This window comes from Leptodactylus fuscus, chromosome 8 (genome assembly GCF_031893055.1).
Source record: "Leptodactylus fuscus isolate aLepFus1 chromosome 8, aLepFus1.hap2, whole genome shotgun sequence".
NCBI lineage: Eukaryota > Metazoa > Chordata > Amphibia > Anura > Leptodactylidae > Leptodactylus > Leptodactylus fuscus.
In genome coordinates, this window is record NC_134272.1 from 20,870,324 (window position 1) to 20,971,337 (window position 101,014).

A 101,014-nucleotide genomic window follows, 5' to 3' on the forward strand; every position below is an offset into this window, starting at 1 on the left:
TTAACATTAAATTGCATAATCTCTGATCCAAGGGAAAACTTACATCAGATCTATCACTTAAAGCACAAATGACCAGAAAAGATCTTTATGTAAGTTCTTGAGTAAAATAGACCAACTAATAAGAGCCAGTAACCATTGCACAAAAACATCAGAGCCGACTGCGCATGTGTGAATTTTAAATCCAGAAGAAGCCATTGGAAGAAGACATCGCGGAGAGGCGTGCCAGAAGAAGACAGAGGCCATCGCTGGAGAGTTTTCTCGTTGCACTGGAGACGCCCCTAGTGCTGTTTGAGCATTGGGGACCACCCAAAGTGCTACTAGAAAACTCATTTACATACCAAAGAAAAGCGGAATATCTACAAAATGGCAGTGTGGAGAAAACTTCTAAAAGTAGAAGAATAGCCTTTCTCAAGGCTACTCCTACGTGTTACGGAGAATAAATGGGATTCTAATGATAGAATCTCTTTAAATATCTTTCACCGACCTGAACGCCTTTCCCAGGCTCCATGTGATATTTATCCTTTATGGCTTTTATATCTTGCTTGAATTTTTCATGTCCACCAGGAATGGAGTATAATGCTTTAGCTAAAGCTTCCTCGTGTTCTTCGGAATGTTTCTTAATCAGGGCTTCACATATCTCCCGTGATTTTGCCTCATTCATTTTACAGAACTCCTCCTTCTTCTGTTGTACCAGTCCCTAACGGAAGAAACACACGAGCTTCAATTAGTTGCGGATTTATTGGTCCATACCAAGGTCAATATGTAGATTTGTCCACCTTACCTTGCTGAAATGTTTAAGGACCAGAGATGAGCAATCTGACTAGTAATGAGCTGGGTTCGTTACTAATTTTCCATAAATTTTTGGTTTGACTGAACCTATGAGTTTTGGGGTTCACCACCTACGAATCACTATTATACTCTGGGGTCTCTTCAGATTCCAGAGTATAATAATTGGAGTCCAATGGAAATTGCAGTAAAATAATAAACACTGATACTCACCTTGCCTCACTTCTCCTGGGCACTCTTATGGTGTCTGATGCTCCATCATGGTCCTCATCCGGCCTTATGAGTGATGTTTCAGGTCTGAGAATTTCTGAGCCCTATGATTGGACCTCAGTGGTCACGGGGGGTGCACCAATGTCATGACACTTGCGTCAAAGCACCATGACGGCGGTGCGCTGCACAAAACCAGTGAAGTTCAATCACAGACACAGTGATCCTCGAAGGCGACCACAATAGAGCCCATGCGAGGTGAGGAAACAGTGTTGATCTTTTTACCAGACCTCCCTTGGGCTGAAGAGTTCCCAGAGCATAACTAAACTAAACAGAGTTCAAACCTTGTGAATATACACAAAACTGATCTCTCGAGGCTCACGCACCTTTATAAAGGACCCCCGACATATTAGCAAAATCCTTAACCACCGGTGGTCACACATAGACACATATAAGATATTCCAAAAAATAAAAGCTGAAAGGGAAGGTAAGGAAGAACACATCAGTATGGAGGACTCGGGATATTTTCTGGTCTAGCTATGGATGGAGTATTTCTATATGTGGGCTCTTAGGTGGGTTTAGGTCGCAGTTAGGATTTTTTCTGATTTGTTGTTAAAACTTATCTTTGTTTCCTCCACGTTTTTCTCATGATAAATCTTGTCGAATCCTTTTGGAGTAATGAGATGTAAAACACTTGAATAACAACGAGAAGGACCATAAGGACATTTCAAGAAGGGATACTAAGTGATTGGAAAGAAGACTCACCATAAATTCTGTCTGATATTTGTATTCTGTGTCCTTAAAGGACCTTTTCAAAAATTTCTGAAGAGCTTCATTCTCACATTGTCTGCTGAGCTCAAGGAACTGGTTCAGAGTGTCGGTGGGGAAGACAATGCTTTCCTTCATCCTGCTCTCATAATGTTGTACAGCCTCCTGGACAGCCGCCTTGTTTTCTATGTCAGACAATGTATGGGCCACGTCCTCCATGCAGGCAGTATTGTGAGTCATTATTGCTTCAGTGTAACTTTGTGCCAAATGACCAAGTTCTGACAACAAAAAATGTACTATATGAATAGACAAACTAATAAATTGCCGTAATGAAGGGGGCACATATTATTACATTTATTGTGGGGATTGATGGAGAATCCAGACATCTTTATAGTAGGATTGAGATAATAGTGTATGGAACCTTCTAGGGGCCATTGTAGTCTATTCTCAGGTAGAAATATTGGTCTACTCTCTGGTGGGGATAGTAGTCTACTCAGTGGCGTAACTAGGAATGGCGGGGCCCTGTGGCGAACTTTTGACATGGGGTCCCCCCACCCCGACCATCGAAGACCCCAACTGACACCCCCTCCATTCCTGCGCTCTCTATTATACCCCATAGTGGCCCTGCACGCGTTATTATGTCCCATAGTGGCCCCTGCACACAGTATTATACCCCATAGTGGCCCCTGCACACGGTATTATGCCCCATAGTGGCCCCTGCACACAGTATTATGTTCCATAGTGGCCCCTGCACACAGTGTTATATCCCATAGTGGCCCCTGCACACAGTATTATACCCCATAGTGGCCCCTGCACACGGTATTATGCCCCATAGTGGCCCCTGCACACAGTATTATGTTCCATAGTGGCCCCTGCACACAGTGTTTTATCCCATAGTGGCCCCTGCACACAGTATTATACCCCATAGTGGCCCCTGCACACGGTATTATGCCCCATAGTGGCCCCTGCACACAGTATTATGTTCCATAGTGGCCCCTGCACACAGTATTATACCCCATAGTGGCCCCTGCACACAGTATTATACCCCATAGTGGCCCCTGCACACAGTATTATACCCCATAGTGGCCCCTGCACGCATTATTATGTCCCATAGTGGCCCCTGCACATGGTATTATGTCCCATAGTGGCCCCTGCTACCCTGGTACTTACGCCACTGGCCATGGATACAAATATCACCATGGGATATCTGGGATCGGCCTGGTCACTCTTACACTGCTACATGATTTGATAGATACATATCCATATTAGACCAAGTTCACACACAGCAGTATTATTAGGTACAATGTCACAGCATTACCACATCCCAGTACTATAGCTAGAGCTGTAGCGCTTGTGCCTCATAATACTACCGTGTGTGAACCTGGTCTAATATGGATATCGGTTTTCGTGCACTTAAGGTCGAGCTGGTTCTTTATATTTTTGAGCTGTGGACTTTTTTGTTTTTTAATATGGATATGTATCTATCAAATCATGTAGCAGTGTATGAGTGACCAGGCCGATCCCAGATATCCCATGGTGATATTTTGCCAGCGCTGCTGCCTTCACAACCACTCACCTCTCTCTGCCTTCACAAGCGCTCAGCGCGGCCTGCTCCTCAAAATGGACTCGCCAGCTCCTTCCTGCAAAATAAGTCTCTGCCCCCAGCGTCAGGACGCACGCTGAGGGAGGAGACATTGTTGAAGGTCCTGTTGAGGCCTACGCGGGGTGAAAAGCGAACACCCCACAAAGGCTAAAAGATAGGTCACCGCCTGTCAGACCGCCCCCCCCCCCCTCCGACCAGAGAGGAAGGGGGGGGGGGCGAGTTTCAAGAAGTAAAATAAATAAATAAATATATTATATTTATTTATTTTTATGCATATTGACATGTCAGGGGCCCGGGCCCCCTGACGTGTCGGGCCCTGAGGCAGCTGCTACCCCTGCTACTGTGCTAGTTACGCCACTGAGTCTACTCTCTGGTGGAGAGATTAGTCTTCTCTTAGGTGGATATATTAGTCTACTCTCTAGTGTGTATAGTAGTCTACTTTAAGGGTGTTGATGGCAGTCTACTTTAAGTTTGAGATAATATCCTACTATTAGGTGGGGACTGTTATACCCCAAACCACCCGCCCCACCCCACCTCCCCATACAGCGGTCACCAACTAAGAGGAAGATGACACTCCATGGACTGTTATACCCCAAATCAGCCACCCCCCCATACTCTCCCCCTCGACTCCAACTACCCCCCCCCCCCACTTTACTAGCTTTGGCAATGCCAAATATCCATTCGGACGTGCCAATAAAGCCGATTTGATTTAATTTGATATCGTTCTACTCTAATGAGTGAGTATAGTAGTCTATTCTCAGGTGGGAATATTGGTCTACTCTCAGGTAGAGATATTGTTTACGCTCTGATGGGGATAGTAGTCTACTTTGTGGTAGATATATTAGTCTACTCTCTGGTGGGGATATTTGACTATTCTTGGATGAGGATATTATTCTACTCTCCACATGTGTTAACAGATGGAATCCCTTGAATGTTAAATCTACTCACGTCGTCCAGTAACATTGATGGCGCCTATCATTTTTTTCACTTCAGCTTCCTGGAAGATGTAGTCACAGAATCGCTTCGTCTGCTCCAAAAATTCAGGTTGCAATTGACTCTCGGAAATATTATCCATGTTCTGAAGGTCTTCTTTTTCTGAAGATGGCTGATCAAACACAAAGCACTTGCGGCTCTTAAAGTACATGCAGAGACGTTTCCTTAGTCTATTATAATCCTCGTCCTTGATTGATTTTTCCTCTGTATTAAGAAAAATAAATAAAATGTTTTATATATATATATATGTATATATATATATATATATATAGTAGTAATTCTAGAGGAAAAAACGTGGATAGAGTGTATGTATGTATGTATGTATGTATGTCACTGAGGATTCTTGCTTTGTTGATGTAATCCAGGTTTTAGGAGTGACCACAGACCCTTGTGGGGAGGTCGTTCCCATACTCCATCCAGGGATTTCCTTATTACCTGCCCTAATTTAGGGTGGTGAACAGTGCACGAGTATGGTGTGTGTCACTGGGAACAACAGACTGGATGGAGATCCTTTGGAGATGGAGACGTCCCTGGTTTCCCACAATTAAAGCAGTAGATCACCTTTCAATTACCCATCCCATATAGGGGTTAATGCCAGCCACTACAGGTGTGCGTGGTCTACTATCCAATTCTATCTCTTGAGCTATACCCCCAACACTTCTTCCTCAATGTCTGAGGCTAAGTTCACACTGGGTTTTTTGGTCAGGATTTTGAGGCTGTATCCAGTTCTTTTTTCCAGGAGCCGGAAAAAGAAGCGACATGCTCATTCTTTCAGGCAGATTCACCTCACAACATCTGCCTGAAGACAATCCCTCCGAACTAGGCCCATTCATTTGGGCCTAATCCGGAGCGGAGTGTGCGACTGGATGCCGTTGCACGGCATCGGCATCCAGTCGCAGCTACCCGTATTTTGGACGGGTAGCTCAGGTTGCGGTCCAAAAAAACTCCATGTGAACTTACCCTAAGGCCGGGGCCCCACGGGCCGGAAACACCGCGATTTGCCCAAATCCCATCCCCACTTTGCGGAAAAAATCGCAGTGCTGACACGCTGAGATTTCCAAAATCGTTGCGGTTTTCAAAATGGCAGCATGTCAATTATATCTACGTAAACGCCGGCGGCTTCCCCATAGATATAATCGTAACAGAAAGTCTGCGAAGGAAAACTCTGGCCCAAGGGGACTTAGCCTTAGAGTATTTGCACACAAACAAATCCCCCTTCTGTTTTTTCTGGTACGTGGTCTCTCCTGTTTACCAATTTCTCAAATGGTTTATCTTCCCATTGTTCTGGGAGTGGTACAGCATTAAAGCCCAATCACCGAAATTAGTTACTCCACCAGGTTAGACACAGTACATATACAATGCAAACATGGCATTTATCCAAAAAAAGGAACAAGGATCTTTATCCCCTTCCCAACATCCACTGTACTAGTATGGCAGATGGTGGGTGTTTAAAGGGGCTCCATCAGCAAAATTATGCTGTATGAGCCCCACATATGCCTGAATAGCCTTTAATAAGGCTATTCAGGCACTACTAATCTTATTTTAAGCCCCCCCCCCCCCCCCCCCCGACCGCCCACCGTGCATGTTAAGTATAATTTGCATATTCATTTTTAGGGTATTATTTTAAAATGGAGGGGGGGGTTAAAATAACATTAGCGGTGCCTGAATAGCCTTTTTTAAAGCGGGAAAAAAGTCAAAAGTGCCTTTTTTTAACTGTTTTGCCTATGTGAAAATGTTAATATAATGTAATTAAAGTAATAGCAATTCCCTAAAATGGTATAACTAAAAAGTACACCCAGTCAGTCAGGCTACCTCTGGCGAGCACATAGAGGGCTGTGTATTTGAGTCTTCCCTTTAGAGTAAGTTCAGGTGGAGTTGTTTGGACCAGAACTTGGAGCGGAGGCCGCCTCAGGTTCCGGTCCAAAAAACGGGTCGCCGCGACCGAAAGCCGGTGCACTGCACCGGCATCCAGCCGCGCACTTCGCTCCGGATTAGGCCCAATGAATGGGCCTAGTCCGGAGGAGGGAGTGTCTTCAGGCCGAATCGCGAGACGAAACAGCCTGAAGAATGAGCATCTTGCTTCTTTTTTTCAATGAGAGCCGCTCAGGAGCTTTTTCCGGCTCCCGGAAAAAGCTCCTGAGTGGCTCCCACAGACCTGGGCCTGTGTTTCTGTCTACCAAACCCCTGCACTACTACTGTGCAATGTAATATTACTTATGAGGCTTGTTCTTCTTGTACACTTTAACCTCTTCAGGACCTCCAGGTGTCTTCTTAATACTTACTGTGTCTCAACTTTAGAGCGTTCTCCAGATATTCATCCTCCGTAACTGGTTTCCCATCCACAGTAAGCTTCAAATGGAAATCTCTCACAGCCCAGATGAAAATGGGAAAATGCAGGGAAAACTCGGCCTCCTCGTCATCATTGTCTTGAGATTTCACCTTGATCAGTTCTGCAATTTCTCCCACTAATCTATTCGGTGTTGATAAGGAAATACAGCCAAATTATATATTATTATTTATGTATTTACCAAAAACATGTACGTGGTTTAGAAATCGCAATGGTACTGCTAAGATTATGGTAATTCTAGATTGTCCAGGTCGGACTATATGTTGGACGCTGCTTCTACGAATCTGACTTTGGAAATTTAGTGAAACGATGCAAAAAATCTAGAGTTACACCATCTGAGGCTTATACAGACGGTTTTATACCAAGTAGGGGCCAGAAAAGGGGGCATTGTACCATGTGGATGCCAGTGAAAGGTTCATTACACCGTATGGGGTCTGGGGTTGCCCCAGTCAAGATGTTATTAGTATTTTTGGTTTGGTGAGTCTTTCGTGGTTACTTAAATATTTGTAAGGAGCAAAGAAGGAACTTACGTGTCTATGAACTATGACCTTGTGACTGATGCAGAACTGCCAAAAATGGCTGCACGGTTATAATTTTCAACCCTTCGGTAAGAGGAAAATCTCAGGAGCTAAACTGGTGACAATGTGGTAGAACCTTGGTGGATTTATGACCCTAGACCTTGATCAAATGTTCACTTTTATACAATATAATTGAATGTAAACTTTTATGTAACTTCTCCAAGGATACTTCAACTTGTCCATGGCATCTTGGTTGATTGTCCCCATGCTATTATACACCAGGGCGCTACTCAGAAGAACAGCGAGGCTGAAGATCCTAATGTCATTTTTCTTGTCCCCCTATGAAAGAAAAAACTTCTTAATGGCAGAATTTAACAAAGCCAGGTAAGCAGGCCTTATGTGCCAAACCACAAAAAGTTTGCAACGTTTTGCTAGCTTATAGGTATGGGGCTGAACTATGGGGGCCTGGGCCACTGCAACCTGTCAGATTGATCATATAGTAGTTTATGGTGTAAATTATAACAGAAATGTAGGCTAGCATGTAGCATTTGCCTTCTCGCAGACTCATAGAGTCTCGAGATCTATTTTCCTTTGATTTTGGAGGTCCTATAAAACCAAAGGAAAAACTTACTCGTCTTAGAACCATTCATGTCTTACAGCCTACATATTGTCAATCTTCCTTCAATGATTTTAGTTGCAGAAGATTTAGTAAAATCAAACTCTTAGGAGGACGATGGTCGGGGGTGATGAGAACTCTCAGGATCTGTGCACCCAACCATGTTAGGTCATGCTTCAGTCCTATTGTTTTGGTGGAATCTTCTGCTGTGTAAGAACTGTCCATGGAAGCCTCATACATTCATACATACATACATGCATTCATGGAAGCTACATCCATTGACTTTACCTTCTCCACATCACCCAGACCTTCGGTGTCCAGTAGAACCAGCACATGGTTTGCCTTAGTAGGATGAGGAATGCACCACATCCAGATGCCTTTGGTCTCGGATTGCACGTTGTAGCCCAGGTTGAATCCTGTAGATGTTAAATATAGAAAAGTTTTATTGAAACCAGAATTTGAAATGAAGGTGTAATCCTATACAGGGTTGGACTGATAATTTTGGTGACTTCATCTATTTTTCTATAGTACTGCACCTTTCTTGGCTCCAGCTAATTTGTTCATCAGATAGGACTTTCCTGTTCGATACAGGCCGACTATTGATACCACCACCACCGGCTGGCTGATTCTGGTCAGGATGTTTATGGCTTCTGGATTCACAGATAGCTTTCCATCCTCAGAATTCTTAATCAGACACAGAGGGCTCTCCATTATAACTTCAAATGACAAGTAAGCGTTAAATAAAGAGTTAATCACGATGATGAATTATATCGTTACATTGTGGCTAGATACAGTTCTCCACCACTAGAGGAACTCACAATATACTGGACTCACATTATACTGGTGCCTACCTTGGGTGGGCCTTCTGACTAGGAATGTCAAATGGTGGGGAGGAATGGGTTAATTTAGAAAGAAATGGAGGGTTATGAGACAAGGCGGAATATTGCACCTGATCAGTTGGGGGGGGGGGGTGAGTCTGAGGGGTGTAATATACAAAAGGGATGGGGTCTACAGAGAGCAGCGGCCCACCAGCCCATCTGCCACTTTATGTCTTCTATCATCTGTTATGCTTATCACTGACCTATGGGGAAGTCTGTTGCTACATAGGGCTGGTAAGGGATCTCAAAAAGATATACATCATGTGAGGATTGGGGGCCATTACAGATTTTGGATCTCCCACAATATGCATTGTTCTATTGAGTTGATGGGAGAAGCTTCAGGGTGGGTTGGGGTTGAGGTTTAGCAATATTAAAGGGGCTTTATCACTGGGAAAGGTCATTTTTAACTAATCACATCCTTGCATAGCCTTTAGAAAAGCTATTCCACACCTACCTATAGTATGTAGATTGCCTCAGTGGTTTCTGAAGTTCCCAGCAGCACTTGTCTCTCCTATTATCTCCTATGTGTGTGCAAACAGGGTTCTATTAAACAAATATGTGCTTATACTACCTGTATCCTCCTCTTCATTCCCGCACTGGGCCGGCTGTCACTTGAGAGTGTTGTTTGTCCTATCAATGTGATGTCACCGCTGCAGACACTTTGTATACAGGCATAACATTGTACTGACAATCGGCCCAGCACAGGAATGGCGGAGAGGATGTGGGTAAGTACCGTATACGCGCACATTGGCTTCCTAGCTCTCACTTCCTGACTGCATGTAAGTTTTATTTCCGGACAATCCCTCTAATACAAAGGTGAAAACTCTTCATTACATATTGTTCAATGTTCAGCAAAGCAAAGGTTAAGTCAGTGCGTGAAGAGTTAATGACCTGTGTCTGTGCCAGCAGCAGAAGAGAAAGTGAAAGGAGACTAAGGGTGTGTTCACACTAACAAGCTTCTTGCTATCTGTTATGTTAACGGGGAGCAGACAGACTTGTACAGGTCTATGGACGTATTCACACATCTGGAAGTGCCCGATCTGAGAAAATCACTGCTGTCCTAGTCTGGATGGTTTATATCAGGGGTAGGGAACCTTTGGCTCTCCAGCTGCTGTGAAACTACAACTCCCAGCATTCTCCATTCACTTCCATGGGAGTTCCAAGAACAGCAGAGCAAGTATGCATGCTGGGAGTTGTAGTTTTGCAACAGCTGGAGAGCCGTACGTCCCCTACCCCTGGTTTATATGGATGTAAATAGCACTAGTTATAGTATATGGACTTATCAAAGTTAGGACTACAACTCCCAGCAGAACCGATGAGCCCTATATGTATACACAGTACAGCTGTATCCATCATGTCTGCCGCAGGTGTTACGTGTCCTCTGTGTCTCTATGACTTATTAACACGACAAAGTCATTACAGCTACACGCAGTGCACTACCGAAACAATATACTGTATATTGTACAACCATATAAGTGCAGATGTAGCAGAGCTGAGTTGCAATCTGTCTGTGGTGATATATAGGACTACAGACAAAACAGCAGCTAAATAACAAATCCAACTCTGCTACATGTGCTGAACACAGCAGGGCTCTGCTATATAAGGAGACATTACATGGTGACAGATAATGACAGCTATTACCGGAGGATCCTGACATGGCGCAGAGCGAGGACGTCTGGTGGCAGAAGAAATCCGTGCAGACCAAGTGTGAACCTGGCTATATAAACTGTGCGTGCAGGATGAGGAAAAGAGAAAGTGAAAGGAGAACAAAGATCAAAAGTCGCTTCTCTGTTACTATGTGAAACCTGAGCGGAAACTGCAAACAAAGGAGAGGAAAATATTTATATATCAGACAAACTGCAGAGGTGTTGAGCTGCACATAGCGTGATACAGAGAAAAGATTTGTCAGTATTGTGAAATAGAAGTATTGCAGGATATTGTATGACTGGTGAAATCCACTGTAAGGATTGAAAATAATGGTTAAAAAATGCTTAAAATTTTTTTTGTTTTTTTAAATTACCCATATTTTTCGGACTATAAGACGCACTTTTTCCCCCCCCAAATTTGGGGGGAAAAGAAGGGTGCGTCTTATAGTATGAATGTGGCCGCAATACAGACCCGGCATCCGCTGTAATAGGAAGGTGGATGCCGGGGAGGGTTAGACGCCGGCACATGTAGCGGGGCCTGAGACATCACTACACTCCTGCCCTGCATGAAGCCAGCAGCACCAGGAGTGATGCTGCTATTCCGCTCCTCCATCCCTCCCGGCAATAGCAGCATCACTCCTGGTGCTGCTGGCTTCATGCAAGGCAGGAGTGTAGTGATGTCTCAGGCCCCGCTACATGTGCCAGCGTCTAACCCTCCCCGGCATCCACCTATTACAATGAATGCCAGGTCTGTATTGGCGGCCCCTTCCCCCCCACCCAAAGTGTAAACTACCCCCCCCCCCTTCCCCGGGCCCCATACCTGTAAAGTTGCAGGCCGGCTCCTGCGTGGCGATATCGCAGGAGCCGACCTGTTCGGGTGACAGCCAGGAGCCTAATGAAGGCTCCCAGGCCTGTCATTGCTATATTACCATTGTGGCTAGTCTATGACCAGCCGTAATAGTAATATACAGAATGTCCCATAGACGGCAATACAGTTTACAGTCCTTTCCCTAGAATACAATGTGGCCTTGCAGCTGTTGCAAAACTACAACTCCCATATATTAAATATTTTTACCATTTTTTGCTTCAAAATGTTTTTTCCCTATTTTCCTCCTCTAAAACCTAGATGTGTCTTATAGTCCAGTGCGTCTTATAGTCCGAAAAATACGGTAATATCCCATACAGAAAGTGCTGTAATGGAAATAGGATCTGACTACAATCCCCTAGAACAAAAAAAAAAAAAAAAAAAGATAAAGTGATCAAAAGGCTGAATTTACTTTTATAATTGTCCGGCCAGATTAGAGCTCCACAGAGGGACATACAGTGGCGTGCAAAAGTTTGGACACCCCTGGACAACATGACTGTTATTGTGAACAGTTAAGCAAGTTGAAATGTTCTATAAAAGGCATAAAGTTGTAGATTAAACTCACTTTGTCTATGATTTTAAACAATATCAGTCTATTATTATATTTGAGTACAATTTTTGGAGTGAAAAAGGGAAACGAGTTCCTTACAAAAGTTTGGGAACCCTTGTAGATTTGTGTGCTCATATAACTTTGACCAAGGTCTCGGACCTTCATTAGCCGGTTAGGGTTATGGCTTGTTCACGGTCATGGTTAGGGAAGGCCAAGTGATGCAAATTTTATAGCTTTATAAATCCCCAGTCGCCTCTTTGTGCCAAAATACAGCAGCCATGGGTTCTTCTAAGCAGATGCCTAGCACTCTGAAGATGAGAATGATGGAGGCCACAAAGTAGGAGAAGGCCATAAGAAGATATCAAGCGTTCTCAAGTTGTCCTTTCCTCAGTTCGAAATGTAATTAAGAATTGGCAGTTACAGAAACAGCAGAGGTCAAGATAATGTCTGGAAGACCAACAAAATATTCAGAGACAACTACTCGTAGGATTGCCTGGGTGGCAAATCAGAACACCAGTTTGACTGCAGAAGACTTTCAAGAAGATTTAGCAAACTCTGGAGTTGTGGTACATTGTTCTACCGTACAGAGATACCTGCACGAATATGGCCTTCATGGAAGAGTCATCAGAAGAAAACCTCTCCTGTGTCCTCACCATAAAATTCAGCATCAGAAGTTTGAAAAAGAACATCGAAACAAGCCTGAATCATTTTGAAAACAAGTCCCATGGACTGATGAGGTTTAATAGAAATCTTTGGCCACAATGATCAAAGGGCACAGAATTTCAGGAAAAGAACATGTCTCCAACCATTAAAGGGAGTCTATCATTGGCTATAGCGATTTTTAACTAAGCATATATTTGCATAGTCTTTATAAAGGTTATTCTAGACATACCATTTATTCATTAATCCTCCCAGCTATCTTTGAATTAGCCCATTTTTATTATTATGATAATTAGGCACCACAGAGCATCGGAAGTCTCTGTGATATTCTCTGAGCACTGATGATGACGACTCATCAGTCTCCATGCTCTCACCTCCCCCTGTTTACACATACAACACAAGCAGTGCTCCGAGAGCATCACAGAGACTTCCGGTGCTCAGTGGTGGCTAATTAGCTTATCAATAAAAAGGGGCTGAGTCAAAGATGGCTGGGAGGATTAATGAATAAATGGTATGTCTAGAATAACCTTTCAAAAGGCTATGCAAATATGTGCTTAGTTAAAAATCACTATTTTTACTATTTCACTGCACTTTTAGCTTTCTAATACATTGTATGGAATATTAAATGATGCCATGAGGATGTACAGCCGCTCCTGCTGGGAAGGAGGGAAGGAAAAAATTTAAATTTAAATATTTATTGCATTGGGAAGAAGTTAATAGGAGCAGAATCTAGAGAGGCCGGACTAAAGGCTAGGCTATAAAAAGAAGGCCTACGTGACAGGGCTGCTAGGAGATAGGAGAAGGGATGGGAAGGCGTTAGTTTGGCCATTAGATTAAGAGTTGAAGAGAAGGGGGAGGGAGTATTTATGGAAAGAGTGAGTCAGGAGAGAGTATCCCAAGGACACACAGACCCCACCCGTCCTGTTTATGGTTCAGTTTGGGATTGGTGAGTGGTTGTTTGTCACAGTATCTTGGCAGAGGGATCCTGGAAGCTGGTGGGGTATGGAAATGGTTGTGGTGGGGAGGGTCCCAGGGTAGCGGCTGAACTCCCCAGGCCATTTGGTAAGTTCTGGATGAGTTTGTCTTTTTGGTCAACTGGAAGGGATTACGAGCACCAAGGAGCTTTAAGACGCTGGTGCCCCCAAGCTAGTGGGAAGAGTCTGGGGATAATATTCCTGGTGCTAAGGGAAGATATATATTTGACTTTGACAGGTTGTGGGATTTGAGGACCTCCTTTGTCGGTTGTTATTTATGGTTATGCTTTGGCTAATTTAATCCATCCTGGTCTTGTGTCTTTATTTAATAAAGAAGCGACTTGGCAATGCCCTTGTTATGAAATATCATACCTAAAGACAACGTGAGGTCAGCGCCGCACCTCCCATGAGGCGACCGCTTCAGGCGGCGCTATGCCAGGGCCCCAGGGAGGGCGGCATTTTTGCTTACCTAAGCCAGTCCACCGAGCGGTGGATTGGGGAGGCCACTGGAACAGCGCTGCTCCAGCAGCCTCCCCTCACGCTCAGGCAGAGAGCAGGTCCTCTCCGTGCCTGCTCTCTGCCTGCGAACACCGCTAAGCCCCGCCCCTTCACTTAGCCCCGCCCCCTCCTCCGGGGGGGAGGGGGGCGGCTTTCTGTCATTCGCCTCGGGCGGCGAAAGGGGCAGGTTCACCCCTGCGTGAGGTCATTGGTGGAAATTGAACTTAGGAAAAAGTCTTCCATGCAGGACTTTTCTCTCTGTCGATTTTTGTTGGTTTTTGGAATGGAGTCTCCAGCACAGATGTGAACCTAGCCTTAGCAACACTATGGTGTAGTACCCCCACCCCCCCACTGTAACAATGCCTATGCAGTGACCGCCCCCTGGTGGCAGAATTTTATCTTTATGGCTGCTGGGTTTTTTTTCCCCTTGGATTTCATTGTAGAAAATTTCCTTCTCAGCAAATCAGTCCCTGCGAGTGTTCCTTGTACATGGTTTCAATCTCCGCCATCTCATGACACAGGCTGATATCCAGTGATATTATATATGGATGAGCTGCGATAAGTCACCTACAGTCATAGAGATTATAATGGTGTCAAATATTGTGACAATGACAATATAAAGACTGCTGGGTAATGGTGTGCAAAAAACCAAGAAAGATGTGACACTGATAAACACTGTCACCAAAAATAGCGAGAAGTAACCCAACCACACCTGATGGGCAAAACCATAGTCAGACGGGCAACATGTTTAGTGCTAATTTTGAGCAATTGTAGCATATTGTATGAGTATTGTAGTATATTGTATGAGTGATGAAATCTCTGGGAGGGATTGAATATAAAAGTGAAAAAAAGAAAAAGTTTCAATAAAATACATTCCCTCAAATTGTAGGACTTTTTGTCTGTGCAAAAAAAAACGGTTTCCAGGCGGAGAGGCCACTTGTGGACACCGACAGTTACCTTTAAAAACCTATTCACATGAATTAGTTTTAAAGCTGACCACCGGCAAGCCGTCCCCTGTTCAGTCTCCCCGGCACTTACGACGGAAATCCCGGGGCGGACAGCAGTGGTAGCGTGAACGCCGCTTAAGATAGAATCATAAGATCACGGTCACAAGGGGTTAAAAGGAATAAGTTACTGTTAATGTCTCAAGTTCATGTCTCACATAATACAGACAGGATACTGTGAAATATTGGCTCTAGCTTTTGTGGATTGGAAAGCAGAAATTCTAGAAGTGACCTTATAAACGTATACTATATATAGGTGCCAGGTAACCGCAATCACAGAACCTATAGCGTGTTTATCATTTACATGTCAGGTTATATAATGCATGTATTATGCATTTTGAGGTATAATAACTTGCCCTAGAGAGACCAGTCCACAGAGCGGCTGTGAAACCTACTAACCTTCCTACCTCTCCGGTGCTGTAAGGCTGGGTTCACATAGTTTTTTGGTCAGAAATTTGGTTAGGAATCCGCCTCAAAATCAGCCTCCAAAAAAAGCCTCACACGGGGTTTTTTGGTTCGGAATTTGAGGCAGAGGCCGCCTCAGTTTCTGGACCAAAAAATGGGTAGTTGCGACTGGATCCGCTCCAGATTAGGCCCATATGAATGGGCCTAGTCGAGAGGGAGGTGTCTTCAGGCGGATGTCGCGAGGCGAATCTGCCTGATGAATGAGCATGTTGATTCTTTTTTCCGGGATCCTCAACAAACCGATCCTGGAAAAAAGAACTGACCGGCTCCCATTGATTTTATTGGGAGACTTTTTTTGGTCAGGATTTTGAGGCAGATTCCGCCTCAAAATCCTGATCAAAATACCCTGTGTGAACATAGCCATAGAGTTCTATTGGGCGGCTTTTTTTAGAGGATGATTTTGAGGCAGATTCCTGACCAAAAAACTCTGTGTAAACTCAGCCGGAGGGTAAGTTCACACGTAGATTTTTGGACCGGAACCTGAGGCGAAGGCCATCTCAGGTTCCAGTCCAAAAGCCGGGTAGCCGCGACTGAAAGCCAGTGCAAAGCACCGGCATCCTGCCGCGCACTCCGCTCTGGATTAGGCCCAATGAATGGGACTAGTCCGGAGGAGAGAGTGTCTTCAGGCCAAATTGTGAGGCGACTTGCCCTGAAGAATGAGCACCTGCTTCTTTTTTTCCGGGAGCCGGAAGAAACGGCTCCCGGAAAAAACTCCTGAGCAGCTCCCATTGATTTCAATGGGACCGTCTTTTTGGTCAGGATTTTGAGGTGGATATGGCCTAAAAATCCTGACCAAAAAACTACGTGTGAATTAGGGTCCATTCACACAGAGTTTTTGGCAAGGAAAAAATCTGCTTCAGGAATTAGGAAATGTTTTTTTCCTCCAGCATAGTGTATGGACCTTGAAAAAAACGCTAGCGGTTTTTCCACGTTGTGTTTGCTAATTCCACATGGATTTTCCACCTCCCATTGACTGTGTTGGTTTTTGCAGGCAGAATCTGCCTGATGGAAGTTTTTTTTCCACTAGCAGAAAAAATCCACTAGCAGAAAAAAAAAACCTAGCAGAACCCATAGAACTCTAAAGGGAGGCTTTTTTTTCCACGTGGATTCTGACATGGATTCAGCGCCAAAATGCACGCCAAAAAATTCCGTGTGAATGGACCGTAAGAGTGAGGCTTTGGTTCACATCTGCACACGGGTTTCCGTTCGGTTTGAGGGGTCCGCTAGGAGACCCGCCCAAATGGAAATCTAGTCCGCATAAAAAAAGTGGATACCTTAGGAAACCCGTGGACCCCACATGCTTTCTGTTTGGTTTCTGCCCGAAAAAGGCAAAAAATGTTGAGCGGTGAACAGAATGTCCATATGGAGACCAGGCGCAAATGTGGACCAAGCCTAAGACAGTAGTTGGGGCAAATCAAAACCCCCTAACACTGCTATCTAGCACTGACCTATGGTATGACCACCGATATCCCAATCTCATGATTTACTTTGGTTCCTTTTGTCTTGTTGCTATTTGTGTTGAGAAAAAGCTGTTTGACGTAAAGTTTCACCTTCGCTGACATGTCTGATGTCATCAATGGAGACAGGGGTGCATCTTTTATGAGACGATGGCCTCAGGTGGCTCCTCATGGAATAAACTGGGGGGAACATTCTTTTTCCAAGCTGCTACTTGTATTATTGCAGCCGATACATTTTACTCACCCATCCATGCTCCTGTCCCGTGTGGTCTCTGTTGCCACCTCCAGGCGGCGCTGCACGTATATCATAACACTGAAGGATGCCAGGACATTACATCCAGCGTCCTACCATTTTTAGCGTCAACTACAGCGCACCCTGGAGGCAGCTGCGGAGCAGACAATTCAAAAAGCACGCCGCCGCCTGACGTATACTTGGCGGGACCTTATAAACATAGCTCATATATTGTTGGGGGCCAAAAGAAGTGGTCATGGAGTCAGAGCAGGGGTTAGAGTGAAGCTGTGTTTTGCCCACTGGTGTGAGGACCCTGTCTCATGGCTATTGTTGACTTTCTAGAGATCTACCTATTGGGAAGCCTTTACATTAATGGACAAGTATGCAAGATATTTCTCCCTGAGAGAAAACGCTGTTTTCTTGAGGAGAGACAGATTTCATTAATCAGGTATAGATCTTGGTCTGGAGATATTCCTGGGAACAATATGTGTAGATAAGACCACAAGCAGCCATGTACTATCTACTCATCTGTAGCTTAGCAGCGAAACAACTAAATAGTCATCTGTAATCTAGTAATGTCTGAACAAGTCATGTACATTGTGTGTAAAGCAGGTCGGATGTCTTATACTCAGAAGTGGCTGAGTCGTGACCTGGTTAACGTAACCACCAAAGTATGTCTCAACTTCTAGCTTTACAACACTCAGGAAGCATCACAATAAGCAGCATTAGATCCTGTGAGTGTTTCCCACACCAGAGAGATTCACAGGTTTGAACATTTGTCTACAGAACCTTTATAAAACGAATACCTTGGTGAAGAAAATGAAATATTACTGAGATATAGGACACAAATGTGATGAAATGGATGAAGAAAACCTAAAATTGTCTTTATTAGCTCTGTTAGCAAGAACATACAGTCCTATGAAAAAGTTTGGGCACCCCTATTAATCTTAATCATTTTTAGTTCTAAATATTTTGGTGTTTGCAGCAGCCATTTCAGTTTGATATATCTAATAACCGATGGACACAGTAATATTTCAGGATTGAAAAGAGGTTTATTGTACTAACAGAAAATGTGCAATATGCATTAAACCAAAATTTGACCGGTGCAAAAGTATGGGCACCTCAACAGAAAAGTGACATTAATATTTAGTAGATCCTCCTTTTGCAAAGATAACAGCCTCTAGTCGCTTCCTGTAGCTTTTAATCAGTTCCTGGACCCTGGATGAAGGGATTCTGGACCATTCCTCTTTACAAAACAATTCAAGTTCAGTTAAGTTTGATGGTCGCCGAGCATGATGGTCGCCGAGCCCGCTTCAGATCATCCCACAGATGTTCAATGATATTCAGGTCTGGGGACTGGGATGGCCATTCCAGAACATTGTAATTGTTCCTCTGCATGAATGCCTGAGTCGATTTGGAGCGGTGTTTTGGATCATTGTCTTGCTGAAATATCCATCCCCGGCGTAACTTCAACTTCGTCACTGATTCTTGAACATTATTCTCAAGAATCTGCTGATACTGAGTGGAATCCATGCGACCCTCAACTTTAACAAGATTCCCGGTGCCGGCATTGGCCAAACAGCCCCAAAGCATGATGGAACCTCCACCAAATTTTACAGTGGGTAGCAAGTGTTTTTCTTGGAATGCTGTTTTTTTTGGACGCCATGCATAACGCCTTTTTGTATGACCAAACAACTCAATCTTTTTTCATCAGTCCACAGGACCTTCTTCCAAATGAAGCTGGCTTGTCCAAATGTGCTTTTGCATACCTCAGGCGACTCTGTTTGTGGTGTACGTGCAGAAACGGCTTCTTTCTCATCACTCTCCCATACAGCTTCTATTTGTGCAAGTGCGCTGTATTGTTGACCGATGCACAGTGACACCATTAGCAGTAAGATGATGCTGCAGCTCTTTGGAGGTGGTCTGTGGATTGTCCTTGACAGTTCTCACCATTCTTCTTCTCTGCCTTTCTGATATTTTTCTTGTCCTGCCACTTCTGGGCTTAACAAGAACTGTCCCTGTGGTCTTCCATTACCTTACTATGTTCCTCACAGTGGAAACTGACAGGTTAAATCTCTGAGACAACTTTTTGTATCTTTTCCCTGAACAACTATGTTGAACAATCTTTGTTTTCAGATCATTTGAGAGCGGACTGTCCATGCTCGGCGACCATCAAACTTAACTGAACTTGAATTGTTTTGTAAAGAGGAATGGTCCAGAATCCCTTCATCCAGGATCCAGAAACTGATTAAAAGCTACAGGAAGCGACTAGAGGATGTTATCTTTGCAAAAGGAGGATTTACTAAATATTAATGTCACTTTTCTGTTGAGGTGCCCATACTTTTGCACCGGTCAAATTTTGGTTTAATGCATATTGCACATTTTCTGTTAATACAATAAACCTCATTTCAATCCTGAAATATTACTGTGTCCATCAGTTATTAGATATATCAAACTGAAATGGCTGTTGCAAATACCAAAATATTTAGAACTAAAAATGATTAAGATTAATAGGGGTGCCCAAACTTTTTCATAGGACTGTATTTTAGTTACCAAAAGGGTTAATAGAATCTAAAGCTGCGCTCACTATACTGCTGGTACAGTCACTGTGTACATACATTACATTACTTATCCTGTACTGATCCTGAGTTACATCCTGTATTATACTCCAGAGCTGCGCTCACTATACTACTGGTACAGTCACTGTGTACATACATTACATTACTTATCCTGTACTGGTCCTGAGTTACATCCTGTATTATACTCCAGAGCTGCGCTCACTATACTGCTGGTACAGTCACTGTGTACATATATTACATTACTTATCCTGTACTGATCCTGAGTTACATTCCGTATTATACTCCAGAGCTGCGCTCACTATTCTGCTGGTGCAGTCACTGTGTACATACATTACATTACTTATCCTGTACTGATCCTGAGTTCCATCCTGTATTATACTCCAGAGCTGCACTCACTATTCTTCTGGTGCAGTCACTGTGTACATACATTACATTACTTATCCTGCACTGATCCTGAGTTACATCCTGTATTATACTCCAGAGCTGCACTCACTATTCTGCTGGTGCAGTCACTGTGTACATACATTACATTACTTATCCTGTACTGATCCCGAATTATATCCTGTATTATACTCCAGAGCTGCACTCACTATTCTGCTGGTACAGTCACTGTGTACATACATTACATTACTTATCCTGTACTGATCCTGAGTTATATCCTGTATTATACTTTTTTAAGGCTATTCCTACGTATTAGGGAGAAAAAAAATTCAATTTTAATGATTGAATCCCTTTAGATAAATTTAAGGTGTGTCTTATACCAATCTTGTTCACCCCAAGACAAATCTTGGACCCAATCAACCTGAACCCAAAATGAGACAAATCCTGAAAGCCCATCTCTAGTGTGAACCTTAAACTAAATTGTTGACATTTTAGATATCACTTTTGGTTATATTATGTTTTGAGACCCTTCTTTTACATGTCCCAGCTCCCAAAACCTTCCACCATTCAGGGCAAAATGTACATAAATGATAACACAAGTGATGATTATTAAATGTTATTTATTGTGTTTATATGAAAAAGCAGCATAAGCCAAAAAATACAAAACAAATATCAAAGAAAATGCAAAAACACCACAATCAGAAATGGTCCCTAAAGTCCTTGTCCTGCATGTGACAGTATATCTCTGAAGACTCTGGATTATGAAGACAACATTGTGATTCCCTCTTTATCCTGGTTCCCCTGATTGTGGTTTATTAGTTATAGGGTTATTCCCATCTAGACAAATCACTGGCAAAGTCGGATTTACTTCTCCCCGTGACTTCCATAATGTCAGAGACTGTTGTGGCAGCCGAGCAGTTCTGCTTTATGTTCTTCTCGTAATGTATATAGATGAGAGTTACAGAAACAATGTAAGGCATCACTTCGGCTGTTGCTGGAAGTCCCGTCCTAGTGGCCAATATTTAGGAGCAGTAATTCCTATCCAGGCAACTGTTTGCCAATATGGGTAAAATCCTTTAATATATGGGGAAAGTATTTCGATTATTTGTGGCGTGATTCATGTATTCTACCAGTCAACCAGGTCTGTAGACACCTTGTACCAATAAGTGCTCACATCTAAGCCTTTGCCAGGCTCTATTCACCAGTTGTATGAGATGTGTCTGTGGTATTAGGAGGCTCTGGCCTACTAAGAATTTTGGTGCATTTGTGTGCACCAGAATGGGAATCTACGCCAAATTTCTTTTTATAGCTCATGTCAGTTTTATGCCAGGAGTTATAGTTAATATTTTGGGCCTGCCCCAGCCCACTTTGGTCTCTACCAACTTGCATAAAAAAGGGTTGAAAAAAAGGAACGTGGCAAAAAAAAAAAATGGACAGTGCACCAACTATATTCCACAACTATCCCTATGTATACCATTTTTCTAGCATAGAGTGATTAATAAATTCCCCACACTGTGTCCAAGTTTTTAATAAGAGGGATCAGAGATCCAGAAACCTAGAATTATATATTGGCAATACAGTACTGTGAAGCACTGAGAAGATCAATACGTCTGTATGCAGGCAAAAGAAGAGACAGATTGTAAGCTTTTACTTCACTTATAATGCCAAACAGATTCTGATTCACTTATATTAGCAAGCAATAAAGCGGTTTTATTATGGATTTATAAATCATATATTTATCGGGGCTTTATTTCCTATCAGCATATCTCCCTAATATAATATTCTGTGAAGGAAAATACCATGTGGTAAGTTTAAAGAGTACCTCCACCTACTCCAACTCACTCAATAGGTGTGACTGCCACTAATTCTGGCACAGTTGGAATTTTTTCTCTAGCCCCCACCTTTCCTGAGCAATCAATGCTGTTAGGTTTAGCACAGTTATACTCTTCTCTTTCAGGTGGGCGAACCTAGGATGCAACACAAAGTCAGTGACCGCCCACCTGATAGCAGAGAGTACAACTGTGCTAAGATTAACAGCAATGATTACTCAGGAATGGTGGGGGCTAGAAACAAAATTCCACCTGTACCAGAATTAACAGAGTGGTACCTACAAAAGGATACATGGAGCTGGAGTTGGTCAAAGGTCTTCTAAAAACCTAATGTTTGATGGAAAAGTGTTGTAACGTACTACTAAGTATAGTCCCTGGCATTTTATCTGATCAAAAACATCTGCCATTGAAAATGAATAGGGGCACGTAGCATGTAGGGTACAGCTACCTATACTTCAGGGCCAAAACATTTATGGGTAGGTTGGACTTCACGAACTATAAGTTGGACTTGTGTCTTTATCCAACCTTATCTACTATATTACTTATAACAAGGAGAATGTCAGTATCTTAACTAAACACTTGGGGGCACTGGGATATAATCTTGGCAAAACAGACCCTGGAGGTGATCGGCGCATCTAACATTTACAGAGTATGTAATGCTACCTCGGTCCAAGTAACAGGTCTTTAAATTGTCACCTGTAGTCAAAACTTCATCACATTTCCCCAGAAGATCATCAGGAGTTATTTTGTCCTCATCCCAAACCTCTATTGTAAGTTTTTTAATGTCACTGATCTGAACAACTCCTAAGTCATATATGGCATTCCATGTTGGGTTGTCATTATTTCTAATTGTTGGGGTTGTTATAGGAGAATTGTCAAATCTAAATTTCACATAAGCATCTGTCTTTGAAGTCTTGTCACCTCTTAGACCAGTGGCATATTTGATGGTCACGTGAAGCTTGGCAGCTCCTTGATGTGTTGGGCAGCAGTTAGAATCTGTGTACCTAGAAGCTGGACATGAGCAGGAGCAGTCGCTGACATGGCGGCCATGGCATGGGCACTTCTGTATTAAAGCCATTTCGTTGATGTAATCACTTATGGCCAGCCTGAGATTCTCTTTCTTAGGGCCTCTAGTTCTCACCAGATTATGGATGGAATCTAAGGAATAGGAGACCAGTCCAGGGTTCGTCTTCAGGCTTTCTATCCATCTCTTAAAGATGTCGTCCGTGACTGTTTTCTTCGAGAGAAGATCAAATGTTGCATTTCCTCCTGTCACCTGTAAGTGTTGATGTTATATATTTAGATATACATTACGGGTTTCGTAGAAGACATAATAAAATTTTGGCACATGCTTTGCAAAATGTGGGTGGGGAGGGGATCAAGATGGGCATAGGAGGTCAGAGAATTGGCATAATTTATAGTTGTTGTTTTTGGCAATCCTTGGCTAGTGTAGGATTCAATTTGGTATCCAAGACCTCCTGAAATGCTCCAAATTTATTAATGGGGTTGTACCAAGTTTTGAAGTTGGCCCCTATTGATAGGATAAGGGATAACTTCTTGATCGATGGGAGTCCGATCCCACTGAGGGATCCCCCCGTCCTGATAAAACAGCCAGCCGATCACGTGCCCTGCAACTCCATTCAGTTTCTATGACCGGAGCTTTTGCACTTATCTTCTGCGCTCTCATAGAGAATGAATGGAGTGGCATGACACATTCTCGCTCTACCCCTCCATCAGGACAAGGGAACTATATCTCCATTCCCGGGATTGGTGGGGATCCCAGTGGTTCATCTTTAAGGAGTTGTACTAAATTTTAAAGTAATGTCTTATTGATCACATGGACGATAACTTCAAAAGTTGCTACAACTCTTAATAATTCTAGGGCATCTCATGCTAGTGGAGAGGGGTTAAAGCAGGGGTGCTCACACTTTTTCAGCGTGTGAGCTACTTTATTAGCTGACCAAGGCGAAAGCTCTACTAGGGCGGGGCCGAGGCGGGCTTGTGGGCAGGGCGGGTGTATCTGTGGGCGGGGCCGGGCATGTGGACGGGGCCAGGTGGATCGAGAGAGCAGGAGACAGCGGTGTTCTCTGGCAGCCCAGGGATCCCCGCTGTCTACTTCTTCACAGCGCAGGCTGAGAGTTACCTCTGGACACTGGTAGGCTGGGGCTGCGGCAGCCCTGCCTGCCAGTGTCCGGAGATGACTCTCAGCCTGCACTGTGAACAAGCAGACACTGGGGATCCCTGCATCCCGCGATCGACCCATACGTCCTTTGCGATCTACCAGTAGATCGCGATCGATGTATTGGGCACCCCTGGGTTAAAAGATAGCTCCCATCTCAGCTTTCTTGTGATACAAGACCCATTTTTCTAGGTGCTATACACGCAAAGATACAGCTAGTTGATGTGGCCTTCGACCCCTTTGGTAATTGCTTCAGCGCTGTGTATTTCCAATACAAATGTGGATGGACTTTATAGAAAGAGCTCAGTTAGAGGTTTGTAAGGAGAATATTACAGCCTGTTTTATAATAAGAAGGAAATCAGATAGGATAATAAATTCTAGATGAGAAAAACATCAACAACGTAGTCTGATAGTGTAATAAATACTCAAAGGGATACTCCAATGTGTAGGAAACCGGATCACAATTGGTTGAATTATACAAGTTGAATACAACGCGTTTCGAAGCTGAAACAGCGTCTTCATAAAGCCAATTATATAACAACTAGAAAAAGATTTTGTTATCATAAGATGTGACAATTGGTCCTAGAGATATCTACTCTAGTTGTATTGATAAAGAAAAGTAAATTCTATGGTTATTTGGCGACGTCCATCTTTGTTGGTGTATCCCAGCCGTATTTCTGCTAAAGTCAGACATAAAGGTTTATGGCCTAGTGTGACAGTTCTTATATCATGTGTTTTATACCATGAACTATGTCCATAAAACTCAACAACTCACCTCCCATTCACGCTCATTGAAAGTCTGATGAAAATCGCCACCAAATCGAGCTTTTCTTGATTTGTATTTGCAGTCTTCAAATTTGGAATTAATGCTGGCTGAACTGCCAATTTTGGATATCCCAATCTCGGCTTCCACGGATAGACAGTCTTTCACCTCATCCATCTTCAAACCTTTCATGGTGACTTCACATGTTCTTACTGCAGTGACCTCTTGGGTTTGGCCTCCGACCTTCACACGTGTGATATAGTGTGTGCCAAATGTATCTATCAGACGTCTGTATTCAGCCTTACTGTTGCTATCATAGGAATCTGGAAGTTTTGCTATATATTGTATAAAATGAGGTGTAAATGAGGCATTCGATCCCAGGCCAAAACTGAAAGAACAAAAATAATGTAGAAGATTATATGTTATTCACGTAATTCATAGCTAGTAGCCCCCCACCCCACAAGGATCTGGGTAATACCTGTAAAAGGAACATTGTAACTTGTGGCTCACAAAGTTGTAATTGTCAGTGGCGCTTTTGCTATCGGCGAACTTGGCCATTTTACTGTGAGAACCTCCCACAGCTACGCTTCCGTGCACCATATAAGCTTTCACCTTGAGACCAACTTTCCAGTCATTTGTTACTTGAGAAGCTGCTTCATTGGCGATTGACACTTTGGACTGTGACACCGAGCTTTGTATATTTCTGGCACATGAAGACTCTGGTCTCCAGTCCACCAGCGCCTTGGGTAGTTTCTGCAGGATGTTATTGCTGTGAGGGTTGTCACACACTGTACATCTGTCTTCAACTTCCTGTAGATCAAACAGAAAAGCTCCGGTGGTCCTCATAGTGACAATATCGAAGCCTTCTCCTAGCAAAGAATGGCCTGGAACAAATTTAGCATCTTTGCATTCTTGCAATGTACCGGGCCTACAACCATATTTAAGAATGGGCGAGCTCATAGAAGGTCCCTGATGGTGAAGAAGGAGGAGCAAGAACAAAGGACAAAATTTGTGGCCCATTACTGAAAATGTCCTAGAAAGAAAATGAGCCAACAGTGTTATCAAAGATATAACAAGAACATATACAAATACATAACAAAGATAATCCCAAATTATCTATGGTGGTCCATATATGAAACATTTAGGGTTAAGATGTTTGATCTTGGACTCTTCTCAAGGGACAGCATTACTGAAGAGTCTATGGACGGGTTTTACTAAATTATTAGATGTCAATTTAAGTTTGAAGTATTGAACAGTATATAAGGTAGTTAAGGTGTAGATTTCTTGAGTGGCTCCGAGGAGTTTTGTTACTTTTTTCTGGATCAACATTACCCTTTCTGTAACATAAATGGTCTATAGAAGAAAGAAATGAAGATATAAGAAGTTTCACTCCCCAAGAGGGTAAGTAAAGGAAATAGGACCTGGTGTGAAATACATTTCCAAAGGCACCATATAGCTGTATGGGCTCTGTTCTCTTGTGTGTATTAAGCCTTGATTCCCAGAAGTTAGTCGCTTTAGAATACTTGGCAAATTGGACAAACTTTGGGCTGAATATAAGAGATGAGATGTCACCAGTAGACAGTATTTGTACTATAGCCTACTAGGCAGATAGAACATTACAAGGCTTTCCTAAGGACTACCAACAAAGAGGTCCATACTCTACAACAAGAAGTTCAGGAGAACTGAGGACAACTTACCTTGATGTTTCTGGTCTAAAGTTGACTTCTACTCGGTAGACACAATGAAAGATGAGATTAATTCCCCCTCTTTCTCTATATATATAGGAGGACCATGGATAAAGCTCTTTCCATAAATGGTCTTCTCTTAATTCTCATAACACCCTTTATTGTGGTCAGGAAGTTCACATTTACAGAAAACAACAACATTTAACCATTCCTTAGTCATCTCCTCCCTAGTTGTGAGATTCAATGTTCTTGGTTTAAGTGTTAAGATTCCGATGAATTGTCAGATATTCACTATTTTAGGTGAAACAAGCAACAAATAAAGGATTTCACTGAAATGGTTATAGTGTAAAAACCAAGCTTAGATCAAGATAGCCTTCACAACCATGGCATTGATAACATGATATCAACTAATAAACTCACTATGGGTTGATTCAAGTCCTAACCAAGTGCTTGAGTGTTCTAATGAACCTGGAACTGAAATACCACCCAGAGAGTGAGGGGTCGAATCAGTGGAGAAAATAAACAGTTAAAACGGTGGCAATGTATGGTAAGAAAAAGGAAGGAGATAAAAGGCAAAAAAATATGGATGAGGTCGCTAGGAACATGCTGACCTGGTGAAGGTGCACTCTCTGGAGTATGAGAGTTTGGGTATGGAGAGGGCCTCTCTTCTTTGGAAGACCCATACCTGGGACCTAACTCCAGAGACAGTGCTGCTGCTGACCTGCAGGTAGCAGGTGGTCCGTGGACCAGTGGGAGACAGACAGGTGGTCTGTTCCAAGAGGTACCAAGTTTAAGTGTGAGTCAGATTGCTGAGGAGAAACCCCAGTAAAACTTCTTGACCTCAGAAGGGAGTCAGGGTACAAGAAGTGAGGTTTTGCCCTTTGTGGGGCTGTTTTGTTGTTTTCTTTTGGGTTTCCATTACCTGCTGTTCTGTTTTTTTGGCACCCAGTGCCACCAACACCTCTGTTGAGTCCTGGAAACTGCTACCTTTGATGTTAAACTACCCGCAAGTGTCACATATGTATGTGTATGTGCTATATGTATGTGTTACATTGTTACTAATGTATTGTTTCTATTGGTTTAGTCGGCGGTGGATCAATCATTGTGCCTGGGTATTAGTGTTGTTAGAGTGGTATGATATAGTATAGTGAGTGCACATCATCAGTATTTGTACATGTGTGAGGTGTGAATGGTGACTGAGATTCTACTAAGCTGAGAAGTGTTTGGTGAGAATCAGGCTAGACCAGGCAACGTACTATTGAGGGTTATAGGTTAGGCTGGGTTCATACCTGTATCAGAGTTCATCATCGGGCTCATTCACACAACTCCTAAAAATGGCCATTTTAACAGCACATTGAGTTTAATGTGTATATTCACATTTTTTGATGGCCTGTTTTTCACAACCATTAAAAATCTGACATGCACTATGTTTGTCCATGAAAATGAACAGAGACAGTGCCATGTGAATAGACCCATTGTCATTGATGGGTATATGGCCATTATTCAGTGGCCTGTGAATAAGGCCTATCCTTACACTTACACGGACAGACACAGAGGCTTTTTACATTAGGTCCATGAAAAACGGCACTGCCATGTGCAGAAACTCATAGTGCCCTTCTAAAATTGCCATACGAAAATGCAGAATACTTTTTTGTCCTACTCTTTCAGTTAAAAAGAACAGACACCTAACAGACCCCATTATAGTCAATGTTGTCCGTTGGGTTCCATTGGGTTCTGCTATTCTAGAGATCTGCTTGTTCTTCATTCTAGTCCTCCAGTGAACCAGAACAACAGACACCCTTGCACTATTGTGAACTAGAGATAAGCAAACCGATTCGTACCAAGCTAGGTTCGGCCCAAATATTCCAAATTGTTATTTTATTTTATTTTTTTTAATAAAACCGAACAAATAGAAATCGATCTTCAGGTGAAATAAAATGACTGCCGCATTATACCTATTATACAATAGGTGGAGGCCCACGGGAGGTTACAAACATAAAAAATATTCCTCCTCACCTTCCATTACTTGTTTTGGGCCTCCTCACAATGTCTGTCACTCTCCTGGTGATATCTGGTTCTCTCCTGTGACGTCATGACCTGGGATCACCTCTGAGGCCTGTGATGGTGCCACCAGCGGTCACATGGGCACAAGAGAGCAGCAGATGTCACCGAGGAGGCAGGACAGAGCATTGGAAGTTGTGAGGAGACTCACAAGAGGTAAGAAAAGGTGAATATGAATGTTTTATTTTTTTTTACAATGTTTTTATTTATTTACACCGCTGGGCCTCCACCTATTGTACTCTGGGGTCTGAAGAGAGAAGAGAGTATAATACTGTCACTTTCACATTAATAGAACTTTGGCTGTGTTTGCCTTAGAGAGCTAGAAATTGAATAACTAGGATCCTAGGAGTCCTAAGGGCTAGTTCACACGGGCATAGAGGGGGCGGATTATGGCGTTTAATCTACGTCATAATCCACCCCCTCACAATGGTGGTCTATGGAGGCAACATGCCTCTCACAGAAAAAACAAGTGGGCTGCCCTTTCTGCAGGCGGATTCCGCGGTGACCGCCTCGTGGCAGCAACCTCCAAAGTCGGCCCATTCATTTGAGCCTACTCTGCAGGGGGAAGCCACAACTGTTGGAAGCCGCGACAGTCGTGGCAGGCGGGTTTTGGCCGAGCCGCGTCACTCTCGGTGCCACAATCTGCCATTACGCCCCCCGTGAGAACTAGCCCTAAGAGTGTGCATGTCTTGTCGGCCATTTTTCTGTGGCCGCAACACAACTGAAGGCAGGAGGACGCGTGCGGCTGCAGAAGAAGACGGATGTCACTGGAGAGGCTTTCTTAAGGCTATTCTTATGTGTTAGTAGCAAAATATGGGATTGTAATGATAGAATCCCTTTAATCTTGCCATAAACAGTCTACAAAGAAATATAACTTTATTTGCAAAATGCTCACTTTGAATAAACTAACAGAGGAAGGAAGTGGGTGGAGCCTGACAGGAGGGGGGAGGAGACTGTAATGGCAGAGCTGTGAGGAGGACTAGGGGTACAGAGAAGGAAGAATCCTCTGTCTGACCTTGGAGCAGATTCTGAGACTGTTTCATCATATCTGAGGGAAAGAGAAAAAACTCCATTTCACTTGAAGCAGAGAGAGAGGAAGAAGAGTAAGTCAGGCTACAGCGTCATCTGAGTTACAGTGAGAGAGCAGCCACCATTTTACCTCAGGTAACCCCACAGACACAACCTCCTCCATTTTGTTTTTGAGACACTTCCTGTTAAGCCCCAGAGATCTCCCCTCAGGGGTGATAAGACTGAGCGGCTCTGACCAGAGCTAATATAACACTGAGAGAAGTCACTGCTGGACATCTGTATTGTCCTATGTGTGAGGAGAACGTCCAGAGCAAAGCTTTACTATCACAGGTTATATCACATGAAGGAAGACATTGCAGCTGGTTACTCCTATAAGACTGAACACGGCTCCTGAGAGGACATTGCTTCCCCTCTCTCCCAAACTCAGGTTTGTTCTATAAATCCCCCCTGGCCAGTGATGGGGCCTGTGACAAGTGTAAGGTTGTTTATCTTGTGCTGCCATTCTGAGTTAGCGAATGTCACAGTGTGAATGGCCGCCTGTGTGTGAGTAGAAGCCTCTAAACACTGAATTTAACAAATCCTTCTTCCATACCTAGTCTCCTATAGTGTAACATTGCCGCTATATACTCTAGACATATCCACCTCAAAATCAGCTACAAATTGCATCGTACGAACATATCCTATCTTAGAAACCATACAAATAAATGGAGACAAGCTGCAATACCAAATACAGCCTTGGCACTGAGGTAAATAAGCAGTGAATAGCACACAGCCCTGACTCAAACACTGCAGTTCCTTCTGTCAGTTGATCGGTGGAGGTTTTGGGTGTCGGACCCCTGACTGATCTGATATTGATGACCTATGCTAAGGACAGGTAAAAAGTATCATAGCCCTGGAATATCTCTTTAAAGGGGCTCTATCAGCAAAATCATGCTGATAGAGCCCCACATATGCGTGAATAGCCTTTAAAAAGGCTATTCAGGCACCGTAAATGTTATATTAAACTACCCCCCGTTTTAAAATAAAACCCTAAAAAAGAATGTGATCTACTTACCGAACGTGCACACTGGGCGGGCATTCAGGGTGTGTCTTATCTTCATCCACGCCTCTTCTTCCTCCGATGTCCTCGGGTCCCGTCCTCCTCCGGCGCTCGCAAACGGACATTGATAAAAAAAAAAATGACCTGGGCGCATGCGCAGTAGCACGCGGCTCTACTACGGCTACTGCGCATGCGCCCAGGTAATTTTTTTAATCAAAGTCTGTTCGCGGGCGCCGAAGGAGGACAGGACCGGAGGAAGAAGAGGCGTGGATGAAGATGAAGACACACCCTGAATGCCCGCCCATCGTGCACGTTCGGTAAGTAGATCACATTATTTTTTAGGGTTTTATTTTAAAACGGGGGTAGTTTAATATAACATTTACGGTGCCTGAATAGCCTTTTTAAAGGCTATTCACGCATATGTGGGGCTCTATCAGCATGATTTTGCTGATAGAGCCCCTTTAAAGAGGATCTTTCATGTCCTCGGGCACATGCAGTTTTATATACCACTAGAAGGCCCATGGTGTACTGAATTCAGCGCACCGTCGACTCTTTAGTGGTATATAAAACTGCTGCTGCCCGAGGACATGAAAGGTCCTCTTTAAATAGAACCATTCATCACCTCCACCAAAGCTAGCTTTGCATCCTTCGATAGACGTGCCTCCACCCATTCTGGCACAGTTGGACTTTTTCTCTAACCCCAACCTTTCCTGAGCAATCAATGTTTTTAGCTTCAGCATAATTATGATTTATACTGTCAGGTGGGTGGTACCTATCTGTCTGTATATATGCTAGCACTGATGCCCATACGTAAAACATAACATTTATTAGTATACCTTTAAAAATGATCCCTTACCACAGTATATAAATTCCTGTTTAAGAAACATAAAGTAGTCAAGAAAATAACACTCACAGAGGAGTGAATTCAATTCTCACCCATGTTGCAGTATTACAACCGTCAGTCAAAGATATAAAATGAAACGGTCTTACCAGGTCAGTATAGCAGGCAGGAGAAATAACAGGATCGAGGGTACAGCGGGAATGTTCTCCCTACATTAAAGTCTAGAATATACCCTCAAGACCCCAAAGACTCCTGCCCTGACAAGGGCAGTCCACATCTGCCCCTGTACAGCCCTGGTCTAATGAAAATTCCCTAGTCCCTACGCGTTTCTTGGCACCGTCTTGCGCCAGTCATCAGGGGAGCTTAACAGTGCTTAGAAGTCTCCAAGTACTACCATGCCTGCCCACAGTGGTGAGACTAGTTTAACTACACAGAGCCAACTAACATGACTACCATTGATGACTATGATAGCCATGATAAGCTATCATAGTCATCAATGGTAGTCATGTTAGTTGGCTCTGTGTAGTTAAACTAGTCTCACCACTGTGGGCAGGCATGGTAGTACTTGGACACTTCTAAGCACTGTTAAGGTCCCCTGATGACTGGCGCAAGACGGTGCCAAGAAACGCGTAGGGACTAGGGAATTTTCATTAGACCAGGGCTGTACAGGGGCAGATGTGGACTGCCCTTGTCAGGGCAGGAGTCTTTGGGGTCTTGAGGGTATATTCTAGACTTTAATGTAGGGAGAACATTCCCGCTGTACCCTCGATCCTGTTATTTCTCCTGCCTGCTATACTGACCTGGTCAGACTGTTTCATTTTATATCTTTGACTGACGGTTGTAATACTGCAACATGGGTGAGAATTGAATTCACTCCTCTGTGAGTGTTATTTTCTTGACTACTTTATGTTTCTTAAACAGGAATTTATATACTGTGGTAAGGGATCATTTTTAAAGGTATACTAATAAATGTTATGTTTTAAGTATGGGCATCAGTGCTAGCATATATATCTAAATATTGTCTGCTGCCAGATAGTGTGCCTGTGAAACATAGTATTGGCACCCTATAGCTCCCTCTTGCTGTATGATTTTTATTTACCTATCTGTCTGCCCCAGCCTAGGACCGCCCACCTGAAAGCAGAGTTGAAACTAACATAAATGATTTCTCGGAATGGAAGTGTGCCAGAGTCAGTGAATGGTGCCTATTGAATTATGCAAAGAATTGAGTGGATGGAAGTGGTGAAAGGTCCCCTATAATGAGTAGTGAGGACTATCTCTATGCCCACCACAGAAGAATATTAGAGATATGAGTGGTATACTGTAATGGAATCATGTCCTTTAATATGGAACCCGCACATTCCACATGGTATCGTCTTCATATGAGACACCTCAGTACTTTGCATTACCATCTATACTGTTACTCTGCCGTATCCTCATGTCCAGTAGTTACTGATGGATTTTTATGCGCAGTTTTGTTCTTTACACTTTGTACTTTCTTAAACTAAATTGTTGACATTTTAGATATCACTTTTTGTTATATTATCTGTTTTAAGACCCTTCTTTTATAAGTCCCAGGTCACAAAATCTTTCACCATTCAGGACAAAGTGTACAAAATGATGATTAAATGTCTTTATTGCGTGTTTATGGAGAAAGCAGCATAAAATACCAAAAAAGCCAAAAATATAAAACAAATATCAAAGAAAAAGCAAAAACACCAAAAACAGAAATGCTTCCTAAAGTCCAAGTCCTGGACTTTGGACTTTGTGATTCCCTCTTTATCCTGGTTCCCCTGATTGTGGTTTATTAGTTATAGGGTTATTCCCATCTAGACAAATCACTGGCAAGGTGGGATTTACTGCTCCCCGTGACTTCCATAATGTCCGAGACTGTTGTGGCAGCCCAGCCGTTCTGCTTTATGTCCTTCTTGTAATGTATATAGGGGTCATTCCGTGTCAAGTGAACCAATGATTTTTCCCTCTATATTTTTAATTCTTTTGAGATTTTGTTATTTGGTAATAGTGTGTCAGAGAATGCAAAATGTGAAGAAAAAAAAATTCTAGAAATTTTTTTGGATTTTTAATTGATTTTCAAAGTACAGAAAAAGTGCGAATTTCTGTGTTGCCTGCCTTTACATTTCTCCTCATAACTTAGGCTAGAAAAAAGATAGAGAAACAAAATAAACGCCATTCTATTCAGAACTATACAGGCTTTCACCAAATATGTCACAAGAGTATCTTTCTTAATATTTTACCCATGTGAACGCAAATGCAAAATTTTAAAACGCATTTCCGAAAAAAACGTTTTATTTAAAAAAAATTTAAAAAAATGCACATGGGCCTGCTATGCTCCGAGCCACATCTGTACCAAAATTCAAGTTGGGATCGCGATAAGATAATATTTTAAAATATAACTATTACAGTGTCATTCTGAAAATCTTGAATTCAGATCTGTTCAGCCTGTGGTCTAAAAGTGCGGGGTCTATATGTGAGATATGTACAGAGAATGAGCCACCTCTATATGTGAGATATGTACAGAGAATGAGCCACCTCTATATGTGAGATATGTACAGAGAATGAGCCACCTCTATATGTGAGATATGTACAGAGAATGATCCACCTCACAAAATTGTAATGTTAACTAGTATCAGACTAGCAGTGTACAGGTCCTGTAATATAACACTAGAGTGGGACCATCTCTCTCAGAGGTGTGTTTCTGGTAGGACACTTATTGTAGTTCACCTCAGATAACCACAAGAAGGGAGGTTCCAATCTTCATCTTTGGTGCATGTCCCTTATTATTAAAGGTAGAGTAGAGTAATTAATACAGAAGTCATGTTGTTATGTTCTCATATTGCATTGCTCAGTATATGTTGATGCAGTCACTGATGTAAGGAATGACTGAGGACTTGCACCACCACCACCACACCAATGTCAACTCATTAGGTGTGCAACATATAATTACCAAATAATCCATGATTTTTAGATATCACTGTATTATTTTATTATGTTGATGATAAAAGGCCAGTAGTTTAAAAATGTCCTATTAATTGTTTGATTAGTTCATATTTTATAGAATGAGGATTTATCTACTGGACTATTTTTCTTAATAAATTACATGTTTAGTGATATAATAAAAAACAATTGTTACATGTAGAAATAGATGTTATGAATATTGGTTCTTGTACTCTTGTTAACATATAATTAGGATGAGACTATTTAGAAAATCGCACTTGAGGATATGAGCAGCTTTTTTCTTTCGGTTTGTTCAATGCATTCAGGTTGAAAATGCTGGACAAGTTGTGTTCTGATGATAAGATGTATTTGTTCTGGCACTTACAATATTTGTTTTTTATGTTTTTTTATTGTTGCATGTAAATGTTGAATTCAGCAAGTTGTAATTTGAAAAGAAAAAAGGAAGAAGCTCACACAAACATAAAATCAGATGATTCAAGGCTTAAAAAAAAAATGATCCCAATTTGGTCCCAAGTTGAAAACCTGTACAAATATAACCAAGAACACAAGTAACACAAATGCATTTTTTCACAATTTTAAAACATACGTTTTTTTCACAATTGCGCATCAAAATTTTGAATTTGATTTCTCCAAAACAAAATATAAAGAAACATCATCTTGTGACATATCAAATGAAAGCCGGTACCGCTCTGAGAAAAATGATGCCTCTCCCATCTATTTATCTTAATTCTAGCCCAAGATATGTTAAAAAATGTAAAGCCATACCAGGCCAAAATTCACACTTTTTCAAAACTTTAGAAGTCTATAAAAAATTAACTGATGAAGAAAAAAATTCGAAACTTTTTATTTGTAATTAACTTAAGTTGTACTTCATAAAAAATAAAAAAAATCCAAAGATGTCAGGTAAAAAAAATATTCCTATTTGGATCACTTGATATGGAATGACCCATAGATGAGAGTTACAGAAACAATGTAGGGCATCACCTTGGCTGTTGCTGGAAGCCCCGTCCTAGTGGTCTGTACTTAGAAGCAGTAATTCCTATCCAGGCAACTGTTTGTCAATATGGGAAAAATCCTTTAATATATGGGGAAAGAACTATAGTATTTCGATTACTTGTGGCGTGATTCATGTATTCTACCAGTCAACTAGGTCTGTGTTCACATCTTCACCTTTGCCAGGCTCTATTCCCCAGTTGCATGAGATGTGTCTCTGTTATTAGGAGGCTCTGGCCTACTAATAATTTTGGTGCATTTTTGTGCATCAGAATGGGAATCTACGCCAAATTTCTTGTATAGCTCATGTCAGTTTTCTGGCATGAGTTATAGTTATTATTTTGGGCCTGCCCCAGCCCACTTTGGTCTCTATCAACTTGCATAAATAAGTGTGCAAAAAAAGGAACATCTTTGGTGCAAAAAAAAATAAAATGGTCTGTGCGCCAATTATCCTTATGTACACCAGTTTTCTGGCGTAGAGCGGTTAGTAAATTCCCCACATTGTGTCCAAATAGTTAATAAAATTGATCAGAAATCCGAAAAACTAGAATTATATATTGACAATACTGTCAAACATGGAGAAAATCAATACGTCTATGTGCATGCAAAACAAGAGACAGGTTGTGAGCTTTTACTTATAGCAGACTGATTCACTTATATTAGCAAACATCAAAGCTGTTTATTATGGTTTTATAAAGCATATGTTGAAGCGCTTGTTATGGAGTAACTGGGTCATTACTGTGGCTTTATCAGCTTATCTCCCTAGTCTAATAAGCGTAGTATAATATGTGCTTAATATTATGTGGGGGCAAGTACTGTACAAAGATTGCCACGCAGGATGCTTAAAGAGGACCTTTCAGCGCCTCCATTAACTCCAGCTCATTCCATCTTTCAATTGGTGCTGCTTCACTGATTCTGGGGCAGTTTGTTTTTTTTCTCCAGCCCATGCCATTCCTGAGCAATCAATGCATGTAGGTTGGACTTCATGAACTGTGGGTTGGAATTGATGGTCTTTATCCAATCCTATCTAATATGTTACTTATAGCAAGGAGAATGTCAGTATCTTGGGGGCACTTTGACATAATCTTGGCAAAACAGCCCTTGGAGGTGATCGGCGCATCTAACATTTACAGAGTATGTAATGCTACCTCGGTCCAAGTAACAGGTCTTTAAATTGTCACCTTTGGTCAAAACTTCATCACATTTCCCCAGCAGATCATCAGGAGTTTGTTTGTCCTCATCCCAAACCTCTATTGTAAATTTTTTAGTGGCGCTGATCTCTACAACTCCCAAGTCATATATGGCATTCCATGTTGGGTTATTATCATTCTGGATTGTTGGGCTGGTTATACCAGACTTGTCAAATAGAAATCTCACATAAGCATCTGTCTCTGAAAGTAAGTCACCTCTTAGACCAGTGGCATCTTTGATGGTCACGTGAAGCTTGGCAGCTCCTTGATGTGTTGGGCAGCAGTTAGAATCTGTGTACCTAGAAGCTGGACATGAGCAGGAGCAGGCGCCGACATGGCGGTTATAGCATGGGCACTTCTGTATTAAAGCCATTTCGTTGATGTAATCACTTATGGCCAGCCTGAGATTCTCTTTCTTAGGGCCCTCAATTTTCACCAGGTTATGGATGGAATCTAAGGAATAGGAGACCAGTCCAGGGTTAGTCTTCAGGCTTTCCATCCATCTCTTAAAGATGTCAGCGGTGACTGTTTCCTTTGAGAGAAGTTCAAATGTTGCATTTCCTCCTGTCACCTGTAAGTGTAGATGTTATATATTTACATCAATGAATAATGGGGCTGATACGTGGGGTTTGGTAGAAGACATGACAAAGTTCAAAGTTCTTGTCAATCCCTGGCTACTGTAGATTTTATTTTTGGTATACAAGACGTCCTGGGATACACTAGTATTATTAATAGGATTGTACCAATTATCAAAGTTATCCACTATTGCTAGGATAAGGGATAACTTCATGATCAGTAGAGGTCCTAATCCTGGGAACCCCACTGGTCCTGAGAATGGCTGTTTGGTTCCCTGTCCTGATAAAACAGCTTGCCGATCATATGCCCTGCAACTTCATTCATTTTCTATGAATGGAGCTCTGGCATTTATCTTCTGCGCTTCCATAGAGACTGAATGGAGTGACATGGTACATGCTCGCTCTACTCTTCCATCAGGACGAGGAAACTAGATCTCCATTCACGGGATTGGTGGGGATCCCAGTGGTTCAGCTTAAATGGACGTTTGGCGATGTCGGACATAAAGGTTTATGACCTGGTGTGACCGTTCTTATATCATGTGTTTTATACCATGAATTTTGCATGCCAGAACTATGTCCATAAAACTCAACAACTCACCTCCCATTCACGCTCATTGAAAGTTTGATGAAAATCGCCGCCAAATCGAGCTTTTGTTGATTTTTCTTTGCAGTGTTCAACTTTGGGATTAATACTTCCTGAATTGTTAATTTGGGATATCCCAATCTCGGCTTCCACGGATAGACAGTCTTTCACCTCATCCATCTTTAAACCTTTCATTGTGACTTCACATGTTCTTACTGCAGTGACCTCTTGGGTTTGGCCTCCGACTTTCACGTGCGTGATATAATGCGTGCCAAATTTATCTATCAGACGTCTGTATTCAGCCTTACTTTTGTTATCATAGGAATCTGGAAGTTCTGCTAAATATTGTATAAAATGAGGTGTAAATGAGGCATTCGATCCCAGGCCGAAACTGAAAGGAACAAAAATAATGTAGGAGATGTGTTTATGTTATTCATGTAATTCATAGCTAGGAGCCCCCCACCCCACAAGGATCTGGGTAATACCTGTAAAAGGAACATTGTAACTTGTGGCTCACAAAATTGTAATTGTCAGTGGTGCTTTTGCTATCAGCGAACTTGGCCATTTTACTGTGAGAACCTCCCACAGCTACGATAGCATCCACCATAAAAGCTTTCACCTTGAGACCAACTTTCCAGTCATTTGTTACTTGAGAAGCTGCTTCATTGGCGATTGACACTTTGGACTGTGACACCGAGCTTTGTATATTTCTGGCACATGAAGACTCTGGTCTCCAGTCCACCAGTGCCTTGGGTAGTTTCTGCAGGATGTTGTTGCTGTGAGGGTTGTCACACACTGTACATCTGTCTTCAACTTCCTGTAGATCCAACAGAAAAGCTCCGGTGGTCCTCATAGTGACAATATCGAAGCCTTCTCCTAGCAAAGTATGGCCTGGAACAAATTTAGCATCCTTGCATTCTTGCAATGTGCCGGGTCTACAACCATATTTAAGAATGGGTGAGCTCATAGAAGGTCCCTGATAGTGAAGAAGGAGAAGCAAGAACAAAGGACAAAATTTGTGGCCCATTGCTGAAAATGTCCTAGAAAGAAAATGAGGCAACAGTGTTATCAAAGATATAACAAGAACATATACAAATACATAACAAAGATAATTAGAGATGAGTGAGTACTGTTCGGATCAGCCAATCCGAACAGCACGCTCCATAGAAATGAATGGATGCACCTGGTACTTCCGCTTTGACGGTGGCCAGCCGCTTAACCCCCCGCGTGCCGGCTACATCCATTAATTTCTATGCAAGCGTGCTGTTCGGATCGGCTGATCTGAACAGTACTCGCTCATCTCTAAAGATAATGTATATGAAACATTTAGGGTTTTCACATTTGATCTTAAGGTGTTTGGTCTTGGACTCTTCTCAAGGGACAGCGTTACTGAAGAGTCTATCGACAAGTTTTACAAAATGGTTGGATGTCAATTTAAGTACGAAGTATAACACAATATATAATGTAGTTAAGGTTTAGATTTGTTGAGTTGCTCCAAAGAGTTTTGTTACTTTTTTTCAGGATCAACATTAGCCTTTCTGTAATATAAATATAACATCGTAACATTGTCTCTTTCCACACAACTGGCGTCAGCGCATGGAACCCCCTAAATCTTAAACCTATCTTACCTGCTCCTGCCATTCCCCCCCCCCCCCTGTCCTCTCCAGTGCGCTATGGAATGCTTGTTTCATACACAATAAACTTGACTACATCCACAACCTCTTCATCTTTCGTGAATTTTTATCTCTCAGTATCACAGAAACATGGCTGACACCTTCAGAAATTGCCTCTCCTGCTTCCCTCTCCTATGCAGGTCTGCAATTCTCGCACACTTCCTGCCCTCAACAATAGACAAGGTGGTTGTGTACGCATACTCCTGTCTGACAATTTCTCCTTCACCCCAATCCATCTGCTACCTGCTGTCATCCTCCCCTCCTTTGAAGTGCACTCTGTTCACATCTACTCACCCTCCAAAAAGCCATCCACAACCTGTCCCCTCCATATATCTCTGTTTTAATACCCCGCTACCTGCCCACACGTAATCTCAGATCCTCCAAAGACCATCTACTCCGCTTTGCTCTTATCCACTTTTCACACAACCGTCTCCAAGATTTCTCCCGTGCATCCCCCATACGCTGGAACTCCTTACCAAGACACATAAGACTGATCCCCACAATCACAGGATTCAAGAAGGCTCTGAAGACTCACCTATTCAGGAAGGCCTCCAACCCCCAATAACACTACTGTCACCACATCACCATCCGAACAGTCTCTCCCCTCACCTTCTGTCTCTACCCCCTTCCCTCATAGATTGTAAACCCTTGCAGCTCTATCCCATTGTGCCAGTTGGTTAGTATTATATCTACCTGTGTATTTAGTGTGCAGTATGTAAACCCTCAAATGTAAAGCACCATGGAATTATTATAATGTACAGTACCATGGCATTAATATAATAATGTGCAGAACCATGGAATTAATATAATAATGTACAGCACCATGGAATTAATATAATAATGTACAGCACCATGGAATTAATATAATAATGTACAGCACCATGGAATTAATATAGTAATGTACAGCACCATGGAATTAATATAGTAATGTACAGCACCATGGAATTAATATAATAATGTACAGCACCATGGAATTAATATAATGTACAGTACCATGGCAGTAATATAATAATGTACAGAACCATGGAATTAATATAATAATGTACAGCACCATGGAATTAATATAATGTACAGTACCATGGAATTAATATAATGTACAGTACCATGGCAGTAATATAATAATGTACAGAACCATGGAATTAATATAATAATGTACAGCACCATGGAAATAATATAATGTACAGTACCATGGCATTAATATAATAATGTACAGCACCATGGAATTAATATAATAATGTACAGTACTATGGAATTAATTTAATAACATACAGCTCCATGGCATTAATATAATAATGTACAGACCATGGAATTAATATAATAATGTCCAGCACCATGGAATTAATATAATGTACAGTACCATGGCATTAATATAATAATGTACAGACCATGGAATTAATGGTGCTATATAAATAAACAATAATAATAAATGATCTGTAGAAGAAAGAATAGAATCTATAAGAAGTATCACTCCCCAAGAGGGTTAGTAATGGAAACAGTTCCTGGTCTGAACGTACAAGGTTGTTGGAAGCATATCTTGTGCTACAATATTGAAGTATTGTCACCTAATAATAGTGCCAAAGACACCATATAGTGGCATATGGACTGACTAACTATGAATACTCTGTGTGCAGCTGTAGGGACTTTGTGCCCTTGTGTGTACAAAGCCTTGATTTCCAGAAATGAGTCGCTGTAGAATACATGACAAACAGGACTGAATATAAGAGATGAGATGTCACCAGTAGACAGTATTTGTATTATAACCCACTAGACAAGATAGAACATTACAAGGCTTTCCTATAGGTTACCAACAAAGAGGTCAATAATTCACAACGAGAAGTTCAGGAGAATTGGGGTCAACTTACCGTGATGGTTCTGATCTAAAGCTGACTTCTACTAAGTAGACACAATGATAGCTGAGATTAATTCCCCCTCTTTCTATATAAATAGGGGGACCATGAATAAAATTCTTTCCATAAATGGTCTTTTTTAAATTCTTAACACCCTTAATTTTTAACACCCTTTATTGTGGTCAGGAAGTTTACATTTACTGAAAACAACACCATTTAACCATTCCTTAGTCATCTCCTCCCTAGTTCTGCGTGACTTAAGTTTTTGATGTTCTTGGTTTAAGTGTTAAGATTCTGATGAATTGTCAGATATTCACTATTTTAGGTGAAACAAGTAACATATAAAGGATTTCACTGAAATGGTTATAGTGTAAAAACCAAGCTTAGATCAAGGTAGCCTTCACAACCATGGCATTGATAACTTGTCAATATATCAACTAATAAACTCACTATGGGTCGATCCGAGTCCTAACCAAGTGCCTGTATGCTATAATGAAGCTGGAACTGAAATACCATCCAGAGAGTGAGGGGTCGAATCAGTGGGGAAAATAAACAGTTAAAACTGTGGGAATGTAGGGTAAGAAAAAGGAAGGAGATAAAAAGCAAAAAATAAATTGTTTTCTGTATGAGAAATCAAAGAGAAAATCGGTACTTTTTGTGCTACGTAATTGTATGCAAAATGCTCCTTATGTGTCTTTTCCGTACCATAACACAATAAATTGGTAGGTACAAATGTCGTGCCCATAGCGGTTCCCTAATTTTCATCTGCTTTAAAAAAATATACCGTATATACTCGAGTATAAGCCGAATTTTTCAGCACAGTTTTGTTGCTGAAAAAGCCCCCCTCGGCTTATACTCGAGTAAAGCAAAAAAAAAAAAATTTTTTTTCTTTTTTGGGAGGGGGTGTCTATGACCACCCGCAATAGTAATGTATAGAATCTCCCATAAAATAGTGAAAAAAAAGAAGCTTTAAAAATATATATATAATAAAAAATAAAGTAAATAAAAGTTCTGAAACACTCAATCCTAAATATCCTATATTCAGCCAGGCTGAATTCCAAGTGGGGAAAAAAAAACCCAGTCCTCAAGCTCAGGGAAGGGGCAGACAGACAACCAAAACACCCCTTACCCTTTCCCAGCACCCAGCATCTACTGCACCCAAAAACTCTGACCATTTTAATTTTTTAAAATTTTCCAGTAGCATTTCCCCCCCTCGGATTATACTCAAGTCAATAAGTTTTCCTAGTTTTTTTGTGGTAAAATTAGGGGCCTCGGCTTATATTCGGGTCGGCTTATACTCGAGTATATATGGGTAATTCTGCAAATACAATAACATATTTTATCTTTCTTTGCCCTACTTGAATGAAATATCACTAGTTCTGAATTTTCACAGATTTGCTGATTTGTGAAATTTAGGAACGATACATATATATATATATATATATATATATATATATATATATTCTACTTACAAAGCTTTGTCTCACTTTCAAGGGTGTTTTCTTTTAGCCCTTGCTGAACCAGGAAATGAACCAGGGAGTGTTAGGCATTGCTAATGGGTCGATGTACTTGGACATTTTCGGTGGTAAGTTTTTATTTTGTGGTTTCCTTTATTCTAGATTAGAAAATTTTAATTTAGAGATTTAAAATAAAAAAAAAATGTTCTAAAAAAAAGCTGAGCAGGTTTTTGTTTGCAATGTGTATAAATTACACATTGACTAGTGTCTATATTCCGTGCGTATGCCTCGCTCTATAGTAGAGTAACTGGAGATAACCCAAGATATTTACTTCTTTTTGCTTTGGATTTTTTTAAAAATTTATCTCAGATTACTTTAAGAAACAATCCCACATCATTGGAAACCTGAACAATATTCTCAGTATTTTGGAAAGAAATGTGTTATATGTCATTTTATGTGATTACCTAAAATTTTTGGAAATCTGGCAAAAAACTGTTTGTACATCTGAACAGTATCTTTAAATCAAAGCTAACTGAATTTTTCCATAAATTGAAGCAATGGCATCTTCTATCAGTTTGCATATTTTTGAAGCTTTTTTTAATGCTTTTACAATATACTTTGAAATTTAGTTTTTTGAGGTTTTGATGTCCGTTAATGGAAATCATATATTTGTGAAAGTCAATAATTACAAGCAGCTCTCTACAACCCCAGCACCCAGAGGCAGCAGGATAAGCTGATCAGTGTGGGGTTCAGGTGTCAGACCCTACTGATCAGATACTGGTGGTCTATGCTGTGGACAGGTCAGTGGTATGGAATACACTTGACAACAGAAAACCCTTGTAATGTTGATGGCGGATTTGTTTATATGTCATGTGACTGTGCAAAACCCAATGTGTATAGCCAGCGTTAGGGCCATTTGACACTGACTGTATACGGCTCAAGTGACATCAATGGATTTCAGGTGAGCGATCTGTGTTCAGATCAAGTAACCTAGTTGATGGAGCTTTTTCCCAGCCCAACTTTAGCTGTGTAAAAAGGCCCTAGATCAATGGCAGCAATGGAGATAGCTTCCCCTAAAATGAATGAAGCGATGCATGTGCTGCACGACTACCGCTCCATTTTTAACGGGGGCCACACTATGGTTAAGGGATAACTTGTTTGGTGAGAAAATCCCCTTAAAGTTGAATGTTTTTGTCCTCCTGTCTAAGACTTTTGTGTTATGGTTTCGGTGGAAAGTAACTAAATTGTGATCGTTGTTACCAAGGCTTTCCTGAACAGAGACTTTTCCGACAAGTTCTGCTTCCAGTAGGATCTTTCACAACAAGGTCTATAACATTTTCTCCACTTATTAGCAGAATCGTGACCCATTAGCTGTCCCCGTACCCGCCCCCATATTTATATCATTGACCTTCTTTCTCCACAGTGATGTTGGAGGTTTTCACATTCACACTTGGTTTTGGGTCACTTCTTGCCTACAGAAACACCTCGCCTTCTTCCGTCTTCACCTATATGTGGTGTGCTCTGCTGATGCAGGAGATATCTTACTGATATGTTTTACCTCCATGTCTTGTGAATATCATAAAGTAACTTGCTCTTAAAGTACAATGCTTCACTATTGAGGTTTTCTCACATGTGGCTGCATCGGGTCCAGAGCTCCTGTTGGAGCAATCTGCCAGGAACTCAGCACAGTAAGGGTTACTGCCATGCAAAACATTAGTGAGTGAATGGGGTGTCACTACAGATAGACCCCCATCTGCTGACCCATATAGGTGTCATACAGTCAGCTCAGAGATCACTGGATATATTTGTATTCCATGAGCGTCCCCTTGTGGTCATTATTCATTATATTATTTAAAGGGGTTTTCCATAAAAGTAAGTTATCCCCTATCCATAGCGGTCACTCAGACTCCACTGATCATGAGAAGGGAGATTTTTTTCCCCTATTCTGAATGGCGCAGTTGTGAGGTAGGGGGCATACCACTCCATTCGTTTCAAAGGGAGTGCCAGACATAACCAAATGTTTAAACGGGTTTTCTCGGATTTATATATTGATGATTTATCCTTAGGTATGTAATCATGGTTTATACAGAAGGTAGAAAGTACACTCCTCTATAGTAACGGTGAGTACAATTTGCAAAGGGGACTGGCCAGGCTGTCCATAAACGCAATATCACATAGGAAGGAACAGGGCAGACCTCCAAAACTTCTTTTATGAGCTAGCTTGTTATTTTATTAATGTGCAGTAATACTGAGATCCATATAAAATAATCAGCCCAAAAATAGTTTACATCTAGTTTGTATGTCAGGCACTGTAAAGACAAGTATTTCACAGACTGATGGGAAATAACTAAGAATGTACTAAAAGCCGACCAAGAGGTGACAACTCAGACTGATAAACCCAAGTCCTAAATAGTGAGAAATGAGCACACATGTGAGGCCACTAAGCCGGCGGGTTAGATGAACAAGAGCAAAAAAATTACATGTGTGCATATGTAAGTGTATGTGTGTACAGGGCCGGCTCCAGGTTTTTATGGGCCCTTGGGCGACAGAGCCTCAGTGGGCCCCCTTGTAAAGGAGGTGGGGGAATCGAGACACTGTGTGTTGCAGATGAAGCGAGTGACGTCACACAGGAGTGTGGCATCACCAACGCCATACCTCCCAATTTTTAAAGAATAGAAAGAGGGGCAAAATGTGCGGCGCTCTCTGCGTGCCGCGGCAAATTTGGCTCCACCCACTTATGTTGACTCTGCCCATTCTCATTAATTTATCATGTGCTCCCACACAGTATAATCCTCCTACATTATGCTGCTAAATTATATGCCCCCCTCCATCTATCCCCCAGTTTCATATAACTCCTTCATCTGCCCCCAGTTTCATGTCCCCCCCTCCATCTCTGTCCCCAGTTTCATCACGTTCTCCCCCTTCATCTGCCCACAGTTTCATGTCCCCCGTCTCTGCCCCAGTGTCATGCTGTTCCACCCCCCCATCTGCCCCAGTGTCATGCCGTTCCCCCCCCCTCCATCTCTGTCCCCAGTTTCATGCCATTCTCTCCCCACCCCCTTCATCTTCCCCAGTGTCATGCCGTTCCCCCCTCCCCTTCATTTGCCCCCCAGTTTCATTGGGCACCCTCCATCTCTGTCCCCAGTTTCATGCTGTTCTCTCCCCACCCCCTTCATCTTCCCCAGTGTCATGCCATTCCCCCCTCCCCTTCATTTGCCCCCCCAGTTTCATTGGGCCCCCTCCATCTCTGTCCCCAGTTTCATGCCGTTCTCTCCCCACCCCCTTCATCTTCCCCAGTGTCATGCCATTCCCCCCCTCCCCCAGTTTCATGAGCCCCCTTCATTATGTTCCACCTCAATAATTAATACAAAAAAACCACACTCACACTTACACTCACCTTCCATCGCTCCCCCGACGCTCCTCTCTCCGCTCTCACTCCATTCACATAGGCGATTAAAGCAGGAGCTGTGTGTGAGCTCAGCTCCTGCTTTAAAGCTGCGGCCCTACTTGCGTCTGTAGGCGCGATGTGATGACGTCATCGCGCCTACACACGCACGCCGGGCCACAGCTTTAAAGTAGGAGCTGATCTCACACACAGCTACTGCTTTAATCGCTTATGTATTTAATTCAGCTCATCAGCGTCCGTCGGACGCCGATGAGCTGATATCGGGACAAGCAAGTGCTGGGGCGGGCAAGTGCCGGGGGGCCCCCAGAGGCTCTGTGGGCCCCGGCACTTGCCCGACTATGCCGTGCACTGACGCCGGCCCTGTGTGTGTATGTAAGTGAATATGTATATGTAAGTGTATGTGTGCATGTAAGTGAATATGTATATGTAAGTGTATGCGTGTATGTAAGTGTATGTGTGCATGTAAGTGTACTGTATGTATGCATATTGTGAGATGGTAACAGGCAGAGTGCTGGAGTCCAGATATATCAGCCCCAGGTTTCAGACATATGTGTGGTCCAGGGCAGATCTGGAGTAGACCTCAGCCCAGGTTTAGATCCTTAGCACAATACTGGGCCAGAAAAGGCTGCAGCTCCTGCATTCCAGTGCAGTTCCATGACGTGAAAGGAGGTGTGTGGTTCTGTCCTGTAACCCTGAATCTGGTGACACAATATTGCTCCTGTTTTGTTTGTGTGGCTGCTAGTAAGCCACACGTATAGTTAGGTTATTGGTTCTGTTTAGCTAGTGGCTCAGACGAGCAGGTTTTTATTTTGCTTTTGCCTGAAGTTAAGGCTGCATTTTGCTTTGTTTATTTTGTGTCTGAAGTCAAGGTTTATTTATTTATCTGGGTTTTTTTTCTAAATAAACCAGTTTGCTGCACAGTCCCTGTCTTGACTGTTAATGTCCGCACCGCTGCTTCTACTGAGCTAACTTCCGCATAGTATGTAAGTGTATGTGTGTAAATGTGTATACGTTTATGTCAGTGTATGTAAATGTAAGTGTATGTAAAGTATAGGTAAGTGTACTTGTGTATGTAATCTATCCACGTGTATGAAAGTGAATATGTATTTGCATTCATGTGTGTGTGTATCTATGTGCATATATGCATCTGTGTATACAATTTATATTTGTGTATCAGTATTTGTAGCTCAGTATATGTGCATGTATAATATCTGTATATGTTTATTTCCTCATGATAAAAGTTGTGAAAACAAGAGAGTGGTCAAATATCCTACAGATCATCTGTAAGGAGTTGGCATTGGGCAAGATTCAGCCACCAAACTCCATGCCTGATCCTATAGTTTGTTCCTGCGAGGGCTGTTTCTGGCTTTTTCTGTATTTAGAGGCAGCAGCAGGAAGGCAGAATACCCTGTTTCCCCAAAAATAAGACAGTGTCTTATATTAAATTCTCTTCCAAAATATATGACCTGTCTTATTTTCGGGGGATGTCTTATGGAGCGGCTGGAGCGGGGGACAATCGGCAGTCATGCCGGCGCTTCCTTAACAGAGTGCCGGCATGACTGCCGGTTGTAGGTAGTGCAAGAGGTGGTGGTGGGGGGGAGGTATGCTAGTTACCTTCCCCATCTTCATAGCAGCGCTGGTGCTGCTGTTGGTCACGGTGGTGGAAGTGGTTGGCAGGGCTTAGCAGAGATTAGTGAGGCTTCCGGCGGTTGTGCCGGAGAGCCTCACTTAGTGGGCATTGCAGCTGGCTGAACGCTGTGCTCCGTGTGCACAGGAAAGCTGCCTGCCTGTTCTGCTGTGATACTACTGTTCCGGCTGCTGTGGAATGAGCTGGGAGAGTGGACTCCCCGCAGCATACGATGCTTTCCCAGCTCATCTTACAGCAGCAGGAACAGTGGTATCACAGCAGAGGTAGCAGCCGGCATACCTGTGCACACGGAACATCGTGCACAGTGTTCTGCCGGCTGCAGTGTTTTTGGGGATGTCTTATTTTCGGGGGGTGCCTTATATTAGGCAATTTAACAAAACCTCCCCCCATGCCTTACTTTTGGGGGATGTCTTATTTTCGGGGAAACAGGGTATTAGTGTGACCAGCAGTGAGACCTGAATACAGAAAGTGTCCATCCTGCTGGTCACTTAAACCAGCACCAAATCTCCATGAGTGACGCCTGTACACAGTGGCTAGGAATGGCAGGGCCCTGAGGTGAACTTTTGACATGCCCCAACCCCCCGACCGACACCGAAGACCTCGACCGACCATCCCCCCTTCTGCCACATTCCTACATGCCCTATTATGCCCCATAGTGACCCCTGCATATATTATTATGCCACATAGTGGCCCCTTCATATAGTATTATGTCCCATAATGTCCATCTTCACACAGTATTATGCTCCTTAGTGGCCCCTGCACACAGTATTATGCCCCATAGTGGCCCCTGCACACAGTATTATGCCCCATAGTGGGCCCTGCACACAGTATTATGCCCCATAGTGGGCCCTGCACACAGTATTATGCCCCATAGTGGGCCCTGCACACAGTATTATCCCCCATAGTGGCCCCTGCACACAGTATTATGCCCCATAGTGGGCCCTGCACACAGTATTATGCCCCATAGTGGGCCCTGCACACAGTATTATCCCCCATAGTGGCCCCTGCACACAGTACTATGCCCCATAGTGGCCCCTGCACACAGTACTATGCCCCATAGTGGCCCCTGCACACAGTATTATGCCCCATAGTGGCCCCTGCACACAGTATTATGCCCCATAGTGGCCCCTGCAGACAGTATTATGCCCCATAGTGGGCCCTGCACACAGTATTATCCCCCATAGTGGCCCCTGCACACAGTATTATGCCCCATTGTGGACACCCATGAACAATTATTATACTCTGGAGTCTTAGCAGACCCTAGAGTACAATAATCGGAGACCATACATACAAACACTTGCCTATCCCTGGCTCTGCTGCAATCCTCGGTGGTGTCGGTCATCTTTAGTGACATCTGCAACGTCACATGACCGGGACGCAGGCCCGAGTCATGTGATGTCAGGGACATCACACAAGTAGGCCTGAAGCCTGGTGAGGTAAGTAAAAGTGTTTTTTTTATGTTCCCTTACCTCTCCTGGCCCTTCGATCATTATACTCGGGGGTCTGAAAAGACCCCTGAGTATAATAATAGTATTTGTGGGGGCCCGTGGCATCGCTTACCTGGCCCCTGCCAGGATTGGTAAGTAAATAGGGCCTGTTACCATCTGGAGTAACTCCAGCCGGTAACGGCCTATTAAAAAACAAACAAAAAAAATAACGCATTGGTAGCGGCTGTCACCGGGCTCCCAATGTCCTGGGCTCTGTGGCAGCTACTACCGCTACTACCCCGGTAGTTATGCCCCTGCCTGTATGCATCTACAGTCATTCCTGTCACACACTGAGGAACATCTCAGGACATCGCTGCAGAATATGCTGGTGCTATATAAATAAGTTATAAATAAATAACTGTTCTCCAACACCTAGTCATACACAGAGTAATGGTGTCAAAGATGTGACATGAAACGCTGACATGAAATTCACAGGGTGCAGGGAAATGACTAAAACACTGACCGAGAGGTGACAAACACCAGGACCCAAAATAGCGAGAAGTGACACCAACGTACTGATGTGTAATGTCACATATATATGTGTATTATATATGTGTATGTATACAGTATCTGAGTATATTTATGTATCTGTATGTGTATCTGTATATACTTGTGTGTATTTCAGTATGTATGTATATGTGTAATTGTATATATTTGTGTGTATTTATGTATCCATAGGTATATGTATACCTGTGTATCTGTATGTGTATAATTGTATATACAGTATTTTTATGTATCTAGGTATTTGGGTAGATATATGTACAGTATGTGTGTATATGTATCTGTGGGTAAATGTGTATTTGCATATATTTGTCTATTAATATATTTGAGTATATATGTGCAAATAGTACAAGTGAATATAAGAAACTGTATACTATATCTTATTAAATAAATATTTTTTGTTCTCTGCTTCTGAGTTACTTTTTACATAGAAGCCTATGGAGGGGATGAGAAGAAGAATACTGAAAAGACACAAATAACTGCATTTGATACACCCTGCTACACTGTGAGTGATAGAGAGCTCTTCTGACACCGCTATATCTTCACGATACGAGACTACCACTGCACAGAATGAGGCAATACATCAATTAGCAGCCTCCCCCCTCTCCATAGACTTCTGTGAGCTGAGTACAGAGACAGATTCTATACAGTACAGTGCAACTTAACAAGTGGAGAAGGAAACAGATTTCTTTAATACGATATATTACAAAGTTTCTTATATTCAGCTGGACTATTCATGTATGCAAAGGGATTTTATAATTGGCGGTATAATGTAAAGACTTATTCACACATCAGTGTTTTGTGTCAGTATTTGTACAACGAAACCAGGAGGATTTGAGATATAATAGAAACCTGTTTTCAACCTGCTCCTGGTTGGGATTTAAAATTTGTGATGCAAAACACTGAGGTGTGAATAAGGCCTAAGCCTGTCCTTTGCTGACAACCCTGACATGGTGACCTATTGCAATATATTCAGACAGTCAGATTAGTTGTGGTGAAAACCACATCAGAAAAAAAGTCTGCAGGTTTGATGTGGTTTTTGAGTTTACAGGTAAAGCATGGTAAAAAATGTTTAGCCTATAAAAATACACAAATGCATCAAAATCCACATAGAGGTCACTCAGAATAGACATACGTGGTATTGATTATTGTTTTTGATGGTCTAAACTTCACTGAACCTGATTGTCTGAATACTGTCTCCAAGAAGGGCAAGTTTCCAGAAGCATAACTTGAGGGGGTGCAGAGGGTGCAGTGACATCGGGCCCATGAGCCTTAGGGGGGCCATAAGCACTGGCATCAGTATTGATGTTCCAGCTTCCATCTGTCCTATAAGCCAAGAAGACCCACAGATTACCCTAACCAAACTAAGGTGGATTAAACTCCTTAGCACCAGACAAAAGAGTGCATCGGGGGCCCACAAAACTTTAGTTACGCCTCTGCAAGTTTTCTATCTATAAGCTGTGAGCCTGTGGTTTGCTGCCATCCTGTTCCTCGTATCCATTTCTGTCATGTGTCAGGTTCAGCCTTGAGCCTGTGGTTTGCTGCCTGCTACCATCTTGTTCCTTGTCTATGGAATTCAGCAATGAGGGATCTGTGGTTTGCTGCAATCTGTTTCTTGTGTCCACCACTAGTATGTGTGAGATTCAGCCATGAGCCTGTGTCTTGCTACCATCCTGTTCCTGGTGTCCACCACTGGTATGTGTAGGCAGGGTCCGCACCAGGTTTGTATGGGCCTTTGGGCAACAGAGCCTAAACTTTGGAGAAACTCATGCACATTGCAGCAAAAAACACCTGGAATGGACTGTAATACAGTCCATTGTATACAAGTAGATAGAACCTGTTCAAATATTGGAAAGTAAACAGGAATTTGGGGTGAAAATCTGCCCCGGATTCTTCTTTATTTGCTGCCCCCCTCCTCCTGGCTCACAGGGAAGAGGGGGGAGAGGTAAATAACATTGTTTTTTATGTTTGTCACCTTTCATGGGCCTCCGATCATTTTACAACCCTGTTCAGTGTCAGCAACGTGATATGAAATGCATGGAGCCCTGGAGGGCTGAAGAAGCAGTGAAAGTGGCCATGGACAGGAGTGGGAATCGGTCAATAAATAGGGCCCGTTACCTACCGGGGTTAAATATTAGAATAATAATAACAAATTAATGTATAATATAAAGCAGAGCCGATGTCTTGTACTCAGGAAGGGCTTAGTCGTGACTCGAGAACTGTTTTTTGCAGTGTAACCACTAAAGTATGTGTGAAGTAGTGATGTTTCCTGGACTCTGCAAGTATACATCACATTATAGCCTGCGAGATACAGAGATGTAGCAAAATGTAACATGTCACTGATAATACGCTGCCGTGCGTTACTGTATCACATAATACAACCAAAGGCAATAAAAAGCCATTAAAGTTTGGAGCCACTGGGTATTTAATGTGTTAGGAGTCAATTTAAACTTTGATTTATCCGCCCATGACACCAGGGTTTTGGGAATTTTTTAATGATAAACATTTTCTGGCAGAACATTTGTTATACGGATACATTAGGCTGGGTTCACACTAATGCTGAGCCCCTCTGCTAAAACAATAGTTACAGACTATATTGGGATCACCAGGTGTCTATCGTTTTTTTTACTGAAACCGACGGATAGAAAAGTCCTCCATGCAGGTGGCTGCTGCTCTGTACCCATTACACTGACCTTCATGTAGCTCACCAAGTTTGGAACATGCTGAGATCTGCTATGGTGCCTACACCTAACTTCTGATCTGCTCGCCACATGCGTAATATGTCCGGCTAACATCTCAGCTATCGGCCACAGCTCTCCCATCAGCACCAATGACTTAACTCTGCTTTCTACACAACCCTATCACCTGCTTGTGGTCCAAGATGACTACACAGTCTCTAACCTCTAGCGAGCATGGGCCCCTCCATCCAACTATTTGTAGATTTGGCTCCAGCCTGGTTTGGTGTAAAACCATGCTCCCAGTCACCCTTGCCTTGCAGAAGGCCCAAGTTCGATACCGCTGCGGTTTCCCCTTCCATATCGCCGCTCTATCAAGAACAAGGACTACATCATTTGTACTATGAAAGAAGGTTTCCTCATCCTACGACGAGAAGAACTTCAGGCAGACGACTTAGATCCGGTTGACCCTTTCCCCCAGAGACCTTTGCATGCCTGGCATCCGAAAAGCAAGCAGCCGTCGGACCCTCCTCAACCTTCACGTCCTATCAAGTCCCCAGGGCGCTTTGATAAGTATATAAACAAATGCCTTGTTCTGTTTACAGATTTCTCAATATAGATATTACACATTGCTTATACTATTGTTTCTGTAGTCCCATGTTTTATATTCACAGATTTCTCAGCATGGACATGGCCAACTATTTACACTATTGTTTCTGTGGTCTCAGGTTTTAGGCCTTGGTCTCTTAACATTGTGTTAATGCCTTTTTTGGACTTAGTTCCCCTTTTTATCTTTTCTATAGTTACTTTTCTATATTACTGTTCTTATTTTTGTGTTATTTATCTGGGGTGGTCCCTATATTTATTAGACATATCCCCTAGAAGTCTATGGTTCTTAGCATTTTCCCTAGCACTTTACCCCACGCCCGATGCGTTATACCCATCTATTAATTGGGCTGCCCATAAGGCCATGAGTAGGGGTACTCTCAGAGCAGAGGCTACTGGCTTGAAAAAGGAACGGTCTAAAGTGTCACACCCTGGTAACCTCTTCCGTTTTAACTAGTTTCAGAGGGAAATCTTTAACTTTATATGGATCTATAAGTGTCTGTGGATTTGGAAATGGACTGTGTGCTACCATAAGAGACTGGGAGGCCTATCGGTGCCCAATCTTCATAAATACTTCATTGTTACCAAGCTCTCATAACACTGTGCCATCTATAAGGAGAGTCAGAGTGGACATTCAGCTTTAGCTTCTGGGTACAAAGCCCCATATCGCCATTGCATCCTCTATTTCATAACCCCCTATTCCCTCCTGGCCTATTCCCTGAAGTGTTCATTTGGGGGAGACACACTAAGTTCAAGTGTCTCAATGACTTCCTCTGTGATAGCCAGGTCTCTACCAAAGACTACTTCATTTGCGCACATTGCCTGCCACCCTCGGAAATCTTCAGGACTATTCAGGTCTTTCACTTTTTTACAGTCACTAGCCCCATTCAACACAGAGATTACCCCACTAGATTTAAGAGGTTGTGTTTATTTAGGGTGGCTGATAGGAGCTCCCTTTCTTTTATGTATGGTGTACTGAATGCCCCCCTCTCTGATCTTAAATTGAACTTTATGAACAGCGAACAGATCTCTAGGTCCTGGGAATAGGGCCTAGAGACCTCCTTAACTCCAACTTAATGGACTGATTGTTGCACATTCATCAACAAGGGCAGTTAGCTGAACACCTTTATGGAGTCATCCTTAAAAATATTACATAGAATATATCTGGTTCTCTCCAGACTGCATGGCTTGTGCCCTGCGATCTCACCTCTTTGTTTTTGGGGCTGTAATGTCCTGGGTGATATAATTCATATTTGGTGGACCTGCCCTCTGGCCCGTCGCTCCTGGACGTCCATCCATAGGTTGGTGCAAAGACTCTCGTGAAAAACAATCCCAATGACTGTACCAGCATTCCTGCTCAGCCTTAAACCTACTATCCTTCGGCATGCACAATGTAAATTGCTTCAGTATATATGGCGGACAGAATCCATGTGGCTTCCAACGGAGGTGAGTGAACGTGTTTCCCTTTCCCCTCGTGCATGGCCAATTCACTTTAGTGCAGATAATCCCTTCCCTTTCTCCTCTCTGTTTGTTGATGGTCCTGTACCTTTTTGCCCCTTTTATATTATGGCAGTTAATATTTTGTATTGTATTATATTCTCCTTGTATTATACCATGTACATTTTGCTTTATGGAATGTTTTTGCCTCTTTTCTGACTGTAAATTGTTCTTTTTTGTGCCATTATTCAATAAATACCGTACTTACATAATCCATTGCTGTCATGGTTTGTGGTTTATGATTTTCATGAAGGGTCGACATCTTTACAATTACTGCGTTGCATACTAAGGGATTTTTTCCATCAGTAGACCATACAAAAACCCCTCTACTTGGAGATAGTGGTCTGTCCTTTGCTAGGTTCTCATATGATATTACATTCTACAGCACTGGATACACTAAATAAATAGCTGGTATCAATACTTGGGATAATAGTTGGGGATACCGCCTCTGCCCACGCCAGAAGAATATGAGAAATACTTGAGTGATACACTGTAATGATAACTATGATGCTCTTTTACATGGAATCCGCATATTCCATTGGGAGTCTTATGCTAGGTCTTACGCTAGGTTCCCACTTGAGGACCCAAAAAATGGAAACGAGCTTAAAAAGAGGTTACTGTGGAAAACCGCGGATCCCATAGATTACAATGGGGTCAACTGGGTTTCTGCCTAAAAAAATTATTCAAACAAAATGGGGGACGGAATCCCCAAACCGAAACCGAGTGCTGGTGTGAACCCAGCCTTACCCAATTCCTATTTACAAAACATATATATATATATATATATATATACTGTATATATACGGCAGTGATGACATTATCTACTTTGATAACAGGTCACGGTGCTCAACATTCTGCCATTAAAGAGTATGGGCTGAGATTGTACCGGTCCCATCCCCTGAAGTGACAGTGAGCTGAAATAATTGTACCCTACCACGAAAGAAGGCTGAAAACAATGGAGACCACCATATTGGGCAGAATCTACAAACATGACACGAGTGATGATGAAATATTCTTTATTGGGTTAATATCGAGAAAGCAGAATAAGCCAAAAATATGAAGAGAATATCAACTAAAAAGCAAAAACACCCCAGACACAAGGGAGGAAGATCAGAAATTATAACCATAGTTCTAGATATTTAACATTACGGTATTTCGATGAAGACTCCAGATGGTGAAGCAAAGACATAATTGTGATCCCTTCTTTATCTTGGCCCTGGTCTCGATTTACTAGTGGGAAAGGACCAGCAGGATATAGACTATTGCGGTCTGGATTCCCATATTCCGCACAGTCAGTCCTTGGTTCCATATAACGCTTAGAGTCATGAATATGACCAGTGTTGGACTGGGAACCTTGGCCGAGAAGAGGTAATAATTCTGAGGGAACCGGTCAGCAAGATCTACGGGACAATTACTTTATTTAGGAACCACCAAAGGTGACCCCGTTCCTGTGATCTGCTCCATGGTTTGCTTACGAAGGTATAGATTTCTGTTATCCTTCCAAGTAGAAAAAGTGGTTGCAACTGTTAGAAAAACTTCTGTCATTTTAGCCTAGCCCATTGTGTCTGCTTTAGGGGAAATAGATATATCTTGCTATATTGCATCTGTATATAGTATATCTACCATTTTTGTACATTTTTGAATTGATAATGTTTGGTGAATATCTAAGTACAATTCATTAATAGATATGGCCGTTGCTGCAAAATAATGATCAACTCGAGCAGGCCGTAGAAGTCTAAAGCTCAATAAGCATGAAAATTGACAGTGGCAGTAGCAGGAAGAGATCTATACAATATTCAGCGTCGCCAGGGCAAAAACACTTATAATAAGGGTAATATCGAACCCCTGACTAAACCTTTGGCGGCACTGCAACATAATCCTGGCAAAACATGCCTTGCAGATGCTCGGCACAAGTAACATTTATGGAGTACGTAACACTGCCCTTTCTAAGGTAACAAGTGTCATCCTTAGCATCTGCATTCAGAACTTTTTCACATTTCCCCAGTAATTCATCAGATAGGATGTCCTCATCCCAAACCTCTACTGTGAATTTTTTACGGTCACTGAGCTGTACAATTCCCATATCAAACTTCATGTTCCATTTGGGGTTATTCCTGTTCAAAATGGTTGTTGTTCTCTGAGCTTCCGAATCAAATTTAAATACTACATAGGCATCTGTCTCCGAAAAATAGTCACCATTCAAGCCTGAGCCACTTTTGATGGTCACGTGAAGCTTGGCCACTCCGGGATGTTTTGGGCAGCAGTCAGAACTTGTGTACTTAGAAGCTTGACATGTACAGGAGCAGTCATTCCCTCGTTTAGTGGGCTGGCGGCCAGAACAAGAACACTTCTGTATTAAAGCCATATCATTGATGTAATCACTTATGGCCAGCCTGAGACTCTCTTTCTTAGCGCCTCTACTTTTCACCAGATTATGGATGGAATTTAAGGAATAGGAGACCAGTCCAGGATTAGTCTTCAGGCTTTCCATCCACTTCTTAAAGATATCAGCCGTATCTTTTTCTGTCGACAGAAGATCAAATGTTGCATTTCCTCCCTTCACCTGTAAGTGCAGAAATTATATATTACATGATGGGGCAAATTTATGGAATCTGGTGTTTCGTGAGTTGTCAAGAGGTTCAGATATACGCACTTTCATGATTCAGGATTTCACACATACTTTTTTGGGCCAGAAAGAAAAAACATTGCATAAAGTACTAAATAGATGTTAACCCATACCCGACAACCATCCCAACGTAGTGATATCTCTACATCATACCTGCTACTCCTAATATGTCCACAGTAGAGACTGAATTGGACTCTGGGGAAATGTGATATTAGTGGTATTGGGGAGTATTAGTTGTATTTTTTTTTTTTTTTGGTTTCTTAATTTTTCAGTGGAGCAACAGAAGAGGATATTCAATACCTTATATGGAAAGGAAATATAACTGTGACTCACCATATACTCTCGAGTCCTAAAGGGTGCACAATCTTGAATCACTCCGGACCAAGGAGACGTTTTCCAAATAGAAATGTGTAGAAATAGAATAGATCCGGATCTAGAGGACTACGGATCTACTCTATTTCTACACATTTCTATTTAGAAGAGGATATTATACTGTATGGTCCACATTAAGGCGGACATTATACTGTGGGAGCCCCATTCAGGGGGAATTATACTGTGGAGCCACAAATAGGGAGGTATTATACTATGGGACCACTTTGAGGGGGTCATTATACTGTGAGAGCCAGAAAGAGGGTGACATTCTAGAGTAGGGGCATTAGAGGGGCTACAAGGGGGACATGATATCATGTTAAGATCACTAAAGGCACATTGTACAGTCATGAGGCAGAAAGCGACATGGTTGGAAATAGATGGAGTCAAAGTGGGCATAGGCAGGGCTGGAGGTATGGCTTAGGATACCTAAATAGTCTTATTTTGTTCCTCTTTCAGTGTTTTAAAAATTTGGAGTCATGGATAAATAGATCAATCTAATTCCTAGACAAAGAAAAGGAAGTGCATGCTATAGTTATTGGGCAATGTGGGTCTATGACTGTGTGTACCCCATGGTCAAGCCATTCTTCTCCTGAAGCCAACCAGAGAGTTTTCTATCAATGTATGACAGTTCTAATATAATGAATATTATGCTATAAAGTTTGGATGGCAGACTATGCCCATAAACCTCAACAACTTACCTCCCAGATATTTTCACGAAATTCTCTATGAAAATCACCGCCAAACCGAGCTTTCGCTAGTTTGTTTTTGCAGTGTTCAACTTTGGAATTAATACTTGCTGACTTGCTCATGTCAGATACCCCAACCTCAGCTTCCACTGACAGACAATCCTTCACCTCGTCTACTCTCAGTCCAGTCATGGCCATCTGACAAGTTCTTACTGCAGTGACCTCTTGAGTCCGGCCTCCGGCTTTTACACGTGTGATATAGTGTGTGCCAAAGTTGTCTATCAGATGTCTGTAATCGGCTTTGGACATCGTGTTATAGTTATCTGGAAGTTGATCCAAAGATTTCTGAAAATGAGGTGTAAATGAGGCGTTTGATCCAAGGCCAAAACTGGAGGAAAAAAAATATCAATGTAAAAGACTTTTGTGCATAGGAAAATGTTTGTTTTGGTACCGTGTTAGCCAGTGGTTATAAAATATAAAAAACAAAAAAACTTTGCAAGTCTTCAGTAGGTGATACCTTTTTTAATGGCTAACTCATAATGAGGACAGAATATAACGTTTCGAAGCTTCCTCTGAGCTTCTTCTTCAGATATAACAGAAGAATCTGAAGAATATATCTGAAGAAGAAGCTCAGAGGAAGCTTCGAAACGTTATATTCTGTCATCATTATGAGTTAGCCATTAAAAAAGGTATCACCTACTGAAGACTTTTGTGCATGAAATTTTTAACAGTTATTCAAACATTCATATCTAGTAATCCCCCACCCCACCCCACAAGGACCCAGGTAATACCTGTAAAAGGAACATTCTAATTTGTGGCTCAAAAAGTTGTAATTGTCAGTGGTGCTTTTGCTATCGGCAAACCTGGCCATTTTACTGTGAGAACCTCCCACAGCTACACTTGCATCCACCATAGTAGCTTTCACGTTGAGACCAACTTTCCAATCATTTGTTACACGAGAAGTTGCGTCATTGGCGACTGACACCTTGGACTGCGACACCGAGCTTTGTATATTTCTGGCACATGAAGACTCTGGTCTCCAGTCCACCAGCGCCTTGGGTAGTTTCTGCAGGATGTTATTGCTGTGAGGGTTGTCACACACTGTACATCTGTCTTCAACTGCCTGTAGATCAAACAGAAAAGATCCAGTTGTCTCCATAGTGACAATATTGATGCCTTCTCCTAGCAAAGTATGGCCTGGAACAAATTTAACATTCTTGCATTCTTGCAATGTACCGGGACGGCAACCATATTTAAGGATGGGTGTGCTCATAGAAAGTTTTTGATGATGAAGAAGAAACCAGATCAAAAGACAAAGTTTATGGTCCATTGCCGAAAATGTCCTAGAAAAAAAAGATCCACAGTTTTATTAAAGATCTACAGCAAAACCTATCCGAAAGACCACCTCTTTGAGAAGACCGTCTCCTTACCCAGACCACATTTTCTGTGATGGATTTTCAGTTTTCCATACTAGCCATCTTTTTTGAGAAGACCTCCTCTACAGAAGTCCTCTTTGTCATACCATGTGGTGGTTGTCTCAAAGAGGTATCACTGTAGTAAGAATGTATTCAAATATCTAAAAAAGACTATCCCAAATTTTCTATAGTGGTTTGTGCAAGAAACATTTAAAGAATAGAACTTCAGACTAATAATGGACTAGAGAATTGGGCTGATGATGTAACCACACCGTAGACATCTTCTATAAGCCCATTGGAAGTCTTACTTATTCAGCATAGCGGTATTAATACTATGAAGTATTGGCTTCGTATATAGAATTTGGGGTGTAGACTGCAGGGTGACTCACTAGAAGTTTTATTACTTTCTCTGGATCAACGCAACTCTTTATATTGCACAAAGAGAGGAATTTACTAATCTACCTATGCCAGTTTTCTGGTGCAGATAGGTGTACAAGTGGCGCATCTTTGATGCACAACCCTTTCTTGATCCCAAGGAGTGCCACATTATTGGTTCTGCACCCATTTGTCTCTTTTTTTGAGAGTGGGCTGAGAGCAAGGTAGGCTGAGCCCGGGACATGTAGACCCAACAAATTTACTATAAACCACATCAGAAGTTATACTTGAAATCTACGCCAGTTGCCGACTTCAATTTTGGTGCACTGGAGTGCTCCTAAATTATTAAGAGGCCGCCATATTTAAGTGATAATCACAAAAGTGATAACATTTGGTTGGTTGGCCACTCTATGTGTGGCTGTAGAGGTTCTATACCAATAACTTTGCTCAGAAGTTTAAATTACATGAAAAATATGACAAAGTTTTGGCAAAGTATATAAGCTAAGATCTCACCAGTAGACAATATTCCAACTCCCAGCCAACTAGGCAACAAGCACTTAATAAGATTATTCTATGGATCACCAGAGGTGAATCACCAACATTCAATGAGAAGTTCAAGTCCATTGTTATTTGGGTCTTACCAGCTATTGAAGACATCACTTACCTCAAAGCTTCTGGTCTGAGATGACTTCTACTACGTCTTCACCAGTTGACCCGAGACAATGAAAACCAAGATGATGTCCGTTACTCTATATAGCAGGACCTTGGGTGAAATTTCTTCCATACATGGCCTTCTCTTACTTCATAACATCATATCTTGTGGTCAGATGTTTAACAGTTACATAACACTTCATGTAACCATGACATAAGGTCTCCTCCCTAGTTTTGTGTGATCTGAGCTCTTGATGTTTTTGGTTTAAGTGTTAAGAATTTGTCAGATATAATAGAAACATTAATGAAAGACCTAGGTCTGTTTTGGAGTAAGACACAGTATTTAGAGACTTTCTGTGTAGATGGGTAGAGGGAAAAATCAAAATCACTGAATTCTTCATATTAATTCATCATGACATCAACTCATGAACTCATCTAGTTCTCCTCTATTACATATACACTGGGTGAGCAAAAGGGTAACAATGTTTGGAATTTGTGACTTTTTTCCAACTCTGACTTTAATGTTATAATAAAATGCCAAACATTGCCTCAGTACATTAAAAAACAATGAGAAAAAGTCCATGATGGGTGGAGAATCCCCGTCATGACCATCCAGCATTAGGGGTAGCTACTATATGTGTTCAAGTGTTCAAAAGCAGTATACTGCCTCTTTATTGCAGTGCTGCACACAGACCTGGTGACTATGGAGACCACTCAGCCAGAGGTCAGAAAAGAGTTAATTAACTCATTGATCGGTGCCAATCAACCTGACCAATGGGCGGTGTAAATTCACCTAGACAACAAAAGCTAAAATACAGATCATTTTGTTGGCCGGCATTGTCTTACGTGACAGAGATGTCACCATTCCCCCTTGACTTTTTTCTACCATATTCATTGCTCTATATACTATGTAAACCTGTTCCTAACTTGTTACAGGATTTTTTGGGGTTGGGGATAGACTTGAGAAATATTGGTAGTTTTTTCTTTACACCCAACTTTTTAAAAAAAACTTTGCCCCATTTTTCAATAGTTTTTGCTTTTATGGATGTGTATGTTACAGAAATAAGGAGATTTTAGGTGACTTTAGGTTCATTGAGGAGCGGATGCAATGGGACATTTTCAAGGATAAGTTGTTTTTTGTGATTTGCATATTTTAAGTTAAAACTGTAAAAACAATATTCACAAAAAATTATAATATTTTATTGACAATGTATATTGATCAAATGCAACTCAATATTCTAAGTGACCCTAATCCTAGCATCTTTATTCCTTGTGATAAACTCTGATTTATCTCTTTTTATCTTTTTTACAGATTCATTTAAAAAGATTGTACAATATTTCAACCTAGTCAATAAAAGGAAACACTTGGATGACTCAGGCTAAGGCCCCACGTTAAAGAAGGCAGATAAAAATGTTAAAGGGATTTTCCCATCTCAAGGATCCTATCTATACCGGTAACTTATATAAATGGAAGAATTTCCCTAAATATATTGCTTTAGAAATGTTGCTTTGTTTGCCTGCTATGTGAACTTATTCCTTTCATTATTTACACAGCATTGTATAACCAATTCTATAACCATATTTTGCTGCTTTTTTGAGCACATTTCAACACATTGCTGTTATTCCTGCAGCACTTTAGACAGAAAGTTCACAGAGGTTTCCTCCATGGACTTTCTGATACAATTATACCTATGGAGAAACTGCCGGCATTTCCGTAGGTATAATTGACAAGCTGCAATTTCCTAAACCGGCATGACCACACCGAGGTTTTTACCTCAAAGTGGGTATGGGATTCTCTAGAATCCCATATCCACTTTGCCCTGACCATAAAACGCCACAATTTTTCCCTCGGTGTTTCCGCTGCGGGCAAATCGCAGCGTTTATGTGCCTAATACTTTACAGATTTACTATATACTAATGCTAGATGATAACTCTGGTGTATGTTTCACTGTTCTAGTCTAACTTTACCCCACTTAATAGTTAACTTAAATTGGGACAAAAAATGCACCACAATTTTGGTGTATTCTTTAGCGCAAAATATTGCAATTTACGCCCACTTTTTGGTAAGGTATGTTTGCTTTCTGCAAAGCCATGTCCCTTTTTCATACAAATTGTAAATGTGTCTAAAAAGTGTATAAAACACATGCTAAATGTGGTGGCAGGTATATTAACCCTCTTTTGGTGCAGATTATACCAAAATTATGGCATTTTTTTTTTTTTTTTAAATCTGCTATTACAGCGCCATCTAGTGACACTGACAATCAGTATATGCTCCATACATGGCAGATGCTGGCCGTATAGTACAGCCACAATTGGTGTAGGCACCGATCGCAGCTGTTAACACTTTAGTGTGTAGACACCAATAGGGGTCACCATGTTTTTTTACTAATCACCATCCTTCAGAACATCATTGGAGGGCGGTGATTGGTTGCCATTAGAGATGAGCGAACAATGAAATATTTGATATTTGTTTCGAATAGCCCGTCAATATTCGACTATTCGAACGAATATCGAATCCCATTATAGTCTATGGGGAAAAAAGCTTTGTTTCAGGTGAAACCACTATTCAACTAAAGGAGAGTTACCAAGTCCACTATGACACCTCAGGAAATGATGACAACACACAGTCTTGTCGGACATATCCTGTTTCTAGAGAGTCCTGAATACTACACAGCTTACTATTCTATCACAGCTTACTGTGTAAGCAGTCGGCTCTGCCCGAGGCCTAAAAGTTTGAACTCAGCTCCCGAAGGAGACGCACAGAGGGGCCGTTCCTGAAGAAGATGAAGGTGGCACTGGAGAGTTCTCTTGCAGCATTGGGAACATCCCCGCTGCTGTTTGATCACTGGGGCCCGCCCCCAGTGCTGTGAGAGAACTAATTTGCATACAGATGAAAACCGGTATTTCTACCGAACGGCGGCGCGGAGAAGACATCTAAAGGTAGGAGAAGAATAGCCTTTCTTAAGACTATTCCTACGTGTGAATGAGAAAAAAATGTGATTTTAATGATAGGATCCCTTTAAAGGTTGCTTACAATCATCACCAAGAGCTTATTACCATCATCTGCCAAGAAAAACATCAGCCGTGGAATCAACCGGTGAAGGCAGAGAACCCCTGTGGAAACAACACCATGAGGAGAGTCCTCTACACACAGGTACAGAGCTTCTGACTTCATCAGTGACCCCTCAACTTCTTATACTCATTATACAAATGGCTGATACAACCTACTGTTGTTTAAGCTTGACGTGCGCAGGTGTTATTTGTCTTCTTCATCCTGTAACACGGAGTGGCCAGTTCCAAAGCCTCAGATAAGGTAGCCAAAGTAAATCCCTGAAAATGATAATAGGCTCCTGGTGAGAAAGATCTCATACATCTGTTCATATGGATCTGTGAAATGAACAAAATAAAGGTATTCAAGAACAACACAGTTCATACAGCAATGAGAATTTCTGCTTAAGAGACAAAATGGAGTCTAGAATACAAAATGGAGACTAGAATATACTTCAATTAACCATCCAATCTTACTAGCACTACAAAGCATACATTTCCTTCCTTGTATCAGTCCTGTAGGATTATACATTAGATCAGACCTGATAAAATCTCTTCTATAGCCCTATCAGCTTTGGGGTAAAATGGAATATTTTGGTCACAATAGATTATACACTGTCTACCAATAAGTATTTGGGCACCCAGTAAAGTTCGGTGGAGGTGGAGTTATGGTCTGGGGGTGTTTCTCCTGGTATGGACTGGGACCTTTGGTCCCAGTGCATGGTAGACTCAACACTGTCACCTATTGCACTATTTTAGATAACAGTGTGCTTCCTACATTATGGCGCTGCTATGGGTCGGACCTATGTTTCTTACAGGATGACAACGCCAGCTGTCATGTAGCGAGGTCTACCATGGCTTGGTACAGTGACAATCAGGTTAACCAACTGAACTGACCTGCCCAGAGCCCAGACTTGAACCCTATCGAGCACCTCTGCGACAAGTTGGGTCGCCAAACTAAGGGGTGCAGCAGCTGAGCAAAATTGGTGAAAGAACTTACCTGTCTTCTCCAAGTCGAATGGAATAAAATAGCCCTAGCTGTCATACAAGGACTTGTGGAAAGCCCCAGAGGGTTGAGGCTGTAATTGCCCCTTGTGCCACTCGGACCACAGGTATCCAAATACTTATTGGTAGACAGTGCAGTAATGAAGAAATTGCAAAATGGAGACTGAAAAATTCAGGTGATTTTCTTATCCTGAGGGTACTTGCATGAAGTGATCCTGGTGGATTGCTGCTTTATTTGCTATGGGGCCTGTCTGCTGGCCATGATGGAAATGGGCAGAAGTGATTGTGTTTAGTATGATAGACACATCACGATAATATTAGGATCCAGGAGGGTTCACCATAGATCATGCCGATAAGGGAAAGAACCATCCAATTGGGTTATCAGATAATGCTTTCCTTTATGTTGCTCTACATAGGCAGAATCTTCCAATGGTTGACCATTTTCAACGATAGCGGGGGTTGACTACTGTACGGGATTATGGTTATGTATTTGTAATCTGTTGCATCATTTTTTTTTTTATTTCTCGAAAACAAGTTGTCACAAACTTTACATAGAGAAACACGAACTTTAGTAAACTTACAGATCAACAATCCGACCACATCCTGTTAATGTCCCAATTCTGAAGAGCCAGCAAATTTTACTTCTCAAAAGAGAGTGAACATTACTGAAAACTATACCGAAAACCCTTCACTTATTTTTGGTTAATCTTGATAGTGATGCAGTTTGTATTATTGTGGAATCATATACTGTATTCGAACATGAAATATCTCATCCGGAGGAACATCCAACCAATACTGGGGTTAATGTGCTGATCCAGTCATTGGTAGATACCTATAGGGGATTTCTAACAATAAAGTATTCACGTAGTTTCATCCTTTTCACTGACTTTACAGCCACTTAGATCTTGGTCTGATCTGGGCACATGTTGTGTGATTCTTCTTCTGATTATAGTTGTCCCTAATCGACCTGATGATAGAAAACAAAAATCCTTGTATGGAACCTACTCAAAGTGGAGACAGCGCTAGAGGAACTACAAAATTACTCTTGCACATGGCCATATTATACTTCATACCTAGCTATAATATGGCTTCTATGGAGGAGTACGTGACCTCTTCTTTGCCTCGTGTATGTGATTCCATCCTTACAAGTCAAACAAAAGAAAATTTGTTCCCAGACTGGTGGGATTGCGGACATAGTAGAGTGGGTTCCTTCTTTCATTACTACAGCTGGACTTATAGGGAAGGCAAGGATGGTTTATTACAATCCCTGCCTTTCAGATTGCTAGATAAATGGGGTTGGTAGCCCTTATGATGGAAACTGACACGGAGATGGCCTCAGACTACCTAGCTGGGGTAAGCAGGCTCTATGTGGTCAAGTTAGTTGATCTAGATCTTACACTTCACAAAGTTATGGGCCTCCACAAAGTCACAGTATTGTGTGAGAGGCCATATAAGGTCAACTCTCCTCCAGAACTTGTAAGTAGTCAAACTCTTCAAGATATGACTTGTAATTTATTTGTAGGAAGATAAACCTGGGAATAGATTGTTGCATTTCCTTGTGGACAATAAGGCAGTGGTACATTTGCATAATAGCTTAGCATCTAGCTCAGATCTGCTTAGGTCAACTAGCTGATTCAAGGCTGTCAATCTGAGAAATGAGGAATGCAACGTTTTAGCATCAGGGTTTTGGCTGATCCCATCCACACATTGCAGAAAAAAAGTCTGCTGCATTTTCAAAACTGTCCATGTTATACCTACAGAAACACTGGCGTTTTCCATATTGGTATAATAAGAGCAGAAAATATGCAGAAAGCTCTGCGAAAATGCAAGGAAAAACGCTACAAAAAAAAATGTTTCACCTGCAGTTTTCCCACAGTGTTTTTTTTGTTTTTTTTTTATGCATTTCTCTATGTGGGGCCTTAGTTAATCAGAATGTTTTCAGGTTTGGGTAATGTGTGGGATAAAATGGTGTCAGAGATAGGTAGACCGGTGGATCTTTTGGGTTCTCCTGAGATTCCAGCCAAGAGGCAATAATCTGTGGAAAGTTTGTTTGTGGATGAACTGGAGCGCTTGCTCAGGGTCTGACCTGGGACTTCAACGCACTGAATTCCTTCAGTGGCTAAGTGAATAGGGGGTGATTAAAGAGGACCTTTCACGTCCTACCCAGTTTCCCCGAAAATAAGACACCCCCCTCCCTTCACCTTCTGGATCACATACAACCAGCAGTCATGCCGGCGCTCCGCTAAGGAAGCATCAGCATGACTGCCGATTGTTCCCCACTGTAGCCGCTGCATAAGACATCCCCCGAAAATAAGAAAGGTCATATATTTCGTTAGATAATTATAAGAGACTGTCTTATTTTCGGGGAAACAGGGTATGGGTATATGCACTGTAATACACCGCTAGCATTATTGGCTTTCCCATTCCGTGCCCCTGGTGAAGAGCTATCGGTACCGGTACCGTAGCTCTTCACTGTCAGAAGGGCGTTTCTGACAGTCAGTCAGGAACGCCCCTCCTCACAGTAGCATCTATTGCGCTGTACAGTGAGAGCGGTGAGGAACGTCCCCTCCCATCCTGATAGTACCCATCCATAGACGAGTACTGGGGGGCATTCCTCACCACTCAGCATCATGGCTGGGCGGTAAACAACGCTATAGACGCTACTGTGAGGGGGGGCGTTCCTGACTGACGGAAGAGCTATGGTAACGGCACCAATTGCTCTTTAGTGGGGGCACAGAACGGGAAAGCTGATAGTGCGCTGAATGTGTTACACCACATATGCCCCAGGAGGTGAAAGGTCCTCTTTAAGGCATTCTCCTGCCTTTGTTTACCTCTTTGGAGGCATGGTGGTTCAAATAGGCATTCGATATCAGAAAAATTAGACATTCTATGTTTGTGAAGGTGGCTGGTATCACTATGCTTAGCTTTTGGCTGAAGTAGCCAGATTGTTAGGTGTAAATCTGGTTGAAAAAAGGGATGAAGATGGAGCACATTCTTTCTGAATCTGTCATCATCCACTTTAACGTAAAAAGCAAGACCGAAGCTATCCTCCATCTTGTTTCTCTACATTTCAAATGGACTACAAAGTGCGGGGGGACAAAAGTCCCAGAAGATAAGACTAAGTTAAAAAAATGTATATAAACTGGAACATCAATTTATTTTGGAATTGGAGTCTGACTATCAACAACCCAAAACTGACCCCGAGTCCAACGCCACAGCCCTGGTCATGCTTATTAAAGCCACTTTGGAACCTATTTGGCCAGTGCTCATGTGTGTATCTCTTCTCTAGATTTGGACATTCTTCTCTGTATATGGACATTCTTCTCTGACACCTCCAGCTGAGGAAGCCAATATATTTGTCATTGCCCACACATTTACTGTTCTTGTGACTAATTACAATCAAGAAAGGTGATAATGCATCTATAAGACAAGTTCACCTTATTGCACTACTCTACGTAGACTTGAAGATAATGGTGTTCTACCAATGCTTCTTATCCAATTGAGAGAAACTGAGGCATGAGACACTACAAGGATGTCCAGGGAAGGTAAATATTAGTTTAGTTTGGCCTGAAATAAGCCTTTGGACCAAACCAAACCAAATCTTCAGAGGTCGCCCCTCTCTAGTTAACAGATAAGAATGCAAATGGAAATAGTAGTAAGAGGGAAAGCGAAAAGAGAATAGATGAGACTCAACACCGCACGCTTACTTCTTCACCATCTGGAGAACAAAGTCACCATTATCTTGTTTACAAAAGAGTATCAATAATAGATCCACATATATCCAAGACAGCAAATGAAATATGGCAGAAACATGAAGTGAAACCAACATCATTCTATCACGAGATCCTACAGAATGCTGACATGCTGAGCACTAGAGAAATTACTAAAAGTTCCTTTAAATTCTGAGAAAATCTGAAATCTTTTCTTGTTGTTGATTTCTTCATCCTTCTTGATGTCTCTATTTTCTCAGCTTTTTTGTCCATCCTTTCATACGGGACTGTACAGAGAGCAGCTCTTCAGGCTCGGATCGGTGATCTAGAGTAAGATCATAATCGTTCTCTGGCAATGTTGGTTCAGAGAGGACTTGTCAACCTGAAAGTACAAATAAAATCTCTTTTGCCAAAATCAACTTCAAGAAGTAACAAAAATGCTGTTGGAGTTTGGCAATACATTAAGTTGTACAGTTGCTCGCACTCTTCTGCTGCAGGAGGTAATTTTTTCTTCTCCGTGTATTCTCTTCATAATCTTCCGAATAGTAGATGCAGCAATGTAAATGCAAATATTGTTTGACCTGGCAAATGTCCCAGTAATATTCAGCCATCTTCAGGATATAAGGATCTATTGAGATGGTCTATGTGCCCTCCAAGTTACATGGAGGGAGAGGGAGAGAGAGAGAGGGAGAGAGAGAGAGAGAGAGAGAGATGGAGTAAAAAGGAAGAAGTAGAGAGTAAGAGGGAGAAGGAAAAGCGACAGGGTGAAAGTGAGAGAGAGGGAGAGAAACAGAGAAATAAGTAAGAGAGGGTCGGGAAAGCAAGAGGATGAAAGTAACAGAGAGAGTGGAAAGATAGAGAGAAATTCTAAGAGAATGAAGAGGGAGATTATTATTATTATTATTATTATTATAGCACCATTAATCCCATGGTGCTGTACATTATTATATTAATTCCATGGTGCTGTACATTATTATATTAATCCCATGGTGCTGTACATTATTATATTAATTCCATGGTGCTGTACATTATTATATTAATCCCATGATGCTGTACATTATTATATTAATTTTATAATGCTGTACATTATTATATTAATTCCATGGTGCTGTACATTATTATATTAATTCTATAGTCCTGTACATTATTATATTAATTCCATGGTGCTGTACATTTGGGGTTTACATACAGTACATAAAATATACAAAACAAATATAATACTAACAGTGACTGACCGACCGGCACAGTGGGATAGAGGGCCCTGCCCGCGAGGGCGTACAATCTATAAGGGAAGAGGGATAGAGACAGAAGGTACGGGGAGAGACTGTTCAGATGATGATGTGGTGACAGTAGTATTACTGGAGGTTGTAGGCCTTCCTGCATAGATGAATCTTCAGGGCCTTCTTGAAAAAGTCTGAAAAACACAAAGAATGAAAACCAAGATGGAGGGAGTGAAAGAGAGAGAGAGAGAGAGAGAGAAGAAAAGCATGAATTAGAAAAATAAGTTACTGGGAAAGTTACATCCAGGAAATAGACTTGTGATTTCATATCCAACCATATTTATGCTTGTTTTTGGGACTACTTAGACCTGCAATGTTCACCAATGTTATTTTTATTACCTTTGTAGACCCATAAAGATGTGTTTAATTTAAAAGGAACTTACCACTACCAAAACTGTATCTAAGCCACGTATATTCTGTTGTTGGGGTGGTTACTTACCATATATACTTTTCTTGTGTCAAAGTGTGATGTCCATGGGACTTGTCTGTCTTTCTGTTTGGGGGCAGCACTGAGTGGTGACTACAAAGAAAATGGCTGCTCTGGTAAGTGTGGCCCCACCCCCAGTGCACTCAACAGCTCATAAGTATATGGAATAAATGTTGAATTTCTCAGCAGCAAGACTATACTGTGACACAAGAAAGGTCTGAACATTGTCATTAACCAGATCGACAATAGCATACAAGGGATTTAGAAGTGGCTTTGGTGGTGGTCAACCCCTTTTAAACTCCAAAAGGTCAGGGCCATAAAATAGAACCCTTCTTGATATTGACTGTTGAGCAAACTGGCCACCAGAAAGCCCTCCATTAGCTAAAGTTAAATCACATAACACCATATACCAAGTCAAAGTGAAATCGAAACATGAGTCTACAGGGTATAACTGGTTTAACGGGATCTTCAGGCATAAGCACAGGCATTATAGGGTAGATGCCCTCAACAGATGACTTGTTTTCGGGAATGTGCTTCTTGACAACCAACCATCTTCTACATGGTATGGTGATTTATTAGCTATGGGTGAAAGGTTGGGGATCCCAAGTTCCATTATTGTAGCAGTGCAGCCACTTCCCGCCACAATTTTTATCTCATTATTTCTGGTGATCACTATCCAAATGGTAAAGAATTTTGTTTTCAAGTGTAAGTAGATGTCCAATATACCATGAGTCTGGTTGGTATGGCAGGAGTTGTTGTCCTAGATTCCTAGAAGAATCCTTCAGATGATCTTCCACTTAATAAAAGTATTCAAAAGCCAAAACATCCCTCTGAACCTGTTTTTCGGGAGAGTGACCTGGTGGGCTCAGTCCATTATTAAATCCTGGGTGAAACAATTTGGAACCATAAGTTTGATGAGTTTTTGCAAGTAGTTAGTAAGCTCCAAGGAATTGACAATTTCACATGTCCTGGAGAAGGACCAAAGAAGTAAAAGTATGTTTGACCCATATGCTCTTTAAGCTACCTTATGAACTCTTGCAAGCGGAGTATCAAAAACATCAATAAGTCTTATCATAAATGACAAAGTGGTGGTTTGTACCTAGATCCTACAATTTGCTTTTATTGATGTGCTACGATAAAATATTTGATTCAGTGAGTTTAATAAGATTGGGTTCACATCTGGTCAAAGTCTCAGTTGGGAGATTCTTTTGCATTCTTCACCTAAAATTGTGGTATGAAAAAAAATCCTGCAAACACAATTTTTTGTCTGCCACTTTCAATGACAATCAGTGGGAACGTCTGGGCTCCGTAAGTGCCCACTATTCTAGGGGTCCATTTCATCGTCATTCTAGTCCAGTAGGATGAAAATAATGTGTAAATATAAAATTAAATTCATTGTTATTAATACAACTGATGAATGTTGGTATGGAAGACACGCCAAAACAAAGAGGAGATCATCAACATATCTGCCATGTTGACCCACCTTCTCCACAAATGGGTTAGTAAAAGGAAACATATAAATCTCCACCAACATTCATAACTACGTTTGCCTGGCGATAAAAAAAACTCTATCAATCTGGAAATAATTGTGTTTCATGAGAAACCGGAGGGCATAAAATTTGACAAGGATATCGTCATAAACTAGATTTTGGTAAAAAATGTTCAACATCGTGTGTGATATACTCGTACAGAAAAATCACGTCAAAACTTAACTAAACAAAGCCCTGCGGCCACCTCTGGCCATGGAAATCCTGATGTACATCATGTGAGTCATGGAAGTACCCCAATAACACCATATTTTTTCTTTAGGAGAAGTGAGAGATTTTAATCTGTTCTTGCCTTATTTTCACTTTCTTTTTTGCGTGTACTGGAAATTACTGATAGAAGAATCTAGAATAACCTGATCTACCAGTTTGTAACAGGTTGTGTGATTTACTGTAACATTCTCACATCTTATTTCCTTCTTTTTAATTATTTAGTGTGATAATATAATCCATATTATACAATCATACCGTACATTATACCATTTACAATACCAGTCATAAGTTTGGTTTTTCCTTTTTTGAATGATTTTTTACACCGTAGAATCACATGGAAGACATGAAACATTTAAAAAAGCATAAAAGTGAAACAAACCAGAATATATGTTTCATATTTTCTTATAGCTTAAACACATCCCTTGCACTGAGTCTATCAGCTTCATGAGGTAGTCACCTGTAATGGCTTTCCAACAGTCTTGAAAAAGTTTCCAGAGGCGTTGAGCACTGCTTTTCCTTCACTTTGCTAGCCAACTCATCCAAAACATCTCATAAGGGCTTAGTTTGGAAGATTGTGGAAGCCAAGCCATCTGACACAGCACTCTGTAATGCTCCTACTTGATGAAATATCCCTTACTTAGCTTGGATGTGTGTCTGCGGTTATTGTCCAGTTAAAAACACATGATGGCCCTTGCACAAACCAGATGGGATGGTATGTTATTTCAAAATGCTTTGGTGACCATCCTGGCTAAGTATGCCTTGAATTGTGATTAAGTCACCAACAATGCCAGGAGCAAAGGACCAGGACATGATTTAGCCCTGGGATCACGGCCCCAAACATGGGCGGGGCCATAGAAAATAATAGGTCAGGGTGCAAGTTATGAAAAACACAGCTAGCAGACTGACCAAGCACCAATTACTCAGGCTAAACTCTGCCATGGTTCTGTGTCTCACAAAGACATGGCAGATGGAACAAAATTTATTTCATATGACTCGTCATCAGCCCAAAGTAGAGACTTACACGGGACTAATGTCCATTACTTGTGATTGTTTGGCCCAGCCAATTTTCTAATCATTCTTGTTGTTCATCAGTAGCAGCTTCTTTGTAGAAATTGAGCCATGAAGGTCTGATTCTCATAGTCTGCTCTGAACAGTTGAAGGTGAAATGTGTCCGGCACAAAATCTCTATGAAGCATTTATATGGGCTCTAGTTTTGAGGTGGTGGACCACCAGTTTCATCACAGCATTGGATGGTTTTCATGACTTGAGGATGCCTTTAAAGTTCTTGAAATCTCAGTAGAATTTTTTCCTTGGAGATTATCAAATTTCTGTAACTTTTGCAATATATTGTTGCCCATCAATCACCATACCCAAATGGTATAACTGATGTGAGCTAGAAGGATTGTGTTTTCCAAGAATAGAGGTGTTGGCAAGTTAATTACTATTAGGCGCTGACCTCTGATCAAGAGAACTTGAGTTTGTCTGGGTTCAGTTTTAGTCAGGTGCCCTCTTGATGTTCAACTAAGCAGTGATTTATATCTGGGGTTGGATCATAGACATCGGACTCCACACGAGCAGAGTAATCGCACTATATGACAGGTCATGATGGAAAGAAACCTGCAAAGCTGCAGATGACAGATCTAGTAATGGTCCTTACTATTTGGCCAACTTAAAACCCCCATACCCTATGTGCCGCTGCTGATTTTTGTATACAAAAAAGCAAAACTTTCAGAATAGGAACACTGTACAGGGTTAATAATTTGCAGACTACTTTACTAAGCCTATCACACTTCCTTATATGCCGTCACACATACAGCTGCAATATAAAATCCGCAATTCTCTTGGAGGACAGAAGGAGTCCGCCTCGGAAAGTGAGAGGTAAGACTTGTAGAGATCCCATATTTTGTGAAATCTGTCAGGGCTCATTGTAGCCATTATTACTCCATACAAAAAGAGGTGATATTTTTTTAATTCTCCCCATTGTGTCACCCTTGGGATAATATATTACTATTTATGGCCACACCAGACTATCAGAAGTCTTAATGACATGACGGCTAAAAAACTGATCAGTAAGTTGTATGATCTCTATACGATCGCTATACAACACATGTATTAATTTTTCCATGCACACTGGGCGCTTGGTTAGTCTGCTAGCTGTGTTTTTCCTAACTTGCACCCTGGCCCATTATCTTCTATGGCTCCGTACACATGCTTGTGTATTATCACAGTCCATGTATGGGGCTTTGAACCCAGAGCTGAACTCAGGACAGGTCCTATACTCAGTGGGTCCCTGGAAGCACAGGTATCATCCATGTGCTCTCTGTACCTATACATGTTCGTGTGCATGTAGCCTTAAGGTGTTATCTTACATGGACAGTTCATATGAATGGTTCTCCATTGATGGTCTAATTGCGGTGAGGGGTCTAATTGCGGTATGTGATGGTTGGCAGTGAATTAATCCATTTCTAGAAAGTTACTGTGCTGACTGGTGCACTGCCATTCCCAGCAGACCTAGTTGCCAGGCTACCTCTGTGTGCCCTCCTCTAAGCTTCTTCTTTCCATTCCTTTTCTGCCTGTATATATTTAAGTCTCCGTCTTTAGTCACCCCTTGGGAGAGTTCAGGAGTCTGTTTTTGATCTCTTATATGTATGCTGTTGTTTTGTCTGACGTCGGAGTCTCTGTCTGCCCTGTTTTCTTGCTTTTACCTATATCTCAATCAGTGGTGTAACTAAGAATGACAAGGCCCCAAGGTGAACATTTGACATGTAGCCCCATGAAAAGACCCCTGCATATCATGATAGCAGAGTTTGTGGGGTTTGAAAGCCCATGGCCTCACTTACTGATCCTTGCTCCTGATTACAGCCGTCTCTGCAGAAGGGGAAGCACAGGTGACTGTGAGCAGGAGACAGGATCAGTAAGTAAATAGGGCCCGTTACTCCAGCAGGTAACGACCCATTTAAAAAAAAAACCACGTCAGGGGCCCATCGGTCCCCCTATTGTCCTGAGCCCTGGTTACCCTGGTAGTTACGCCCCTGATCTCTATTACTTGTGGACTCTGGATTCCGTGGTATATATCTGTCTGTATGTTCTGGACTATCCTTGTCTGCATTGAGTCCTTACAAGTATCCTGTCTGTCCTGGTTAGAGCCTATGTCCACACTATACATTTTTTCTGTTTCTGTGTGCACCATAGCCCTTGACCCACTTGTTCAGCTGCTACCAAACTGGGACCCCCTTTTGGAAAGTTGCTCCCTATTTATCAATGCTTGGTTTTCTAAGATACTGAGGAACATGGGGGAATGGAATTTATTATCCCATTGACACCAGTTTTCTGGCATAGATTGTGTTATTTCGGTACATCTTTGGTGCATGGCGCTTTATTGAGCCAAAAGTTCGGCACATTCTCCATTCTGTGCTTTGTTCGACACGTTCTGCAACAGTGAGTGGAGCAAGTCAGAATAGGGCACAATTTGCTTATTACACTTGTATTTCTGCATTATGTATGTAAATCCGTATTCGTATGTACAATGCTATGGAGTCAATGGTGCCCTAATAATAATAATGAAGAAAAGTGATGAATAATCTGATACGTAGAGTATATTTTATGTTTCCTAATCCAGATCTGCAGGTACGAAGGCTCCGCTGGATCTACTACATGGACGTCACTGTCTCCTGCACAGATATATAACAGGTAAGAGAGATACAGTCACTGTAAGATAGCCGATATTATAGCAATACAATGAAACGTGCGTAATAAAGTTATTCTGAGAGTCACTTGTATGACTAGAGGATTGGTAGATCATATCCTTCACCTCAGTGGATTCACTTTTGTTTAAGGGTGCATGCACACTGAGTAACGCCGGGCGTGTATCACAGCCGTACACGCCGGCATTACAGCAGACTGCCGAACACTTCCCATTCACTTCAATGGGAGCGCTCATAACAGCGGCGTTTACGAGCGCTCCCATTGAAGTGAATGGGAAGTGTTCGGCAGCCCTGCTGTAACGCCGGCGTGTACGGCTCTCATACACGCCCGGCGTTACGTAGTGTGCATGCACCCTAAGGGATTGTCCAGAAACTTCTATCCCTCTTATTTTGGCTAGGAGTTTTCTCATACAGGACCTGGGGGTTCCAGGCTGGTCCCAACCACAGGTCATGTGATCATAACTAGCCCCTATCCTCCGTGTCGCTCTGCCTCCTCCTTCCTCTCCTGTATTCACAGGTATAGTATACTATAGTAAAGCTTGTGAAAAAAGAAGAAGATGAAGGAGGAAGTGGAGAGACCCAGGGGATGGGGCTGGTTCCAATCATGAGACCTGCGGTTGGAAACCAGTTTGGAACCCCCAGGTTTTGCATGCGGAAACCGCTGGCCAACATGAGATTCGTTCTACAAATGTCGGCGAGGTTAACCTTCAGTTTTCAATTGGTCCAAGCCAGAAGTTCTATTATTATCAGCAAATGACCAAGGGAGGTCATACAAAATAGAAAACACAGAGATTCTCCTTTCCTTGCCTCTCTAAAGTGTCTGTTCTTCTGTCCCGACGTACAGTCTTCATACATGTGCTCTTGCAGACTCTTCTGCCAACTTCACTGCTTGGGGAACCACAAAGGAGCAAGTGGGCACTAATTGGGCATTACACCATGTGGGGATCACTGTGTTTGGGGCATTGATGAAGGCATTGTATAGTGTTGGGAGGGCTTTATACTGTGTGGGGACACTAAGGAGGGCATTATATTGTGTGAGAGACATTGAGGGGGGCATTATACTGTGGGAGGGGGGCTTACCATCGCTGCCACCACGTCAGGGCTCAGTTCTCCTTTTATTGTAGTTTTTGTTACTGACAATAGGAACTCACACAATAACTTTGCTTTCATATTTTAGACTTTGGACACTAAAAGCTGTGTACCGTCATCTGCCAGAATGAATGAAATACCAGGTAGGATGTCCAGTCATGTCTATGATAATTTGCTACTACAAATGAAACACTGAAGGGGCCTCTAACTAGAAAATTCTAGGGACATATAGTGAGTTAATAGAGGGGCATCCTTCATTCAGGACCTCCATCAAGGAGCCGAACCAAAAAACAGCTACAATACTTTCTGTAGGACCCTGCATGTCCATATATTACATTTTTATCCATTTTGGTAGACAACTGTGTCTGCTATGATGAATATCCTCTTCGGCATTACACTGGAGGCTGTACAAGACTGTATACACACTGCAAACTGGGCCAGATCCTGCCACTGGTCCAATTAGTGTCCTCTCTTTGTACTCCAGTCCACCCATTTCCCTAATCATTTTGGTTACTCGACTTTGCAATTTTTCTAGTTCACTTATGTCTTTCTTGTATACTGGGGCCCAAAATTGCGCACAATATTCTAAGTGTGGCCGTACCAGTGATTTGTATAGAGGCATAACTATGTCCTTGTCATGAGAATCTAGACCTCTTTTGATGCATCCCATAATCTTATTTGCCTTGGCAGCAGCTGCCTGACACTGGTCACTAAAGGTAAGCTTACTGTCTACCAAAATTCCCAAGTCTTTTTCATTGACAGTCTTACCCAGTAATTTACTATTAAGTACATAGTCATACATTTTATTTTGTCGACCAAAGTGCATTACTTTACATTTGTCAACATTGAACTTCATTTGCCAAGTCTCCGATCATGCTTCCAGTTTCCTTAGATCCCCTTATAATATTCTACTATCCTCATTATTGATTACCTTACAAAGTTTAGTATCATCTGCAAATATGGACACCCTGCTTTGTAACCCCTCTACCAGGTCATTAATAAAGATATTAAACAGGAGAGTACCCAATACTGACCCCTGTGGCACCCCACTGGTGACTGTGGCCCAGTCTGAATATTTACCATTAACAAATACCCTCTGTTTCCTATCAGTGAGCCCAAACCCAAATGCATGTTTCCCCCAGTCCCAACATTCTCATTTTGCATACCAACCTATTATGTGGTAAAGTATCAAAAGCCTTTGAGAAGTCCAGGTACACCACGTCCACTGTATTACCTATGTCCAGGTACACCACGTCCACTGCATTACCCATGTCCAGATAACCACGTCCATGGCATTACTCATGTCCAGATAACCACGTCCATGGCATTACTCATGTCCAGATACACCACGTCCACTGCATTACTCATGTCCAGATAACCACGTCCATGGCATTACTCATGTCCAGATAACCACGTCCATGGCATTACTCATGTCCAGATAACCACGTCCATGGCATTACTCATGTCCAGATAACCACGTCCATGGCATTACTCATGTCCAGATAACCACGTCCATGGCATTACTCATGTCCAGATACACCACGTCCACTGCATTACTCATGTCCAGATACACCACGTCCATGGCATTACTTATGTCCAGATACACCACGTCCATGGCATTACTCATGTCTAGATACACCACGTCCATGGCATTACTCATGTACAGATACACCACCTCCACTGCATTACCCATGTCCAGATACACCATAACCACTGCATTACCCATGTCCAGATACACCACGTCCATGGCATTACTCATGTCCAGATACACCACGTCCACTGCATTACTCATGTCCAGATACACCACGTCCATGGCATTACTCATGTACAGATACACCACCTCCACTGCATTACCCATGTCCAGATACACCATAACCACTGCATTACCCATGTCCAGATACACCACGTCCATGGCATTACTCATGTCCAGATACACCACGTCCACTGCATTACTCATGTCCAGATACACCACGTCCATGGCATTACTCATGTCCAGATACACCATGTCCATGGCATTACTCATGTCCAGATACACCACGTCCATGGCATTACTCATGTCTAGATACACCACGTCCATGGCATTACTCATGTCCAGATACACCACCTCCACTGCATTACCCATGTCCAGATACACCATAACCACTGCATTACCCATGTCCAGATACACCACGTCCATTGCATTACCCATGTCCACTCTTGAACTGACCCCTACATAAAAGCTGATCAGATTAGGGTTAAGTCACATATGCATTTGGTAATCCGTTCGGGGACCCCATTATAGTCTATAGGGTCCGTGTGCTTTCACTGCACACCGCTTGCCAGTGCGTTCAGTAGTCTGTTCGGGGGGTCCCCATATGGACTCCCCAAATGGATTACCAAACAACAGATGTGAACCAGACATCAGTCTGACAGGACCGATTCCTCATAAACCCATGCTGATTGGGCGTTCTAAGATTATTTACATTGAGATACTCCAGGATAGCATCTCTTAGAAAGCCCTCAATTATCTTACCCACCACAGAAGTTAAACTTAATGGCCTATAGTTTCCAGGCTCACTTTTACACCCCTTTTTGAAAATTGGCACCACATTTGCTATGCGCCAATCCTGTGGAACAGACCCAGTCATTACTGAATCCTTCAATATTAGATATAGGGGTCTATCTATCACCAAGCTTAAAGGGATTCTACCACTAAAGCAACATTTTTTCTAATTACCACATCGGAAAAGCCTTAAGAAAGGCTATTCGTCTCTTACCTTTAGCCATGGTCTCCGCGCCACCGTTCCTTAGAAATACCGGTTTTAACTGGTATGCAAATGAGTTCTCCACAGCAAAGAGGGCAGGCCACAGTGCCGCCTCCATTTTCAGCTGCAACATCGCCTCTTCTGTCTTCCGTCTTGGTCCAACTTCCGACGCCTGCACAGTACGCTCCTGTATTGAACTACAAGAGCAAGAGCGGCATCCCAAAAATGGCCGCCGGCCATTTTAATTTTAAAATGAATTGAAAACTCTTACGCTGGGTTCACATCTGCTCTGGCCTCTCTGTTGTTCGGCTAGAATGGCGCCTGCCACTTCAAGACTGAAATTAGAGGAGAGAAAAGTCCTCTATATAGGACTTTTGTCTCTGACAATTTTCAGCGATTTCTGGAGACTTTGGTGCTGGTGTGAACTTATCCTAAGTTCTAGGTGACTTCAACATATGGGGAGGACTACATGACCTGATACTGCTTTGGATGGGCAGGCTGGCAATCTTCACATGAGGTTTGTTGGTCCGGAAACTGAGGCGGAGGCCGGCATCCAGCCGCACACTCCTCTCCGGATTAGGCCCAATGAATGGACCTAGTCGGGAGGAGGGAGTGATTTCAGGCAAATTCAAAGAGGCGAATCTGCCTGAAGAATTCGCATGTCGCTCCTGGAAAAAAGAACTGAGCCGTCTTTTTGGTCAGGATTTTGAGGCGGATACCCACTCACAGAATTCACTGATATATGTATATCATTATCATTACTATTATTATTATTTTATTTATCTAGCACCATTAATTCCACAGTGTTGGACATTTGAGGGTTTACATACAGTACACAAAATATACAAAACAAATATAATACTAACAGTGACCAACTGGCACAGTGGGGTAGAGGGTCCTGCCCGCAAGGACTTACAGTCTATGAGGGAAGAGGGATAGAGAAAGAAGGTGTGAAGAGAGGATGTACAGATGGTGGTATGGTGACAGTAGTCTTATTGGAGGTTGTAGATCCTCCTGAATAGGTGAGTCTTCAGGGCCTTCTTGAAGCCTGTGATTGTGGGGCACAGTCTTATGTGTCTTGGTAATGAGTTGCAGACAGTGGTGAACCTAGCCCCTCTGCTGCCTGGGGCAGTCGATCAAAAGATGCCCCCCCCTCCGGACTGAAGACTTGGGGGGAGGTTGGGGGGGGGGGCGTCGCAATTAGCCTTTTCTTTTGATCGTCCACATCAGGAGGTAGCGGGGGGAAGATGTGCGTCTATATATATTATGTCCCACAGCGGCCCCCTGAAACCTCTATTATGCCCCACAGTTGCCCACCCAACTCTGTTATGCTCCATAGCCGCTGTGGGGCATGATAGTGGTTGCAGGGGGCCGCTGCTACTCTTTTTTTTAAAGGACCCCCCTCCCCTGTTTTTATAGCATACCAGTAAAACCGATATGTAAATGAGTCTGTCTGTGCACCCTGGGCGTTCCTCCAAGCCACCGTGCACCCCTTGCGTCATACCTTGAAACCAGCCCCTCTTTAGCTTGCGCGCCGAAAATTCCTCCTCCTCTCCTCCTGTAACCGCCTCCAGCGTCTCTCATCTCACTCCTATGCATTGAAATCTTGGGCATGCACAGTAACACTCCCTTCTGAGCACTACTGCACATGCCCGAGCGCCATTTTCTTGTGGACAGATGAAGAAAGCACGCAAGAAATGATGATGAGAAACGCTGGAGGCAGTTACAGGGAGAGAGAAAGAGGAATTTTCAGAGCGGAAGCAAGATGGGGCGGTTTGAAGGTATGGCGAGTGCGTATAGGTTTCTGTTTGGGGAGTGTCCAAGCAGGCCCCCCGAACGGAAACCTGAACGCAGATGTGAACCGGGCCTAAGCATCACATTATAAAATACAATTTTAGTATGTATAGTGGTAGACATGTATAGAAGCAAATACAGATAGATGGATGGATGGATGGATAGATAGGAGATAGATAGATGGATGGATAGATAGGAGATAGATAGATAGATAGATAGATAGATAGGGTATTAGTGTAGCATGTCTCCACACGTTTTTGCTCTAGTGTAGCATGTCTCCACATTCGAAAAATGCATTTTACTTAAAAAATATCAGATGATTTTGCTCAAAAAAACTCATAGTAAAGGGAACTGACGAGCAATTTCAGCAATGATGTTGCGAAACAGAGTCTCTCGATGCTGCAGTCTCCACCAGTATTCGTAAATATTTGGATCCAAAGCCATGTATCACGTTGTTATTAAGCCTGATATTTACACCTACTCTGCACTTTCGCGATGTGGAGAATGACAAGGGACCCCCAAAGTAGGCTCGCTTGGGGGACACATGGCGGCATGGTACCCCAAAATGTGTGGTAAATTAATAAAATATACTTTTTCTCCTCAGGTTTACTCAGGGAAGTAAAGCTAGTGTAAGCTGTGCACTGTAGTTCAAATTTCCCGCCTTTTTTCACTTACCTCAGCTGATGTGTAGTTCAGGGTCAAAGGTCATCACTAGGCAGATTTCACTGGTTCTTCTGGAAGATGTGGAGAATGTGGAGACATACTGCACTACGGTACACATTATGTGGAGACGCGTCTAATCATTTTCACGTGCTTTCGCGATGTGGAGATGCGTCTAATGTGGAGACATGCTACACTAATACCGATAGATAGATAGATAGATAGATAGATAGATAGATAGATAGATAGATAGTTGTATATACTTACACATATACCCATCTACTCACACACATACAGTCATATACAACATACACACACACCTATCTACACACATACAGGACTCACACTGTATATAAGACACATAATGTAAACACATACACATATTTTACCCAAGAATATATACTTACCTTTGGGTGTATTGTTGGGTGCACAGGACTTGGAGGAAACTCCTGTGCAGCTCTGCCTGGCAGTAGAGTAAGCTGTGACATCGCAAGAGACTTCTCCCCTCACACTCCGATGCTGAGGGGGAGGGGCGGCACAACAAGCTGATGTGTGCAGGGAAACTTTTACAAACAGCGATCAGCAGCCCCCTCCCTCCTAACTTAGACCCTGGATAGATGCCGAATTTCAAAAGGACCTTTGATGACATCATCACTGACATCATGAAAGGTCCTTTAACTTTAATACTGTTTAGGTAAAAAAAAAAGTCCCATGGCTTCCGCCAATATTCCCTCTAAGTCCTGGAAGCTGCTGAGCGGAACAGCTAGTGAGCTGGGCAAGGCTCCGTCAATGATGGGCGACCTGATGGCCAAACAGTACCACCAGTAGTAAACAAGAAAACGCTAATCTAGTGTATAGATAGTATAATGATCCTTAGTCACCCCCTCCCCCACACACAGATTGGTGCTGAGGAAAGTGACGGGCCGACCCGGCACTCAGGGCTCAGGAGAACAGACAGCAATATGGTGGGTGCCATATTAAACAACCATTGGTTGCTGCCTGTCCTCCTGAGTGCATATCTCCCAACTTTTGAAAAGTCGAAAGAGGGACAAAATGTGCGGCGCACGCAGCGCGATGCTGCAAATTTAACTCTGCCTACTTTTATGTTGACTCTGCCCATTCTCATTCATTTTTCACGTGCTCCCACACAGTATAATCCTCCTACCGTCACTCGTAACTTATATGTCCCCCCTCTATCTCTCCCCAGTTTCATATACACCCTTCATCTGCCCCCAGTTTCATGTCCCCCCTCCATCTCTGCCCCCAGTTTCATGTCCCCTCCATCTCTGCCCCCAGATTCATGTCCCCCATCTCTGCCCCCAGATTCATGTCCCCTCCATCTCTGCCCCCAGATTCATGTCCCCTCCATCTCTGCCCCCAGATTCATGTCCCCTCCATCTCTGCCCCCAGATTCATGTCCCCTCCATCTCTGCCCCCAGATTCATGTCCCCTCCATCTCTGCCCCCAGTTTCATGTCCCCTCCATCTCTGCCCCAGATTCATATCCCCCATCTCTGCCCCCAGATTCATGTCCCCTCCATCTCTGCCCCCAGATTCATGTCCCCTCCATCTCTGCCCCCAGATTCATGTCCCCTCCATCTCTGCCCCCAGATTCATGTCCCCTCCATCTCTGCCCCCAGATTCATGTCCCCTCCATCTCTGCCCCCAGATTCATGTCCCCTCCATCTCTGCCCCCAGATTCATGTCCCCTCCATCTCTGCCCCCAGATTCATGTCCCCTCCATCTCTGCCCCCAGATTCATGTCCCCTCCATCTCTGCCCCCAGATTCATGTCCCCTCCATCTCTGCCCCCAGATTCATGTCCCCTCCATCTCTGCCCCCAGATTCATGTCCCCTCCATCTCTGCCCCCAGATTCATGTCCTCTCCATCTCTGCCCCCAGATTCATGTCCTCTCCATCTCTGCCTCCAGATTCATGTGCCTCCATCTCTGCCCCCAGTGTCATGCCGTCCCCTCCTTCATCTGCCCCCAGTTTCACGTTCCACCTTAGTGTACACATTAAACTTACCTTCTCGCTCCCCCGCCGCTCTCTCCTTTCTCGCTCTCTCGCACACAGTTGTAGGCGCGATGTGACGTCATCACATTGCGTCTACACAGATCTGAGTTGAGTGCGCAGGCATTAATTCTGGCTGAGCGGGGTGGCTGCAATAGGTGAGCGGCCGCCCATGCCCGCACCTCTATTGGGAACAATGGCTGCCGCCCCATCCCAAACTGCCGCCCTGAGGCGGCTGCTTCGCGTCGCCTCATTAGAGGTGTGGCCCTGGTTGCAGAGTATGGGGGATGCACGGGAGAAATTTTGGAGACGGTTGTGTGAAGAGCGGATAAGAGCAAAGTGGAATAGGAGGTTATTGGAGGATCTGAGGTTACGTGTGGGCAGGTAGCATGAGATTAGGTCAGAGATATATGGAGGGGACAGGTTGTGAATGGCTTTGTATGTCAATGTTAGAATTTTGAACTCTATTTGTTGGGCTTTTTATAGCCAGTGAAGGGATTGACAGAGGGGAGTGGCTGATGAAGAACTGGGAGAGAGGTGTATTAAGCGAGCAGCACAGTTAAAGGTGGATTGGAAGGGGGAGAGAGTATTTGCAGAGAGGCAATGGAGAAGGGTGTTTCAGTGATCTAGATGGGAGATTATGAGGGCATGGACATCTTTATAGTTTCAGGGGCGAGGAAGGAGCGGATGAAATGGATGTTCTTCAGTTGGAGACAGCAGAAAGTGTTGAGGGTTTGGATGAAAAGGATAGGTCAAAGTCCAAGGTTCTCCCAAGGCAACGGACCCATGGAACTGGGGTACGTGTGGTTCCATTAACTTTGAAAATGGGTCAGGTAGAGGGGCCGTGCGAGGTGGGGCGAAGCTGATGAACCCTGTATTCTCCATGTTGAGTTTGAGAAATATATAATGTCCTATAGTGGCTCCTTCAAAGGGTATAATGTCCCATGGCAGCCCCTTCACATAGTATAATGTCCCATAGTGGCCCCTTCACATAGTAAACAAACAAAAATTTTGGGTTAATTACCTCTTCTGTGCTCCAGTACAACTTCCTGCTGTCTTCGACCCTCTTCAATGACATCACAGTTGTGGGTTACTTTGGTATCATTGTGTGTCAATGATGCCAGTCAGACCCATGTGCCTTCTGTGACATAAGGCAGGAGACAACTGAAGACAGCAAGAATTTGCGCTGCAGCACAGGAGAAATAAGTAAGACTGTTCTTTTTTTCACCTCGAACATTATATTCTGGGTTCCGAAGAGATTCCAGTGAATAATAATAGCATATTGTCCAAGTAAAACTGCCAGGCAAACCTTGTAAGATCTTGCGAAGTTCGCTCAACAAATACCAAGTGCCGCGGCCGTACGTATGATTCCATATCATGTCTCTGTCAGCGAAGTCCTGATGCGGTTCAGTGTCAGAGACGTGATTTGGGATGTATGGGGCGCCCTGCAGTGCTGAAGGGGAAACAGGGGCGGTTGTGGGCAGGAGTGAGGACCAGTAAGTAAATAGGGCCCATTAACCTGCTGGAGTAATTCCAGCAGTTAGTGACTTATTAAAAAAACAAAAGCAGCAGGGGCCCACTAGGCCCAGTATGGTCATGAGCCCCATAGTAGCTGCTATGGTGTTAGTTCCGCCATTGAGTATGTCTTAGAATTTAGGGCTCCACTTGTAAACTTGCCCAGGACCCAACTTTGTATAATACCAGCCCTGTATACATAGGTGTGGCATTCAGAAATTATTTTGCACACATATGCTACTTTTTGATGGCATATTTCATTTAGGAGTGTTACAAAACATGCTATATTTCACATCTCCCATAAGTTACCATGGAGAGAGCCAGGACCAATGTTTGCATCGGGCACAGCCATACTGGAGCAGGCGCCTAGAGCATCTGGGGGGGCCTACTGAATATCACGTGATTCCCTCCATCAATATGGATGGAGGTGCCCATTGCCTTGGCAACAGCCTGATGACAGAGTGATGAGTACAGACTTCATTATTGCATTTGTGTGCCATTGTCAGAGAGAAGGGGCAGGTAGAGAAAGGTTTGTGGTGGTGAGTAATTATGAACTACATACTCACCACTCAGTTCCTGGGGCCCAGCCAACATTTTAATAAGAGGAAAAACACATAAGGGAAGCATTTACACTGTGGAGCATAAAGGGGTGTTTCTACTGCATGGGGATATAAAGGGGGCATTACACGGCATGGAGGCACAAGCCTATTATACTATATGAAGGACATTATATTGTGTGGTGGTATGAGGGACCAATATATTATGTGTAGGCATAAAAAATGGGCCATTGAATGTGAACATAGTAAGGGGGCATTATACTGAATGTTGGCATAAGGGGGGCATTATACTGCTTCCAGATCACCCAATCTCAGATGTATTCTGCCGCAACTGCTTTTAGAGGAACACACTGCCACTGCCCAAGTTGTGCTTCTAAGGGGCCAACTGAAGCTCCGTCACTCAAGGGCCCACAGAAACCTGGAGCCGGCCATAGAGCGAGCTCATGCATGCAAGATCCCCTGTCCACCTCATCTCCTAATCCCCCGAGTGCTGAACCAGACTTTATTTTATTAGGATACCTTAATGTTGCTATCCATGCTATCCATGCCCATTATTTATGTTTTTCATGTATATATATATATATATAAAAAAAAAATAAATACACATTGAAAAAAACAATGCAATACTGTTGTTCTTTATTTCTTGTTTAGGTGATTCAAACTCTCTTGAAGACCTTATGGAACGTCTTGGATTAGGGATATATAAATCCACAAAACTCACACTTACCAGTGTTCTAAGTATTGGATCTGAGACATGTAAACAGATTGAAGCTCATCCATTGAAGAATGTTCCTTGGTATTTCTTACAAAAACTCATGGCAATGAATAGAACTGCACGATATATACACCCTCAGATCAGTGAAACAGAAGACCTCTATGGAGAACCCTTGTTTGATATTGATTCCATCCACCTAGATAGTCTATATCTTTCAGATTCTGTGAACCCTCTCGATGTTGTGTGTGCTCTCCTTCATTGTTCAGATCATCTCCTACGGCAACACATTTTACTGAAAATGTCCATGTGCCAGTTTGCTGTGCCCCTGCTTGTTCCCTCTGGTGATGGCTCTGACTGCACCCTTTTTCTTTGGGCAATGAGGGATATTGTGAGGAAATGGAGACCTCAAAGAATGAGAGAAAACAAAGGGTTTGTAGAAGACCATGTCGTCAATATTTCCATGCCAATCTTCTCTTTCTTCAGGGTAGGAGAATATGGTTTATCAAAATCCAACATTCTGAACCAGGTGTTAAGCGCAGATGGTCAACTTCATGAATTTTTTGTGCATGAGAATATGACTGGTGGAAATGTTAAACGACTAATCTCAAATGGATTGGTAGAAATCTCCTGGTACTTTCCTGCTGGTAGTGACTCTGATCTTTTTCCTGATCCTCTAACCATTGCTAACCTGCGTGGAGATCTTCTATATCACAGAAAGCAAGTTAGGTTCCTCACAAGGATCTCAACAACAGTCTTCATATTTGTTGGTAATATGGATGAAGGGGAGAAGGTCTTATCAGAGATCGACATTTCGAGCGATAACTTATTTTTTATTATCAATATAACATCTAATGATATTAAAGGGAAACACAACGCATTCCTGGAGAAGCTATCACACGTCAGCCACAGTAACTACGTCTTCACTATAGGTAAAACAGATATCAAAGAAGGAAAACAGATAATGGAGCATCTCACAAAACTCTTTCCTGATCAAAATAAAAAAAGAAAAGTCCCATTGTTGCAAGGATCTGAAGAGCGGAACATAGCTAGATTGTTACAGAAGCTTATAAAACTAGGGATAGGCAATGAAGAAAGGTACACTAATCTTGACAAAAGTGCGCAAGTTGCCTCTGATATTAATGTAGTTGTAGATGAGAATACACAAGTGTGTGTGAAGACAAAGCGACTAGCCCAAGAAGTCACTAAACACATCACAGACGTGAAAGATTATAAGGAGACAAATATGAAGCTTCACAGAGATTTCTGGTCACAATTATCCAAAAATGAGAAGGAAATGTGCCGAATGAGGGGTCAAGGCAGCAGGTCTGGAGAAGAATATAGGTCACATTTAATCAAGGAAAATCTAGATCTACGCATAAAGCAATATCAAGAGAAAATCCCTGAGAACATTAAAACATTTTTAGACGCTCTTATTAAACTGTTTCCGATGGAAAAAATTTATTTTTTAAATTGGATGCGTTTTTATCTTGATTCAAAATTAAAGAAGATTCTCACCTCTGAAGGCAACAATCAGGGCCAAATTTTGCCTGACGATAACTTAGGAATTGAACATTTTTTGCGTGAAATAGTGCAAATTTATGAAGCCGAATGTGCCATGGTGAAAAATGAAGAAATAAATTCAAATGAAAAAAAGAGCAACAACCTCCCAGGAATTGCTGCCGATCTCCTCTTGGATGGATTCCCATTGGAGTTGATTGATGGAGATGCCTCCAACATTCCCTTACAGTGGATAACAGATGTTCTGACTGAGCTGGATAAGAAGACCGGAGGACAATGTAGGATGAGAGTGATAACTGTGCTGGGAGTGCAGAGTACGGGGAAGTCCACCCTTCTGAACACCATGTTTGGTCTACAGTTCCCTGTGGCCAGTGGTCGTTGCACACGAGGAGCCTTCATGACCCTTATTACAGTGAAGGAGAACTTCCAGAAAGAACTAGGCTGTGAATTTATTTTGGTGATCGACACTGAAGGGTTGAAAGCTCCCGAATTGTCTTCTCTTGATGACAGTTATGAACATGACAATGAGTTGGCCACATTAGTGGTTGGGTTGAGTGACATCACCATAGTTAATATAGCCATGGAAAGTATAACAGACATGAAAGATATTTTACAGACAGTAGTCCATGCATTTCTAAGGATGAGAGAAATTGGAAAGAGACCCAATTGTCAGTTTGTCCACCAAAATGTAAGTGATGTGTCTGCTCAAGAAAATACTATGAAGGGGAAAAAATTACTTCTGGATCAACTGGATGAAATGACCAAAATTGCAGCAAAAATGGAGAATAATTCTGATGTCAAAAAGTTCTGTGAAATCATTGACTATGATGTTGAAAAGCACAATTGGTACATTCCAGGCTTGTGGCATGGGGTGCCCCCTATGGCTTCAGTTAACATAGGATACAGTGAAAACATTTTCAGACTTAAGACAAATTTGTTACAATTAATAGCAAATAAACCAAATTCTGACTGCTGTAACATTAAAGAATTTATAGAATGGATAAAGAGTTTATGGGATGCCGTAAAGCATGAAAAATTCATTTTTAGCTTTAGAAGCAGCTTAGTAGCCGATGCCTATAACAAGTTGTGCATAATGTATTCACATCAGGAGTGGCAATTTCGCAAATCTGCGCACAACTGGATGACAGAGACTGAGAATGAGATAAAAAATCTATTTGCTTCCCAAAGAGGAAGTGACTTGATGATAACCCTTCGGAATGACATACAAAAAATTCTTGATGTAGAGGCAAAGAAAATGGAAAAAACTATAGAAGACTATTTTGAGGGTGAAAGTAAACATGTTAAGCTGGTGGAGAAATTCAAAGAAGAATTCATGAGAAGTGTGTCTCTACTTAAACAAGAGCTTCGATATTACCTGAACAACAAGTGTCAGGAGGTTATTCACATTGAGGAAGAAAAAAGTAAAATAAGAAATATTCAAGGAAAGTGCCAAAAAATGATTGAGGAACGTGTCAGTAGACTCCTGAAAATCCATAAAAGCGACCAATCTAAGCTTAGTGATAAAGATCTGGAGTCTGTGTTTGAGACCATGTGGACTGAAACACTGCAAGAGTTTAATCTGAGGACTTTGGAGAAACTAGACATCGGGCAAATAATGCTGGAACATCTGAGGAAAGACATGAAAAATAAACCCGGCTATATCAATAAGAAACTCATTAACCTGAAGAATTTAGATAAATACCAGACAAAGGTCTTTAACATGAAACCTAAGTATTTTGAAGGGACGATTATCAGCGCCATTAGAAGGAGGTTTTCCCCCGAATTTTATAATGAAGCCACCAGTGTAGCTGACACAATTCTGAATCAATGTAATAGATACATAAACCAGAAGGTTTCCACAAAGCAGGATTACCATCCAATACTGTGTCAGCAATTACTCAACATCATAAAGGAAATTCTCACCGATCAAATTTTGGAAAGATATGAATTCAAACCATTATTTGAACTGAAGATAAAATTACTTGTTTTAGGGAAGGCGGCTCCCTTGTACCAGAAGATGCATGAAGACTTCATCCGTGAAAATGACCCAAAAAGTCGCCTTGAGGAATTGAAACTTGAATACTTAAACACCTTTAGGCAAGTGTATGAAGAGAAGGATGACGCCAAAATGAGGGCTCAGCGATTCTGTGACCTGTGTCTGAAGCCAGCCTTGTGTGACTACATCCATGCAAACCTCGGAAAATACATTGTTGACGACATCTTGAATAGTGAAGATTCCATCAACTATGGAAGTAGGACTTTCTTCCAATCAGCTTTGCTACAGAACCTACTTGAAGAGAAAAAGTTTTCTGAATATGTTCAGTATTGTCTTCACTATGAGAGCTTTACTAAAAATTGGATAACAAAGTATATCACAGTCAGGTACCAAGACAATGGACGTCTGGATCCAATAATTACTGAGGTTCTGACCTGTATAACAAAAAAAGTAAAACAAGTTCTTGAGGCCAAGTCTTTTCTACAGCATTCCGAGTTGGAACCTTGCTTAAAAATGTTCTGTGAGATCCTGAAGAAAGACTTAGTGATTTCACAGAACAACATGAGCGTGGTGACATTCGAGAACTCCTCCAATCCTCAACAGTTCTTCCAATACGTTCTTTCTTTCTTAAGTGATATAAAAGAAAAGGTGAAAAATGAAATTAAGGCTCTAAATATTCAAGAACTACTCTCCGCAGTTACAGTAAAGCCTCAAGATGAATTATTTAAGAAGGTGTTTGGATGTGGGAAGCAGTGTCCATTCTGTAAAGTCCCGTGTGAGGCTGGAGGCACTGACCACAAGGAGCACTTTGCTTCTATACACCGACCTCAAGGCTTAGGACGGTACAGGAGTGTAACCACACAAATTCTTTGTCATGAGGTTTGTACAACAGATGTGGTGACTGAGAGACAGTTCCAGTGTCATGACACAAACTGGGAATGCCACCCTTACAAGGAGTACAGAACAATTTACCCTGACTGGAAAATTCAACCTGACCCAAGCATCGAGGCCTCTGTATACTGGAAGTACGTTCTCAAGGAATTTAACAAACAGTTTGCAGAAGATTTTAAAGCAAAAGAAGCAGAATTACCAGAAGACTGGTATAAAATAACAAAGGAACAAGCACTGCAAAGTGTAGCAGCAAAATAAGAGTGACCATATGATGCCCATTCCGCCATTATACCAATACACTGATAATGATTACGTGGCTCAGCTCCGATCTCTACACTTCTAGACCATCCAGAATAATCTCTGCTGTCCAGATTGTAAACCATAAAAGTTGAGGTGTTTTGTCTGTTATGAGGTTCTTTCCTTCAAATATTCTATTTTTGTCTATATGATACACTATTTAAAAGGTTGGTAATAGGGAATATATGGAATTATTATACTCATAAAAAGATGACGTCAATGTAAGGGTGAATTCACACTGAGTAAACGCTAGCTTATTCTGAACGTAAAACACGTTCAGAATAAGCGGCGTCTAAAGCAGCTCCATTCATTTCTATGGGAGCGGGGATACGAGCGCTCCCCATAGAAATGAATGGGCTGCTTCTTTCACTCCGTGCAGTCCCATTGAAGTGAATGGGGAGTGCCGGCGTATACGGCAAGCTCTGCTCATGCCGGAGCGTACACGCCGGCACTCCCCATTCACTTCAATGGGACTGCACGGAGTGAAAGAAGCAGCCCATTCATTTCTATGGGGAGCGCTCGTATCCCCGGTCCCATAGAAATGAATGGCGCTGCTTTAGACGCCGCTTATTCTGAACGTGTTTTACGTTCAGAATAAGCTAGCGTTTACTCAGTGTGAATGCACCCTAAGGCTATATTCAAAGCAGTGTCAGGTTTTTGTCCAACATAGATCTCCCAGAAGTCAAGAGATGAAAAAAATGCTTCAAGTTCCAGTTTCTGGTGATTTCAGTTAAGAATAAAAAGATATTGATAGTCTTATTGGATTCATCTCTGGTGCTCCTGGCGCCTGCGCAGTTCTTCAGTGAAGCCGTGGTGTATATCTTTACTGCACATGTGCCCAATATCCTCAGGCCTCGCTGAAGTGCACAGGTGCCAAAACTACAGCTGCTTGCTAAGTATAAAGGTTTTTATTTTTAAGGTGGGCATGGATGGTCCACAATAAACAGGACTATTTGGGACACTATCACTATCCAGTCTATAAGAACCTGTGGTTGGCTTAGTGTCCAAATTGTCCTGACAGGTTCCCTATAAGGCCAATAACTAGACATACATGGACCTTCTAATATTTCTTCTGTAGATTTTGCTCTTACCTATATATGCAATGATCTGTAACTGTTACATAAATGTTTCACTAACTTTATTAAATTCAATTACTCACAATAAGAATTTTCCAGAGAGTTTTTGTGTTTCAGAGAATATATTTATGTATCTGTAAGTTGTGGCAAATGTCATTGCTGACCCCACCAAAAATATTATGTACAATACAGTTCTATATAGTTCAAAAACCTGACACATTAGATATGTCCAGTACAGACTAGAGGATGAGACAGATTCAGAAACATGTAAGTTACTATCTGAAGGTTCTGGAGATACTTATAATGGTGCATGTGGAGAATCCTGACAATTCAGGATTCAACAAACCACCAAATGAAATAAAGGACCGTAATCAGTTTCCACTGAAATATCTTCAGAATAGGTTATCAAGAGCACAAGTAGGCCTTCATATCCAAAAAGATCCAAGAATGTAGGCTCTGTAGACAACCTACTGCCATACAGAAGAATTGATTTCAGAATTTCATACATACATACATACATACATACATACATACATGCGTAGATCTCTCGACAATACCATGAATATTGAAAAAAAAAAATATATATATATATATATATATAGTAGCAAAAAAATCTAAGTATAAACTGTGCAGCCAATCCTTTCAGTCTGAAAACTGAACTGGTCCCTGTTGGGGCTATCAAGGTCTACTAGTAAAAGAGCAAATAGAATTGCACCTAAAACAACACATTAGATATCATTAGCCGTGGTCACTGTCTTCCAATGTTGTTTATAGCTTACACGTCTTCTTAAAGGGGACCTTTCACTTCCACCAACTCAAACTCATTCTTTAATAAGGGCCGCTCTACTGATTCTAGTGCAATTGGATTTTTTTTTTCTTTAGCTCTCACCATTTCCGAGAATTATTTCTGCTAGTTTCAGCTCCCAATATGCTAATTAGGCTCTCTACTGTCAGATGGCCAGTCTATATTGGCACAGACGGTCTTGGACCATCCACATGATAGTATAGTAGGAAGTGCAAAGAGTTGAAGTTTGGTGACGAGATAAAACAATAAGTAATGGACTTGTGCCAACAAAGAGACTATGAATGTATGAACAAGATGATAAATGACTTACTACTTCTCTGTTTTCAGAAAAGAAAGGACTAGTATTACAGGATATACATCGTATTGCTATTTTGTTGATCGAATTAAGTTTTCCAGAGTATGGGCCTCTCTTTGTGGTGGTTCTCTATTCTTATTTTTAGTGGAACTGTCCTTATAGTAAAAAATAAATAAAAATGCTTACCTCTTTGACCCTATTCCTTTACTGGCTTGGCTGCCATATGTGCCCCTTGAAGTTGCTGGAGGCTAGAACTGTTACTTGGCATGTTCTTACTCCTATAACCAGGGATGTAACTTGAGGGGGTACAGAGGGTGCCTTAGTGGGTCCATAAGTACTGGCATCAGTATTGAGATTGCAGTTTACATGTAGCCCATAAGCCAAGGAGGCCCACAGATTACCTTAACCACACTAAAGTTGATTAAACTCCTTAGCACCCATAACCATCACTATTAAGAATTCACTGTAAGGCTGAGGTAGGGGGTCCTGGACAAAAGATTGCACCGGGCCCACAAGACTTTAATTACGTCACTGCCTATGGCCCCAGAAAATGATAATGTTTGACTTAAAGGGGTTTTCCAGACCTGAAGGTAATTGATACTGAGGACTTATTCACAGAATAGAACAAGTTTTGGCGAACAGCTCAGGACCTTGTGCCTACTTTTGGCATAACTTGAGTTTGGTGATTGTCACCAATCATGGACAGTGGAGTCATTCGCAGAGAATAGTCCTTCATACTATATATACTATATTGTACTTGTAATATAAGGCAGCTTTCATCATTTTTTAATCTTCCATAAACACCCAAAAAGGTTCCAAGAAAACTCTAGCAGTTAAGTGTATGTGTGAATGGAGTCCTCTTCCGTTCCTATCTATGGGATATGCAGTCACTCAGCAGCTCATGTGATGTCATCTAGAGGAGTCCTGCTCTTCCCATGTGACAGGTGAGGGTTGTATTGGTCAGTTGAGATAAAGTAGCGGACAACCCTCTTATTACTTCTTCAGATATGTTGGACCATCCTGAAAACAGCTAGGTGCTCTTGCTCCATTATGGAGCTCTACAAAGCCACAAAGCTTCCATATACAGACTGGATTATTCCAAGTGGATCTGGATCTTAAGATACAACTTTTCTCATTGACGTAGAAGTGTAGGAGTATAGATCATGGTAGCAATGACTGTGAGGAATAAAGACAAGTATCTCTGTTTCTCTTCATTATCTCTTTGTAGCTTTGTTTCAGAACTGGAAAATAAGAAAAATATTTCTGCCATTCCTCATTGTCCTGTGTATTGTGTCCAACGTCAACACTCAAGGTGGGTCTTGTGTTTGCATTGTGTAATCAGCTCCCGCTATCTATGTCTTTCATATCTATTTATCTATCTATCTATCTATCTATCTATCTATCTATCTATCTATCTATCTATCTATTTATGGGACTATGTACTGGATACTGAAGTGAATACGGGGTAAGCCCGGGGTGATCCTCAGGGCTGCTCTCATGTATCCCAAAAGACAGGGCCTCACTAAATCAGTAGGAAAACTGCCAAAATCTCCAGCCATTGACCTGACACAGTGGCCTAAAGTGAAAGTAAGCTATACATAAGACAAACACCGCTGTTACCAGGACACTCGGGACGTGCCTTCAAACAGGTGACAAATAAATAAGTAAAGTAACTTTGCGGAGAAGCTATAGTTGCATAGAACATTGTCACTCATTGCCCCATATAGAGCTCACAATCCCTCTAAGGGTGTCTTTGGAGTGTGGGCGAAAACCTGAGTACCCAGAAACCCCCCCCACAGAAACACAAAGAGAACAAACAAACTCCTTGTAGATGTTGTCCTTAGTTGGATCTGAACCTACATAATCATTTATTAAAACCTGGCCTGGTTTTTTTTTTACCACTGGAGAGCTCATGTTTGAGTGTTAGAATGTGGACCAACTGTTTAATAACTCCTTCATCCTTTCTTTCTCCTTCTTAAGACAATCAAAATTCTAGTGAGATCTTCAGGTATCTTTTGAACCAAACATCTACCCTTCTTGAGGACCAAGATGTGAACTCCCAAGTAGACACTTATTTTTCTACTGAAGAAGATCCTACATCTAAGGAGACAAAATTGGGATGTGATCACCCATCATGTGAAGTCACCGCCCAGGATAATCAGGATAGTGGGAAGCCCAGAAGGTTACGGAGGTCATCAGGTGAGGGGTCTCCTCTACTACAAGAGGCTTCATGAATTCAATGGGCTACTCCAGTCTACTAGAAACAAAACTTCATCATTATAGAATACAAAACTGTTGAAGTCAGCGTCCATGTGTTTTCTTGGAATCAATCCTATAAGCTGTGTGACCTGACTACATTGGCTTTGTAGCTTCTAAATGTAAACAAAATTTTTTCCATCCACAAACATCTATCTTGAAAAATGTGAGGGGCTGAAATACAAAGGTGGAGATTTATTAAGATTGGCGCATTGTGCCCCACCGGAGGGTTCACTCGGTTTATGTGAAGGCTCAGGCTTCCTCATAAACCAGGCACATCCTCCACTAGGCTACGAGTTTACACTAAAGTCTACACCAACTTGTAACTGACTTAGATTTCATTCACAGTTTACTCCACTATGCTGTGTGAGAACAGACATGTATGCTGAGATTTACCATAGCTTTAAGTGTAGCCTCATTGGGCTGAGTCTGGGTAATATAGCAGCACATGGCTATCAGCTCCACTGGGCACCTCCAAATGGGCACCTTTATTAAATACTTGCATTTGCGCAATTAAAAACTACACCCCCCGTAGGTTCTGAGGGGTTGCCTAAAATTTCCATCCTCCAGAATACAAGTGAGCAGGTCAGAGATATGAGTGCCCCCAATCCATAAATGAATAATCCTCCAATATAATAGTATGCTTATATATCCTTCTCACAGAATCAACAGACAATCGGGATCGGATCCGGTGGTTACTCATGGTCAGTCCACTGTTGGTTACCCTTCTGAGTTTGGCCTTTTGTTTAGCGGGTAAGAGGTCAACTGTTTAGACAGAGGCTGAATATATATTATATTATCTAGATTATTGTAATGGTCTCAAGAAAAGAGCAAGGAATAACAACCAAGCTGAAGCTGGAAAGTTCTTTACCTAAAATTGAAGGATAACAACAACCCTTGAACAGTGTAAGGAAATATGCCAGACAATGTGAGAACTTCTTACTGCATCTTTAGGTGGCTATTTGCGGCAAGGGGAACATATAAGGGGTGTGTGAGGAAGATATCTGAGCAATCTTGACAGGTTGGACTTCGATATCCAGTGACTGGATACTGAACTCCTGTTTTGCAACATTCTAGATTTGGGTTCCTCTTCAGTGCCCTCCAGATACCTCAGCTTGGTGGTTTCCGAGAGGCCTTTTCTCTCAACTGCTGGATTTTGTTCCTCCATCGCTCCACCCCTCTCCGGCTCCTGTATTGGGCTGTCTACAGCAATATTACCAGTGTCCTTTAGCCATATTCCATGTTACATACCCAACACATTTAGGATGAGTAGATGCAGTATGTGCTGAGCTCCGCCATATAATGCTCTGATCCATTATGAATAGTCAGCCCCGCTAGGAGTCATCATACTGACCGCAGGGCGCAAGCATTGTACATGTTACATGATCTCGTCTGATATATTTGGTGAATGTGAGTTGACTTCAGTTGTGGTTGATTTTGGGCTGCGTTTTGTCATTTCTCAGGTAAAAAAATGATATGTAAAAAAAGACAAATTGGAGAAGATCAACAAAAAATTAACCAAGTCCCTAATCCAGACCTCTTATCTGTTGACATAGAACATGGACACGCCAGATCTAGTGAAATCTCCCAAGAAGGTGGTAAAATTTACTCTCTATATGTGGGGTGGGCCAAACAACTAAACCAAATCTCTGTACAGTTTACTTGGCTGCACCAATTGTGTCTCTGCCTCCCATGTTACTGGCCACAGCACTGTCATGCAGTGTACTATTTAGGCCAGTGGTCATGTCAGAAGACAGGCTTATCTTCATTGAAACCAAGCCAAACCAAGGTCACGCTACCCACTAATTTCCTGGCTGACTCTTGAATGTTCTTTAAACCAACAAAACATAGCACCAAAGAGGCAACTGGCATGATGGTTGATTGGATCAAAGTAGAAAGGAACTGAAATACCGTTCTCCAAAAATGGTGTACAATGGGGCATTCCCACCACATATGCATATAAAGCCAGGTAGGCCACAATTCTATCAACATACAGGGAAGTAAGTAGGTACAAGTTTGTACAGTTGTAATGGGGTTCTTACCACCGAAGCAATAACTTCTGGGCCACCTCCCAATAAGTAGCACTTTTAGAGAATCTTGATACCCAATGTAGGCCTGCATGCCACTCTTCAAGTAGAAGTTGGATTTGCAAATCTGTCTCCCGCTTGAGAATGTGCCCCGAATTAAGGTCCAAGAACAAGAAAGTCACTTGTATATTAAAAGTGCAAAACTGCTTGCACAGTAAGATGCCTCCAGATTGTCCACAGTATATTCAACAGTATATTCAACCTCTAACAACAAGAAGTGGGGATAAATTTAAATAGTTGTATATCTAGTTTTATATCACCTAGTGGTTCTGGTGTCATATGAAAGCTGTGTAGATCAATGTCCAAAAGATGTGGAAGACTTAAGATTGAAGTTTCATGCCACAAGAATTAGTGTGGACATTGTGGACAATATGAGAGAATCCTACAATGTAAGTAATTTTGTACTTTTATAATACAAGTGACTTTCCAGTTCCAGGATATTGATATTTGTTTCTGTGATTATTGTAAATTAATAGGAAATCGTTGCATATAATAATATTAATACATATTTTCCACCTAAATAGTAAGAAGAAAAGAAATGACAAACTGGAGGGGAACAAGGCCTGGAGAAGACCTCAGTTCACACTCTGGTAAGATACATGCACCTCTATAGAGTCGATTGCGAACTTCTATGTTGTTTTGTCTTGTCCAGTTCTGTGTATCACTTATTCGAGGAAGGGACAGTCGCCCTGGTGTCCCTGTCATTACGACAGTTGTGGTAAGTAGGTAGGGACTGGGGCTGGGTCGAGTGTAGGACTCTGTCTCTTTCTTCCCCTTCCTCCTTGGTTTCAGTAACAGCGCTAGGCAATTGCTCAACCAGCAATTCCATAGCAACATTATTGTAAATTCTAGGGAGTAACTGCATATACCCAGCGCCGCACCTACCATAAGGCGACCTGAAGCGACCGCTTCAGGCGGCGCTATGCCGGGGCCCCGGGGGAGGGCGGCATTTTTGCTGACCTAAGCCAGTCCAGGACAAGCTGTCCTGGACTGGCTTAGCGTCACTGTCTCGGCAGCCCGGAAGCGAGCGGTGGATTGGGGCGGCTCTGTGGATGCAGCGCTGCTCCAGCGCCCGCCCCTCACGCTTAGCAGGGAGCAGGTCCTCTCCCTGCCTGCTCTCTGCCTGCTAAGGATGCTCGCTCCGCCCCACCCCGCCCCCTCCTCCGGGGGGGGGGCAGCTTTGACATCCGCCTCAGGCGGCACAACCCCTAGGTTCACCCCTGCATATACCATAATTATATTTCCCTCCTAAACAGAAGCTAAAGGAAACTTCAATACAAGGACCAGAGAACCAAAGTCTGGAAGAGGTGGTGATTCCTACTCAAGTAAGATAAGTACCTGCATTACTATAGAGACAATAGTAGACAAAATAAGAACAGATGACAATATTATTGATGTTTCTCCTACACAAGAAAAGGAACAATACTGTAAGTTATTAGGAAATAATTGTATATACTTTAAATATATTGTTCACCCAAACAGAATCAAGAAAAAACCCCAAGACAATCTCCGTAAGGCCAAATCGTGGAAGAGAACATGGCGTCCACTCAAGTAAGATTCATGCCCCTCTATAAAGTCAATTACAGCTGTAGACAACAAGAGATTCTCATTTTTCATATGATGATAATGTCAAAGCTGTGTTTATGACTAATTGACCAATAATCCCAGGTAACTGTCGTTGTCCTAATTGATTAGGGTGAGTGCCAGGAGGTAAAGAAGTCAAACCAATCTATATGTGGGTATTAGTTCCTCTCTCAGCTAAAGAATGTGTGCTGACGTACTTTTATTTAAGACCACGGGGGTTAAATAGTAGCAGACAAAGTAAGAGAGCTAACAACAATGTAAGTTTTCATATTCATTCCTGATTGGTATGGGACATCTCAATCAAACAGAAAAAGTTTAAGCAGTTCCATATATAGCCAGCTTCTCCCGATCCTGCGTGGTAACCTTGGGGAGCTGTCTTTTGGTAGCAAGCCAAGCATTTGTTTTTTTTCCACCCATCCTGGATGCAGGCGCCATCTTATCATATAACATTATACCAGTTTCAAACATAAGCAACTACATCTAGCATTCAGCTTTAAAAGATAACAATGTTTTTCATACATTACATGATTCTAACCTTCACAATGACACCAGATCCATTGTTCTGTGTTTTAAAATTGCCAAGATGTAACTACTAGAGATGAGCGAGTACTGTTCGGATCAGCCGATCCGAACAGCACGCTCCATAGAAATGAATGGATGCACCTGGTACTTCCGCTTTGACGGCGGCCGGCTGCTTAACCCCCCGCGTGCCGACTACGTCCATTCATTTCTATGCGAGCGTGCTGTTCGGATCGGCTGATCCGAACAGTACTCGCTCATCTCTAGTAACTACTTGACTTAACCCCCTACAGACTCAGCTTCACTAAATCTGTGGAATAGCCTACCCCAGGACCTGGTCATGGCAGTCATAGTCGACAACTTCAAAAAAGGATTAGATGTCTTTTCAAAGCAAAATAGCATTGATGGTTATAGAAATGTATAGACTGTCATGATGTTTCCCATCCCCTGGTTGAACTTGATGGACATAAGGTTTTTCTTTTCAACCATACTATATAACTATGTCAGAAATACTGCCCATTGTTACTTAATTTTTTTTCAATTTAGAAAAAAATGGAGAAAAATTTCAAGATGCAGAAACAGAAAAATTGTTAAGCTCTGATGACCAGCGAAGCACTTCTATGGACAGTGTTAACTCCCGAAGGACAACATCTGCAGGAGGTAATACACCTCAAGATCATTTTCACTGAAAACCAACATTGACAGCATTTAATAGTCAAGTGTCATCTTCACAATAATCCTCAGCTATGGCAGGACATTGCTATTTCTAGATCACTGTCAATCATGAAGGCTACCATTGTGGAAATAATTTTTGATGGTTTTACCAATTTTTTTTTCATTTTGAAGAAAAATGTAGAAAAGTTTCAAGATGCAAAATCAAAAAAAATTGTTAAGTTCTGATAACTGGCGATGTACTTCTACAGATAGAGAAATCTCCCGAAGGACAATATCTACTGGAGGTACTAAAACTAATGGACCAGGTTCA

At 42.2% G+C, this 101,014-nt stretch overlaps 5 protein-coding genes across 5 annotated transcripts in view; 1 reads left to right on the forward strand and 4 right to left on the reverse strand.

Moving 5' to 3' along the window:
• LOC142217557 (guanylate-binding protein 1-like) overlaps positions 1-10,448 on the reverse strand; it is a 13,348-nt gene extending 2,900 nt beyond the window's left edge. Inside the window, exons 1-8 of the mRNA XM_075285846.1 lie at positions 10,358-10,448; positions 8,375-8,554; positions 8,127-8,254; positions 7,452-7,561; positions 6,640-6,827; positions 4,313-4,561; positions 1,759-2,039; positions 485-697 (exon numbers count right to left, since the gene is read on the reverse strand). Of these exons, the coding sequence (XP_075141947.1) occupies positions 485-697; positions 1,759-2,039; positions 4,313-4,561; positions 6,640-6,827; positions 7,452-7,561; positions 8,127-8,254; positions 8,375-8,554; positions 10,358-10,373 (1,365 nt within the window). The 5' untranslated portion in view covers positions 10,374-10,448. The remainder of the gene's footprint in view (positions 1-484; positions 698-1,758; positions 2,040-4,312; positions 4,562-6,639; positions 6,828-7,451; positions 7,562-8,126; positions 8,255-8,374; positions 8,555-10,357) is intronic.
• Positions 10,449-22,317: 11,869 nt separating this feature from the next.
• Positions 22,318-26,521, reverse strand: LOC142217566 (perforin-1-like). Its single transcript, XM_075285857.1, has 4 exons — positions 26,496-26,521; positions 25,277-25,831; positions 24,811-25,186; positions 22,318-23,132 (listed from the first exon to the last, which is right to left on the reverse strand). The coding sequence occupies exons 2-4, from the start codon at positions 25,816-25,818 to the stop codon at positions 22,428-22,430; spliced, it is 1,623 nt and encodes a 540-aa protein (XP_075141958.1). The 5' UTR covers positions 25,819-25,831; positions 26,496-26,521; the 3' UTR covers positions 22,318-22,427.
• A 9,916-nt stretch (positions 26,522-36,437) lies between these two features.
• Positions 36,438-52,823, reverse strand: LOC142216749 (perforin-1-like). Its single transcript, XM_075284782.1, has 5 exons — positions 52,688-52,823; positions 41,303-41,333; positions 38,253-38,807; positions 37,783-38,158; positions 36,438-37,180 (listed from the first exon to the last, which is right to left on the reverse strand). Exons 1-5 carry the CDS (start codon positions 52,821-52,823, stop codon positions 36,476-36,478), a joined length of 1,803 nt encoding a protein of 600 aa, XP_075140883.1. The 3' UTR covers positions 36,438-36,475.
• Positions 52,824-56,413: 3,590 nt separating this feature from the next.
• On the reverse strand, positions 56,414-59,581 carry LOC142217574 (perforin-1-like). The gene is made up of 3 exons (XM_075285867.1): positions 59,040-59,581; positions 58,261-58,636; positions 56,414-57,127 (listed from the first exon to the last, which is right to left on the reverse strand). The coding sequence occupies exons 1-3, from the start codon at positions 59,576-59,578 to the stop codon at positions 56,414-56,416; spliced, it is 1,629 nt and encodes a 542-aa protein (XP_075141968.1). The 5' UTR covers positions 59,579-59,581.
• Positions 59,582-75,534: 15,953 nt separating this feature from the next.
• On the forward strand, positions 75,535-91,572 carry LOC142217546 (up-regulator of cell proliferation-like). Its single transcript, XM_075285832.1, has 3 exons — positions 75,535-75,606; positions 76,798-76,852; positions 86,642-91,572. Exons 2-3 carry the CDS (start codon positions 76,837-76,839, stop codon positions 91,366-91,368), a joined length of 4,743 nt encoding a protein of 1,580 aa, XP_075141933.1. The 5' UTR covers positions 75,535-75,606; positions 76,798-76,836; the 3' UTR covers positions 91,369-91,572.
• Positions 91,573-101,014: the final 9,442 nt, after the last annotated feature.

Bases quoted from the DNA above. Each gene is read 5' to 3' on its own strand.
- LOC142216749 (XM_075284782.1), bottom strand. From the start codon at position 52,823: ATGGAAGGGGAAACCGCAGCGGTATCGAACTTGGGCCTTCTGCAAGGC. The intron at 41,334-52,687 runs GTTAGAGACTGT...GTGTCTACTTAG, and splicing joins GGGGCCCATGCTCGCTAGAG to TAGAAGTCAGCTTTAGATCA. The intron at 38,159-38,252 runs GTATTACCCAGA...TGTTCCTTTCAG, and splicing joins TTACAATGTTCCTTTTACAG to TTTCGGCCTGGGATCGAATG.
- LOC142217566 (XM_075285857.1), bottom strand. From the start codon at position 25,818: ATGGGCCACAAATTTTGTCCTTTGTTCTTGCTCCTCCTTCTTCACCAT. The intron at 25,187-25,276 runs GTATTACCCAGA...TTGTTCTTTCAG, and splicing joins TTACAATGTTCCTTTTACAG to TTTTGGCCTGGGATCGAATG. The intron at 23,133-24,810 runs GTGAGTTGTTGA...CAACACTTACAG, and splicing joins TCAATGAGCGTGAATGGGAG to GTGACAGGAGGAAATGCAAC.
- LOC142217574 (XM_075285867.1), bottom strand. From the start codon at position 59,578: ATGGACCATAAACTTTGTCTTTTGATCTGGTTTCTTCTTCATCATCAA. The intron at 58,637-59,039 runs GTATTACCTGGG...TTTTTCCTCCAG, and splicing joins TTAGAATGTTCCTTTTACAG to TTTTGGCCTTGGATCAAACG. The intron at 57,128-58,260 runs GTAAGTTGTTGA...CTGCACTTACAG, and splicing joins TTCGTGAAAATATCTGGGAG to GTGAAGGGAGGAAATGCAAC.